Source organism: Bolinopsis microptera, chromosome 13, assembly GCF_026151205.1.
Source record: "Bolinopsis microptera isolate Bmic1 chromosome 13, MBARI_Bmic_1.0, whole genome shotgun sequence".
NCBI classification, from domain to species: domain Eukaryota; kingdom Metazoa; phylum Ctenophora; class Tentaculata; order Lobata; family Bolinopsidae; genus Bolinopsis; species Bolinopsis microptera.
The window spans coordinates 10,249,215-10,390,642 of record NC_087084.1 but is presented as its reverse complement, the minus strand read 5'-3'; the positions used below and the strand labels follow the sequence as shown (position 1 = coordinate 10,390,642).

The 141,428-nt window shown below is 37.4% G+C and overlaps 8 protein-coding genes across 11 annotated transcripts; 6 read left to right on the top strand and 2 right to left on the bottom strand.

The window, feature by feature from the left end:
* Positions 1-14,277: 14,277 nt before the first annotated feature.
* On the top strand, positions 14,278-35,535 carry LOC134825143 (polypeptide N-acetylgalactosaminyltransferase 2-like). The gene is made up of 7 exons (XM_063837284.1): positions 14,278-15,196; positions 15,538-15,676; positions 25,897-26,051; positions 26,573-26,741; positions 33,367-33,517; positions 33,829-33,935; positions 34,395-35,535. The coding sequence occupies exons 1-7, from the start codon at positions 14,341-14,343 to the stop codon at positions 34,543-34,545; spliced, it is 1,728 nt and encodes a 575-aa protein (XP_063693354.1). The 5' UTR covers positions 14,278-14,340; the 3' UTR covers positions 34,546-35,535.
* Positions 35,536-47,405: 11,870 nt separating this feature from the next.
* Positions 47,406-80,558, bottom strand: LOC134825538 (unconventional myosin-X-like). Of its 4 annotated transcripts, XM_063837766.1 has the most exons (47): positions 80,475-80,558; positions 80,113-80,208; positions 79,781-79,939; positions 79,521-79,610; positions 79,295-79,392; positions 78,814-78,936; positions 73,305-73,438; positions 72,756-72,814; positions 72,497-72,598; positions 68,798-68,830; positions 67,630-67,689; positions 66,879-66,975; positions 66,464-66,520; positions 61,010-61,093; positions 60,576-60,674; positions 60,259-60,446; positions 59,829-59,943; positions 59,569-59,639; positions 59,302-59,393; positions 59,016-59,172; positions 58,646-58,754; positions 58,271-58,417; positions 57,933-58,074; positions 57,452-57,576; positions 57,025-57,167; positions 56,720-56,791; positions 56,450-56,565; positions 55,705-55,907; positions 55,436-55,570; positions 55,073-55,186; positions 54,811-54,918; positions 54,362-54,506; positions 53,748-53,867; positions 53,338-53,464; positions 53,003-53,141; positions 52,627-52,789; positions 52,311-52,459; positions 51,879-51,983; positions 51,406-51,577; positions 50,976-51,152; positions 50,616-50,760; positions 50,126-50,345; positions 49,749-49,918; positions 49,409-49,520; positions 49,193-49,280; positions 48,856-48,979; positions 47,406-48,730 (listed from the first exon to the last, which is right to left on the bottom strand). In XM_063837766.1, the coding sequence occupies exons 1-47, from the start codon at positions 80,496-80,498 to the stop codon at positions 48,599-48,601; spliced, it is 5,640 nt and encodes a 1,879-aa protein (XP_063693836.1). In that variant the 5' UTR covers positions 80,499-80,558; the 3' UTR covers positions 47,406-48,598. The 4 variants fall into 4 exon arrangements, with proteins under 4 accessions (XP_063693836.1, XP_063693838.1, XP_063693837.1 ...); XM_063837768.1 differs by lacking the exon at positions 66,464-66,520; XM_063837767.1 differs by lacking the exon at positions 68,798-68,830.
* On the top strand, positions 62,352-65,338 carry LOC134825539 (regulator of telomere elongation helicase 1-like). The gene is made up of 6 exons (XM_063837771.1): positions 62,352-62,440; positions 62,619-62,688; positions 62,844-62,953; positions 63,067-63,987; positions 64,187-64,399; positions 64,541-65,338. Exons 1-6 carry the CDS (start codon positions 62,372-62,374, stop codon positions 65,204-65,206), a joined length of 2,049 nt encoding a protein of 682 aa, XP_063693841.1. The 5' UTR covers positions 62,352-62,371; the 3' UTR covers positions 65,207-65,338.
* Positions 80,559-90,407: 9,849 nt separating the features above from the next.
* Positions 90,408-93,827, top strand: LOC134825192 (carnitine O-palmitoyltransferase 2, mitochondrial-like). Its single transcript, XM_063837345.1, has 3 exons — positions 90,408-90,565; positions 90,722-90,860; positions 90,975-93,827. The coding sequence occupies exons 1-3, from the start codon at positions 90,422-90,424 to the stop codon at positions 92,702-92,704; spliced, it is 2,013 nt and encodes a 670-aa protein (XP_063693415.1). The 5' UTR covers positions 90,408-90,421; the 3' UTR covers positions 92,705-93,827.
* A 249-nt stretch (positions 93,828-94,076) lies between these two features.
* Positions 94,077-100,128, top strand: LOC134825119 (progesterone-induced-blocking factor 1-like). Its single transcript, XM_063837257.1, has 10 exons — positions 94,077-94,185; positions 94,459-94,588; positions 94,731-94,868; positions 95,798-95,929; positions 96,172-96,330; positions 97,306-97,420; positions 97,765-97,856; positions 98,038-98,241; positions 98,656-98,787; positions 99,018-100,128. Exons 1-10 carry the CDS (start codon positions 94,127-94,129, stop codon positions 99,879-99,881), a joined length of 2,025 nt encoding a protein of 674 aa, XP_063693327.1. The 5' UTR covers positions 94,077-94,126; the 3' UTR covers positions 99,882-100,128.
* Positions 100,129-105,244: 5,116 nt separating this feature from the next.
* LOC134824774 (uncharacterized) lies at positions 105,245-106,796 on the top strand. Its single transcript, XM_063836749.1, has 3 exons — positions 105,245-105,405; positions 105,628-105,827; positions 106,193-106,796. Exons 1-3 carry the CDS (start codon positions 105,286-105,288, stop codon positions 106,794-106,796), a joined length of 924 nt encoding a protein of 307 aa, XP_063692819.1. The 5' UTR covers positions 105,245-105,285.
* Positions 106,797-124,545: 17,749 nt separating this feature from the next.
* Positions 124,546-135,041, top strand: LOC134825025 (short transient receptor potential channel 3-like). Its single transcript, XM_063837088.1, has 17 exons — positions 124,546-124,692; positions 124,867-124,989; positions 125,153-125,244; positions 126,033-126,161; positions 126,605-126,812; positions 126,952-127,218; positions 127,408-127,518; positions 128,052-128,220; positions 128,592-128,826; positions 128,941-129,129; positions 129,254-129,436; positions 129,562-130,421; positions 130,557-130,746; positions 131,329-131,496; positions 131,711-131,872; positions 133,728-133,857; positions 134,139-135,041. Exons 1-17 carry the CDS (start codon positions 124,611-124,613, stop codon positions 134,381-134,383), a joined length of 3,543 nt encoding a protein of 1,180 aa, XP_063693158.1. The 5' UTR covers positions 124,546-124,610; the 3' UTR covers positions 134,384-135,041.
* On the bottom strand, positions 134,975-140,106 carry LOC134825026 (uncharacterized). The gene is made up of 8 exons (XM_063837089.1): positions 139,739-140,106; positions 139,412-139,514; positions 139,044-139,165; positions 138,806-138,893; positions 138,414-138,596; positions 136,452-138,213; positions 135,884-136,303; positions 134,975-135,690 (listed from the first exon to the last, which is right to left on the bottom strand). Exons 1-8 carry the CDS (start codon positions 139,953-139,955, stop codon positions 135,589-135,591), a joined length of 2,997 nt encoding a protein of 998 aa, XP_063693159.1. The 5' UTR covers positions 139,956-140,106; the 3' UTR covers positions 134,975-135,588.
* Between the last annotated feature and the right edge of the window lie 1,322 nt (positions 140,107-141,428).

Below are 141,428 nucleotides of genomic sequence, written 5' to 3'. Positions count from 1 at the left end.
TCAGTAGTTTGGTGGAATGTGGTACAGTTTGTGTCTTAAAGTAAAGTAAAGTAAAGTGTCTTGCCAAGTAATATTCTAGAGTAGATATTGTGTGGTATACCGAAAATGTTGTAAGCATTGTGGTCTTATGTGAGATGACTAATTGTACACCGAACCCATCTACCAACAGATGCCTCTGATTAGGGTAACACCTGCATGGCAATAGGTCTCTCTGAGCCCACCGCTTTGAGCGGTAAGTTTGTGCAACTTTTAAAAGCAAGAGTCTACTTTAGTATACTTGCTGTGAGGTTTCTCAGTTAGATGGGTCCCCCTGTATTTTTACAATAGGACTCTCCCTATCTATCTCAGAATGTCTTGGATGTATACAAGGTCATGTTGACAGTTCAGCTTGTTAACAGAATTGTGCAGACAGACTCCAGGAGTGTACAGTCCCTTCATCTATGTTCAATAGAGGTTGAGGTTGTAATTTTCAATTCAACCAAATCAATAAGTGATCAATAGGTGACTAACAGTTTCAAATTGAAATTTAAGCTCATTTCAGTGATTTCTGTCAAAATGGAGCTTACAAAAGTCGAATTCATGATATTTAAATTGAATTTGGGTGTGGCACTTTCCAGTATGTTATTAAATCCGTCTGTATTAAAACTGTTTTGGTCACGTGACAAGCCAGTTAAACGCAACTTGGACTGATAAGCGATACAATTAGGGTTATTTTAAGAGTTATGCTAAGGGTCAGGGTTCAGGTACAACCGTTTGTACCTTAGGTTATAATGTATGAACCAACCTGAACTAACTGTTTGAGGCATTTGCCACTCTTTCCATTTTGCTAGTTGTTGATAGAAGTATTAGTGTACATAGACCGTGCAAGATACAACTTTGATGATATAATCACGGGCACAGAAGAAGCATTATTAGCAATTGTGTCCTTTGCCCTCCTACACAATTTGAACATTTTCGTGGCTAACTCATTGAAAAACATCTGAGGGGGGGGGGGGGGTGTCATGTCCGTCTATGTCCGCCTATGTCCTGTCCTTTTTGGATTCTATGAGACAACGGACGTGTTTTTTGGGACATTAGCGGACACGGACGGACATAGGCGGACTCGGACGGACATTGGCGGACTTGGACGGACATTGGCGAACTCGGACGGACATTGGCGGACCCGGACGGACATTGGCGGACTTGGATGGACATTGGTGGACATTAGCGGACATTTGTGGACATTAGCGGACAAACATTTTGAGGACTGAACAGTACTGAAGAGTACTGAAGAGTACTGAGGAGGATGGCTGAGAAGGATGGCTGAGGAGGATGGCTGAGGAGGATGACTGAGGAGGATGACTGAGGAGGATGACTGAGAGGGAGGAGGAGGAGGAGGAGGAGGACCCAGAAGGAGGACCTAGGAGGAGGAGGACCCAGAAGGAGGACCTAGGAGGAGGAGGAGGAGAACTGAGGAGGATGACTGAGGAGGAGGAGGACTCAGGAGGAGGACTGAGGAGGACTGAGAAGGAGGAGGACTGAGGAGGATGGCTGAGGAGGATGGCTGAGGAGGATGACTGAGATGGAGGAGGAGGAGGAAGAGGAGGAAGAGGACTGAGTAGGAGGAGGAGAAGGATGACCCAGGAGGAGGACCAAGGAGGAGAAGGACCCAGGAGGAGGACCCAGGAAAAGGCCCCAGGAGGAGGAGGACTGGGGAGGAGGAGAACTGTTGAGGACTGATGAGGAGGACTGAGGACGAGGAGGAAGACTGAGGAGGACTGAGGAGTACTGAGGAGGATGGCTGAGGAGGATGGCTGGGGAGGATGGCTGAGGAGGATGACTGAGGAGGATGACTGAGAGGGAGGAGGGAGGAGGAGGAGGACTCAGGAGGAGGACTCAGAAGGAAGAGGAGGAGGACTCAGGAGGAGGACTGAGGAGAACTGAGGAGGAGGAGGAGGAGAACTGAATAGGAGGAGGAGAAGGAGGGGGACTGGGAGAGGACTGGGGAGGAGGAGGACTGAGGACTGAGGAGGAAGAGGAGGAGGATGAAGAGGAGGAGGAGGACCCAGGAGGAGGACCCAGGAGGAGGACTCAGGAGGAGGAGGACTGGGGAGGAGGACTGTTGAGGACTGATGAGGAGGACTGAGGACGAGGAGGAGGAGTAGGAGGAGGACTGAGGAGGGGAGGAGGAAGAGGACTGAGGAAGATCAGGAAGACCCAGGGGGAGGAGGAGGAAGAGTAGGAGGAGGAAGCATCTAAAAGTTATTTCCATTTTTGTCCGTTTTTGTCCATTTTTGTCCGTTTTTGTCCGCTCTATTTTTTGTCCGTTTTGAAAATATAGAGGTACAGAACGGACAAAAACATGATCCCCCTATAACAGCAAAAATTGAACATTTTATTTAGCAATTTAGGTGTCCATTAATGTCCGCCTATGTCCGCCTATGTCCGCCTATGTCCGTCTATGTCCGCCTATGTCCGCCTATGTCCGCCTATGTCCTGTCCTTTTTGGATTCTATGAGACAAGCGGACATAGACGGACGTGACACCCCCCCCCCCCCATCTGACTTAGTATGCATTTAGTATTAAACAATTCAGTGAGTTATCTTTTCATGTACGCGTACGCTGTACATTGTAGTTAGTAAATGCAAACCAAACTTTTTCGATCAGCCGCGCGCTAAGCCAATGTTGCAAGGTATAAATTGTGTATATTTTGTACATTTGTCAGTGTAAATTAATTTATTAATTAATCACTTGAACGACGTATTACAAATTATTTTATTATAATAAAACCACTTCTGTGAAATGGTTATTTTGACTTTAAATAATTGAACTAAATATGAATTTATTGTGGGTATAAAATAAAATTTGTTTTACTAATAGTATAGGGTCATTATAGTATAGGGTCATTGCCTTGAAATTTGTCTTCATTTGTTACTTTTTGGGGGTGTCCAACCTTATTATAGCAGGAAATGACCATTGCTAACATTGTATCATTGTATGTATATTGTTTGGATACTTTACAAATAAAAATTTCTAAATGGATTGTCGCTTCTTTCACAGGAAGTAAATGTTAAGTTTTTTAAAAATGTATTCCGTGTTCCACTTGCACTCCAATAAACCTTTTATTTATTTATTGAGTGCATCTTGCTCCCAATATCACTGAACCAGAATTGTGGGTTTTAGAGTAGAAAGGAAACCATTCTCATTGCTCAATTTCCATTTAAAGGTTTTGTATCAAAATTTACCAAAGCCTTGTCATACGTTGTATTGCTCAGGATTTACGATTGTGCTCTGCCAATTAAATTGCATCACTTGATTTAATTTATTGTATATATACTGTTTGACCCGCCGCGCACGAGTGTGTGGCCCCTGTATCGTACAGTAAAACGACAATGAGGGTCACGACGTGATACAACCAGAGTCTGGAGCTAAATAGCACAAAAACTTAAGCTTTTTGACTTTTGAATACCCCAATGTGCTGAAATTAAAGTCATGAGTAAACTTTTAAAGTTGCAGCATGATTCAAATTCAATGATCTCTGAGAATGATTCAAACAATACATTGCAGCATGGACTTTAAGTGATTAATAACAAATACCGTGCCAAGCGCGCTTTTCCCTATTCCATATGCGCGGCGCTCTTTTCGAGCTTTTTAAATTTCTCCCTAAGCTATATAGTAATTTAGTAGGATGATAATTAATCACTCTACACTCGACTGTCACGTGACTTTTTCAACCCGTTCTCTAGCTGGTCCTGAACGACTATTCGAAACCCTAACCCTCTTATTTGATCCCAACCCTAACCCTAACCCAATCCTTAACAAAAGCATAAGCTGAAACCCTAACCCTAACGAGAAATTAGAATAACTTCCTTATACGGCCATATCACGTGATCGCGATACAGTTTTTCGCCTATATCTCGTCAGGGGAGCATTTTAACCCTATATCATGGGGGGTGATTCGGAATCAGCGTCCGAAAATACATCGATTGAAGTTGGTTTCAACTGTCGGGGGCCCTTTTAGAACAATCTCGAAGATCGACTGTAGAGTGATTTAGTACGCTCGAATTTAGTAGGAAAGAAAAAAAAAAAAGGGTGATACTCGTAAAATATTTGTTCCAAATATATAGGACCGTCGACGAGTCCAACTCGGCGCGCGTCTTGGTAGGTTATAAACCTACAACACTAAACTAAATAGAGGTTGGAGGACTTCGCCGCTTCGCCGCGCCGCGCGAACTAGCATTCTTGCTTCCCATCGTCGATTGTTGCTTTGCTTCGCAAAGTAACGATCTCGATGGGTTGACATCGTCAATCAAAATAGAGGTAGAAACCATTTAATATATGTAAATATAATAAATGTAAGTATAGTGACCACGGACTTGGAAACTATTCATTCGTTATCTAAAACGGGCCTACGTCACTATCAATAAATGCCAGCGGTTCCAAAACATTTCTTTGTCTCAAGGAGGGGAAAAAGTCTGTTACGAGGAAAAACAATAGATCTAAATTTGATAAAGTGTCAAAATACTCGTAAGGAACAACTTTTTTTTGTTAAGGTGTATTGTAAGCTTTTAAAAATGCATTGTATTGTGATACTTAAATAATCTTATTCAAACAATATACACATAATATAACAATTACCCTATATAAAAATTCAATATAAATTCAATAGAAAACTAAATAAAATTGATAAACACCCTTTAAGTAGTATTATATATAATTAAACCAGGTTAAAGAACTGGCTCCAAATTTATATCTAATTCTGCTATTTTTACTGCACTATTACTTTTTAACCCTCTCTCTCCTCTAAGAGCTATGATTGTTGTTCTCAATAGGTCAAATCTTACTCTCTTCCTAATAAATGTCATTGCCTCACTATATCGTTGGCCTGATATCCTAGATAGTTTATCCGCTAATTTCTTGAAGAACTTATTAGCTTCCCTTCCCATACCCCAAGTGGTTGATAGGACTATCGGTGTAAACGTCCCATGTTCGACTTCTACAATCCTTTTATTGTATAAATTCTTTTTCTGTCTCTCGTGGCTATTGTACATAGTGGTTGGAGATCCAAGAGCCTTATTGGAAGGAGCTTGAGCATGAAATACTCTTACATCTAAAAATGCCCTTTCCAATGGGTTCCATACACTCCTAGCACTAACATCTAATCTAGCTCCATCTGCTTTGTTGGCCCCTGCAGGAAGTTCTCTCCCGTTGACAGGAATGAGGAGAGGTTCAGTGGTAACATCTTTACAGCCAGCAGTTTCTAAAAGCTCTGCTATCACATCTCTCAATGAATTGTGGCGGAGAGATACATACCCACCCCTTTTGCATATCAATGAGTGGTTTATTGAATTGTCACTTCCACATACACATTTTCTTGCAGCATCTTTTATTCCAAAGTTGTACCTAAGGGCTAGGGCGTCATTGAATTCTTGTTTGTTGAGACAGAATCCAAATGATTTGAGTGGGAGTGATGAAAGCCAGGAACTTGCCCCTTTCTCTGATGTAAGATCTAATTGCAATTTTTGGGTTTCATTCAGGTCTTTTGTAACCTCTTCTTTTTCAAAACGGAGGCTTATAAATATTATTATATTATGATTGTAAAATAAAGGATAAAATTTTAAATTTGTTTCACTAAAATTTGTTTCACTTTTCTCTCTTTGAAAAACTCTATCCTTGATTTTCGGATTTGGGTCTTGATCTCGACAAGTTTTTCCTGATCGTCATAAAAATCTGGGTTTTGTTTGTATATTGCTTCTGTCAGATCTGATGTTACTTGGCATGAGTACTTGTACTCTAGGTCAGACATCAAAGTTAGGTCATATATACCGAGACCTCCTTCTTTGACTGGTAATGCAAAGAGTTTTCTGCTTGTTTCGTCGGTTCCAAAAGATCTATCCAATATTGCTGGTATAAAGGATTCTTGAATTTTGTATTATAGTCTTTTAAGGTATTGACTGATGCCAGGTGTTGTTCGGCATACATAATTCCATCTTTTAGATAACCCATAGTTGAATGCAGAATAAGCTGCCTGAGGTTCCCTTTTAGCAATATCTGCTAGATCTTCAATGTCGTTATTCCATTCATCGACTTTTCTCTCCACAAATGATTTTGTCCCCTCCGCAGTGTTGTAATATGGTATTTAGAGATATCTTTTAGGATATCTTAGTTTTAGTATAACGTTTAAGGGACGTAGAATTTAGTATGTATTTCCGGGTATATAATAACCAATGTTTTATATGTTCGTATTTGGGAGTTACACATTTTGAGTGTAAGTCGGTTGGCTGGCAGACCTACTGTCAGACTAACTGTCTGAAACGAGCCGTCCGCTCACTTTGCACCTGACTAACAGCCAGACCTGTGGTTGGTCCTCGCGGACGCAGGGTGACTGCTAGTGGAGTGCTCATTGGCGAGACGGCGTGTCACGTGGTACAAGCAAATGCGTTGTGCCGTCACGCAGTGTGGCGTGACGAGTTTTGAGAGTATACCCGAAGAGCCGGAAGTGGAGAGCTCACTTCTTAGTTGCCCCTTAATCATTTTAAGGGATTCAAATTGACGGTAGCCAGTCTTACTGAGCACTACCAGCTGTGATTAGACACGTCGAGTGATCTATAATCACGTCAATTGATTAGAGCGAACACTTGGAGGTTTTTATCTGTTGACGTTCACTTTGTATTACTTTTCCCTTTTATTAATTATCCTTTTTAATATACTCGTTTCATTTCTACCTTACGGTACGCCCTGCCGTTCGTGCTTCGTGACTAGAGCTTGACTAGCATACACTAAATACCTAAGAAACTCTGTTTTCTATATCTGGAGGCCACTTTTAGTGTTGCTATTTTGCTCGTGATCCTTCTATTATCACCTATATTCAGTATAGTTTTGATTAGATCCTAACGTTGTCATTTGCTAAGCTAAGTTCGGTGTACGTCGCAGTTCAGAAGAATTACGTTGGAGGTTGTTCTAGATCTTGAGTACTTCCTACTAGAATTGGTAAGTGTTGCTACGCATTTTGTGGTACCTGTATATTCCAGTTCAGTGCTATCGTTTTGACGAGCACCCAGTTTTACAGCCGTTTGTAAGCTTCGCAGTACAGTTAAATCTAGATAGATAGCTCGTATTTGTGAGATTAAGCTACCATGAGAAATGATGATCGTAACGTTCGCCATCAGTTGGAAGGTTGTTGGGAGTGTGGTGATATTGGACATTTTCAGAGGAACTGTCCGAGCAGATTAGCTGGTAATAGAGGTAGATATCAAGACAGAGGGTCTTCATATGAGAGTGGTTATGGCCAACAGAGTTGGAACAGAGTGTATAGACCTAACAGTCAGGTGCCTTTAAACTTCTAAAGGGTGGCCCTAGATTTAAGAGGAGGTCACCCGCGGTCAAAAACACACGTATTTATGAGATTGTAATGAGATTTTCGAAAGTGTCGTCTTCTGTCATCAGGAAGCTTCAGGAGCTTGCTAACTGTACTTTTACCACGAAGCATATCTCGGGGAAGAGAAACCAGAAGTGTGGTGGAGTTAACCGCTATAAATACCAGGGTTATGGTAAATCTCGAGAAAATGTAGCGAGCATTAGTAGCAGTTGCACTTTTAGTCTTGAAGCTGCCTTAGAGGGAGTAAACCGGGTGACACGTGAACATTATAGATGTAAACACCCGATACTGTTTAAGAGGCTGCAGGTACCGGTTAGCAGCGAGACAGTGGTTAAGGATGATTGCAGTAATATGATCGAGGAATCTTGCAATGAGTTGAGTGTTGAGGATAGTATGATTCCGGGGTTCTTGATTGATGAGAAGTTTAGTGATGACCATAGCACAGTAAACGTTGTTCAGATTACGCCTGAAGTTGATAGCCACCATTGCAATTGTAGTCTTACTCAGGCTGATACTACAGAGAAGGCATCAGTAGATGCGGGAGCAGTTGATGCGGTGGAAAATGTTTCAGCGGTTACTAGAGATGTAAGCTCTCTAGAGAGAGGGGTCTTGTGTACAGCAAGTAAGCCACCTCAGGCATACATTTACAATAAGGCTAAGAGCAGTGGAGCTGAGTTAAAGACAGACTCATCGGAGCGATTTGTAGATTATTCCGATAGTAATAGTGAAGAGGAAACAGATTTTCAACTGAGAAGAGCACCAGTTGTGAGGAGAAGAGAGGTTCATCCGAAGAAGTTTCGTCTGGAGAAGGATGGTGCAGCTAGCATTTACAAGCAACCTAGTTTTAGTTCAACTCCTAGGGCTGTTAATAGACCTGCTCAACTAGATCTGAATTCTATAAATCCTAGTTTTCGTACGGTAACACCTCTCACACATAACATTCCCTCAGGCGATAGTGTAGAAACAGTTGATAATTCTGCAGAATATTTCACTCCGGCTAGAGAAAGATCGGCCGCTAGAAGATCATCGAGTCCGGTTGTTGGTGAAGGAACGATGGGTCCTAACAGTTCATATGATACAGTGGGGCACGACATTGACACAACAGGATCGCTTTCTCCTGTGGATCTAAGAAGACAGAGCCTTCCGAGGGAGGAGCGCAGATATAACACTAGGAGACCTGAGGAACGGAGACAACCTGATCGTCTAGGATACAACGTTAGACTAGTTACGGATCTTATAAAACTCTTCAACCAGTAGAAGACGAGGAGATGCCCGGATAGGGAAGTACACTTACTTTTGGAATCTAGTTTCAGAACAGTATAGTCTTACTCACTTAGCTAGACTTTCCACTTAGTATTTAGCAGTGGAACCGTACCTTACTTAGGTATAACACGTGTTATCTTTCAGAACAGTACTGATAGGGATATTAGGATCTTTACTCGCAACACGACTCGCTCAGGGCTGCTTTAGTGGTGGAAACGTAGAAACTTTCGAATTTATTTTGACTTCTTTGTTTGCTTGTCAAGAACGATTTAGAGATTCGGTACATCTCTATCTAATGATGAAGACTCAACACCAAAGACTCTACAACTTGGTGCAAAAGGGAAGTATTTGAAGGTTTTGGAAAGTTTTGAAAGATTTGTGGAAGTCAATTTCAGTTTTAACTTTAGGATTTTGAGGATTTAAATTTAATGCACAGGGTTAGGGCCGTGTATTTTATTTTGAGACTTGACTTATTTTAAGTTTTGGACTTTTGATGCGTGGAAGCATTGAAATTTAAATTTTGAAAAGGGCGATTATTTTATTGTTTTAAAATATTCGAAAAAAAATTTTGGGTAGAGATGTTGTAATATGGTATTTAGAGATATCTTTTAGGATATCTTAGTTTTAGTATAACGTTTAAGGGACGTAGAATTTAGTATGTATTTCCGGGTATATAATAACCAATGTTTTTATATGTTCGTATTTGGGAGTTACACATTTTGAGTGTAAGTCGGTTGGCTGGCAGACCTACTGTCAGACTAACTGTCTGAAACGAGCCGTCCGCTCACTTTGCACCTGACTAACAGCCAGACCTGTGGTTGGTCCTCGCGGACGCAGGGTGACTGCTAGTGGAGTGCTCATTGGCGAGACAGCGTGTCACGTGGTACAAGCAAATGCGTTGTGCCGTCACGCAGTGTGGCATGACGAGTTTTGAGAGTATACCCGAAGAGCCGGAAGTGGAGAGCTCACTTCTTAGTTGCCCCTTAATCATTTTAAGGGATTCAAATTGACGGTAGCCAGTCTTACTGAGCACTACCAGCTGTGATTAGACACGTCGAGTGATCTATAATCACGTCAATTGATTAGAGCGAACACTTGGAGGTTTTTATCTGTTGACGTTCACTTTGTATTACTTTTCCCTTTTATTAATTATCCTTTTTAATATACTCGTTTCATTTCTACCTTACGGTACGCCCTGCCGTTCGTGCTTCGTGACTAGAGCTTGACTAGCATACACTAAATACCAAGAAACTCCGTTTTCTATAGCAGTTCCAATGAATGATCCAAGATATCTGTGCCCAACCTCCGATACTTGTATATTTGGGAACATTTTTTCTGCTTTCTCTTTGCAATGTGGTTTAACAATGAGCCATGTCTTGGCTGCCTTGGGATAATAGCCAAACAGTGGCCCAGTTTCATATTGTGATACCAGTTTCGTATTGTGATACCTGAGTAGCTTGAGGTGGTCTCTCTCTAAGTACCATCTCATCACGATAGTGTTTAAATAGGGTCACGCTTTGTCTTTCTAACGAATTCATTTATCTTTGATAGGATAGATGTGTCTGTGTCTAATAGGAATAGTTATGTAAGTTATATGAAAGAGAATCCAATGGTAGCTAAGAGGAATAAGCTGTTAATATCAAAGGTATTTAGTTGATTTTTTAAAGTTTGTAATTATATGGTTTCAAACGTAAATTGTTCATTTTCTGTGAATTTCTTTTTTGAGATGACCAGAGAGGCATTATATTTTATTTATAATGTTATGTTATGTCATGTTATTTAAGCGCTGAAATGAAGTGAAAGACAGCAGAAAAAGCACAGGTGATCTTTGTAGGGAACACCCTTTCTGGTGACCAGAGAGTGAAGACCTTTGTTATTCATCAAATACAGCGGTAAACGAATTGCAGTACCGATTGCACATTGTAATATTCTCGTCAAAAAGAAGTTGACATTTGTTATTTTAACGAACGTGAACTTTGAGTTGGGCCTGGGGTAAGTTACATGTTGTAGCAGATCCAATCCATCAATTTTATTAGAGAAAGTCGTGTGAATTTCCAATAAAAACGGGTGTGTCAAATAGTAGTTGGTTGTTCCGACTAGAATAATAAAAATGAAGAGTCCCATCTCCGATATTCCGCAGGATAAATGCGATGGAGATTTTTACTTTAAAAGCCGTCTGGTGGTGGAACATATTTGATAAATAATCTTGTATTTCAAGCATGGAGAAAGTACGTAACTGGACGTTATAGACACCACTTAGTTTCTTTGAAATATGGTAGGGTTTGATATACTGTCTAGAACAGTTTTTGCAGTGAATGGACCCCTCTATTCCTCTCACATGACCTCCACGTGATAAAGCTTTAAAAGTTTGCGCAAACATAATGTTTTTTGCAAGTTGCAACTAAAAACAGTTTTATTTTATTGCTGTCGGCTGCTGCGATGTAATATATTGAGTGTTGAGTATTGAGATGCTTAGCTTTAAGTTACCATTGTAAAAATATTATAAATGTACTAGTTATCCCATGATAGTGACGTAGGCCCGTTTTAGATACCGAATGGATAACAAGAACCACGTTAAGTACTACTTACAGTTAAGAACTAATCAAATAATTAAATGTTTCACGTTGCAATGCTCAAAATACTAAAACTAAGGTGCCCAGCATCACTGCGACAGCATTATCAGTCATCTTCTAGAAAGGAAACCACTATCATTTCACAACTCCCATCTAATGACTTTATATCAAGATCCACCAAAATTTGGAACACAATTGCACCTAAACTTAAGCTCTTTGACTACTCCTACAAGATTAGCCTTGCTAAAAGTCGCCTGAAAAAAGCACTTCTAAAGCTGCAACATGCTTATAATGATTCGGCATGGACCACAAGCGATTATGACATAATGCAGCTGTCATTTGAAAACAATCCCCTTCGTCAAATTTAATCCAGTGATCTCGGCCCACAGGCTCCTCCTATTGAACAATTTTGATTTTGGTAAATGTGTGCTGACTCCACCACCTATGTATTTAACCTAATATTTAGTGTATTACAGGTAGAAATTGACTTAGGTAGGTATTTTTCTCTTAGGTAGATATTAAGAATTTGGTTAATTTCTTAATTGTATGACTATTTCCATTACTGAGACGTTTTTAATATTTAATTTAGGAGGGTTTTTGACATTTTTATAGGACTGGTTCACAGAGTGAACAGATTCCAGATTTATATATTTTTAAACTGATATTTAATAAATGATTAAAAGAAATTTTAAAGTTGCCATTAGATCCAAAAATACACCCATTATGCTCACTTAAAAACAACTCTAAATCAGTAGGCTGTCACTCTATTAATGCACCACACCGCTACCTCCACTGCACTAATAGTTATACAATAAATTCTACAATCCTAATTTTGTATCGTTATGGAGACCGGTGTTCATACAAAACATTTACTAGGTTGCCGTTTGGTGTGAGCAATAGCGAACAGCACGCACACTCCTTTGCCCCGTCAACCTATATCTAATCTATTTAAAGAGTGACAACCATACTGCACATTGAATTAGGATTCCGTTAAATATCAAATTGATTTATTGTAAACTTGTTTAATCTGTAATAAATGGCATAAAATTGAAATTTTTGTTTAACTGAAATTTTTGTTTAACTGATTTCATTTCATGAATGCCACGATATTGCCGCGCACATGCACTTGTGAGTGGCAGGCCAACAGCATGAGGCAAATAATTATAATAAAAAATGTAGATGATATGTGTTTGAAAATTATGCGTAGGTTTACAAGGTTTACAAAGTTTACAAGGTTTACAAGGTTTACAAGGTTTACAAGGTTTACAAGGTTTACAAAGATAGATCTATATTATATTACAGTATAATAACGTTAGATCGGCGTTGCTACAAAATAAATCCAAAGTCCGAACTCCAAAAAAGGAGAGAAAACCATTACCAAAATGTCATGTTGTCACTCTAAAGCCAGAGGTGAGTGCAAATCGGTCAAAATAGAAGCTACTAAAAAGAGCGAAAAAAGCACACAAACCCTAACAGGAAAACAACTAACTCTAGACATAGTTAATATTACTTCTTTTAACAAAGGGACTTGGAGACCAAGTTTGCATAAATTTCTATCCAACCAAGAGCTCAGGAGGCAAAGGTGGGTGCGTAAACTTTTGGTCTGCACTCTCCGATCCTGTATCACCCTGGATTCTTCTCGACGTATCTTTGTAAAAGGTATATACCTTCTAGTCAATCTCTTGCTACTCCAAGTCCCACAAGATATCTGATCTAAAGTTCGTGCTAGTTATATATATATGAAATATACTTTTGTCTGCTTTAATTGATACTAAATAAAATTGTTGTTTTCTTGAAATTGTTGTTTTCTTGGCTCTTCATGTCATGAAATAGCAAAGACTTTGTGGGCTCCTTCATCTTAGTCCTACTGGAATGGTACATACACGTGTATATATATTTGATTGTTTAAAGTTCAGAAATATTGGTAGCAATGGACCATTTCTGTTACCTATGTATTGTGCTTTGCCAATTGTATCACTTGATTTAATTGAATGTACATAGTACATATTGTTTGAATAATATTTAATAAAAGTTTATTTGATAAATTATTACTGTCGGTTGGGAAATATTTATTACGTATTTTCCCATATAGTGCCATGATACTTTGTAGACATCAAATCAAATCGAATCGAAACGAAACATAATGATACATAAAATCATCACAAATATTCATAGAAATATCTTAATAATTTAAATCAGTAAATTATGTTTGGGTATACCCAAACAACCTAGTTCAGGTTTTAAATAAACTTCTTCTTTGATAAATAGGGATGAAACCACAGATAATCATTATGACTATGTTTATATTACTTTTATTCTCTTTTATTCTTTCTCCGAATAATTATCTACTTCGATTCTACAAACCACCTCATCAGACACTTTCCAGTGATGATCTGATGATCACAATAAATTCCTTTTTGATGATGTGATGTTATATTTTTACTTTAATTTACTTTACTTTAATTTTAGTATGCAAATAATTCGAATTTGTAGGGTTCGGTTTGATTTTGAGGTCCAATAAGCATTGTGCACTGGCCAGTATTTGGTGAAAATCTGGGCTCTTATAGTAGGCTGTATATTGTTCATTCACAGAGAGGATTGCTCTTGCTGTGCATGTGGTAGTAAATTTGGTAAGCAATCCACATAGAGTTTTATTTGAGTTCACACCGGCTAGGTCAGTGCTGTGCTGTAAATGCACATTGTACAAGCTTAAATTTATGAAAGACATGAAACGCAATTGTTATAACTATTAACAGTTTTTGACTTCGATCTGCAGAGCGGATCGAAGAATCTTTAAATTATTTATTTTTTTATTGTATTGCTGTGTAAATTTGATTCTCATTCTAATTCTAATTCTAATAACTGGTTGGACACTGCACAATTGTCCAATTATCTGTCACATTAAAAGTGTGCATTCACATTTGCCTTTAAATCACTTGAGTTCTTTAATAAGTTAAAATTCAATTTAATCTGATATCTTCAGTGAGCATAAATTTAGCTGCAATATATTGTCGGTGCAGTAAATCGTAGTTTTTCTAACAATAGTATTTGTCAAATTATGGAGCTAGATTTTAAGTTGAACTGTTTCAGCAGCAATGATAGGCTTGTGATGATACAAGGATTGTTTTAGCACATTGAAAGGAGAACATGAAAACAGTTGCGAAACTATTCCTAGTTGGAATCTCAGCATGTCTAGTTATAATATATGTGGTGACAATGCCAGCTACAGACAGCATACTCATCACCCTTAGACCTACTCCTGAGCCCAAAACAGACTTTATCTTCCCTAACCCTCTAGATGATGGGGATGTTGGTCATTTAGATGACAATCACATAGCTGTAGAGACTAAGCTTCAAACTGAGGAGGATATTTATCATGATCCTTACCTTAATGTCAAATATAGAGTAGACACATCAGTTGTCGATAGTTTTAATGTCAAAGAGTACATTGACAATGCAGCTCATGATGCTGACCCAATGAAGCTCAATTCATTTGATCAAAATCGTAGTGATAATATCGGGGCTTTCCGTTTTATCTCTGATTCTCGGCATTGGACATGTCTGAACCATAAAGAAGATTGGAGTAATTTACCTGCTACTAGTGTCATCATGACATTTTATAATGAGGCTCGATCTGCTCTGTTGAGATCAGTTACTTCAGTCTTAAAAAGGACACCTCCCCACTTGTTAGCAGATATTATATTAGTTGATGATTGTAGTGATGATCTGGATCTCGGAAGGTTACTCAGAGGACTTGACCCGAAAATTAAAGTCTTACGAAACATTGAACGTCAAGGTTTGGTAAGATCTCGTATTTATGGTGCTCTAAATGCAGCTGGTCCTATTCTAACCTTTTTAGACTCTCATATTGAATGTAATGTGGACTGGATAGAACCTCTACTTTATCAGCTGACTCAAAAACCTCGTGGTATTGTTAGTCCTATCATTGATCCAATAAAAGCAGAAGATTTGACGTATAAAGTGGCAAGCAGCAATATTAAAGGTGAGTGTTCTTTAAATCATTTTGAATTAGCAAGTTCAGTTGTATTTTTAAAAACCACCATCTTCTCTTGTATTCCTATTGATAATATCGATATTCAATTTAGTTGTCGTATGTTCTGGTCACATGTGTTGCTGTTATTCAATAGCTTGATAGAACAGCAAATTTAGTCAGAAATTTAAACTAAATTTAAGCCCTTACAAAGTTAAATCAACAGCTTTATGTAATCCTGAATAATAATTATTCATGATAATAATTATCATTATTCAATTGTTCATTTGATAAACTAATATACGATTGATAACAGTTGATCTATACCCGTTATTTGTCTCAATCCCAACTAGGTGGTTTTACTTGGGCCCTTCATTTCACATGGGTGCAACTTACCGCGAAGGAGATGGAGGGAAGACATGAATCAGATCCTATCGTCACACCAATGATTGCTGGTGGCCTCTTTTCTATCGAAAAGGAATGGTTCTTTGAGTAAGTTATTAAGTACTACCTGCCACTTCTATAATACACAATTATTTATCTTATTATTCATCAATTATAGCCTACCAAAAATAAAAACAAAATTTTAAATTTTAAAACGAACTTGAAAAAACCTTGTTCTCAATTTCTGACCCTTTTTCTACACGTCATTAAACATAATAACATTTCTTACAAAACTTACCCTTAGTTTGACCTTATGTTTCAGTTAATACTAAAACATAATATGTAACAAGGAAAAGCTCCTTTACATATATCCATTATCCAGTATATGTTGTCACAATCATGCAACGTCATTGCAAAATTGTGAGTTTAATTCTTGATATATGCTTTGCTTACCATGTTTTACCATGTGTTACCACTCTGCTACAGGATTTAGAAACAAAAATGAAAACATAAAGCAATAAAACTATTGGGTATACTCTACCCATATTGTAAGCTTAAAGATGTCCATATTGCCCAGTTATGGAGACACCTTTAAGTTACAAACCAAAAGCTTTCTAAATCCATTGGAATGTCAATGATAGAAGCTTTCAGCAGAACCAAATGACTCTGTCAAGTAAATCTAGGGGAATAAAAACACTCTTCTAATTTCTCTTATAATTAAAATGAACGTACCCCAGGGTTTCATACATATAGCACTCAGTAAGCAATAGTCTTTCAGACAGGTCACTGAGCAAGAGGGCATCGTTCCATCAGACTCCACTCCAGCCGGTTGGTACCACCAAGGAGTGTAGAACAGACAGTCCGTCATTGTGTAGCCGTCATCACACTTGAGACTGCCACTTTTACCTTTATCCACTCTGTGTCTGTTTTTGAGTACGACTTGGAACATTTGACTATTCTTCCGACAGGTTGCCTGACTCTGAAAGTTGTTGTTTATAAACATTTGGGAATAATAACAAATAAAAGCTGTCTCAGTACATATCAGTAGAAGCTATTCTAATTCTTAATGTTTTAGTGTAAATGATAGAATAAGGGGTGCAGATTGTTAGGCCCAACAGTCCACTAGATTTGCACTAGGGTTTGCACATCTTAAGAGAAAACTTATTGCTGTCTCACCTTAACTCCTGTACCACGTCTTGCTACTGCAACACAGCCACCATCCTCAAAGTAAAGCCCATCTGAGATGCGGGAGATGCTACCCTCTGCTAACTTGCAACCAATCATGGTGTATCCATCAGGGCATGTAGCAGTTGTTTTAGCATCATCGTTAGCTGCACTTAAAGGGCTGATGAATGTTTCTATGTCATCTCCACAGACAAGTTGGGGTTCTAAGATGCTAAGTATGAGCAAGTTCAGACAAGGTCTGAAGTTCAGACAAGTTCTGAGGGTGCTTTTCATCTTTTGGGAAGATCGTCAGAGATCTACTTGATAATCTGCATACATTCGATATTTCACTGAACGTTATAGCGGTAATGTTATAGCGGTAAATGGGATTAAACGGTTAATGAAAGTTGTGATTATTGAATCTCCGTTAAAGCACATGGCTTTCATCAGTGCATACAGTAAATCGTGGTTTTACTATTATTATATAAACGTAATTAAATCAAAGATTTACTACTACTAGCATCAGCTGTTTGACTACGGCAGGAGCAGCAAATCCAAACTGAATACAACCATTTACTGAGAGAGCAAGGCAGCGGCTTGGGAAGGAGCGTGTGCATCTATTAAGATAAGCGCTATTCGAACACTGACCATTAAGGATCATTGTTTTAGCACCATTAAGGGTCATTGTCTTAGGACCATTATGAGCATTATGGTGATTAAGATAAGAACGGAGTCTATAAATACAATGGTATTTCTGTCGGTCTGTGGATGGGTGGAACCACTAGAGCTGTATGGGAGAGCAGGAACTAGGAGTTTACAGGAGCTCCTACTAAGAATTCAAAGATTTACTACTACTAGCATCAGCTGTTTGACTACGGCAGGAGCAGCAAATCCAAACTGTGTACAACCATTTACTGAGCGAGCAAGGCAGCGGCTTGGGAAGGAGCGTGTGCGTTTATTAAGAGCTATTGTTTTAGCACCATTAGGGATCATTGTGTTCGGACCGTTATGGTGATTAGGAAAAAAACGGAGTCTATAAATACAATGGTATTTCTGCCGGTCTAGGGATGGGTGGAGCCACTAGAGCTGTATGTGAGAGCAGGAACTATGAGTTTACAGGAGCTCCTACTAAGAAATACTGAGAGGTACTGGTCAGCACCCCCTGAAGGTTAGAGAGATGAATAATGAGCAGTCTGTAGGTAGGTAGATAGGTGAGCTGTGTGCTGTACTGTAAATTAATAAAATATAGTTAGAATTGAGGTTGTATGTGTAGGAGTGAATAATTACTGACAGTAGTCATTGTACCATAACATTATTAAAGAACTCCCCTGATATCTTTTGATTATATTGAAACACGGGTACTAACTCTGCTAAACTGAAAAAATTCTGAAACTTAGGTGAATAAGTGTACAACGTGCTAAACCGAAGTTCAGACTGACCAGTGAAAATGGGCGAGCGTACCAAGTGTCATTTTAATTAGATGTTTTAGTCTGTGATTTATTATTGAAGCTTGTAATTACAATAACTAATGCTCCTGTAAATACTTTAATTAATTGTTTGTTCCGTTATTCTTTTTCCTTCCTCTTTTCCTTGTCATCCCCTTTAGTTTTAAGATTCTTGCTATAAATGGCTACAGCTAACACTATTAATGCTAAGTACCAAACAACAAGGTGGGAGGTGGATCGTTGGTATACCGTTAAATCGATTTAAAACACCGCAGTTCCAGTCGCAAGCCTGGGACCACTACTAGCATTGTCACAACATCTACAAAGCTGCCATATAGCCCGACTGACAATTTTCTCGACTGACTGACAATGTTTCTTCTTTTCCCCATTTAGAATACAAAGATTAGTACATTTTAGCTTATGATTAATATTATATTTTTACCTATAGTTTACCTAGATTGCTTAAAGTTTAAACTGATCTGGAAATCAACGTATCATTACACTCTTAATTCCATTTAAAGTTACCATAAACTTATTAACGATGTTCCCTAAAACATCATGTAATAAGTTTATGGCTGGCGGAAAAGTTTTTCAAATGTTATTCAAATGATAATATCATCAATAGAGAAATGTTGCCATAAAAGGATTTGAGGAATATTTAGTAATGTACGGAGGGCAGTTACGGAATGTAAAAGTTATGTACATACCACATTTTACACATGTTGGTGTTGTTGTCCACTGTCCATTAGACTGGCACGTGACCTCGTGTTCACCAATTAGAACGTAGTGTTTAGGTTTGAAGCAGGTTGCGATGACAACAGTGTCCTTAACACGGACAATGGTCGAGAGGTGAGTGTTACCAAGGTTTAGTTCATCACATTGTACCACTGAAATTGTGAAATGTCTGAATTTGTTGGTACTTGAGGCAAACAAGTGGCAATGTGGGCACATTTCACAAATAGTTACACTGTGTGGTGAGATGAAGTAGTTGGTAGCGTAAAAAGAAAGAGAATCTTAAACTCCAAGTTTAGCAGTTGATATAACCAGCTTCTCACTCACCAGGGCAAGCTTGAGTGTTACATTCCTTTTCCTCCTCGTCCTCTCCAGCACATTCCTTTCCTCCGTTAGCTGGTGCTGGGTTGGAACATTGTCTAGATCTTTGTTGGGTACCATCTTCACACTCTTCAGAGCAGTCTGACCAACCACCAAACTCACTCCATCCACCGTCAATTGGACAATCTTGTGTGTTGCAATCCTGGTGTTCTGATTCCTCTCCTTGGCATTCAGCTCCTTTATATTGAGGTGCAGGGTTAGTACAGGTTCTGTCTCTCTTCTTTGTTCCTCCACCGCACTCTTTAGAGCATTGTGACCAAACACCAAACTCACTCCATCCACCGTCAACAGCTGGAGTTATTATATTCACACAACGGATTTGATTGTACGCTACTTAGTCTAAACTGTAAACTTAATTAAACTCTTAGTTTATAAGTTGCAATACTAACAGATTTATGGAGACTGGAGTAATTATTAAAAGTAACCTGCAGTCTGCACCGAGAGGGGATTACGTTTCAACTTACCAATATTGGTCATCGTGCATATAGCACTTAGGAAGCATTCTCTGGTTAAACAGGTCACTGTGCAGGAGGGCACCCTTCCATCAGATTCCACTCCAGTTGGTTGGGACCACCAAGCAGTGTAGAACAGACAGTCCGTCATTGTGTAGCCGTCATCACACTTGAGACTGCCAGTTTTACCTTTATCCACTCTGTGTCTGTTTTTGAGTACGACTTGGAACATTTGACTGTTCTTCCGACAGGTTGCCTGACTCTGAAAGTTGTTCTTTATCAAAATTTGGGAATAATAACAAATAAAACCTGTCTCAGTACATATCAGTAGAAGCTATTCTTATTCTAACTTTCTAAATGTTTTAGTGTTGATGATAGAATAAGGGGTGCATATTGTTAGGCCCAACAGTCCACTAGAGTTGCACTAGGGTTTGCACATCTTAAGAGAAAACTTATTGCTGTCTCACCTGAACCCCTTTAGCACCTTTTGCTAATGCAGCACATCCACCATCCTCAAAGTAAAGCCCATCTGAGATGCGGTAGGTGCTACCCTCTGCTAACTTGCAACCAATCATGGTGTATCCATCAGAGCATTTAGCAGTTGTTCGAGCATCATTTTCAGCTGCACTTAAAGGGCTGATGGCTGTTTCTATGTCATCTCCACAGACAAGTTGGGGTACTAAGATGCTAAGTATGAGCAAATTCAGACAAGTTCTGAAGTTCAGACAAGTTCTGAGGGTGCTTTTCATCTTTTCGGAAGAGCGTCAGAGATCTACTTGATAATCTGCATACATACGATATTTCACTGAATGTTATAACGGTAAGGTTCGTTATCGGTAAATGGGATTAAACGGTTAATGAAAGTTGTGATTATTGAATCTCAGTTAAAGCACATGGCTTTCATCAGTGCGTACAGTAAATCGTGGTTTTACTATTATTATATAAACGTAATTAATTCAAAGATTTACTACTACTAGCATCAGCTGTTTGACTACGGTAGGAGCAGCAAATCCAAACTGAATACAACCATTTACTCAGTGAGCAAGGCAGCGGCTAGGGAAGGAGCGTGTGTGTCTATTCATATGAGTGTTTTTCAAACACTGACCATTAGGGTTATTGTCTTAGGACCATTAGGCATCATTGTGTTCGGCCAGAGGGGGGGGGGGTAAGGGGTCAAAAAATTCTACCAAAATATTATTTTCTAAATCGATTTAATTTTTGATGACAAAAACATTGCTGCTATTCACATATTTGTAGCTGATTAACTTTATTTTATAATTGAGGTTAACCGATTTTCACAAAATTGACTATACAACATTGAGGTTAATAAAATTGAGGTTCATATTTTATTACACGCCATAATTTTTTGTTATTTCGGTCAGCAAATGTAAACTCTAAATTTTAGGTTCATAATTATCAGAAAAAGTAATATCCAAACGTGATTAAATGAGGTTAACCTCTTCTTTTAGATATATCGAGAATAGATCAAATGATAGAGTTATTATTTTCATCGTAAGTTTACGGTATACAAATTTCTAAATAGATGACGTGTTGATTGACTTTCTTTTATCTTGAGAAAATGAAAAAAATGAGGTTAACCATCACATTTTGGTACCGTAGGGAATATACATACGATTCTTACCTATGTAATGTACCACAATATCGAAGTGAGGTATCTATTGGTATCACAATGCCTACAACTATAATCACGTGACAAAGGTGATTTGAACTGACCATATTTTAGTAGAAGATTTTACCCGTAAATGGCTAAAAAATGAGGTTAACCTCTCATTTTTTGAATATCTGACCAGTCAATTACATGTTAACCTCAAAAACGTAATCGTTATACTGTACAAATGTTTTACTACATACATAGTAACATATTGATAAACCAATCCCAGTGTTATATGGTCTAAAGCGAGGTTAACAACCAAATTCTAAGCAGTTAGTGTTTACAGGAAGTCTTGGTTAACCTCATTTTTTACAATACAAGGACATTAACTACTGAAAGTGGCTAAAATCATTTAGGAGACGGCCAGGTCTGATCAAGCAAACGTTATTAAGTGTATAAAAAGTCCTAACTAACGAACTGTGATACATTCCAGTGAATATTCAAAATTTTGAAAACACTAAATTGCATCTATCTCAAAACACATTTTTTGACCTTTCGATTCCTTAGTTGAGAAAACCGGCCACTCCCTGATATTGAGATTTGGTACAGTGGTTCCTTGGACAACTATCTAGATATCTGGTGCAGCGATTTTTTTTATTTGACTCGTTTCTCGAATTATGAGGTTAACCAATTAAATTTTCCGAATTTTTGACATGGTTAACCTCATAATTTGAGAACAGAGTCAAATAAAAAAAATCGCTGCACCAGATGTGAGGATAATTGTCCAAGGAACCACTGTACCAAATCTCAAGATCAGGGATTGGCCGGTTTTCTCAACTAAGGAATCGAAAGGTCAAAAAAGTAACAGCCGTTTAAAGTTCCAGTTTAACATGTAATTACAGGTAAACCTCAAAATTGAGCGCGCGATATCTCAGAAGCGCAAGGTCAGATTTTGATCCGGTTTTTTTCTTTTTGTTCGTCTCCAGTAGCTATTATCAAATATGCAAAAACTACAAAAGTGCCATTTACCCCCCCCTCTGGCCTTATGGTGATTAAGATAAGAACGTAGTCTACAAAGCTATAAATACAATGGTATTTCTGCCGGTCTAGGGATGGGTGGAGCCACTAGAGCTGTATGTGAGAGCAGGAACTAGGAGTTTACAGGAGCTCCTACTAAGAAATACTGAGAGGTACTGGTCAGCACATCCTGAAGGTTAGAGAGATGAATAATGAGCAGTCTGTAGGTAGATAAGTGAACTGTGTGCTGTACTGTAAATTAATAAAATATAGTTAGAATTGAGGTTGTATTTGTAGGAGTGAATAGTTACTGACAGTAGTCATTGTACTTTGCATAAACTGATCTGGGAATCAACGAATCATTACACTCGTAATTCAATTTAAAGTTACCATAAACTTATTAATGATGTTCCCTAAAACATCATGTAATAAGTTTATGGCTGGCGGATAAGTTTTTCAAATGTTATTCAAATGATAATATCATCAATAGAGAAATTTCACCATAAAAGGATTTGAGGAATATTTAGTAATGTACGGAGGGCAGTTACGGAATGCAAAAGTTATGTACATACCACATTTTACACATGTTGGTGTTGTTGTCCACTGTCCATTAGACTGGCACGTGACCTCTTGTTCTCCAATTAGAACGTAGTGTTTAGGTTTGAAGCAGGTTACTATGACAACAGTGTCCTTAACACGGACAATGGTCGAGAGGTGGGTGTTACCAAGGTTTAGTTCATCACATTGTACCACTGAAATTGTGAAATGTCTGAATTTGTTGGTACTTGGGGCAAACAAGTGGCAATGTGGGCACATTGTACAAATAGTTAAGTGACTGTGTGGTGAGATGAAGTAGTTAGTAGCGTAAAAAGACCAAACTGACCAAACACCAAACTCACTCCATCCACCGTCAACAGCTGGAGTTATTACATTTGATATTCACATTTAAACTGATTTGATTGTATGATACTAAACTACTATTATTATATACTAGTATTAACTTAATTAAACTCTTCTAGTTTATAAGTTGCAATAATAATTATAGGTCAATGAAATAGGTTACGTTAACTCTAAAAGGTAAATGCTGACCGAAAGGGAATAACGTTTAACAACTTACCAATAATGGTCATCGTGCATATTAGCACTTAGGAAGCATTCTTTGGTTGAACAGGTCACAGAGCTCCTTTACATATATATTATATATCCTTATGTTGTCATCATGCAACGTCATTGCAAAATTGTGAGTTTAATTCTTGATAGATGCTTTGCTTACCATGTTTTACCATGTGTTACCACTCTGCTACAGGATTTAGAAACAAAAATGAAAACAAACATTTCTGGTCCCCTGCTACACGGCATGTAAACAGGGATTGGCTAGTTAGAGGCGGTCCGTGTAGGCCTTACACTGTGCTTTCAGCAATACTCATAAAGCAATAAAACTATTGGGTATGCTCTACCCATATTGTAAGCTTAAAGATGTCCATATTGCCCAGTAATGTAGACACCTTTAAGTTACAAACCAAAAGCTTTCTAAATCCATCGGAATGTTAATGATAGAAACTTTCAGCAGAACCAAGTAAATCTAGGGGGACTAAAATCACTATTAAAATCGCAATTTCTCTTCTAATTAAAATGAACGTACCCCAGGGTTTCATGCATATAGCACTCAGAAAGCAATAGTCTTTCAGACAGGTCACTGAGCAGGAGGGCATCGTTCCATCAGACTCTACTCCTTCTGGTTGTTACCACCATATAGAGTAGAACAGACAGTCCGTCATTGTGTAGCCGTCATCACACTTGAGACTGTCTGTTTCATCTCTGGCCACTTGGTGTTTATTTTTGAGTAGGACTTGGAACATTCGACTGTTCTTCCGACAAGTTGCCTGACTCTGAAATATAAGGCTGCCTCAGTAACGGTCGGTGGAGGTATTTAAATTCTAAATATTACAGTGTACGTGATAATATTTAGAACACGTTTTTCTTCTTATACCATCATACTTATGACTAGTGACTAGTGACTACCTTACCTTAACTCCTGTACCACCTCTTGCTACTGCAACACAGCCACCATCCTCAAAGTAAAGCCCATCGGAGATGCTGTAGGTGCTACCATCTGCTAACTTGCAACCAATCATGGTGTATCCATCAGGGCATTTAGCAGTTGTTGGAGCATCATTTGCAGCTGCACTTAAAGGGCTGATGACTGTTTTTATGTCATCTCCACAGACAAGTTGGGATTCTAAAAGGATGAGCAGCAGAATTATCCTCATCTTTGCTCGTCGAAATGAATCCAGGAATTAGGAAAACTTTCGAAATCCCTGTGCTATCTATTGAAATATTGCTTTAATAGTCACAGAAGTCAAATACAAAATATTTTATAAATTAATAAGCCTGTGAAGTCAAGTTACTTTGTTTAAAAACACAGCCAAGTTTTCTGTAAAGTCTTTAAAGATGAATTTTCTTGCTTTATGAGTAATTCTTTTTGTCTTAAACGGATAAAATTCCGTTTTAAAAATTACAAGCTAATCAGTTCGGCAAAGCACTGGAAATTCACTTCTAAATTGAGCGGTAGGATCACAAAACATGTCCATCTCATACCTTAGCAGTGTTAGTCACTAGGAATAGGAGGGAAGCCAAGGGCTATTTTGGGGTATTATGGGGAATGCCTAAGTGGAGTTTTGAAATCCCCCATTATACCCCAAAGTACTCAAAAATACCCCTTGGCTTCCCCCAGCAATAAAAGCAGCTGCATTAAGAGACGGTTAAAACAAGTATCTGCACAACAAGTGGACGTGGTGTTAACTGTTAAGGGGAGGCGTGGCTAGTTGAACGTGTTGTTATTCGCGTGCTAAGGATTTAATGCTACTGTGTGCCCACTGCCCAGTAGGCAGCTCATGATCTTACTCAGTTACTCTGTATTATATTGTCACTTCCTTAACCAAGTTAACAACCACAAGATCTTAGTTCTCTAGACATCTTCAAGTGCTCTGCTCATTTTCTTTACCCAGTAGACCCCCGCCGCTTATGATCTTAGTTTTATTTTAGAATGCCCTGCTCATTTTCCTAAAGCTCTAGCTCTGAATTCCGTGTGGCCTACAATATGGCGCTAACTTTACGTGTCTGCATTATTCAGATTCTCGCGTAAAATATGGCTAAGTAGACGAAAGAAGTGAGCATACGTCCTGCTCATCGTCCCAAAATAAGGCCCCCAAAACAAGGCCTCTCTCCAACAATTTTAAACAGTTTCTGTCTAATACGTGTACTCAATGGAGCTTCTAACACTGATGATATTTAGCAGACAGAGATGCCGAATACTGGTATATTTATCTCTGTGCAGCTATCATGAACAATCAACAACTGCTCTAGGATGATCAGTGCAGTGGTGAATCAACCATAATTATAATGGATTTTAGCGACTTTGTCAGTACTAGCAAAAGAAATCAAATGTACTAGATAACGAATTAAGCTTCTCTCTCGGCTCCCCCATTAACTGCTAATTAATTAAACTAACATACAATCACCCAGGTCAGGAGGGTACGACATGAACATGGATATTTGGGGCGGTGAGAACTTTGAGATTAGTTTCAAGAACTGGATGTGTGGGGGTTATCTGTACATTCTGCCCTGTTCAAGAGTCGGGCATATCTTTAGGAAGAAACATCCTTATACCTTCCCTGATGGTAAGGAGGGAACGAAAAGTGTGACAGAAAGACAAAGACAAAACTTACCATACTGACAGAAAGACAGACTCTTAAACTGACAGAAAGAAACCTGATACTTGTGCTTTAAAGAAAAACAGGCTGGGCTGCAGATAAAATGATGTACACGAAAAGAGGGACAAACAGACACGCTGACATACAAACTGAACCTGACATTTTAAATGACACAGATCATTTGCATTTTATTTGAACCGAAGAAACTGCACATTGACTCACTATAATAGGGCTCTCCGGCTCTTAGCAGCGCACAGAATTGTAAGAGCAATGACTTGTATTTCAAACATGGTCAAATGATGACTTACTTTTATATTCTGCCATTTCAAATGTAATAATATTTTGCCAGCTGTTATTACTACTGTATAATGCAGGGCGCATCTTCTTTTCTAAAGCTTTTTCTGAAGCTATCCTACCTGGGGTTTAGCAGAATCTAACCACACAAAAACTAAACTAGTAGCTGAGACTAACTATAACTATCCTACCAGGTAACGGTAAGACGTACAGTAAGAACACTAAACTAGTAGCTGAGATCTGGATGGATGATTACAAGGAGTTGTTCTACCACAACAGAGCGAGTGCTAGGTACTCTGAGATAGGAGATACCAGCCCCAGACTTGCACTCAGGGAGAAACTCAAGTGCAACAACTTTCAGTGGTTAGTTTGTCTGTTTTGGTTTTGGTTTTGGTTTTGGATTTGGTTTAGGGAGCAAACTTGCCACATAGGTCCAGGATCGAGATCAAAGCATACAGGGTGGCCCAGAGTAAATTACCACCCTTTGTCCCTTTATACAGGACAATTAGGCCTAGTGCTAGGATATGGGGCACACTCAACTACCTCCCCTGTATCTAACCACTTCCTGTACAGTTAATTTATTTACTATACATTTATTTGGGTAAAATATTGAATAAACAGTCAAACATCTGTTTACCGCGCCTTCATTCACGAGTTCCTCAATTAACCGAGAATGTGCCTTCCTTCTAGCGGCCCTGTTAATGGCAGTAGTTTGTTCAAACTTTTATAATAATTTAATTGGGAATGGTTAGTATAGTAATAAAAGAAGCAGAAAGAAGCACAGTTTGTTTACTTTACATCTTACAGTTCTATTATAACTGTTAGATGTTTAGCTAAAGAATTGGGTAACTACCAGTAACAATAACGATATAAATACCATAAAGTGCACTGTAATGCCACTAATTATACCCTATTAAAGTATTAACGTGTACTGTATCCAGGGCGCTTAGTTTACAAGAATTTCAGCTATTTCCGTGTTAGCATACTATCGTAATATATCTATAGTTTAAAAAGGTTTTATGCTAATTGCTAACAGGATCAATTTCTGGTTTATTTAATCCTGCATACCATAAGTGGATCATTAAATGATTTATTATGTTTCAATTATGTATTGCTGTGTAAAATCTGGTTATATTCTATTCCGCCCACAAAACGTCAACGTGCTGTTCGAATTTAAATTTCATTGCACGATCCATCATGTCTAATTATTATTTGATCCTGTAAAGTTACTAGTCGTTTGATCATTCTACATTGTTAACATTGTTGGCATTGTCGACATTGTTAACTATAGAAACTCAGTACAGCATATATTTCTGAGAGGATATTCCTTAAAAGTCGCACTTAGAAGGTAATATTAGAGAGGGACGTGTAAAATAATCGCATATACTAATTACAATTAATTATACTAATTATAATTAATTATGATTAACAAAGCAACAGCTCGGAAATATTTACTTGAAGAGGTACACACTTCCCCAGTGTTACCTCCTTATCTGATACAACCGTTAAATACGGTTAGTCAAGTAAACAATGTGACACTTTTCTCATGATAAATAATACTTACTGTCTTATATATAGCCTCATTCCATTATATTATCTTCTGTGTAATCTTTAATAAGTAAGCACAGTAAGTGCACCAAATGTCCAAATTTTATAAATTATTTGAACAAATTAAGAGATATGATTTGCGATATTTTGCTCGCCACAAAACCTGATCGATTTTTAGTTTTAAACTAAAACGATGAAAAAAGAATAATGACAGACAGAACGTTTCCATGTATATCAGATTTCTTTATTTGCATTTTCTTGTATATATTGGCCTGTAATATATTTATACAGTGTAACCTAAATCGGGAGATTCTAGGATTGTTCCGCCTCTTAAATCTTAGTGCCATTTAAAAGGATTACTAACTTTGAACTTATATCTTAGTGCATGCGTAACTTAATACATATATATGTGCTACTAAAACTTATACTTTCTTACTGTTAAAGACAAAGGCACCGGCCTAAATAAAATGATGAGCTGTAAATATACGTCACAAACACCATGTTTACCGACAGAGTGACCTGTACAGTGTACAACACTGTAGTACATTCTATTGTACAATTCTTCTGCAGGCCTATCTTGTACAATATAATATTACTTTCATGGTTAATAGTCGGCCGAAAGGAACCAATACTCTAGTGGCTTAAAACTTGCGGCTTAAAGCTCTCAACTACTAATTATAATTATAATTCCCAGTTCAAACAATAATTCACCATGGCTTTTCGAAATTCTGGTATTATATACTTGACTAGCCCCTTTATAATATGAACCTGAATTCAGGGTATTATAAAGATAACAGCGGACAGCCCTTGGCGAAGGTTGACGGTACCTCAAATATTCATGTTTCTCTCAAAGGAGCGAGTTCATGCGTACAAAATCCAGGCAATTTCGTTTAAAATATAATTGTCTTTTCCCAGTGAATGATTTATAATGTCGATAACACTGTTATCTTGATTTATGACTTACATTTACAGCGCAGTGCGTAATATTAATTTTAGTCTGAAAAATGAAAACTTAACAGAGACTGTGCCCCAGCTGATTTTTGGTTCAGCTGATTTTTGGTTTATGCCCTGATTGCTCCTATCTTGGATCCCCAACTGTGTATTGACAGATTAATAAATCATACATGAACTAGGAAGCCCGTGGTCACAGAGAGAAGCTAATAGTATTCTTTGATAGTAAGTTTTTATCGCATCAAACAATATCCATCACAACCGATGATACTGCCGATTGAAATGTTGCTCGCACTAAACACAACGTAATATGACAATAAAATCGATAAATTTGCACGTGGGCGGTCGTACAGACAGACATACAAAGATAATCTTTCGAATTATAATTAAGACAAGTATTTCAAATTTATCAATAATAAGAAAAAACTAAGCATGCGGTGTTTACACGGCTGTAATTTACATGTAACACATGTTGACAATTATGTTTGTTGAGCCCATTCCTCTGTCCTCATTAGCCAAAAGATGAATTGCATCATCTTTTGCATAATAGTATGTTTAGGCTTTTAGGGAATGTTTTATTTTGGCGGTCAAATAAGCCAACAACATTTTTTATCAAATGAATCAGTAGTAATTTTATTCCTTCGGTTTTGTTTCTTATTTTGACCGCTTCTTTTGCGCAGAAGGCGAAAGCTCTAACTGTTTTAATGGTTAGACCTAAAAGCCAGCGTTTGATGCGCTCCATGATAACTCTATCCATTGATTTACACCAACAAATGGATTGATATCCTGATTAAGCTCAAGTTTAGTTTTATTCCTGCGCTTTCGTTTCTTCTTTAACCATTTTCTTTCCTTTCGAGTTAGGTCCTCACTTTTCATTTCTTTTTGTTTCTTCTTTGACCGTTTTCTTTCCTTTCGAGTTAGGTCCTCACTTTTAATTTCTTTTTGTTTCTTCTTTGACCGTTTTCTTTCCTTTCGAGTTAGGTCCTCACTTTTCATTTTTTTCGTGGACTTTGGTTTTTTGTCATTTTTCTCGTTCTCTTTTGTTCTGTCTCCTTCCAGCTTACAAATAAAATGTTCGTCTTCAAAAATTATGACGTAATCTTTGAATTTCATCCGAACACATTCCTCACACTTTTTAAGGAATTTTCCCAAAAACACGAGGTGTCTGCCTTTACCCATATCCCGCGTGGTCTCGAGATCCAGGGGAACCTTCCTTCCACACATAGTCGCACTGAAGTCAGAACGCTTTGGCATCACATCATTTGACTTAGGAAAATCTTCAAAATATTCGTATATCCTTCCGAGCTTGACATATCTTGCATTGAATGTGATATAAAACTTTGTTAATCCAACGTGTATTTCGATGTTGTAGAACTGCAGAAAAGGAGGGTCATTGTTGTGGCAAAAGACAGCAGCGGCTTGGTTTCTGGAACAGGGCATATGAGTTTCCGTCAGTTCCGAGCATGTGTCAGCAATTGAAATATTATCGGTCGCGTTTAGCATCTGTGTGCCTAGGGTGGTATTTGTAGAATGTTTGCCTAGGTAGTTATGTGCCTGCCCAGGATGGTTTGCGATACTAACTGCACGGAAACAGTGGAACCTCCTGGAATCATATTGAACAATTCCGTTTACGCGAAGTCCCCATTCTAATTCATTCTCAGTCTTCCCATTCAATATATCCCAAAAAGCAAGTTGGCGACTTTATAAACTTATGGAGGTTCTACGACCAGTTTCAAACCCGTGCAATTGACATAGAGCAATGGCGGTGCGATCATTAAATTCGTCATCGCATATGGGTTGATAACCGCTGCTGATCACCATGAGGGCACTCCGCTCGTCACGTTCCATCAAATGCATCCGAAGATTTTCTATCTTCGTAGAAGACTTATCGTTTTTGGATAGTTCCCCGGGATCGTATTTTATGTATACATTTTTTAAAGGAGGTTCTAAGGTCTCTACGTCTCTGTCTGCCCTTGAAACTTTGCTGGGGACACTTCTTAGACAATCGCAGGACTCATCATATTGAGGAGAATATGTGAACTTAAATGTATTTGGGTAACGTTTTTCTTGGTTACTAACATTATAAGGACGACTTTCCACACGATTAACATAATCAACCATTCTTTCATCGTTATCATTATCCACTGCCTCTTTCCATCTGGACGGCTTTTCCCGCCTTTTGTTTCCTTCTATGTTCACGGGCAGAAAAATCAATAAAAGCACTGAAATTAATTTCCAGTATCTACCTCGCAACATCCCACTATCTGAGTTGGAGAATATTTTGCAATCGTCCGGAATGCAACACAAGAGCACAAGTATCTAGCAAAGGAATCAAACTAGTTAAAAGTTAAATTCAACTTGAACTCGGATAACAAGCAACGATTTATTTTCCATCAGGATATCGGGCTTCAGGGCTTGTTCTCAAGCGAACATGGCTACCTGATCAAATGAATCTGACTAAAAGCTCGCGTCATAAAGACTGTTATTTGAATGCGATGAAAATATTTAAAGTCCACAAATGGGTCTAAATGGAGGGTAAGTCAGTAGACTTGTAACTTAAGATAATGGATGAAGTTGTATATAATTAGAAAGCCCGTGGTAAGGTCACTGGGAAGAAGGTAATAGTATTCTTTGGTAGTCAGTTTTTACTGCATCAAAAAATATCCGTCACAACCGAAGATACAGCCAATGAAATGTAGCTCGCACTGAACACAACGCAATTACTACAAAGTCGATCAAAATGTCGCTCGCAAATCTTTGCACGTGCACGTGCGCGTTCAACACCGTTACCATGGTTACTATGCAACCTTTGTTTTTTTTACCTAATTTGCACGTGGGCGGTCGTACATACATTATACAGACAGAAATAATCTTTCGAATTATAATATTGTTATGTAAGTGATGTAACATAATATTATCCTGATTTATGGGTCTGTACAGAGTTTCTCCGCGATATATTATGCAACCACGTATTGCTGCTACTACCTTACTACCTCAATTGAATGTTTAATTTGGTTAAGTTTTGAAAATTGAACTGCTCTTTAACGAAGTTTCCACACAAGGATCTGTGAAATACAAGGCTTGAAAATGTGAAATATGAGCAGGTTTAGTAATGTAGGTTTCCTGATACTTTCTTCTTCCAAATTTAATGTGTTTTAAAAATTAAAATTATGATTTTTATAATGGACTTTAAATAATGTTACTGGTTTAATAAAAACTATTTTAACTGAAATTCTAAAAGAACTTAACTCATTTTAAGAGAAGTGTAAACCATTTGCCACGTGTTTCTTCATAGTTACCAACAGGTGCGCTGTATTGTTATACTATTGAACTACATTAAACTGCTCACACGTTGTGCCACGTGTGTTACATGGTAGAGCTATATTTTAGAGGTACATTAAAGGTGTTATCTTTGTAAAGCTTGCCTTCCTGAGAGTTATACCTTGTTAGAATGCCCTACTACTCTACTAGTTGCTGTAAATGATTTAAAGATGAATCTAGGATATTTTATGAAGAATTGCATGCTAAAAGGAATTTGTTATCATCATTATCATTGTAAAGTGTCTGATGAGGCGAACAAGAGTAATCATAATGATTATATATGTGGTTTTATCCATATTTAGCATTCGAAGAATTTTATTAATTTGAACTAGTGCTGTTGGGCCTAATCTGAAATGTCTGATTCATCAACTTTATGAAGTTATAATTTAAATTATTTGTTTATTTTTATGAACATTTTTGATGATCTTTGTAACATTGTGTTTTTATTTGATTGATTTATTGTTAAAGGGTCCTTCTTTTATAGAATAGACGAAAAATGTAAGGTCGATTATAGGGCTATTTTTCGTACAATAGGTCGAGGAATATAATATGTGGACAGTTGTTGAGGAATATAATATGTGGGCAGTTGTTTGCCCACATATTCTGTATAAAAGATCATAGAATTAACTCTAAAGAAATTTGCATATACATTTTAGAGTATGTAATAGGTAAATCTATCAAAAGGCTTTTGCAATTTAGAATCAATAAAATTCTTATTAGTTCGTTTAATTTTGGTCTAAACATTACAATTTTAAAGTTGCTTTGGTAGGACACTTTAACCAATACGCACTAAGGTTACATTCTTTAAATTTAGCAATCTTGTCGGCTTTGTGTTGCCACACCATTTGTACAATAGCAATTGGCAATTTTTAAAGGTGCCAATCCCTTTTAAAGTCTAGGGTTTGCCAGCTTGCGCTTGTTTTAAATAGCGAAATCCAGTCTACGTGTCTCAAAATAACTATATTTGGAGCGCGCGAATACAAATTTGTGATAAGGTTCGCGCGCAGAGTTTGAAAATTTGCATATTATATTATATAATGATTAGTACAGTATATATTATACTCAGCTAGTAGTATATATTATACTCAGCTCAGCTCACTGCGCTTAATAGAAATTCAGCTCCGATGCGGTAAATCACGTACGATAAATTAATGGCAGTAACTCCCAGGTACCTGGATAACATATACCCAGAATTGGAGATCCCTGAACACAACGATGTAACGATTTCCTTCAATGATTGGTGCTTGGATAGTTTCGGAAAGACAGACAACGAGGTTGGACTGTACAAGTGTCACGGTAAAGGTGGCAACCAGAGCTGGGTGAGTTTAACTTATATTTAGTTCCGACAAAGTTTACTCAATAATATGTGTAGTGTGTGTTGAAACTGTAATCAGGTTAAGATCCGCTTGTGTTTGGTGATCAGTGAGACCTCTTAATTTGATGTGATTTTTTGAACATACCCTGTGGCACCTTCATGTAATTAATGTTATTAGATGTTTTTCATTGAGATAACTTCCTTAGTTCCTGACAGAAGTCTAAACGAATCTGTTGACTTATAATCCGATATGGTCCTCAATGTGATATCCATGGTGGATGACTAACTTTCCCTGATTTAACCCCTGATTTTCAGCAAATAAACAAGTCTAAGAACTGGGTTACACAAGAGGATGTATGTTTGACGGTTAGAAACAAGATCCTTGTAATGCACCGCTGTCAGACCGGAAACATGCACCAACAGTAAGTTTACATTCCACATTCTTTCAAAGTTACATATTTTACATTTTACATCATGCAAAGTAACCAACTTTAGGAACTGCGACCCTCTTAGGGATCTTTCACATATTATTACGTAAGACAAATTTCTGCCATTTTTATCCCTTCCCCTCTGCAACCATGGCTTTTCGTAGAAATAACAAGGTTTTCTAAATCCACTCTGCTTAGTTGGCTTACGTAACATATGAACAATCCCTCCGGGAAATTCTAAATTCTGTTACAGATTCCTAATGTGGGGAATATTTATATATTCTCTCATATAGATACTGTGATGATGTGATGTCATTTTAATTTACTTTAATTTACTTTAATGACACTTCCTACGTACTTATAAACCCTATTTTAATATAATATCCTACTTTAGTGTGGTATTATTTAATATTAATATTTTTTGCAAGAGATTGTAAACCCTCTCCTCACCAGGTTCGAGATGGATGAGGACTCGAATACTCTCTACAACTCATACGGTGACATTTGTGTTAACGTCCTAAACTTCAAATCTAGAGTTGTTGGAGTCGGAGCCTGCAATAAAGATGGTGTGCTGACCACCAAATGGAAGATTGCTAAAGTCTAGACTCTAGCCTCCCTGTAGAAGAACTGTTTTTATCAGTACTTGTAGTGAAGACTTGAAGTAAGATGGGTTGCAATCACTAACTAGTAGCTTATAGCTAAATTAAGGTGTAGTTATTTATTGTCCAGTAGTAGAGGGTGCTCCGTAGCAAATAAGCGTGTGTTTAAGGTGATCAGGTGGTAAGTTCTAGCCATGAACCATTCCTGCTTTTGCTTGGTTAATATTCGTGTCTTTATTTACACCTTATGTATTTAATTTAAGCTTATCGGGACGCTTATTTAATGATAAATGGGCTAGTCTAAAAGTGTATTGGTTGAAAATATGACAGCTCCTTTTAAAAATAAAATCCTGTACCCTTAAATGTTAACATCGTAAGTCCGTCACAATTTTCTAAAAGTGAGCTCATTAAAGCAATAATAATGCCCTAACCTTGCTTGAAATACCGTGGAAAAACCAAAAATCTTGATCCAAATCTTTTCCTTGCTTCTAAAGCAAATGCTCCGGAGTCTGTTAGCTTAGAATTTTTAAATTAAGCATTTTGAAAAATTTAACAAATCTCCTTCTCCAAAATTTTACAGGCTAGCCCTCTCAAAAACACGGTTTATTGAAGCTGGATAAAAGCTATATAGCTATATAAATATATCTAAATAATTCGGGTAAATCAGATTAAACGTTTTATAACATATTATTGGTAGGAAGAGTTTTCTCTTTTCGAAGTTTTGAATGATTTGATTTTGTCACTTTCACCCTCACTTCACATCATTAATATGCACATTTTACATTGTATACATTATACATATACATTATACAAGTTATAATCTTATAAACTCACAGTTTGTATCATACTTGTATCTTATGTAATTGTCAAATGTGTGTTTATACATTATACAAGAGTTTGTACTGTTCACCATTTATAAACTCACACAGTAATTGCTCATTTTATTCTTCATATAAATTGCAGAGGTTATACGGGGTAATTAAGTAATTAAGTAATTAGGTAATCAATTAAATGATTAAGCATTTTATTTTGCCATGTTTGCTTTAATTAATGTAAGTGACCAATCAATGGGTAAATGTATAAATAAAGTCAAGTTTTGTGGAAGTTTTGCCTGTTCGTCCAGTTAAAAGTTTTGTCTTAGCTCATTAAATTCTTAACATTAATCACGGTTTCGATTTTCCCACAATAAACGTTAACGACGTGTTATTATAAATTTAATATTTTTTTTTCAAGGCCGATATTTTAATACTTTCGATCTTTAAGCCAAGGAGGGGAATTTGTACGATATTAATTTTGATTTTTTCTGTAAGCAATCTTGGATCTAGCAATGAATCGCTTAGATATAATTAAATATAATTTACTATGAAATTTACAGTTTCTAATTAAAATTAAGTGCCTTCTTTGTAAATACGAATCTCAATTACAATGACGGAGTGATTTTCTGAAATTGTAACTTCTCTTAAAATTAAGTGTTACAAAATATTACAACTGCTGAAATTACTTTGAATAAAATTCTTAATACTGCTAATTTAAAATATAAAACTGCAGCAACTATCCATGGTCTGAGTTTATTAAACCGGACAAAAATAGCACTGAATTAAAATAAACATAAAACTAACTTTAACTGATTACATTTTAACTGACAACACTAATAAGCATAAGTAATCAAGTCTGTACATAATTAATGTTAATCACGATCGGTATGCATATTGCTAATGCCCGCGAATACGAAATCTGGTTAGTAATCCCGTTATTCCTCTAGTTTTATTTGAGTTTGAGATAAGAACCAGTCGCCAATTTGCTCTGAATACCCTTTCTGGGCTGGATTTGTGGTATTGAGTTATGAGTAGGGACGATTACCGTTGATAAGTCTTACCGAGTAATAAGTAATTGCACGTGTCACAGTGTTGTTACCATTTCTGCTACTTCTATCTTTCTACCTAAACCTGCGCTGACGCATTTGAAGTGACCAAAGTACTAGTATCATCTTCTGTTGAAATGGAAGTACTACATTCTGTACTCTCCTCCTCCTCCTCTGGTATAGTCTCTATTATACTCCCTCCTTCCTCCGCTCCAACTATTTCATCTCCTGTTAATTTTGAGCATTCTTCTGCTAATTCCTCATCGGATAAACAGCTTGACCCGTTTTCGAGGTCCACTAATCCTGCCAATGCATTCTCAAGTATTATTTCTTTTTTCTTCTCCTTTTTCTTCTTTTTATATTTTATGAGAACGTGGTGATGAAAACATGTGTACCACCCAAAAATAATGGAGAGGACGACGAATATTTCCAAACTCCATTCTCCTATAAAATCAATGATGGCGGGATAAATTTCTTGTGATATTTCTTCCCAAATTCCTTTTATCTTCTCCCAAATTTCTTTTAACTTCTCCAAAGCATATTTCACGAACTTCTTAACCAGTCTTTTGATTTTGACCCATAGTTCTTCAAAGAAGTTCTTGATGATGGAATAAGTTTTGTAAATAAACTTAATGATAACCCCGAGATGATGGAATGCCCCTGTGAGCGCTTTGTAATATAAATTATAGAAGAACTCTGCACCACCATCATCCTCTTCCTCTTCCTCTACTTCCTCTTCTTCCTCCACTTCCTCTTCTTCCTCCACTTCCTCTTCTTCCTCCTCTTCCTCTTCTTCTTCGGACTCTACATCAGATTCAGTCTGTCTTGATTCATCAGAACTAGGATCGTCCAACTCAGGATTATTACCAATATCGTTCGACTCAGAACCGTCTGATTCATGAGTATCATTGGCTTCTGGGTCATCTGAATCAACAGTTTCAGACCTTGTTATTCTATAAACGTCTTTGGGCGAGTCTATTCCTCCTGCTTCTATAATGTACCTAGAAGGGTGAATAAAAGTATACCGCAGATATTCTTATCTTATTTAAGTTATTAAAAACTGTTTTTGTTAACCATACTCGATAATTTCGCACAAATGACAAAAATAGTTCAAAAATTCAAATTTAATTTTGCCAAAACAAAATGTTGATGGATGTTAAATTCGGCTTCAAACCTTTCCTTATCAGGCTCTAGAAGATCAGCTGTACTTAGCAATGTGAGTAGTACAACAACTGACACACAAAGCGTTCTTGAGATCCGATGCATTTCCTGAACGTTACTAAGAACACAAATAGTTTAAAATTTACAGACGGAAGATTTCGAAATCAAACAAACATTTGGAAGACTCAGCACTTTCATTGTGATGTACTGAATTTAACTAATAAAAATCTGTTTCAATATTGAAAGATTCGACAAATTTTATTGACAAAATTCAAATGAAAAAAATAGCTATCAACCACCAAATAAATCAACTAATGGTAATATTTAATAAGTATAAGTAGCTGAAAATTGTCCTCCATTGTTGAGTTATCAGTCAATTAACTATTAAACGATCAACACGAGATGCACACAAACACACGTCTTAACAATCCACACTGGTATTCCTCTGATCTGCATTCACATAGGACCATGTGCAATGTGCATGTGATCGGCTCTGTCAAGTTGACTTAAGCATGTTTGGGTATGTATACTATCATGTTTCATTAAGTGGGTGTAGCAATTAGAGAACCAGCTTCCTCTTAGAGTGTTCGCACATTATAATCTTCAGTAAGATCTGTTCTCCGTTAAAAAGTTCAGTTAAAAAATCTCAATACGAGGGCGGGGAAGGATCATAAGGTGCTGGAGCATACAAGAAAGGATCATCAACTGAGGTAGTAAAACAAGTTGTGTACGGGTAACCGGTGCATATCATTTAAATACAGGCACTGAGGAGAGACTGAAGGTAGAAGAGGGGCTGAAGGTGGTGGGGGATCCTAAAGTTAAGTTGCAGGTGTTAGATTTTGAGAAGATGCTGACGGAGGATCTAAAGGATTAGGGGATATTGCATTTTCCCGGGTCCTCAGGTTTGGATCTCGTGGTCGAATGAGATTACATTCCAGGTCCTAAAGTTCAGATGTAACAAGAGGTACTGATCGGAACTTAGGGGCAAGACCATGTTGTTGTCAAATTCGTAAAATTGCCTTTCCGTACCAAATTTTAAAATGATAGAGTTTCAAAAAGGAATTAATTGGAACTTTCCAGCAGCTTAACGTTTCTTCATCTATTTCTAAACACCCGGTTTCGGTCCGGAAAAATCTGGCTAACCGAAAAATAAATTGATATCCAGCCGTTCGTGTTTCGGGTCCGGCAGCCAAAACACCAATTAACCGGTCGTTCCTCAGCTCTCTCCATATTCAACTATCAAGTTCGAAACGATTATAATCATTTTTCCTTTCTTGAAGTAGAAACGGTAAGTCTAACCGGGTAATTGCACGTGTCCCAGTGTTGGTTGTTGGTATCGTGTAATTGTTACATCTATATCATTCTATCTTTCCTCCTAAACCTGCGCAGACGCGTTAGAAGTGACCAAAGTACTAGTATCATCTTCTGTTGAAATGGAAGTACTACATTCTGTACTCTCCTCCTCCTCCTCTGGTATAGTCTCTATTATACTCCCTCCTTCCTCCGCTCCTACTATTTCATCTCCTGTCCTTGAGCCTAGTCCTGCTAACTCCTCATTAGATAAATAGCTTGACCCATTTTCGAGGTCCAGTTCCACCAAACCCGCACATGCATTTGCAAATATCGTTGCTTTTTCCTTCTCTTTCCTCTTCTTTTTCTTCATTTTATGTTTTTTGATAACGTAGTGGTTGAAAAAACAGGACCACACAGAAACGATGGCGATGACGAGGAATATTTCCAAACTCCATACTCCCACAAAATCAAGGACAATGGGATAATATTCTTGTGATATTTTCTCCCAAATTGCTTTTAACAATTTGTTGATCTTCTCTAAAGTCTCTTTCACGAACTGCTTAACCTTTCTTTTGATTTTGACCCATAGTTCTTCAAAGAAGTTTTTGATAATCGAAACGGATTTATAAAAGAATTTAAGGATAATTCCAAGATCATGGAAGATCCCTGTCAGCATATTGTAGTATAGATTATAGAAAAACTTTTTTGCACCACCATCATCCTCCTCTTCTTCGGACACTACATCAGATTCAGTTTGTCTTGATTCCTTTGTATCATCTTCTTCAGACTTTACATCAGATTCAGTCTGCCTTGATTCCTTTGTATCATCTTCTTCAGACTCTGCATCAGATTCAGTCTTTCTTGATTCCTTTGTATCATCTAGCTCAGTCTCATCAGATTCAGAACCAGGATCGTCCAACTCAGGATCATCACCGATATCGTTCGACTCAGAACCGTCTGATTCAGTATCATTGGCTTCTGAGTCTTCTGAAACAGCCCCAGCTCCAAAAACTTCTTTATGAACATTTCTGGGAAAGCTGTCCATTCTTCTTACTTTAGTGAACCTGAAAAGGTTTATGCTAATGTGCTGCTGATTTTCTTTCGTTACTAATTTATCAAACATATTTCATGAACCAAATAATTTTCGATAATTGTGCATAGAAACGTTAAAGGAGACGGTTGAAAAAATTGAAATCTTATTTTACCATGAAAGAGAAAGTTGCAAAAGGTAACATGAACCCAAACCTTTCTATATCAGGCTCTAGAATTTCAGCTGTACTTAGCAACGTGAGTAATACAACAACTGACGCACAAAGTGTTCTTGAGATCCGATGCATTTCCTGAACGTAAGTATGAAAACGACTGGCTTAGAATTTTCCGCCGGAAGAAATTTCGAAATCAATCAAAGTTTATGAGGATTACGGTATAATAAATTATTCGTTATCTGTAATATAAAAAGCGTCAGCGAGATTTGTTTGACAAAGTTTAACGAAAAGAATTGCTGATAGTTTCCTTAATTGTTAAGTTATCAGTCAAACTCTTTAATGATCAACATCAAATTCACACAAACACACGTCTTAACAATCCACACTGGTATTTCTCTGATCTGCATTCACATAGGACCATGTGCATTGTGCAGTGTGCATGTGATCGGCTTTGTCAAGTTGACTTAAGCATGTTTGGGTATGTATACTATCATGTTTCATTAAGTGGGTGTAGCATATACACTTAGCTAAGGGATCGTTTAGACATTACGTTATCTAGTCTATAAAGACTAGGGAGTTGGTTAGAAAAAGCTAGTAAAGGAATGGGTGGGCGTCTTAACTCTTAAAATTAAATGACCAAAACCAGCTTACGTCTAACATCTAATACTAGAAACCCGTCAGTCGAAAGCTTTGTTCGAGGAAATTTAAAAAATCAGTTATATTTTAATTTCTATTCATCATCTAGCTCTGTTATACTGTAGAAATTATGGATTTTTTCGTCAAGTTTTAAATATCAATAGACATATTCTCGATAGTATTGCCTGAATAAATAGTATCTGGAGAGAAGATTGTAGGATACAATACTTGAGTAGGAACAGTGTGCCTCTAGACGTTTAAAGCTGTAGGTCATAGGTGCTTCGCACGACAATAGCTCAGCTGGATAACGCAACATTGTTCACACACGTTTCGTGTACCTTCTTAGCTTATCAATTACAGTGAATGGGATATTGACTTTGAGTAGTGAATGTTAGGACATGATTGGATCTTGTGATATGAAATAACAATAGCTCATCGCATGTAATCCTCAACAAGCTAGTATATTTTTACTACAAGCTTACAGGAAAAATGTTTCATCCTTTTATTTTGTGCTCGATAGACTCGGCCTGGGTCAGCTGCCTTAGATCTTTAGATCGAAACATTCATTCCTATAGCTCATCGTATATACCTCATATTCACGCTGACACAGTAACACTGTTATCAATCTATCTTTTTGTTCGTATTGATTCGTGATCAAAGGGGCAGTTTCAATATTTCTTATTATTATAACCTGTTCCTGACCATACATTTTTCTTGTACGATTTTAAAGCCTTTCTCGAGTATGAGTGTTGTGCCTTATGAGTATTGCTGAAAGTATTGCTTATAATATGGTAATTAACATTTTATATCGCCTACCTAGCTCATAGGCTTCCTCAAACCTGTACACCCGCTAGCTGAAAGCTTTATTCAAGGAAATTTAAAATCAGTTATGTTATACTTATAGTTTATTGTCAATGTCATCATCTATCTATCTATGATCTAGCTCCGTAGTATCCAGTTCTCCAATATCTCGGCCATCCAGCAAGATAGTGCCCTCCTTGGGCTCGTAGAACCGTTCCAACAGAGCACCCACTGTAGATTTACCTGAAATAAGCATGATATGAGGATTAAGGAGTCATCACATGAAATTTAATACCAACTTTAACCCAGCACTCCAGTAGTCACCCAGCAACTGTGACTGTGAAGTGTGAGTTCTGTGTTGCAAAATTTCAGGAGCGTCTCGAAAATAGCAAGTGCAGTAAAATGTCAGGGACAACAAAATCAAAATGCAGATCATCGTCATTCCAACAAAGATTGTTTGCAGTCCGAAAAACAAAATGCGTAAGTCGAAACTCGAAATGCCATTTGTATCGGTGTACTATTCACCTGATATCAATATAAGTCTTGATGATCTTATATATTAGCCCATACAGGGTTACATTACAAGTTTTGGAATGATCAGTTTCATTTCGTTCAAGATTTTTACTTTTTGTGCGATTTATTGTTGTACTGACATGGTAACGACCTTGAAGTTAAATCATAAATAAAATAATTGGATGGGTAGGACAAAGCTAAGGTCGGTGGTATTTCTCCTACCCATCCTTTACTGTCACCAAGATCGTAGCCAACTTCGGCCAATTTTAACTTTGGCCGAAGTTGGTTTACGTGTTGATGATAGTAATGGACCCATATTAACGGGGTGAGGGGGGTTTTAAAAAGCTAAAATTTGGCCTTTAAAAATTGTGAACGATCTCGTTCTGTAACCAACTCGTAAAACAACTCCGGCCGAATAAAAAAAACGAAATTCATAATTCCAGGAATACGATCATGTGATGGTATACACATGAAGGTATCGGTACTAAAATCAAGATTTGTAACTAACATTTTACTGGTTGATGTTTGGCCAGGCACCTACTCAAAAACCGAAATTCATAATTCCAGGAATGACGTACACGATATTGTGATATTAGTACATAATTTGTAAAGTCAAAATGTTAACACAAAATATGAAATAGTTGAATTAGATAACGTAGGTACTCGGCGCCATGGGCGCTTATTGCTCAATGACATGTTTAGACATTTACGACAACACTTCTCTGCAATTATTATGTAATATATATAACTCGCTCACAACTCGCAAGTTGTTGGATCGTTGTTTTTGTTAAACATTATATTTATGTTCCTGAAGGTGGTTTAATTTCACGATTCTAACTTTTGAGTTTAATGCAAGTGCAACAAAACGACGCAGCGCGAGCCACATTTTCAAAATCCTTGGTACTGGTAGTCCTTTTCAATATTTATTTAGTCTATGTAATACGTAAGCGCCATGAGTTGGCACAGAATTTTTTGTCTCTGATTTTGATAAATTTGGTACCAAAAGTTGCCTCTAAGTGTGAATAATGCAAATTCACCGTGTAGCAAAATAACGTCGAGCTATATGTGGGTCTCCTGTGCATTACAAGAAATGAGAAAGGACGAAAAATGGGTAATTTATTGCTTAAAATGCCCATTACTCCTAAAATATTGAATATTTTGAAATAATTATTACAGTATCGTAATGAGCTTAGTCAGACGCAACTTTTGGTACCAAAATTATAATATTTGAAGCACCAAATTTTTCAAAATTTTTTCAAAATTCAGATTGAAAAATTTTGAAAATAATTTTCCTTTAAATCTTAAAATGTTAGTACCAAAAGTTTCGTCTCGATGAGCTGATTACGTTGCCATAATAATTATGTGATAATACCTGAAAATGTGAAAGTTATAGGCCAAAAACTAAAATTTGCGCGAAAAAAGCACGCGCGGCGAACAAGCGCCATGTAGCATTTTTAGCAAAAATTGCTACACGGTGGATTAATTTTATTCACATTTTTAGACAAATTTTGGTACCAAATTTATCGAAATCGGAGAAAAAATGTTCTGTGCTCGCGCTTGGCGCTTATTACACTGACTAATAATAATAACATTTATGACATTCAAGTGCATTTTAAAGCAATTTGGCCTGAATATAGAAATAGAAGTATGATAATATATATTCCATATAAGGCCTGGTCAAGTAGCTTGAACTCTGGTGACGCGGTAACGAGATATCCTAGTCAGTATTCGACACGTTACAAATGTGATCACGTGACCGAGGATTTGTACGAATCATCAATCAAGGTCACGTGATAGGATCGACGGTCACGTGACTTCAGTTATCCCTTATATAGCACATGAGTAGCTGCAACTGATCAGCTCTTAATTGGGCTGCAATCTGCAATCATTGACAGGCCTATAATTACTCATTTTTCAATGACCGATATTTTGATTTTTAATACGATTAGAGCGTAAAGAGAATGCTTCCCGGAATCAGCACAATGAAGTGAACCAGATGCTGTTCGACTTATATCTGATATGTGATGACTGAGTAGATTGTCAACGAATCAAAAGATGTATCACTACTGCATCATCAGCGCTAAATAGCGCTAAAAACAAGAAAAAACGGAAAATAATATTATTTTCTGTTTTTTCTTGTTTGTCAGAAGAGCGCAATTAAGAGATAACCGCTGTCTTTTAGGTTTTTATCTGCGTATATATTCATTAAATTCGTATCAAGTAGTCAATTGTCATTATTCGATCAGGCAACCTTATTATGTAAAATCAACTGATCGAATTAATTAAAAAAGTTAAACACGTGTATTAAGTTGAATTAATATTAATTTTCTGAGATATTATTATTAACGCGATTCTTCTCGTATGTATTAGCTGGGTATTTAGAAATATGGTGACCTAACTATTCGATCTATCTTGTCATCTCAAAAACAAGACCATTGTTTCTGCTCTACAAATTTACAAATAGGGGAATTTTTTCTTTTGCTAATTAACTTGCAAACAATTAACAGATAATCAAAAACTAAAATAACACATATAATATATTAGCTGGGTATTTAGGGATATGGTGGCCTACAACTACTCCAACACTACCATGTTTGAGATAAAGAACGATGCACTAAGATACACCTGGGCTGGTTGGTATATCCTTGTGATCCTTAGCTCGCTCCTTGGAGACACCACCATCCTCTACTCATCACTAAGACACAAAGTATTTAAGTTGCACATCATCATTGTGACCCTTATCCAGCAAATAGCTGTGATTGATTTAGTGCTCTGTGTCTTCTGGGTGGTGCCAAATGCTGTTTCAACGATCATGGGAGGCAGAGGTTGGGACCTTGGAATGCCCTTTAGTTACATAAAAGTGATTGTAAGCTACCACTGCTACCCAGCCGGCACATTACTGGTCTGTGCCTTAACCACTACCAAGCTCTTGATGCTTATATACCCTCTTAGAGCGAGCACTTGGTCGAAGAAGCATGCCTACAGAGTTTGTCTGGCTATTTGGCTCCTGTCTCTCTACAACCCAGTTACTTTTCTTATCGTAGATAAGGATGATCTGTACTATGATGCGAGGGTTTTTCACCTGCTTATTTCTACGGCATAGCATTAACAGTGGCACTCAACCTCAATCTGATTGGAAACTTTTTCACTTACTTCTTTACGGTGACTGCTTTCAGAGTCTTTGTCATCTCAAGGATCAAAGAGTGGGCAACTTGCTTCAAAAAACTTCGTGGTCAAGAAGGTGAGATTGTTAGCAACTGATCAGAACAATGTGCTCAATTCATTTTGTACAGTATGTACCTGCTCTATCAAATATAATTATAAATACAGTAGGGCGATCATACGATATTTCTTGATAGTGCAGCCTCGAGTTCTAAATAAAAGCATTTAAGTATTCACCAAGGACATCCACATAATTATAGTTGAAGGCAAATTACTACCGTTTTTAATATTCATCATCAGTTAAAGCTAAACAGTCTTATAATTGACCATACAAATTTGCTTAAAATTATCTCGCCCCCATGCAGGAAGCAGTGTTAATAGCACGGTCAAAGTCTCACAAACTCAAAGCTAAGATGGCAAGTACGTACGGTACAGGGCTTTAAGTACGTACGGTACAGCTACTTTTAAAGGTACGTACCGTACAGGCCCTATAGGGTACAGACTTTTTTGGGGAAAAAATGAAACTTTTTTCAAAGTTAGTGGAGTACTTGCAATGTTCCTTTAGTATTATCATAATTTTATTTGAGGTAGTAGTCGAAGAGGAACATGAATTATTAAGATAGTAAATTAACAGTGAGAGATAAAAATGAACAGTGACAGATAAAATCAGTATCACATTTTAATGTGCTTATTGGAGTAAATAAACACTAGTTTTTCAGCAAGCTGAGGCTTCAGCCTCAGCCTTCTTTTATTCATATAATAAAATATTCATATAATAAGATATTCGTAGTCTCTAAAGTTTGTTTCACACATTAACGAGGATGCGCTAAAAATCGCGTAAACAACATCTGCCAACTTTTTCAATCAACATAATTCAAAGCGCCAAATCCAATGTCACATGGTCCAACCCTTCTTGCTTCTGGAACATTCTTGTACAACTGCTCTAAATCTAATGGTATAAATTGAAATGCAGCGATGAGCGAATTCAGCTTCCATGAAAGTTGTCGTGTGAACGTGGTTTTTGTGCATCTTTTTGCAATTGCAAGCATTGTACCTTTCAGCCCAAGTTTAAAAGTACGTACCGTACAGCTATTTTTAAAGGTACGTACCGTACGTACTTGCCATCTTAGACTCAAAGTTCGAGGATCTCAACAAATCTTACACTTACACCTCAGAAACATCCTGTCACTGCATGATTACGGTAACCATTAACATCGTGTTTTTAAAAACTTGGGTTTTAAAACATTTTATCATATTTATTTTTTAGATAGTTCAGTTGAAATACTACTCAGGATTTAATGGTATACAACTCTAACTCTAAGTCTACAGCCCTGAGTCCACACGCGGGTCGCGGCTGCTTTTGAAATTATAATATTGATTTGCCATACGATATTAGTATAACATATGTGATAGGGGTCGTTCACATATTACGTAATCAGCTGAGGGGAGGGGGGGGGGGGGGGGGGTTCCGAATGATTACGCTAGTGTAATTTTGGCACAATAGCTATGTGTAAAACTGATGACGGAGGGGGGGGGGGGGGGGGGGGGTAAAAATGTTCCAAAAAATGATTACGTAATATGTTAACGACCCCATAGTGAAAAGGTAAAAAATACCGTTCTCGAATACCATCAAATCCGTAAAAAATCACTTCGTCCCACAGGTATCACGGACACAATACAAGGTCTGCAGAAGAGTTATTTTCCACAACCTCAACATTGCATAAATTTCATCCAAGAGAAACACTGACTTCTGTTGTAATTACTGAAGTATTGGCCAGTTAGCACGAAACGCTGTTCTGAGGCAAAGGCGAGCTTCCATTGACTCACCACAAATGATCTACAAGACTTTATTTGACTTGAATCATGATATTTTAATTTTCTGTTTCGTTTTCTTTTAAAAATAACCAATATCTGCAAGGCAAGGCACATAATTATATTTGTTTTTTATTTACTTTATTGGTGTGTTGCAACAGTTTTTCATCATGAGCACCCGATTTTTCGTCAGTTTTTAGCTTTGATTGATTTGAATAAATATTCACGTGTATCGCTTGACCATTTCCAGAATTTTTCCCTCTTTTAGCTAGGTATCAGAATTTTCATTCGTTTTCGCTCCATCTTGTCATTTAAATAAATCTTGTCATTTAAATTAATTTCAGCTAATATACAAATTATGGACCTCCGCACTAAATAAACACGATTTCCGTGTCACCGATTACAAATAAAACTAATTACATAATTTCAAAATCCAAATTAAAATGTGCAGGTTAACAGATTCAGTAAATAATAATTACTTCATAGGTAAATACAGTGCTGTATTAGTAACTTATATCATCTTTTAGTTTTAATTAAAGAAGCCATGTGTTTCAAGATCTGTTTAAATGATTTGACGACTTTCCTACAATAACAAAATCCTTATCATCTTTCTTTAATTGCGATTTTTACCAATAAAATTACGATTTACCAACAGATTTTATGTATCTGATAATCTATCATCACAATTCATTTCAAAACATGTGCCCAAACCATTTTACGAATATTCGTCTGTGAAAGAATTCCATTAATGTAATCAAAAGAAGACGAGCTTGAAATGTTTCAAATTGTTATTAATGACCAGGGAAAGATGTGTATTTACAAAATTTACATCATGTTCTTAATACTTAAATACACGGTTTGCTATTTTCAATTAAATTACAGATGAGAATCTGGTTGATCGAGTAATCGGCTACTATTCTGATTGGCTCATATTTACGATTAAATCATTAAAAATAATCGACCTTCGCAACTTCTCGGCTGTTAAGATATGGAGTTTAGTGTATTCGGGCGCGACCAAACCAATAATATCAATATAAATAATCATATCCTTCCAATACAAACAGAAAATCATATGAATATGACGCGGTACTAAGTAAAAAGTTGACAATAAAATAATTCATAAACATTGTGTCAACAAAAAGATCAATAATGATGTTTAAGATAAAATTTTCGATTTACTTAAAAACAATATCAAATTTAAAAGAAGGTTAATACAAATGGTGTCGTACAGAACGTATAAAGCTTAGTCATATTAACAATTTTAACAAACTAGGATTATTATACCCAGTCTAACCAACAATAGCATTCATTCAAGAACACATTAGTAAAGATGTTATTAAGTGCTATCAAACATAATTTTAGCTCTGTAAGGCATCCGATCCGGGAAATATTGGAATAATGCCTAAGTTGGATCGGGATAATCTCAAAATACCTTTAGTTGACAGCCTAGACTCTGTACTTTCCAGTCGTTGTTGTTAGTTTAATAAATCTCAAATGGTTAACAAACTGAGCCACACCCTTACCAACATTAAATATATAGAAATCAGTCTTATATAACCGACTAATTATCTAATAAAATCATTAGCAACCAGTCAAATATTTAATTATTTAACTTTAATGTTTCTCTTTTTTCATCTTTACCATGATGCCGATATAGGTTTTCATTAACCGGGCGATGTCTAAAAATTCTGGAGTGTTCATCTCGAGTGGGGCGTGGCCTTCTATCGTTATCTTGAACACATTTACCTGTGGTCAGTTAGATAATTAATTAATTAGGTAATTATAACTTTATTAGCTAATCAAACAATTGATAAATCAGTCCAAAAGTTTACCATTTATATCCAATTTCTAAAAATCGCTTAATTAATTACCTGAGGAGCCCCGAAGCTGATAATACTATCGTAAGTGTGGACTTCAAGAGGTAAGCTCTTCTGTCGAGGGTAAATAGCGATGTCATTCCGTCCGACTGCTAACCATAACTCTGTCTCCCTGAACCTAGGGATGGGCGAGTCACGTGACCAGTATAAATTGTGTGCTGATATTATAGTCTATCCGTTATCAATTAGATAGTAAATATATAAAAAGTTGATTTTAAATTAAATTTGAGCTGCTCACTGAATGTAAATACGTTGCAATTAGTTGGCTAATTGATTATTAATCAGTTAGCTAATTGATTATAAACTACTACCCAAGAAATTGTGTAACTACCTGTTGTCGATGATGAGCACGTCGAATATTCCGTACCCGAAAGCTAGCCATCTGGTTGTGACCTTCAATAATTCTTGTTGGGCAGCACCTGTTAACGGGAGATGTTCATTAGGGGACTAGTATAGAAAAGACAAGGAATCATGAAAACAACTCTCAATTTCACCCCACAGCTTCCTTTCTCCCTCACCCACACACATGAAACATGGCGCCACCTACCTTTGCTAAGCCCAGCCTTAGTTTTCCAATAATCGTTAATAGTATTCTTAACTTTCTCCACTTCCTCCTGCATCAGCAACTCATCTTCCCTCTCTGTGTCTGTGTACAGGTCCTGATGGGGGCCAAAGGTCAGTTACCATACGTTGGTCTTTATAGCTCAGTCAACGAGTGTGCGATTAAGATAAACTTCAGTAGATATCGAGAGAAGAAAATCTCTGACAGATATTCATACGTATTACGTACGTGATGGCCCAAATATTTCAAATTGCAATTTAAATTCTAAGCAAGAGTTGGATTAAAATAATTGTCCTTAAAGCCAGGGGTAGAACTGCTAAAATACCTTGAGTTTGCGAATAGTTCCTTTACCCAACGTCCCCAGTCCTCTCAAAGTACCGGTGTTCTTCCTAGACGAGCTGTACTTAACCTCAGGGAGGGTTACTTTGTAGATATCTGATACGGTAAAGTTCTTCTCAGGGCTGTAGTCTCCGTATAGGTACTGACATCTCAACCCTGGGATAAGACTGACCTCACTATCTGAACTAGTAAGTGAATACTTGGTCGACTGATGGAAACTTAAATCAAAGGGAAATATTTAACTTAGAATATAATAGAATAACATTAACAATACTGAAATAATTGATAAGTTCCGGTCAGCTGATGACGGGTCTCGACTAATCAAATAACTAATTAATTAACTAATTAACTAATAAAACTAACCTGCTAGTTCAGTCAAGGAGACCTTGTCATCAGGACAAAGCCCTCTTCTAATCTGATCACAAACAAACTCGTATAAAAACACAAGCTCTAGCGGATCACATTTAGAGATGTTGAACTCTACGATCCCGAAAAGTTTGAAAAAGACAACCCAGCCCTCTCCTGCTGTTTTACGCTCGAACTTGGCTAGAACGTCGGACATCAGTGTTCTATCTTCTATCACCTAGGAAACAGTAATTTAACAGGAATTATGTATACAAAGTAAATATAAATTAAACTGTTAACGGTTATTTTATTGTAAGAGGGAGCACTTAAACTGTCATCTTCACTTTATTTAAAAAAAGTAAGTGTTGCCTTTTGGTTTTATATCAAAATAAACAAAAAGAAACATCACTTAGAATTAACCCTGGTTACAAGTGCTGTTACAACAATCCAAAGAGACGCACATGAAACCTTGTAAGTAAAAATAAAATACAGATAATACAATATTTACCTTGTAAATGTTGCCCTGTTTCTCGAACAGGGCGTATTTGTTATGTCGTGGGTTGAGCCCCATACCGCTGAGGAGCCGCGCAACTGCCACACGTGCAGTTAATGTGGGTGTTACCGCGATCTTACAGTTCCATCCACCGTAACAACTGGTTAATAGACAGGTAGTTATTTTATTGAAGAGAGGGAACATTCTCCTACACACAGGCCAATGGTCTAAACAAATGTTGAAATTTATCAAATGAGAAGATTATAAATGAGTTCTTACACTAATCTTCTCATTTGATAAATTTCAAAGAAGATTAGTGTAAGAAATCATTTATAATGGTATCGATGTCAGTATGGATAAAGTTAATTGACAAACCTAATGCTAGCAGGCATGTCCTTGAGGAACATGAGTTTCTTCAGTTCCTCCCTGCTGGGCACGTACTCTCTCTGTTTCACCCCCGAAGAGAGGAGCCCCTCTGCGTACACTGCAAACTTGTACATCTCCGTACCGGAGTACTTGCAAGTGTTGTGCTGCACGTGGTACTTCAGGTACCTGGCCAGTTAATTAGTTAATTGGATAATTGGTTGTTTAATAGATTTATTAAACTTTTAATTCATGAATCAAACGAAACAATTAGCTAACAATACGTACGCGCACCGGGAGTAAAACTCGTGCTGGAGCTATGTACACATTGTACACTGATCAGTTGGAAATCAATTGAGAAGAGTCAGTTATTTTAACTGGCCTTTAACTGGCACTTGTCCCTTAAACAAAGGAGTTCCCACCAAATATTTCAATCACTAACCTGAGTATCTTCCTGGAGGGTGTATGTGTGATCAGAACACACAACAAGAACATCCAATACCGCAGATTCTGCGGGTTGTCCACATCCCGCACCCAACTAGTCTGCTTTATCAGCTGACAGTACAGCTCGTCTATCAGCAGGGGTGAGTCGAACAATAGTCCCAGCTGTGTTTCTGTGGAGGGTGACGTTAGTTGTGGTGTATTGCTAGTAGGTCACTAGTAACCTTCTAGTAACTCACTAGTAACCTTCTAGTAACTTCCTAGTTCCTAGTAGCCCCCTAGCAACATGTATTGCTTCGTTAGTTCAGTCTTTATGTAATGATTTCGGATACTTTCTTTGCACAATGTACATGTTAAATGTTAATAGAAACCCAATTGTGGGAAATTGAAAATATAAGTTTTATAAGCTCTATTTTAAATTGTTAGAATCGTTATTTTAACTGAATAATCATGACAATATAACAGAAAGTTAACCTATAAAATCGACAGGAGAAGTTGCTCCCTCGTAGTTGAGGAATGACTTGTAGATGGAGACAGCTTGTTCTTGAAGTGAGGTGGCGTTTGTAGCGGAGCATGGTCCTGGAGAGGGGGGTTAGAAGTCTAGATTATTCTATAATATTCTATAGGAGAGAGGGTCAGACAGTGTTTGGATTCTAGAATATTTTAGAATATTCTAGAATATTCTATAGATTTTATTTTAAAAGGGTGTTAGGATCTGAAACACTTTTAAGTTTATGTTTTATATATTAGTAGGAATCTTGACAGAAAGATTTTTTAAGAAAATTAACATTGGTAATTAAACCGATTGATAACTGTTGGACAGTAACAGCAAATAATAAGGCGCCTGAAAAGTAAATAAGCTGCTAATCAGCTCATCTACCAATTAACCAATTAGCAATTAATTACCATAAGGCAGAGCAAGTATAGGTGTTTGTATAGCTGGTTTAGTGTATCTGAGTATGGCGTTAGTTCTGTAAACACTATCTATTTCGTCACTTTGTAAGTTCCTCAGTTCAACAATAAGACGTTCTGTGCGGGTCTGGAACTGTTCCTTGCTGTGGACATAACATTTTGTTAAAGGTTTCGTTATCAGGGGATTCTTTTCATATTCACTGTCGTGACAATCAGGAACCGGACACATTTCAATCACTGATAAAACCATAAAATAAATAATTAAATAATTAAATAATTATGTAATTATCTAATTAATCACGTGACTGACCTTGTGATAACCTCACTGATATCATCAGCCCACTGGTTCGCCTCTGACATGGTCTTAACAGCAAAGTAGTAAGACCTCTTTCTGACATGAATGTAGAAACAGAAGTCCCCTCCATCTTCCACTGGGTTTGTAACCACACACAGGGAGTGGAGCGAGATCTTACCTGGTTATTATCAACTTAATTAATTGGATAATTAGTTAATTATCTCGTTATCATATTGATTGGTAATAATTAAAGATCGGTTTTTAAAATGATAAACAGCTAGCTAAAAAATCATTTGATGAACATCAATGAAGTTAGTTAGTAAAGAGCTAATTTTAATTATAAACACGCAACGCGCTAAATTCTAGCTAGAAGAGAGACAACCAGGAATACCTTCAACAGGACCATCTCTACGTTTAGACATCTCCAACCCTTTCTCAGTGAGGGACACAAACACCTTCCTCCTGATAATCTTGTTCTTGACTAGTGTCATGTAGCCGGAATGTAGCGCGTTTTGTTTCACGTTTATATCCTGAAGTAATATAGAGTATTGTGACGTCATCAGATTATTGCAGTGTGACGTCATCAGTGTGACGTCATCAAAGGTATTTCATTAACTCGGTCATCAGTATCAGTATAAGTAAGACGAATACCTTGAAAATTAAACAGATTAGTTTTATAAACATCATGCAGGTATAATTAAATAATCATATAATTATAATTATTACCTGGGGTGAGAGCAGGTCTATCCACCTGAACATCTCATCACTATCCTCAGCAGCAAAGTAGTGTAACCTATCATTAGTTATAACACAAAACACGTGGTTCTCTGCCTTGTCTTCTATCCGGTTACAGCTGAGGAAAGTAACGTTATCAGTTGTAGTGACGTCATCAGTTGTAGTGACGTCATCAGTGGTAGTGTAATGATATTTGGTGACCTTCTATTTTTTAGCTACCCTCCTAAACTTTTAACTTGCTAGTAAGTAGTAACCCGCTGGTAACCCTATTTACTCGAGAGTAAGCAGGCACTAGTAAACTAGTAACCTCCTAGTAACCTCCTAGTAACCTATTGGTAACCCCCTAGTAACTACCTAGTAACCTCCTAGTAACCTCCTAGTAACCTCCTAGCAACACCTACCTCTCTAGCTCCATAAGATCTATACTCGCTATAGCGTTTCTAGGGTTCATCTCCTCTTTCATCGTGTGTAACAACTCATCAGGTGTTCCGTGTACGTCTCTTAGTATTCTTAACCAGGACCTGGGAGGGGTGTTATTAATTTACTTAATAACTTACTTAGGAGAGGGTGTTATTAATTTACTTAATAACTTACTTAACATTAAGAGGGGGTGTTATCAATTTACTTAATAACATACTTAGAAAAGATGTTATTAATTTACTTAATAACTTATTTAAATGATATGTTATTTATTAACTTAATAACTCATTAGGAAGAGATGTTTTTCATTTACTTACTAACCTACTTAGGAGAGGGTGTTATTAATTTACTTAATAACTTATTAATTTACTTAATAACTTATAACTGTTATTAATTTACTCAATAACTTACTTAAATGATATGTTATTTATTAACTTAATTACTCATTAGGAAGAGATGTTATTCATTTACTTACTAACCTACTTAGGAAAGGGTGTTATTAATTTACTTAATAACTTATAACTTACTTAGAAAAGATGTTATTAATTTACTTAATTTATCATTGGTTGATTCAAATATGTAAATAAAAGCAAACCTATGCTCGTTCTCGTCCTCAGCTATAATCTCGTAAGTTCTATCAGGAGTCACAATACCAATATAGTTACTCTTGTTCTTATCTAGATTGTTCTCGAGGATCTTTACAGCTTGCCGTAGGTTTATACTTCCCTTTGATTCTCCACCTGGCAGCGAGGTAGGGGTTAGTGCTGTGTTAGAATGTGAGCTGAATTCCTGGTAAGCCTTGGGTTTCCTTTTTTGCAGGAGAGATATGTAATCTACAACCATGACAACCTCCGAATTTATCAAATTTCTTACAATACATATCGCTCAAACTGTAATAAATGTCACGAGTAATATTACACTAATTCAGTGTGGTGTAACAGTTGCAACACCAACGTTCAGAACAGATTCATGACAACACACAGTGGGAGAATCAAGTCACTAACACTGATGACGTCACAACACAAACTGAAATGGGAGAATTACCTTCAAACTCGAAGTAGCTGAGAGTAGTGTTCTGTAGAATGAAGAAACGGGGCAGCCAGTTTCTCCTTGACAAGGTTCCTTTACCACCACCCTTCTTACGTAGCCAACCTTGATTTTCGGTGTTAATATATGACAAAGTAATAACTTTTTATTAATTAATTTTATTAATTACTCTTTTAACATACTTAATCAAATCACTTTTGATCACTTAATTCATCAACAGAATTGTAGCTTAGTTTTTTATCTCACGATCTCGATTAACCTGATTTCAAGTAGTCCTGTTTAGCGTTGAATATCAAAAGTGAGTCTCCCTGTAGGATACAGAACTTTTGTTTCCATCTGCTCACCATGCTTGCTTCACGGACTTTAAGGTATCCTGGAGAAAAAATATTTAAACTATGTCGCTTCAAAACGTAGTAAGGTATTAAATAACTTGTTGTTATTCCATTTATTTACAACAATGTATAGTGTGCTAGAAGCTGACATTGCTCCAATTTTCATATGAGAGTAAATAAGAGATGCAATAGTAGGGCCACAATTACATTCTTAATAAATGAGTCCGGACAAACCCATCCAATTAACAACTCATTAGCTAATTAACAGACTAATTGTCTGGTAATCTAACCTGCATGAACAGGAGCTAAGTTCTCAGAATCTATATCCGGACCGTCCCCAGCCTCACTCATTGTATCAAAGTTGTCCTGTCCGTGCATGTTAGCGTACACATCTTCATCTTCCTGCTCCAGGTCCCACCATTCGTCTGTGTAGGGAGGACAAGGTTCATATAATTATGTAATAACATTATAATACTTTGTAATATCACATACTAATATAGCTATATCCAACAATAGTGTTCAATACACATTACACGTATTACTTTATTATTGTACCCACCTATAGCCTGCTCAGGTTCTCCATCCTCCATTCCCAGGTGACTATCCAGATCCTGCAAGTGTTTGAACATCTCTTGTTCAGCCTCGTCCAGGGCCACCTCATCGTCTGCCAGGCCCATTTCTTCTGCCTCGGCAGCTTCGGCAGCCAGGATTGCTGCTGCTCTCTCGTCCTCTGCACGCTTCTCTTCTCGCTCTTTCTCCAGTCTGAAGGAGGAAAATCAGTAATGATGATGTAGTGTTATTTCTAGGTGAATATCATTAGTTGGTACATTTTTTATAAGTTTGTATTCCATTAAAAGCGGCGACTGAACAGCACTTTTGTTACAGCTCTTAAAACAAAAAAACCAAATTACTTCTTTATTAGTGGTTCCTTCTTTGTAGGTTTTGTTATCGAATAAAATAAGCTTACAAAACAGCATTTTTGTGTAACGGAGCTCGTTGGTAAAAAAAAGTGGCAGTTAACAATTTATATCATGTAATTAAACTTTTGGATTAAACTTTGAGCGCGTATTTATTTGTTACTTAACGAGCTATTAACGAGCTTTGTTACCAAAGTACTCATCAGAGCGTGCAATATCTTGGTCTACGTCGACTTATGGGCACATAGAAACTGAAATGTCATTTAAAAATCTGATTCAATTTACGAAACATTGACGTTAAATCATAAGTGTCACAGAGGTCATTAAAAGAATTCCAAATCAAACTGATACTTTTGCTGATTGATCAGCAAGAGAATTAAAACAAACCTTTCTTCTTCGAGCCTGATTTTTTCTTCTTCTAGCTTCCTCGCTTCTTCTTCTCGTCTCTTCTTTTCCAGTTCTTCCATCTTTCTCATGGCTTCTCTCATCCTCTCTTCTTCGATCTATTTTCAGGTATGTATTTTTTAGAAATGACATGCATAGAAAAGTTATCATGCAGCTGATAGATTCTTCATTGAAAATTGATATAACGTCTCCTTATCTTAGAGACCAACTTAATGTAACAGTACTATACAAATAAAAGAGGATTAAACTCACCTTCTTTCGCTCTTCTTCTTCCTTCTTTCTTGCAGCTTCTTCTTCTTCCAACTCTTTACGCAGCTGATCCGCCTGTGATTGTGTAGGTTATAGATAAGACAATGATTATAGAGAGTTTAACTTAAACCAAATAAATACATTCTTCATAATCTACAACTGTTATCAATCTTCAAACATTTTCCTGTATGATTTAGTAAGCTGTGCATTCTAAAAATCGTAATAAAAGACAAAATAATATATGAATTATGAGTGGCTAAAAAGTATGCCAGATTTGAGTCCCTCCTTATTTTAAACTTCCCACGTACCTCCTGTTCTTGAGCCTCCTTCCTGAGACGCTCCATCTCCGCGCGCCTCGCTTCCAGAGCCTGGCGCTGTGATTCCAACTCTGCTTCCAGACGTGCGCACTTCTCCGCCCACATTTCTGCCACGAGTTGTCGTGCAATGTGTCCTGAGGGGAATAACAGTTGGAGTGACTTCTTTACTTAGGTTAGTCTCTTTTAGAGCGTTATTTTCCTTCTTCCTTTTCTGACTATCCTTGACTAAGCTTACTAAATTGAAGACCACACAGTTGTTAAGTTCAAGTCTGGTCAGTTATCAGTATTTTAAGTAACTATTATTATTTACTAACTTATTTACTAACTTATTATTATTTACTTAGTCTCACTCCTTTTTTAGCACGTTTGGTACTATAAATAGCACTAATCAGACGGAGAAGCACTATAATCAACTTACCTCTGACGTATTTCTGAACGACAAGAGCAGCTGATTTGGTCTGGAGGTAGAGTTTGCGGTAGAGATGGGCTCTGACAATACTTTGTACCTTGATAATGTTATCTAGTCTCTTTCTGTAGTGCATTCTGAGAGGGAGGGAGGTTTGAAAATCTAGATATTAGGATCAAATTTGGAACTGCATTGACAAAATTCATATAATTATACATATTAGTACATATTATAATTTAAGGAATGTGGGAAGGTTACAAACATCCTTACCCATGGTAAAACGTTCAAACTTTTATACTCGTAGTGAATCATTTAAAGAACGTACTAGTTTTCGATAGAATTAAAAATAACATGACCGTTTTTTGAAACGTTAAAACCAATTGGACTGCAAGAACTTAAAACATGCAAAAATTCTCCGTATCCAACTAAAATTATGCATCTGATTAAAACTTTCATTTAATTATACTGTAAATTAGTTGAACAGTAAACTCACCTAGCAATGGCTCCACGCCAGTGTTTCTGTATCATGGTAGCAGCTGATCCCAAGATAATCACTCGCTGTTGTTCTAGAACATTCTCCAAGGTCTCCTTCATAAACACTTTTGTTTTACCTGCCTGCCACTCTTTCTCTGACGCTGAGATAAAGTTTGTGTTGAGAATGGTCGAACTCAGGATTTGTTGTTTCGAAATGTAATGGTTATGGAACAACGCAGCTGACTTGACATTTATGAGGATAAGTATGAGCAACTTTAGTGATACAAATAAAATATTAGTGATTAATGCCAAGTGGTTTAAGTCCCAACTTTAGTGAAACACTGTTCCCAAAATTACCGTTTTTAGTTAGATAAAGAGAGACTTTATCTTTAGCATCTTTAGTGTAGATAGCAGCTAGGAGAGGTTGGTATCTGGAGCAGAAGTCAGCGTATAATCTTCTTACTGGGTATCCTGACCTTCTGATTACAACCGTCTGCATCATTCCTGAGATAATAATTAAATTAGTCTACATTCCTGAGAATTAAATATAGTAAAATCAAATAATATTATTATATTATATTTATAATAAATGTGACTCATAATGGGGACGGGTTTTGTTTGAGTCATTTAAAAATATGTAAAGTCCAAATTCAAAACGAACCCGCACGTAGTCGATTAATTATTAAGTTACAGTTAATTGAAATTACCATGATGTATAAATTAATTAGTTACCTGAATATCTGAGTTGGTTGATCATAAGCTGGTTCTGGAAATTGTTAGATTGTTTTGTAGCGTTGGGTTTTACACAACGGATGAAGAAAGGGTTAGACGCGGAGAGAGTCTGAAAATGTTAACAATGAAATGTAATAAAGTCAATGTTATGAAATTTGTTGTACATTTCGTGTGTTTACATGAATATTAATGTTTACTAATAACACTTCTTATCTACATTAACAGCCCAATACAATCAAAACAAAGTTCTGATTACGTCAAAACACAACTGATGACGTCACAGTATATATGATGACGTCACCACACAACTGATGACGTCACCACACAACTGATAACGTCACCACACATCTGATTACGTCACAGCATGTACCGTCATGAGAGAAGAGAGACTCTCTTTGAAGGAGGAAGCTACAGTTGCAGATTTGGGTTTACCCCGTCCTCCTCTCTCTGATGAGAGTTTCACTCCCTCAAACAGATCGTACATAAAGTCTGATTTACTGTCTTTCAGCAGCGTAATAAGGTCGTCCCTATGATAAATAATTGATTGACTATTATTATTATTCAGTACATTTAAAAATAATGTGGTAGAAAAAATGTCTTTTCGATTTGGCCATATGTCATTTTACGAATTTCGTTAGACAGTTTATGTGATTTACCTGAAAGAGCCCCTGTTTTTCTCTAAGAACCCAACTGTGTTGTAAACAACGTCACCTGCGTAATGTCTGATTCCAAAATCTGACCCTGTAATCTTTATTAAGTGTTGTCAGTTAACAAAATAAACAAATAGATAACGAGATTCGCTAGGAATGGAAGCGGAAATTGTTAACAGGGAAATGCAAGATAACAGAGAAATATAGAGTTGAGATAATTGTTAAACCAGTTTCCGCTATTCCAGCAAGCAGAGGATATTTTACCTAACTAACCTTAGGTTTGATGTAGAAGGTGTTTTTAGCGTTAGCGTTGTGCAACTTTTCAAGCATGCTTTTATCAGTTCCTGTAAAATAGTCAGTAAAATTTTCCAACATTACCAATTATTCATCTTACGAACTTGCAATTACCAATTTGAAAGTCATCAGCGACAATTTTAATTTATATTATTAACTGTATGTATAATTTTGAAACTTCTGAAATTAGAAACTACATTTTATACTAAATATTTCCTTGTGTTTGAGTTTATACAGACCTTTAGGGAACCTGCTCTCCTCATCTATAATGGAGAATATGCCCATTTTCCTCTCCACTAACTGAATGCAGCCGGCATTGTCCGTCCAGTCTATATCACTCCAGGGTATTCCTTCCTGAGCACAAGTTCCAATTAATACTAACATTAATACTATCAACGAATTGAGTGAGATTATTGGAGATCCGAGATTATTGGTCAGTTAAATTACCAATTATCACTATGATATAGCTCAGTCTGCTGTATGAGAAAAGATCTGCGCTTTAAAATGGCTCGTATTACTCTTAACTGCTGTGATAATCAATTATATCCCGCTGAATCTCTAATCCCACTTCATATCCCACCGTATGTCCTCATACCCGGCCACAAAGATGCCCCTTCTAGAGCCCCTAAATTCCCCGTCTAGAGCAACCCTCTCACCAATAAAACAAACCTGGTTATACTCCAGCTGCTCCAAAGAGAAGATATGTTTGTTGAAATACTGCTGTAGTTTCTCGTTCGCAAAGTTGATGTTGAACTGTTCGAATCTGTTAACTTGGAAGTTCTCGAACCCAAATATGTCCAGCACACCGATTGAGGAGAAGGGAGGTTTGGGGGACTTTATACGCGAGTTTATACGCTCTGTAGAGAGGGCACGGTTATCAAGTTGGTTACTTTTGATCCAAATGTTGGCAATCTTGAGAAATCTTAACCGCATCACCTTAAGATATTTTCATGATCAAACAAACAAACATAATTTGAAACACTAACGGATGATCCAGTCGAAGAGATGTGAGTACACCGCCATGGTTATAGAGTCCCGGCTGCCTATAGCCTGGTCTTCGTTCAGTGGAGAGAGGAATACTTCCCCTGATAACCAATTTTAATTGGTTTGTTGTGACACGTGATATTAAAATGGATCTTTCTAAAACAAGCAATAAAATATGATCAATGATCTACATTCAACAGAGTTATGACTTATCGAGTAACACTATTGAATTTAACTGCATCTAATTATAAAATACATTGGGAGGGAGACATTCGCTTTTTTGGGGTACTTGATAGTGAAAATGATGCTCCCTTCCCCTCCACCTCCTAGTAACCTCACTTACCCCTCATTTCCCTCCTAGTAACTTCACTTACCCCTCATTTCCCTCCTAGTAACCTCACTTACCCCTCATTTCCCTCCTAGTAACCTCACTTACCCCTCATTTCCCTCTTGTTGTGTGTAAGCGACTCTATCAACTGCTCCGTGTTAACACTCAGGAACTGAGCAGCTTTCTCCACAGCTGCAAGGTGGAATATTGTATTAGATAACAGTAACAGTAATTGAGAATATTATCAATAACCAGTGGGTGCTTCAACATCAAATGTCACTTGGTGCTTTAACAAATACCAAGAGTTTCAACATTAGGTTAGCATACAACTTGCTCTCGATAATGGTTCGGAAGATAATGCTAAGATGATGCTCGTTTCGCTCATTCCATTCATCGCATGAACTGTATTTCATTTCACACTGATTTAGACACACACACAATCACGGATCTCACAGCTGTTTTAACACACACACAATTATTATCATTAGATAAGGAGCTATCTAGTTATCAGATAAGCCCAATCCTTCACTATTTGTGTTTTTAGCATACAGTTTGTCTACCAATAGCTAGTGCAACATTGGTTTTCTGTGAATCGCAGTCATTATACATCCACAAACATCAACAAACATCAACAAACCTCTCGCCCGTTTTAATTTACTGCTGGAGACAGTGATATACAGTTCCTTTTTCTATTCATTTTATATTTATTTCTGGTATACAGTTTCAGTAACAGTTCGAGTAAGATTCTAGAATAATATTGCTAGACGGTTCATGACAGTTAAACGACAGGAAACATGACCAGAACTGTAGATCATATGTTGCATTACGTATTCTTTTTAATCTGTTCGTGACACGTGAAGCCTGATTATAAGTTGTACTAATACTATGTTCTACTGCCATAAATTGTTTTACTTTTCGTTTATCGTATGGCACACCCTCTCGATTTTCTCTACACTTGTGGTTCAGGATAATATTCATTCCCCATTTCTAATACTGGTACAATGTTGGGTACTTCCCACGCACAATATTCTACTGAAACGTTTAAACTTTCGAGTCCCATATTATGTACAAGGTACATAATATATGTACAATGTACAAAATATATGTACATAATATTACGTGATGCAGATATTGTGATGACGGCGCATACATGACGCTTTATGGTGCTTCTATTTTAACTGTAATTAGAGGATTACTCGCCAGTTTACTTGTTGAGATTCATCCTCTTGTTAGGCTGTTTGGACTATGCCCGGGTCTGGTTTCTTGTTTCAGTCCGCCCTCAATCCTCATGCATGGACTCCTGGTTCAATTTTAGGGGTACTGTCACCTGTTTTGTTGACTCCTTGCCGTCATATCTTACTTTATTTGTCGCTGTTGCCATGTTTCCCGCCATCATATTAGCGTTTATACATGAACATTGAAACACTGCTAACTTGATATTATTAGGGGACCTATAACATAATCTGCAATATGGAGAGTGTCACTGTTCAAGTTGAAGATGTTCCGGTTAAGTTCCCTTTCAAACCATACCCCTGTCAGGTTCGTTTATTTTGTAATTAATGGAAATTGCCATAAAATAAGCCAAATGGCCGCTGCCAAAATGTTGATACTATTTTTATTGGAAATTTAAAAAACCAAATATGCGACCAAAGTCTTGAATATTAGTTTATCAGATTGACTAGAATCTAGATGTACTATCACTCTGTTAATTTCCCAGGTAAAGTACATGAGTGCAGTGATAAGAGCACTAAACTGTAGTGGTAACGCTATATTGGAATCTCCTACTGGTAAGTTATAGGTCTAAACAGTCATATATTCAGGGTTGAGGCTGGCAATTTAGTCGTCATGATTATAAGCCAAGTATTTTATTTTCCCGCTCATTTCCAGATGATTTTGATACAAATTTAAATATTTAGAGATAATAAAATCGTTTAAACTGCAGGAACTGGTAAGACGCTGGCAATGTTATGTTCTCTGTTGTCATGGAGACCGAGTCAGGAAAATCCTCCTAAGATACTGTTCGCTTCCAGGACTCACTCTCAACTCTCACAGGTACTTTCTGATTGGTTGCCTTGAGTCACGTGACTGAAATGCTCCTCTCAGATCGGTTAGTTTGTGTCACGTGATCAGAATATTATTGGCTACCACCCACTGTCTCCCCACAGGTAGCACAAGAGATCTCCTCCCTGGCCCCCCTCTACCCTGGTATCTGCGTCTCCCTGCTCGCATCACGTGAACAGTACTGTCTCCACCCCACCGTCTCCACCTACCACAACGTCTCCCAGTCCTCCGCGTGCCGTTCTGCTGTCTCCTCCAGCTCCTGTACTCACTACACTAACTACAAGAAGTTTTCTAAACCCCCTGTGGATACTGTCAGGGATATAGAGGATTTTGTAGCGGGGTGCGCGGCGCACAAGACGTGTCCGTACTACTCCGCGCAGTTCTTAGCGCAAAGCGCTGATGTAGTGCTCCTTCCTTACAATTATCTAACAGATAGGAACCTTCAACACAGGTTCAAGTCCCTGATTAACGACTCTATTATAGTGTTTGATGAGGCTCACAACATCACTAAGTTTTGTGAGAATGGCTACACGTTTGCACTTCCTGCCTCAGAGATGAACGGAGCACTTGATGCTCTGGAGGGTTCAGAAGCAGCAGAGAAGTGTCAGCAGATTTGTGGGTTTTTGGAAGAGTTCTACGATCATGGTTACCAGTCATCTTTCTTCCAGTTCTTTGAGAGTTTCGTCTCGTTTGATGACGTGAAGTATTTGAGAGGAGCTGATAATGATAACAACCAGGGACTAAACGAACTGATAACCTTCCTAGAAAACATACTTGATATAATAGACAGCAAAACAACTGACTCTTACAACCTTCTCTACGAGAGTGAGACCCAGAGTCTAGTCTGTGTGTGTCTGGATCCTAGCATCTCCTTGAAGACACTAAAGAAGTTCACAACGCGGTCCCTTATCATCACCAGTGGGACTATATCTCCTCTGTCCAGCCTCATCAAGGAGCTGGATACGGAGTTTACAGAGGTGCTTAGGAATGATCATGTGATCAAGCCATGTCAAGCGCTGGTTCAGGTAAATTTCCTTTTGATAGTCGCATTATTGTGTCAATCTTATCAACGCAGCGACTTCAACTTGTGGAATTACGACGTTTACATATTAGTATGACCTGATAATTTTAACTCGTATCCACCTCTTTCTGTTTCAAATTTGTGGGTTTGATGACGGATAACATTATTCGAAGACACTTTTACAATATCCCAAATATTACCAGGTTGTAACAAGAGGTTCAGATGGAGAAACACTTCAATCTTCCTTTAAGAACAGGAGCTCAGAAACCTACCTCCGTTCCCTTGGTAACAGTCTGATAAACTATTTCCGGGTCATCCCTGCTGGGGTTCTGGTATTCTTCCCTTCTTATACAGCCATGGATATAGCAGTGGGCTTCTGGAGAGAAGAGGGTAATATCTGGAGCTCCATGCAACAGGTTAGTTCTGTGCTGTTTTTTGTCTTCTTCAGCGATTAAGTTTTCAAATTATTTGTTTAGTCAGTTTTTAAAACAGCAACAATTCGTATAAAAGATACTCACGATTTCGACTGCCGTATAATTAAACTGATTGTACCCCAGATCAAGTCGTTGCACGTGGAAGCGAGAAACAAAGAGTACTTTCACCGATCCCTAAAACGTTACGAGTACGATTGTACCAGTGCCACACCCAGAGGGGCTGTTCTCTTTGCAGTGTGTAGAGGGAAGCTTGCGGAGGGAGTAGACTTGAAAGAAGAAAAAAGCAGAGGGGTGATAATAGTTGGTATACCTTACACCTACATGAACGACCCACTAGTAGCCATGAAGATGGAATACCTGGATAGAAGGAAGATAGGAGGGAAAGCCTGGTACCAACACACAGCGTTCAGAGCTGTAAACCAGGCTTTGGGTAGAGCTATACGACACCAACATGACTACGGGGTGATGTTACTGTTAGATGAGCGTTTTGCAGACAATACTGACATGCTTCCTGCGTGGATATCTCAGAGTGTGGAGGTGGTACCACAGTTTGGGAGCTCTATTAAAACCACAGCACAGTTCTTCAAGTTCCACAACATCTCACCTCCTGCTGATACGTACTACAGCAGGTTTACTAAAGGAGAACAGGGGTTGAGACAGGGAATAAAGTGGATGGAGTTTCCGGTGTTAACTAGCAGTTATACTGTTTTGAAGACAGTGTTGGGACTTTTATATACTGTGTGTATCACATTTGTTAGGGGCCTTATGTTTTTAATGAGATCTAGGTGATACCAGGGACTATGAGGGACTGCAGTATGAAGTTGATATTATATGCTAATTGTTTATTGATACTGGTAGGGTGCTGGATGTTAACTTTGTAATTTAATGCTCACATTTCTTCAAATCAACATGTTTGGTGAACCTTCTACTCTTTCAGTTTGTACTTACATATGTACAGTTGCAAAGTCGATGTGTTAATTTTCCTCAACTCAACAAGTGCGACGACTTATTTTCTTAATACGAGAAATAACGTTAGCCTGTCTTTAATCGACTCAAATAATATTACCACCTTCCCCAAACTAATTTTCCTCGACAGCGCGCGATCAATGCGCTGATAACGAAACGGTGGACTCAATCTCGGGTCCCCAATTTTGACCGTCCCTTTTGACCGTGAAAATGTCCCATTCCACTTCTCCAGATACACAATATTGTACAGTGCGGTGTTCCTTTTCATAACATACCATTTTCAATTCAATGCCGCCTGAGGGGAGACCTAATTCGGCACTGTAACTGGGCATGGTCAATTAGGTCACGTCGGGAAAGAGCTGAGCTCACGTGACTTTACTGAGTGCTGCGCGTTGTATTTTAGACAGCAGAATGTCTCCGCGCGTCACTGATATGTCAAACTTACAAAGCCAGCGATACCGCCCTTCATATGTTTTCGAACAAGCGGTCAAGTTTGTTGCAAAAGGAGAAGCGTAGTAAGGAAGTGAAAGTTTATGTAGCGAAGAAGTTACACATTTTTTTCCGTTTAGTGGGCTTCGTCAAAGTTGAGATATAGAAGTGATAATTGTATGATATTTGTGATCGATATTAAGAAGGGCAAGTGGTCACTGATTGCATAAATATGTTGCATTCCGCTACAGGAATGTGTTCATGCACTGCATGGAAGGCTCAGTAATAACACGATCCGATTAAACAAGCAATTTCAGTAGGAGTATACATAAAACATAGCATCAAGTACAGAGAAAGAGCACGGCTACTCTGACTTACTGCAAGAGGGCTATCAGGAATTACGCTTGATATTTCATTACCAGTGATACTAAATATTAACACTGAACTTGACGTGAAATATTTTAATTTAGCACGTCTCAAGCTCGTGCTGTTGCAACAAATTAACAGCAACAAACAATTTACAGGTTTAGGACTACCATTTCGCACGTAAGAGTAATATGTACTTTTTCGACACATGCGCCGTTAGTATTTACACTTCGCAATATTCTATCACACATAGTCTTATCACACATTATCACGCACTCAACTCACATTGCATGTTTTCAACAGTGACATTATCTCCGGCATACATCGTGTTCCCGCACCTGTCTGTAAATATGAACAATATCGCACTACTCACTTTATCACACTTATCACACTTATCACATCACTATATCACGCATTGATCACACTTGGGGCGATCTTATCTTAGTTATTATAATGTTTTTATCACAGCGCACTTGGAACAAAATTTAACTTTAAACCACCCTTTAATCTCACTTCACATTTCCAACTCAAAACTATCATAATACGTTAAATCTAGTTGCTATTCAAAATTAATACCTGGAATTATTTCAAAATGTAATTACTAAAATCATATGCTTCAGAAATAAACATGGTACATGAATCTAATCTTACCCAACTTTAGAAATCCAACTAAAATTCAACTAAATAATACTTTACATACCATCTCTATCAGATATCTGAGCTCCTCCGTCCATATGGAATCTAACATTACCAAGATGTAATATTCCAGCTAGTATCGTTAATATCTCTTCCACTACCTGAACAGTGTACAACTGTCAACAATTGTTATCTTATACAGCGTACTTTTTACTGACAACTCACAACTGTGAACTGTCACACTGACAGTTGTTATCATTAACAAAACCATGATATAATAATGTTATATCATGGCCCCGTCAAGTCTTGATAAAACTCAACATAGGTAGGTAGATATCATGATATCGTAGGATCACATATAAATTGTGTGTCTTGATAGGTGACAATTGATAATATCATATATATAGAGGATTATGGGACACCTGAATTAAGAACTGATCTATACAGTATACATCAGATAAACGATTAACAATATCAACAGGTAATTAGAGTGGTAATGTAAGCTATAAACGAGGGTTGTGATTACCAATAAGTGTGAATTTACACACCCTTATCAAACTAGGTAACACTAGGTAACTCACACTTGTTCACGAGTGTTTATAGTACTACATACTATACTAACTTTAGTACTACTTATCACTAGTTGAGTGTGTCCCACAACCAAGCTCATTGCCTAGAAGTCCTGCATTATTATAATGAACCTGGACATATGTGGCACCTAAAAGCTCCTTAAACCAAAAAACCACTACTTATCACACACATTGTGTGTTTAAGAAGTAAGTTTGGCAGTTAAATTACCACCAGATAAGATTTACCTGATTACTAAGACCCATCACTTCAAAAGAGGTTAGCACTTCCTTATAATCGTTCTTATCCTGCAGAATATAAAGTTAAAACACCTGAATGTTCATTGTAATAATTTATAAGGCTCAATTAAAATAATTAATTAGCAATTCACCATAATCAATTAGATGTTTCAAACAGTGCTTGTGTTCAGCTTGAATCTGTATCAACCCAGAATGAGATTTGCAATAAGCCTAGCTGTAATGAATGCTTAATACTGAGTGCAATTCAATTTAGAAGCAGTAAAATGTGGGTGAGGTTGCAGTTCAGTAATTTCATTCATATTGTCATCATGATCATTCACTCAAATCCACGGTTATTATAATCTATTTTCTTATTGGTATGTGGTCCTAAGCACTGTAGAAGTTGCGTAAGTTTGTAACTATTTAGAAAACGTAGCACTCAGCAACAAAAGAATCGATTAGCAAGCTGTGTTTGCTTGAAAAGAAGAATCTATTTATGGTCAAATAAGAGAACGCAACAAAAGAAAACCTGGAGTATATATAATATGCATATATTCTTTTTGCGTCAATAAAATTTTGACAACATCGAATGGAAAAGCACAGTGATTGTAGTACTATGATCAAAGTTGGGTAATAATAAGTTGGTGGTTGAATCTTATTTGAGACAGTCCCACCTTGGTCTACTCGTGACCGCTAATCACACATCTGATTGGGTGATAGCTGTCACGTGTTGGAAGAGATTGGCACTACTGAGGTAACCCACCAACTTAAAATTATCCCTCTACAATAATAGGCAAACAACGTTTGAAGGTAACCCTTGATAAGAATTTACACGATAAAATACTAAATTAGAAGTTAACAGAATCGTTTATTTGATGTTTTGATGAGTTGCAATTCGCAGTGATTCATGAAATGAATTATACGAAATCAAAATGAACTTGAACCGCTAAACTACCCAGTACCCAGAAAATTCATGTGTAATCGATAGGCTGAAAAGAGTGAAATAAGTTAATAAGAGCACCCAGAAAGATTTATTGAGATGAAAACTGTGAACTACACCGTTCTTAAATCTTGTGTAGGTGCGTGTTTATAAGTAGATATAAGATAGAACTCTAAGATATGTTTAAGGAGATGTAAGGAGATTTAAGGAGATGTTTAAGATCAAATATTCTGTTACCCTTGTTAATTGTTTTAATTCAGCTGGCGTTTCCTGCGAGTTGATGATTAAATAATTACAATGTTCGTTGACTTCCTTGCAAGAAGATGTTTACTACATAAAGATAATTAAATTTCTACTCAAAAGACCAGTTCAAAATTAATTACATTCTGCTGACGACGCTGGCGAAAAATAATACTAACTTGTTGTACACTATAATAAATGGAAGCACTCATGAAATAATCTAATTTTGAGTATCACTCAATTTTGTTTGCACAGGACAGTTTGACTTCCAGTCCTGCTCAAAACCTGATTATGTTTTTTTTTATAAAGAACATGCATTTTGCATGAGAGAGTAAGTTTAACATAAAAACAAAATATATGACGCAGAAGTATTGAATGCAGCTCTGAGCATTGAAGCGATAGCTTGAAAGAGAAGCTAATACATTTATTTATTAATACTTGGAGGCGATGGTGACTCACCATCAACGAGTGACGTAAAGGTAACCACTACAATAAAATAGCAAGCGATAGCTGGATATTATGTTGCATTATTTAGCGACAAGTAGCAAAGAACATATAGCTAGATAGGGTTAGTGTGTTAACTCAGCAGAGGTTATATAATATAGCCGGGAGGGCTAACTAATGTTAGATATAGCTAGATATAGCTGGATGTAGCAGTAAAGAGCCATAACTCAGCAGATACCTACATCTACCCAGAGAAGGGAGTTATTAGCGCCGTTCTGGGGAGAGAGTTAGAAACATCTTTTAAATGGGCACTTCAAAGTAAAAATATCAACAATATTCTTTACCTGTTTCTGTTTTTTACTGCATATATTCAAGATCGTTATATAATATGTACCATGATTAAGTTCAGTATCTATGAAATAATGTAGGCGTAGTGATAACAAGATAGTTTAGATTTCCTTTTGATACTTTCCTGTTTCAAACGTGTGTGCTGTACTAATACAAGTCCTAACTGTGCCAGTCTTTACTTAAACGTACAATATCGACATATACCGATTATGTATAATTATTTAGCATAAATCTGAGTAGATACACAATATTCCCCAACTAAACTATGTCAAGAATACCTCACATTCCTATAATTAGTGCGACAAACATTGTGGGCGGGTCAGAATCAACTTCCCATATCTAAACTGTTTATGTCACGCTAGTGATGTAACAGACATTACACGCCGTAGTGTATTTGGTTTTAATGCCTAACACAAATTTAGGTCTAATCGACAAAGTACAGAAAATTCCACCTGGAAATCACGTACCATATCTCCTGGAAGTGAGAAGTCACGTACCATATCCTCAGATATACAAAGTATTTGTGAAAGTTCAGTAACACCAGATAGATTTCTGTTCTCACCTAGTACCCAGTATATTATAAAGTACTTTACACAACATGCAGGGTCTAACATTCACTCATTCGCTGCTCACATTCCCTATATCACGTGACATGTTTGTTGGAGTAGCTGGCTTTATTGGGCCAGAGCATAGTTTCATAACAGTATTCATATCATATTTTATGTTAACATTTATGTAATATTTCTGGGACACCACTCAGTAGTATAATATCCTGACAATATTAAAAGACTAGTGTAACCCGGCCTACGGCCGGGATTTCACTGCCGCAGTTAAAAAGGGTAGAAGTAATTACCCGCTGAGTCAAAACCCGGATTAGGCGAGCAATTCTATTCGGAGTGCCCTCACGTATCCAATAGTATGCTTAAAAGATAGTAATTCTTAATCAATATTCAATAGAAATTAACCCTTAACACCATGCACCACACCAGCCTATCATATTTGTGAACATGCATTACATTGTCGTATGAAAGTATGAACTCTCTCTACAGTCCAAGCAGACCGTTTGAGCACTCCTTCCCCTAATAAGTTTATAGTATTATATGACCATGTAATATATACGCCATGTAATATATACGCTACATAATATTATGCAGAGAGAGAGAGCTAGCCCCGTAACTCTTGCCGTTCTTCTCAAGCCATTTTATGTAACATATTTTGTGGTACAAAACCATCAATTAAACCACTTACCACCGGCCGATTTTTATAAAATTTGCTTATTGGCTTCGTCAGAGTTTTGTCGGCACTATACCGAAAAAACCAGTCCCGTAACTATTACCGTTTTTTTTGTATAACCGTTCGGAAATTACACACAGACGATCAGACAGACAGACAGACACACACACACACACACACACACATTCTGGTGTTATTAAGGTGATAACAACTACATTACTATAAAGCTATAAATATAATGCTTATATCAGGCTTATCACTCCATTACAGGCACACGACACACACATGACATTTCATTTGTTCACTCTTACGTCGTGTTCGAAAATAGTGGTTGTAGCTCCCTTCGCCTGGTATCAGCATATTAGTGAGGTAATTATTTAATTAACTAATTGATAATTTAACAAACTTGTTGATTAATTAATAGATTGATTGTTTAGTTTAGAGATTTAAAATTCTATTGAAACATATTGGTTAACAAACAACTGTACTGTGCGTCATTTGTTAATTTCCTATTACCGTGTGAGTTATCAGTTTTTAATTGTTACATGCTACACAGCAATCTTGAATCTAACCAAAAACTCTGAAAACTAATCTTTCTTCGGACACACCTAAATATTTGTCCCCAGTTCAGCAAATAATTGGACTGGTACAACAAATGTTACAAAATCAGCTCCATACACAATGATTTGGTTGTCACACACAACTTGTTGTAGTCTCCACAAGGATTGAGACTCGTCAGGATAAATAGGGATACAGTAGTTAGGAGGTCCAATGTCCACTGTCATATTTGACATCACATTTTTGGGATTTCACAAATGAATGATAAAGAACAGTGACCCCTAAAGTATCCTGACGAGTAACAATCCAGTGAGGACCAGCGTTGTCGGATAAACTTGCCGTCTGAGATTTTACTGGTTTAAAAACCAGCAAGAATTCAACATGATCTCTGACGACAATTTCACCTGACAACACTAAAACTCTGAGAATCACATGATTTATTATCAGCACAACACGGTACTCAGGTCAGTAACTCTTGTTGGTTACTACGGTTACCACTGTAAGTAACTCTTGTTGGTTACTATGGTTACCACCACAAGTAACGCTCACACCTGTTCAGGAGTTATATCCCCCGAGTCCCCCGCTTTTTTAACCATCGGGTCATGTTTGTGTTTCTTGCTGCCCCTCTTCTGTTATATACAAACCAGGTTATATATAAACCAGGTTATATACAAACCAGGTTATATTAGGGTAACACAAGATACCAGGGGTGAGACCAGGAGTAATGCATGACATCAGGGCCGGGGAAACTGGATATATAACATTGAGGACAGGAGATAGATACATATTAAAACATGACATATTTGTGGGGTTAAAAAGAGGCAGATTAACTTGGAGATGGGGAACATTAAACATTGTCATGTTATTTAGTGGGAAATATGGGATTGTTAGACTAAAATTCATTCCTTACTGGCTGTATTAAAATAGAACGTGTTTTATAACTAATGTTTATTCAGGCCACGTGACACAAACCAACCAGTCAGAAAGACAGACACGAAACAAAACCAACCAATAATAATACACTACGTGACATTATCCGACCAATGAGAAGACAGTATTTGCACCACGTGACACTACTTTAACCAATGAAAACCCAGTATTCAGTGAACCTACCTCGCAGTTAGGGTCCCTAATACTCCCAGAGACATATCTGAAGTTTTTGGGGTCGTCCAGACAGAGTTTAGTCTTCAGCGGTTCTTGTACTCCGAGTAACAACTGGAAATAATGTCTGTTAGTTTGTTCTTTTTGTTAAATTGTTGTTTATTAAGTTGTTTATCTACTGGTCTTGTAACTTAAAACTTGCTGAAAACTGAATTTGGTCCAGGAAATTCGACTTCATTTCGGTTTAAAGTATTTTAAAGTGTCAACAAACCTGATAAAATATGTGATAGTTCCTCTCGCTGGGGTTCTGACCGACTGTTCTGTTCTTTTCTGAATTAATAACCATCTTGTTATCGGAACAAAGTTACAGAACAAGGCTTTGCTTAAGCTTATAGAACTCAGTTGTAGACTAACTATTCGTCATATCAAATCTTTAACCGAATTGAAGTGATACAAGTGAGGCTGAATTACAAGGATTAGAAACAGCTAGCTACGGGGTTTAAATTACTACTCTATCTGGCCTCATCTCAGTAAAATATCTTTAATATTTAAATAATACCATTGGGAATACCATAAGACTATGTATTATCTAATGAGTTAACTAGATAACTACATAATAAAATTATTACGATCATTAAATAATTCACATTTATTTAACTTATTACTGTGCAACCTTAATTCTAGCGATTAAAGCTTGCTGTTATTTATGCGATTTAAAGGTTTAACAAGCGGGATTCGTTTTACATTAATCTTATTGTGTTTTGTAAATGTTAGAGCAGAGCAAGTTTATTATTAGATAATTATATAATTAGATAATTACCTAGGAGATAATGAGAGATGTTGCCGCCGACAATGTTTCCATCCTCAGCAAAGAAGAGCTGTATAAACTTTCCAAACCGAGATGAGTTGTGGTTGTAGACCGTTTTAGCGTTACCAAACGCTTCCAGTATCGGACTGTAAAATAAAGTAAATTCAATTTTTTAATTCAATATTTAAAGAAACTCCTCTGAATTGTACAGTAAGTTCACTACAAACCTTCTCACCCTGTACAAACAGTGTGTTTACAAACAGTGTGTTTACAAACAGTGTGTTTACAAACAGTGTGTTTACAAACAGTGTGTTTACAAACAGTGTGTTTACAAACAGTGTGTTTACAAACAGCGTGTTTACAAACAGTGTGTTTACAAACAGCGTGTTTACAAACAGTGTGTTTACAAACAGCGTGTTTACAAACAGAGTGTTTACAAACAGCGTGTTTACAAACAGCGTGTTTACAAACAGTGTGTTTACAAACAGTGTGTTTACAAACAGTGTGTTTACAAACAGTGTGTTTAGAAACAGTGTGTTTACAAACAGCGTGTTTACAAACAGTGTGTTTACAAACAGCGTGTTTACAAACAGCGTGTTTACAAACAGCGTGTTTACAAACAGTGTGTTTACAAACAGTGTGTTTACAAACAGTGTGTTTACAAACAGTGTGTTTACAAACAGTGTGTTTACAAACAGTGTGTTTACAAACAGTGTGTTTACAAACAGTGTGTTTACAAACAGTGTGTTTACAAACAGTGTGTTTACAAACAGTGTGTTTACAAACAGTGTGTTTACAAACAGTGTGTTTACAAACAGTGTGTTTACAAACAGTGTGTTTACAAACAGTGTGTTTACAAACAGTGTGTTTACAAACAGTGTGTTTATAAATGTTTATATGACTGGGCAACATTAAGAGGCGTGAGCTAGTCTTCACTACATGTTGAGGGGTGATCAAATATCCCCGGTGATTTGGGTTATTATAAGTGAGGTATTATTGTGATGTAATGATTTTTGAACGGGTGAAAGTAATCCGATATAGTGTCACCTCGTATCATGTAGGGTTGGAGCGTATCATGTAAGATTGTAATAAGGGATGATTTTACTCGTGCACATTGCACACTAGATCCTCCATACACGCAGAACATATTTTGGTTCAAAATATCATGAACTCAAATTAGCGAGTTTTCTCACATCACATTCTGGAACTAAGCCGGGTTGGATATATATATATTGGTACTTCATATTCACTTCATTTTCACTAGTAATTATAAATCAAGGTGTGAGTGTTATAATTGTGGAGACTGAAGGAACTGAGTACAGACACATCACACTGACATTACAGTTACGTTATAAACACTGACATTACAGTTACGTTATAAACACTGACATTACAATACCGTTACGTTATAAACACTGACATTACAATACCGTTACGTTATAAACACTGACATTACAGTTACGTTATAAACACTGACATTACATGAGTGTTTTGTTAAACGCAGTTAAAAACTAGGCGGTTAGTTTCTTCTAACACTTCTCCTAAATGTGTTGGTACAGTGTCGAGACACTGAACAGTATTGTATATTATATAATACATATCATACCCCTCTAGTATTGTAGAACACCCCTCTAGATAAGTTATAATTCTACAGAGGGAGAAGCTGTAGTAAACAAGATGTGAAGTAGTCATGAAGCTACATATACACGTGGATTATTATGCGTTCAAATAAGATATTGTTACACGGTACTATTACTAGAAGAGTCTAGGTAGGGTTGCTAAGGGTTGCTACGGGTTGCTGAGTGTGGGGTTATGTTGCACCACGAGGGCGTGTCATCACTCAACTAGGCGTATAGTACGTGATGTACGTGATGTGTGTATTAGAAGGTGAGGTGTGGCATGTAATGTACGTGATATCTCCAGACACCTACTTTACAGTGCAAACTGTGGGGAACTGTTAATATACAGAATTAAATATAATGTCGGTGTAGTATTGTTAATACCCACAGTTAATAATAGCTCTATTTACATACAGAGTCAAGTATATTACTGGTATAGAACTTTAATGATTCGCCGATGCTAATGCGGGTTAAAATGTGGTCAAGGGCGGATTTTCAGACAGCTGAAAGTCTGGAGTGACAGAAATAATATGTTGTAAAGCTATAAGTACTGTATAAGTACAGCTGTAGTCAATGTATTGATCTAATCATGCTCCATTTTCAGAGGTTTTGGTAGGATTTCCTCGCTAGCTTTATGCAGGTTACTGTTAGTTCATAGGAGGACAAACTCTCAAAGGTTATTGAGCTGTATGTCAGAACATTCCTTACATCTGAACACTGATACATTACACTGATACATTACACTGATACATTATGTCATAATTGAGCATGTTATAAAACTTGTGTTCTGTGAAGGGCGGTATACCGGGCAACTTAGTGTTCTGTCACATCAGATATTAACTCAGCAGGACAACATGGCACTGTGCAGGTTGTGATGGAGATATTAACTCAGCAGGACAACATGGCACTGTGCAGGTTGTGATGGAGATATTAACTCAGTAGGACAACAGGCTGTAGTGGAGATATTAACTCAGCAGGACAACATGGCACTGTGCAGGCTGTGATGGAGATATTAACTCAGCAAGACGAGAGTGCAGGCTGCTTGAGGGTTTGCCAGTCTCAGGCAGCATTAGGGTTCTGACTACATAAGTAGATAGCTTCAATAGCTGAATTAATTTAAAGTGATGTAATAAGTTTTAGTGATGTAATCAGTTTTAGTGATGTAATCAGTTTTAAACTGGCATGATATTACACAGGTAGATTGAGGGAGAGGGCTAGCAGACCAATCAAATATCAATATCACTGTCACGTGTCAAAATAAACTACCTCACTCTCTACCTCTGCTATTTCAATATCAAAACGCAGTCGAAGCTTGAAGACACAGAACTCTTGAAATGCTAATAATCTCAGGGCAGGTGGAGAAGAAGGCCCTTCTTAAAAACACATGTGTTATTCAACACAAGTATTGTACCACAAATGAGTTCCTTATTAAATATGCTCTTGTGATAAAACTTTAATGTGCAGGCAAAATACAATTTTCTGCTGCAGATAGGATCCTTTAAATTATTTTCTTCACAGAAATCTCGATGAAAAGTGAATTTGCACATAGAATTGCTCTTGTTCTACCCATGAACTGCATATAAAATTCATATTATATAATATACAAATAGATATGCAAGTAAGTGAATGATTGGTCAAAAGTGGAAGCTGATTGGCTAATCGCTGTCACGTGACATAACAAATACAGTTCACCCTTAACAATATCCTACACCCTTGTGTGTAGTGTAGTTTTACTAGCAGGGTAGGGTGTATGTGACACAGTACACACAATAGGGGAAGAAGAAGACCTACCAATATAATGTAATATAATGTGCACAATAGATAATAACAATAACCCCTTATCAAGAAGAACCCTAACACATTTGTGTACTGTGAAACAATGTACTGGGTATGTGTACTGTGTGTGTACCTTCTTCCCTCTACTTCATCGCAATAAATCTTGTTGTAAGAGCGAACTTGCAGTTCTTGGGATCTAACTTTTTCAATGTACCGGTATTGAGACCGGAGCTGAGGAGTAAGGAGTCTACTTTCTCCACCTTGAAATACCAATACAGTTTAGAGACATAACAACTGTTAAATTAATCGCGTTTCTCGTTGAGAAGAAAAACTTTTTCTAGCTTGAGAATTTGGCCCAGATTTTGAATTATTCAAACTAAAGCCCTTGCAAGAAGGTACCCCTCCTTATTTGCGAGGCTCTATTATATCAGGTACACAATACACGTGCAGTACTGTGACCTCGCTTTATTAGGACACGACAATGAGCCTAGTAGCCTCATAATGGGGATTACTATATCCTGACACGGACAACATTATGAAGAAGCACTGTACAATGTACATAGTACCTTGTGTGTATAGTGCACTTCAGAGAATAATATACGGTAAAATATAAATGAAAAGCTCGAATAGCACAAGTATATTGAAGTGTAGGGTACTAAACAGCAGGTTTTACACGGTACTAGACGTTCGATAAGACCTGTGTTCAAGGTTTGTACGGGTACAGTGTATGTAGGGAGCTGGGAGGGTGTGTTCTGTGTTCCAGAGAACACTCTTCTCAGTTCTCACCCTTCTCACCCCGTCCCCCGACCTCACTTCACCCAGATTTCTCTCTGACTTCTCCTTCCTCTACTCCACTCGTCATGGGGCACGTACATGACTTTTCTTGAATGTAAGACGATAGGAAGGCAAGTTAAAGGACCTTAAGATCCCAGTACTGAAATCCTAAATTTGAACATTGTGTAAACTGTAAATCAGGTGAATTTCTGCTCACAATAAAGTGGTGTAATTTGTATACTCTGAATAATTAACAGTAGGAAATATGCTCACGAAGTCGGCTTAGTAATTCACTTTGGTGACCAATTAGTGAGCTGTATTTCAGTTAAACTAACCAATAATAGAGCTGTGCCTAGTCGAACTAGCCAATTAACATACTTCATATTTTGGATAACTCGAAATGCATATTATATATTAATAATGCAATATCATTTCTGGTCAAGATAAACATAATGAACATAACATACATTGTTTCACTTCCTGCGTTTATCTTGACTAAGGTAACTAGGTAATTACAATATTGGGTTTCTTCTTTCCACTAACATAGAACTCTCATAATATTGAAGTATTATATCAATAGTATGAATACTGAATACGTAAATAACCGCATATTATCAACTTAAGAAGTTTTATTACACTACTTAATATAATGAATGATATTATTACCTCAACAGTTTTATTACTCAAAAGTCAAATCCCCGCTATCTTGACTGATTTCCTTCTTGTCTTACAGATAATTTCCATCTCTAACTAACTTACGTGTATCAATTATACCGAGACAATTACCGTGAACATTTTGTGTAAGCGAGTGTTGGTATTTCAAGTTAATACGAACTAATTATACCTTAATTGGTTTATAATTGGAAGATAATTACCTTAATTTGTAGCGAATACCGAAATTACACGTACAAGCAGTTCTATTTTAACTTACAAGCTGTCATGTACAAACTTGTGTGCAAAATTTAAATGAATTCTTTATAAATATTGTAGTTACTATGCAATGTTTTAACATTATATTTTTTAAAGAGCATTGAGGCCCGAGGGCCGATCAGATTAAATCAAGCGTACAATTACACACTGGACATTGGCAATGTGAAAAGATTTGACAATAAATACATATTGTGAATGTGATACGGCAACATCAGTGTGCCTGGGTATACTGATATTGGTAGTTACATTAATCGTTATTATAAATGTAGAGTGTAGAGTGTAGAGGCCCTTTGCAGGTTCAACTAGTTTCAATGTGAACCTGTTTGAGTCATTATTAATTCCAGACGTATGACTCTAGTTTCTAACTGCAACTCATAATAGCATTGTACAAATAGCATTAGTTAATTAGTAATTAATGTAACCTGCTGCTAAGGATACGAGAAGATACGAGACTTTTCTCCCCGTTATTGTTCTTTGCTCCCATCGCACTTAGAAAGTCCAGGATCATCTTCGTGCTCTCTGTTTTACCCGCTCCTGACTCACCGCTGAAAACATTCAAAATATTCAAAATATTCGAAAATGCTTGAAAATATTTTTGTAGTACTTAAGAATATTCAGAATCTTAATTATTGGTATTTAAATATTATTTTATTATCTTGGTCGACACTTACTGTAAGTCCCGAAACTTAAGATCAGAGTTAATGAATATTCCCAATCACGTAATGTATTGTTTTTAATTGTTTATAATTGTTTGTAATTTTACTGGGTTACTGGGGAGTGGGGAGGTGTTGTAATTTTTCATCCAACATAAGATTAAGTCTAAAGATAAGGTAAGATACAAAATAAACATCGCCTTGCTATCAGTTCTCAAGTTCATAACAGTTTGAAATATAGTTTTGTAACCTGATCAAAACACATTGGCTTTCTCCAGTTTTCCAAACGTTTCTAAAAGCTTCGTTAGCAATTGCATAGATATGTGGCTTGTCTTCACCAATGAATAACTGAAAAGTAAGAACACGGTTTTAACACAAATTCGATTGTTATTTCTGTTTATTTGTCTGAAATATTGATAGAGAATCAAGCTGAGAGTTCAAGAATAGGTTGGACTCATCTTCACAAGAGCACATACCTTGCTATATTTATCAAGATTCTCGTTAGAGTAGAGCCCACTGATAGGCTTATAGGGGTTCACCGCAACTAATATAGATCCGATGTATGTCTGAAAAATGTTCAATGATAAACAACATTTACATTTTAAATCTGTTAACTTGAGTATAATAATGATAATATTGTAATAAAACAAGAAAATTTTAACAATTCCTCGGACAATTGTAACAACGATCCATTTAAAATCATTACTGATCAGGTTAGTAGCTCATTTCAACTCACGTAAATCTCATTGGAAAAGTATCTGACTTTAAGGTTGTGGAGCAATGAACCCTCGTGAAGGTCACTTAGTGATGCCATGTCAGGGGTACCAGTTAAACTGGATGGGTGCATTATGCTGTACTTATCTGTTGTCATGTCACTACTGTTCACCTTTACGACCTGCAGTAGTTACGGATTAAATTTTGTTTATGTTCGATCAAGCATGCAAATTACAAATTTTTAAAAGTAAATGAATATTCAATTCCATCCAAAAGTCATCTTAACTGACATTAATGACAATTATAATCGATAGCACTTAGAAGTTGAATGTGTAATAAAAACGAATAACTAACCTCATCATTATCAATCTTTAAGGTCAGGACTCCATTTGCCGAGGAAATAACATTTGCAGGAAGGAAACAATCCTTTTTCACCCACACCCAGCCACCCTGATAAAAAACATTAATACTATTAGATTTTCTGAATTAATTAATTACCTCCCTCACGTCAGACATTCAGATCTTTAACATAAATTTATAGAGAAATTGTTAACTTTATTAGATAGAAATGTGGCAATGGAGATAGGGGGAAAGATGTAATTCCTTATTACGTGACAAACTAGCGTGGTTAACAGATTACACTTGCTTTAGAACAAAAGTCGCAGACAAGTATAAAAGATACAAGTAATTCCTTTTAAAAGGTTTTTAAAACTCACCGGCTGTACTTCCAGAACTCCCATCTTATAGGTCTAGTGAACTGCTGACAATGACATAATCTAAGCTGAAGGGATATGTTTTATTATTTAAAGGCTGTCAACTCCTTGTGATAGAAAACTCCCTTCTCTTTTGATTACTAAGTAAAACAAAATTTAAGTAAAACAAAATTTAAATTTTATTGCCATTACAATGAATAATAATATCATAATAAATATAAGTAGACATCCGATAATAAACTTGTTACATCCAGTACAACCCAAGATGTCAGCCGACGCGACTTACAAAAATAAAGAAAGCTAGCATGTTCATTGTTGATAGTTTTTCTAACGAGCATACTTAGGCTGTACGGAATTAGCTTTAATTCTACGTCATATTAAAAACAATACATCATTTTTGCTAGATACAAAAATAAATTTTAAAATAAATAACTCTTTTGCTGCTTAGGCGCGGCACCGCGCTGGGTCCACATGTTATACAGCGTGTAGCAACACAGCGCTGAAAATAGAAGATGATTGAAATATAACATATAAGCGGTGCGCCGCGCCTAAACCTAAAACCATAAACTTTAAATTGTAAATTGTAAATATTGTCAAGATATTTAAACGAGTTTTGCGAAATAATATGACATGCTGACTTCGTAGGATATTACAATTATACCCGTGCCAGTTCCAAATGTGAGTCAGCGCTTAAACCAAAAGCAGTTGGCAAAAGGAGCCAGTTGCCTGCAAGAGCTTTACTAGCACCCGATTTACCACTTTTGGAGCACAAACTCAAACCTAAAACCGGCCAAGCACAAAAATATGTTATCGCCACGATTGGGTGGATTGATTCCCAGAATATTTATCAGCACGCGGCACTAATAATATGAAGTTCATTATCGAATTTTAGATATGCCATGGATCGTTTAACACATATATAAAAGGTTATTAAAGAATAATTAATGTTTGGTTGTTGGTATAAATCGATATTAATCAATTATTTAAAATAGTATTTGTGTTTGTTATTATTAACTATTGAGTTACGTTCGATTTAAATATTAAAACATTACTACAATACATTTCACAAAACAAAACGACGGGGACACAGAAAGGAGAAGGACAACACATCACACGGACGGAAACTGCTGCTGTTGACGAGTATCTGATTATATTAATTATGGGTCTCTTGTTCATTAAAATAGGTGTGATCATACTTCTAGAGTATATTGGGCTGACACAGTTGCTGCAAGGTTAACATTGGGGTCCAAAACCGGGAGTGTGATACAACTTATTTTCGCGTTACGTAGTAAGAGATACAAAATATAAAATATAAGATATAAATGCAAAATGACTGCAAGTTTACGGATATAGCGCGGCGTCATTTTATTATTCTGGCGCGGTAAATCACGCTGGGTAATGAAATGATAAAGTTATACAATGTTTAAGTTTCGCGCGCTACGTTTACACAATATATTTGTGAGTCCGTCCCACGTTCCAGACGACACTCCAGACAAGTCCAGACACCAGTGTAAAGCGGTTGAGCTGATCAGTGTTTTGTGTTATATGCGTGAATATATAGTTTCTATGTTTGACTGTGGTGTGTATTGTGTGTGTTATTTTGTGTGTGTAGTATGAAATCTATATGGACTAGTTTGTGTGTTCTTATTATAGGCACATGTCATTTCCATCAAAGTTGAGTTCTGACCATTCATCAGTGTTTCCAGCTTTTTGAGCATTGAGTAGCATAGTTTTAATGCGACCTTTAACAAGTGCAATTGGGGACGAGAAGTCAATCTTACTAGAAGGTTTAAGGAATTTATTCCACATATTCGAGGTTTTATATACAAACAAATTGGTTGCAGCGGGGTTAATAAAGTAGTTATCACGTCGGGGTGACTTTTGAAATAAATTGTACATCGGTATTGGAGTGTGAAGTTTGATTATTTTAAACATTTCAAGTAGACAGTGGTACTTATACAAATTATGCACGCAGAGTATTTTGTTTCTGCTGAGAAGGGGTTTACTTGATTCTCGTTTATAGAAGTCGGCTCCAAGTTTTTGGGATCCAATTGGGCGGGTTCTAGCACATGTTTTGAACTTATTACTGTATGCCTCTTGATCACCAAATAGAATACGAGTGCACTTTTTTTGAATTTTAAATATTGGTTCAAGCCTATTGTTCGATATGCCTCCCCACACTGAGATCCCATATCCTAGATGAGATTCGAAGAGGGTGTGGTAGAGGTCATTATACAGCTCTTTAGGTATAAATCTTCTCATACGGCAGAGTTTACCGACTTCACACTTTAATTTAGAACTAAGATATGCAGTATGAGGTTTCCAGTTAAGGTTTTTATCTATAATAACGCCGAGGAATTTAGTTTCATCAACACGTTTAATGACTGTGTTATTCAACGTTAAAATAAGATCATTACTATTACTACTACTACTAGTTACATCCTTCTTTCCTGGTGTAAAGTGAATGTAACAGCATTTCTTGATGTTAATGTGGAGAAGATTGCATTTCATATAATTGTAAACAGAATTCATTATAGTATTAGCTTTTTGGTAGAGATTCTGGACAGATTTGTCGACTACAAATATATTGGTGTCATCAGCGAAAAGTATAAATTTTCCTAGGTCTGATGAGTTATAGATATCGTTTATGTAAATTATAAACAGTAGCGGTCCTAAAACACTACCTTGTGGTACTCCACAAATAACAGGGAGTTTATCAGATTCCTCACCTAAAACTGAAACGTACTGCTGTCTGTTAGATAGGTAACTTCCAATAAGCTCGTTTGCGTTACCTCTTATACCATATTTGTCAAGTTTTATGAGAAGTTTATCGTGACTGATAGTGTCAAATGCCTTTGATAAGTCGATAAAGATACCTAATACATGTTGCTTTTCCTTTATATGGGAGTTTACATAGTCAACTGAGTAATTAAGGGCGTGGTTAGTTGAGTGACTCTTCCTAAAACCAAACTGGTTCTCAAACAAAACGTTCTGCGACACAAGAAAACTGTACAAACGGGAGTAGATTACTTTCTCAAATAACTTTCCGAACACAGCTAGGGTAGATACTGGCCTATAGTTTTCGAGATATTCTGTACCGTATTTTTTGTATATAGGGCTAATTTTACCAATTTTCAGTCGGTCTGGAAAAGTTCCATTTCTCATGTGTTCATTAAATAATACTGACAGGAGTGGGCTTATAATCTTAGACGTTCGTTTGATGACGTGAATAGGGATGTCACTAGCTTTTCCATTCTTGAGTTCGCTAATGATTTTCTCTATTTCTTCTGGTGTACAATCGCTGAGAAATATACTTGAGGTATTTGGCCTTGGTAAGTAGTCCGTAAAGCATTGAATTGGACTTAGTCTAACAAACGGGGGTTTAATTTCTCGTTTCCCTTTGCCGCGTATCTTATTGATTAGTTGCCATGTTTTCTTACTGTCACCTTGAACTTCATTAAATTTACCCATGTTGTACGAAGTTTGAGCCTTTTCACGTATAACTTTGAGTTCTTTTCTATAATATTTATAAGTTAAGTACTCACTGCGCTTTTTGTTACATACTGCGCAGTGACAGAAGCCACCTTTTGTGTCAGTATCTCCTAGATTGCACTTGACTTTACGAGCTTTGACCCAGTTTTCGTATAGTTCGTGACAGTGATTTATTGATGTTATAATTGCTGGTGTAATCCATGGATTGTTTTGCATAGTGCGTTTTGTACATTTCGGGGTTTCTAACTTGAAACATTCGTCAAAAGCAACGTTAAATGTGTCAGCAAAGGTATCAAAACAATTTATTACAGTGTTATCAAGACTATTGGATAGTTTGTCGGTGAACTTATCTACGTTAGAGTTACAGTAGTCATAAAACTGTTCATACTTAATCTTGCAATCGTTCTGGTCAAGGTGTGTGTTGAGTGCTAAGAATATGGGGTGATGATGTGTGATTTTGTCTTTGAATGTGCCAGATGTTATAATGTTGTCTAAATCATTGGTAATGATGTTATCGATGCATGAAGGAATACAGCCGGGTTTTTCATGGGTCCAACTACTATCTGGACAAACGGAAAATGTTAGACTTAATTTAAAATAAAGTAAAGTAAAGTCAAGTCAAATTTATGACATCACATCATCACAGATCTCTACAAAATATCATTACACTATTTGAAAAAATAATGTATATAAAACCTATTCATACTTCCCAGTGGAATGAAGATTTATAAAGCCCTTTTTTACCACATCATTTTTATTTTCAATATAATTGCTTCCTTTAATTCTAGAAATAATTTCTCCTGTTACTTCCCAGAAAGAATTATCCTTGCTTAACGAATTAACAAAACACCTTTTCTTAAACTACTTCAGCTTAATTCTAAAACTCAAAACACTATCTGAATTCTTGATCTCAGAAGGGAGTTTGTTCCAGTAAAGAATAGCTCACTCCGGAAGAAATGACTTCTTAATATTTTTAATCTTAGTTACTCTCTTCCTACATGCATCTGTTACTTGAAACAAGATTAAGACCAGAACTGCTCATTCTAAACATACCAATCCATAATTAGTCAAACCACTGCAACTGGTTACTGTGAAAGCCCTTTAAATAAGGTCACCACATATTCGCCGCTCTGACACACAACAAAGGGGCAGGTCTCTCCCGGTGTTGGGATGGTCTGAGGTGCCTATCACCTTTTCAGTTACCCTAAGCTTACTGGGCCGCGCTCAGCCTGTCATTCCGCCTAATCTCTATTCTATGTTTATGAACATAATAGCCTGGCCTGAGGTAACCCTTAGCTAGTCTGTGTGAAGGCACTATACTAGTATACAGGTTGTAGGGGTTAGTCCTATGAGCCAGGGGGTGTGTAATGTGTGTCACCAGCTAAAGCTGTACCAATTTGCAGCTTGGTGACTGGCCGACTTGCATCAGACCGGATTTTACCACTACGCCACCCAGCAAACTGCGCGTTTTGCTCTAGAAACACACTTTTATAGAGATTTTACCGGCGTATCCTCTAAAATCACCTAATTTGTTCAATTTTAGGGAGGAGCGCCAAAAGTGGAGGGGGTGCCAATAGGAGGCGCATTTTCGGCGGAGGGCGCCAACAGGCAACGTTACGCCACTGAGGCCTATCAATATTTATTATTTCATATTTGAATGACTTGTATGTGACTTTGCAAGAGCTGCCATGAATTGACATCGTCAATTAATATCAATTATATCATCGTAGCTATTAAAATAAAAATATTGCAATCAAATAAATTATCTATACCATTGGAGGGCTTCGCCGCGCCGCGCATACTAGCATTCTTGCTTCTGACAAAATGGTTGCAAAGCAACATATTCAATGTTTAATCTTTGAAATATTTTATAAAAGCATGACTAAAACAAAATTTTGGTTATTAAACGTAGCCGTAAAAGTAAAAAATAATTTTCAAAAAAATCGAGTGCAAAAGAAAAGTTGCTTAAAAACTACTTATATGTTTCTAGGGATATTGTTTTTGGCATGTGACAGTGTTTACCCTTTTACTCCGGGGAGAAGAAAACAGAAAATAAAGCAATTTTTACTCTTTTTTTCTTTCTTTATTGCATAATGCATTGAATCGGTGACGTATAGCCGAGAAAAGCCCGTTAATGTTTTTTTGGTAATTATATGTTTAGTTGAAACAAATATTATCAAGTATCAGTATCGCCCGTTAACATATAGTAAAACCAATAGTTAACATAGCATATTTTATTTTCATTAGTTCACAGTGGGCCACCATGCTATATTAGGTTCAAAATTGAGTATTTCGATTTAGGATGCATTTAAAATGATCTGATCGGAAAAATGTTTCCCTCCAAGATGCAAAAAACCGAAATTAATAATTCCGTACGGTTCAACCGCGACGCTGCCTCGAAAATCGCAATTTTTCAAAAATCGGTTTTGTTCCTTTTTGGCAGTGAAAAATTGCTGTTATTTTATGCCTGTTCTTCAAATATGATATAATTAAGTAAGCTGACTCCTTTTACATCTCAAAACAACTCTCAGATCTTAATTTATTGAAAAAAACCTTAATAGGCTATCTAATTTAGCTGATTTTTGACATTAGCCTGAGTTTTTGTCCCATTTTTAGGCAAATTTTTGGTCTTCCAGACCAAAAATAGTTGTTAGGCCGCAATAGGCCTCCATATTCCATAGTACCATCTGAAAGCTTAGAGGATTCCCTACAATATACAAGAAAAATCAACTTGGGCAAACTTGGGCATTATTTTAAAATGCCGATTTGTTACCAATTTATTGGCTTAAACTATGTTATTTAGGGCTTATGCCCAAATATGGGCATACATATTTTTGTGATAACTCAGCCATCTTTTGTTCAATCTTGATGAAATTTTAAATACAAGTTCTGAAAGCCTTCAGCTGCAAGAAAAGCATTTCAAAACTGATTTTGTGGCTTGTGTAAGGAATTTTGAATTTTTGGGCATTTTGGGGCTAAAAATTCAAGGAGCATAATTCAAAAATCCCCAATTTTCTCAGTTTTTGTGTATAGTAGGGTCTTGAAATTGGTTTGGATGGTTTTTTTGGGTCAAAGCAGTCTACAGAACACCTTTCAGACATATTTGGATGGTACTAACATGTCTAATATAGCTTGCCCCCCTATTCTGGCCCACTGTGTAGTTTATTATCGGATGTTCAAGTTTTCCTGTTTAATTCATAATTATAATATCAACGTAATAATTATTTTGTTAAGTGAAACGCATGTAAAAATAATCCAGAAACCAACTTATCTAATGATGATTGACCATTGTTAATGATCTGGCCCGGCGCGCGCTACTTCGTAGCACTAAAGCACTTGCCATCGGGCGCTACTTCGAAGAAATTTAGACGAGTAACATCCGTCAATAATGATGAATGTGTCAATAGTTAATACGTACCTAGGAGTCAATGTTCATCTTGGATTTAACAGCATGCGATGTTGAAGGTAGCTAGTATTAAATAATTCTTCTGCAGACTTTTGTCCATATTACCTGCATGGGACAAGTAATTTTTAGGAACATAACGATTTACTAAAAAGCAAACCTGTTTAATACTGTTACTAGGAGTATAAATGTAATCAGTGTTTTGCCTTTTCACTGTATAATATTAATAACGTAAAACGTAAATAAAAATGTCGATTTGTATGGTAAATCAATATTCAAATTTAAAAGCATCCGTGTGGAAAATATATTTTAACTTACGTACTATATTGAGAATGAATGTGATAAAATTATAAGCACAACTTTTGTTTTATTTAATATCGTTCACCTTTAAGGTATTGCGGAATTTGTTGTTCTCGAATTCTAACTTTGAGAGTTTGACCGTGCTATTACCACTGTCTGGGGGCAAAATAATTTCAATTAAGTTTTTATGATTAGTTGTAAGACCATTTAACTAATGATGAAAATTAACAAATCATATATTTTTAAGTATACATTGACTGGTACTATGGGCCAGTCCCCACTCAATCAATTATCTAAAATTACCTTCTTGAACACGATCAAAACAAGTTGCCCATTCTCTGATGCTTGAGATGACAAAGACTCTGAAACCAGTCACTGTAAAGTAAGCGAAAAAGTTTCCCATCAGATTGAGATTGAGTGCCACTGTTAATGCTATGCTGTAGAAATAAGCATGAAAGAAGTCAGGCTGGATTGGGTCCTTTTCCAATTGTGGCTCAACAATAGAGTATATCGTCATGGGTATGACAGATAGAGTGTACACAGATGCAGAGACTATAACCATCATGATTCCTTGCCAACGTACACTTCTCTGGCAATCTAGTGCACCCTTAGCTACCCTAATAATCAGCATTACCGTTGCTACTACAATAACTATATTTGGTGTCAGCAGAAAAATTAAAGAACCTATTGGAGCGAGAAAATGCCAGATATCAGAGGAAAACTCGTAGTCGTATGAGAAGACCCTCGCATCATAGTACAGATCCTCCTTATCTACGACAAGAAAAGTAACTGGGTTGTAGAGAGACAGGAGCCAAATAGCCAGACAAACTCTGTAGGCACGCTTCTTCGACCAAGTGCTCGCTCTAAGAGGGTATATAAGCATCAAGAGCTTGGTAGTGGTTAAGGCACATATCAGTAATGAGCCAGCTGGGTAGCAGTAGTAGCACACAAACACTCTTATGTAACTAAAGGGCATTCCAAGGTCCCAACCTCTGCCTCCTATGATCGTTGAAACAGCATTTGGCATTACCCACAGGACACAGAGCACTTAATCAATCACAGCTATTTGCTGGATAAGGGTCACAATGATGATGTGCAAGTTAAATACTTTGTGTCTTAGTGATGAGTAGAGGATGGTGGTGTCTCCAAGGAGCGAGCTAAGGATCACAAGGATATACCAACCAGCCCAGGTGTATCTTAGTGCATCATTCTTTATCTCAAACATGGTAGTGTTGGAGTAGTTGTAGGCCACCATATCCCTAAATACCCAGCTAATATATCATATGTGTTATTTAAGTTTTAATGTTTATCTGTTTGTGTTCAAGTTAATTAGCAAAAGAACAAATTGGTAAATTTGTAGAGCAGAAAATGATGGTCTTGTTTTTTGAGATGACAAGATGGATCCAGTAACTAATGAAAATAAAAACTGAAAATGCTGTAGCTAGAGAAGAAAAGAACTCTTTGAAACGGTCAAAAATACAGATTCTCATCGTTCTTAAAAGTATAATGTTACTTATTCGTGAGTTAATATGACAATGTTTTGTATCCACAATTCTAGGTTATAGTGTAGCATATTGAAAGATAAAGCACTGTAAACTTCTCAAATAACAGAAAAAAGCTACAAACTTCGACAGAAACATTATGCACCAATATACAGATTTTTTCCCGATCCATGACTCAAAGTGCCGAAGGCACAAAAGAGTCAAGGACAAGGGTTAGCGAACGAGGTTTTTTTTTGTATATGGTAGCTTTGCGACCGTACCTGCGAGCGACCGTACCTGCCTGCACACACTGTAATCGCCCACGTGACTACCTGCGCAAAGTTATTTTGCGGAATAATCCGAATTAGCTAATTGTTGGCGCGCGGCGCTGAACTGACCAAGTACATTGTTAATTTCACCATGTACATATCCCACTAGGCACTAATTGATAGCATACTATTATTATTTTGAGTTACTTATACTATTTTGCACACATCCGTGTCGGGTGTCAGGTTGCATAAACAATAAGCATATGGTTTTTTAAAATATACACGATTTTCAAATTCAATATGGAATTATATTAACTTGGTGGCGCTCGGCCTGTCACTTCGCCATATCTGCATACTTATAAACAGTAAAAACTGGGGTCCCCAGGTTGTATAGAAAATGATAAAATACGCCATCACGGATCGGGAAATTGAGCGGCCATGCACAAAAAAAAGCGGCCGCATTTCTTGTTATTGTTCCTTTGAGAGTACTAATTTGTGAGTCAATGTGAAAATATTTTATATCTACAATGCTCGGTTACAGTGTGGCATATTGAAAGATAAAGCACTCTAAACTTCTCAAATAACAGGAGAAGCTACCGACTTCAACAGAAACATTTTATGCTAGCTATTGCATAAATTTGTCAATTTAATTCAGACTTTTAAAATGAAGGCAAAACGTTTTTTATTAGGCAAAAATAAATTTCAGTTTTTCTTTCAACTTCCCTTGAAAGGACCATGCCTTGTATTTGAGAAATCAGGCATACATCGATAATATAGACAGTGATTCTGAGTTTTAATTGGTCAACACTGGAAGCTGATTGATTAATCACTGTCACATGTCAGAAATATGGTCTACTTTTTCACCTGTATCAGTGTATCTGTAATATATATTGTTGGTAAATTTTCAAATATTATAAAACGTATTATATATAACTGTTAATTGTAGAATTTTGTTTTGCAAAGGATTTAAATTTATTTTCCCAAAAGAGGTTACATGATGCTGCAATGTTAAAACTATCCTTTCCGTCTGTTGCTCGAGGCTGGGCTCAACTACCTGCTGCTTCAACTTCAAAAGTGCTTGCTGTTACTTGCTCTAGGAAATTGTCAACTGATGATGGTTACATTCACAGGTCTCTCGTACCAACTGAGGTAATATTAAAGTAGAATATTGTAATGAATTCAGTCATGAGATTGATATAAAGTATCTTGAATTTTGCCAAAAATTCCCTTAAAGAGAATATTATTAATAATTCGGTTGTGTTGCTACAATTCTTAACTGCTAAAGATTTCACCAATATTCTTCAGCATTATCAGAAGTCCCTACCTCGTTTACCAATCCCAAAACTAGAAGACACCTGTTCACGTTACCTGGCAGCTTTAGAACCAATCTTAACTACATCAGAATACAAGGACAGTGAGAAGATTGTCAACGAATTTCTGAATGGTAAGCATTTTAATATTACTGCCCTGTTATTTTGTACATTCATGATCGCTTTTTATTCTTAACTTGTGCAATTTGCATAAAATCAGTAATATGTGTTATACAACCACTGCACAGGACAAGGCAAAGAGCTACAAGCACATTTGGTTGCAGCAGACAAACAGAACAAAAACTCTTCTTTCATCCACCAACCTTGGACTGAGGTTTATCAAATGGACAGAAGACCTGTGGTTCTTAACCACAACCCCTTTTTGGGATTTGTGGACGACCCAGATCCAACACAAAACACTCAACTCAACCGCACAACAAATCTGATTTTATCTTCTTTGAGATTTTACAGGACGTATAGAGCTGGTCTCCTTGAGCCAGACATTTACCATATGAATCCTGCTAAAAGTGACTCTGACAGGTTCAAGAAATTGATCAGATATGTTCCTAAATCTTTATCTTGGTATGGAGCTTATCTTGCCAAAGCATTTCCTCTTGACATGAGGCAGTACCCATACCTGTTCCAATCTACTCGGGTTCCTAAGAGAGGAAAGGATGAAAACAGGAGGTACCCAGACTCCAAACACATTGTTGTTATTCACAAGGGTCACTTCTACAGTATTGATGCTCTGGATAGTAACGGGGATATGCTTGATGGTGGGGTTATCAAATCAAGTCTTGCTCAAATTTTAGAGGATCCAAGGGAAGTTAATTTCAACTCTATTGGTTACTTTACTTCGATGAATAGAGACTCTTGGGCTGACATCAGGGATGAGTTGGAATCACTCAACCCTGAACTCATTCATAAAATTGATAGTTCAATGTTTGTGCTGTGTCTTGATGAGTATGATGTTGCGAAAAGAGCACCTGGTACTGAGATTAGTGTAGCAGATGCAATCCCTCTCATTAAAAATGGGTTACACGGGGAAGCTTACAACCGGTGGTTTGACAAATGTTTTAACATGATTGTGACAAAAAATGGGAAAGGTTCCATCCACTTTGAACATTCCTGGGGAGATGGAGTGTCGGTATTGAGGTATTTTAACGAAATTTATAAAGATTCAATAGCAAAGCACCATGTGGGACCCACTGAAGGAGGAAGTGCTGTGAAACTGGATCCTGAGCTGTCTCCTAATCTGATTCAAGCATTAGAAAATGCTCGAGGAGATTTCGAAAAAGTAAAGAATAGCTTTGTGCTTGATGTTATGAAGTTTGAGGGCTTCGGAAAGAATGACTTAAGAAAATTAAAAGTTAGTCCAGACTCGATATGTCAGCTTTCATTCCAGATGGCAAACTGGAGATTCAAGAGGGAGTTTGTGGGTTCTTATGAGTCCTGCAGTACTGCTGCATTCAAATATGGCAGAACTGAAACAATCAGACCCTGTACCAAAGAAACAAAAGCTTGTAGCATCGCATTTGACAAAGAAAATCCAGCACAGTTAGATGAGATGTCCGAACTATTGAGTGCTTGCTCCAAAAAACACAACAAACTTACAAAAGAAGCTGCCATGGGCGCAGGATTCGACAGACATCTCTTTGCTCTGAAGTTCCTAAATAACAAACTAAACGGTGCACCGCTCCCCATCTTCGAGGACCCTAACCACGCTAAACTAAACTACATAATCCTCTCCACCAGTACGTTAGTATCCCCCGCGCTGGAGGTAGGCGGGTTCGCTGCGGTGGTTCCTGATGGGCTCGGGATTGGTTACGCCATGTTTGATGACTGGTTTGGTACTCAAGCTTCTTACTACCCTCCAGGTAATGATGGTAGTGAGTTTATAAAGGAACTAACTGGGGTTTGTGAGGACTTGAAGACAGTGCTCAATGGGAAGAGTTTTAAAGAGCCAAGACAAGTTTAGACTCTAGACTCTAAACTTTAGAGTTTGTCTTTAGTGGAGAGAAATTAGGAAGATTAGAGAAGTAGACTTATAGTTGCGGCTGTGCCTGTGTGTATAATGGGATTTTATAGTTACTGAATTTTAATTGCTATTAAATCATGCTACTTAATTTTAGAGATTGTATTTATAAGACAATTAAAAACGTCACAACTTGACAAGTATTATCATTCTCCGTCACATTTTGGGTGGTGTTCTATTTTGTGTGGTTGAGCTTCGTTTGTGTTTTCCGAAGTAAGCATAGTGTGGTATTTCGTTCATTGTTGAATTTAATTTAATATTTTAGTCATTTCAGAATGTAATAATAACATGTCACAAGCAATTTTCTGTGAACAAAGAACCGTGTGTCATCTTTATATTCCATTGATAATTTGTTTCAATTTAAATATAAGTAAATACATTTCAAACCTTAATTTATAAATCAATCAATCTAGGAAGCTTTCATCTGTCAAATATCAGTTTTACATACCATGAAGTTTTTCGGTAATTCATAAATTTCAAAACATGTAATCATCAGGTCTGCTCTGTAATTATATAAATTTTAAAGATCCGATGATTCACTTCATTATTCACTTATTACTTAGTATTGGATAGATCTGGATAATTGTGGATAATGGTGGGGTGGGAGGAGAACCATATTTGTTTTGACCAGGGATCGACCGGGGACGAAATTTAGCCGGGGCCGGGGCCGGGACCAAGTTGAATCAGCCGGGGCCGGGATTAAGCGGGATTTTGAAATGTTGCCAAGGCCGGGGCCGGGATTGGCTAAAATATGCCGGGGCCGGGGCTGGGGACGGGATTTTTTAATCTAATTTTGAAAATTTTTTTTTTCAAAACTTTTGACCCGTGAATATGGTTATCCTCTCCATCTGTATCCAGATCTGTAGGTTAAGATATTAATTTTATAAAGTATATAGATATTTGACATATTTCAGCTGTCATTGCATGTAGAGTCACAATGTAGCATTAGTAGTTTAGTTACTTCTGTATACAGAAATAAGGTTTTTCTGTGCTCCTTTTACCTCATATTTGATATCATTGATGGATTTGTATATTAGATTTTAGAATTGTATCCCTGTTTTGCACAATGTTATTGGTTTTATTTTAAGAATCGAAATTGTGCTTCAAATTATGAATTATCGCTTGAATGAAAACGTCACAAGTCATCGTAATTTGTAAGATTATACAAAATTATCATAATCTGTATTATACATTCAATCGTTGGTGCAGTGTTAAATGTACCAGTAGTCGCAAAATATCACTTTTTGAACTGCAGTCCATTTTAAAGTTTTCCGCAGTAGATACTCGTATCGTGTTGCTAACCTCACACTCTCACAGCTACGATGTTTAGATAACAGGTACATTTCCCTGTAAAACAGCTCCAATATGAACAGCACTACTTTTACTACTGACGCCTCATCCACAGACCTCTCTACTTCACTTAGGTATTGTTTAGTTAATATTTACTGGATATATTGGAATGGTTTCCAATTATAAGGAATCTTTAGTTGATCTGATTGGAATCATGTTGTGATAAAGTATTATTTAAATTGGACTATCTGTTATTTACCATTAAGTTTAACCTCTATAGAGTAGATAGATTTACAGCAACTTCACATAACGAATAAAGCTATGATAGTATGTAAAGTAACTAGTAGTACGTAAAGTAACTAGTACTAACTACAGAATTAAACCATAACATTGTATCCTTCCCACAGTGTGCTATCAAACACGTTAGCGAACGAGTCAAACCCGGAACATGCGCGCACTATCATTGAGAAGCAGCAGCTGGTACACCAGTGTGAGATGATGAAGATAGAGATAGCACAGAAACATCAGCAGATAATGGTATTTAGTTGTTGTTGAGCCAGGCTAGTTGGTCGTTTGTGGGAGAAGTTTAAATAACCTGCTAAAAAACATTAATAATTAGAATTTATTCAGAATTAAAAAGTTTTAAAATATTTAAGATTGTGACTCACTACCACTCCAGGACACAAGAGCACAGTACGAATCTCGTGCAGAGGAGCTGGAAGAGCAGCTACATTCTGCGCGCCATGCGCATCAAGTCGTGCAGTTCAAATTAAACAGTGCACTTGATCAGCACAGTAAGGAACTCAAAACTGCTCAGGTTAGTTTAGACTCTAGATGTTTTTTTGCATCGAAACAGTTCCTTTTACTTCGGATTCGTTTAACCATATAACGGTGATTTTTGTATAAAAGGTAACCCAGGCTTTCAGAATCAGCGCATTGATTATTATTGGTTGTATCTTGAGGTTTCTATATTGCTAAATCAAGTGTTGGTATTATATTATGGTATTATTAGGTAGGCTTTATTCACATAAAGCATCTTAGCTTCTAGAAAGTATATAACTGTCTAGTCTATCATTGTGTCATAATATGGGGCAAAACAAAACGACTGGATACAAGTGGGGAGTTGGCTCACTTCCAGGTCTTTTGACTATAGAATTGATTCGTTTTAGAAAGTTTGTGGCACAGTCTATAGAAATTAGAATGTACGACAGTTCTTCAATCATATATTCCATGCGGCCAATTAGAATTGCATATTGTCTGCGGATGACTCCATTGTAATTCCATTGTAAAGAATTTCCACCGTCTACTATACACTGTGTTCCATTCTTTGTTCCCTGGAGATAGCTACCAACATATTACTTGTAGTGACCACACCCTAACTATTACACAGAAGTGTATCATTGTCACATTCATTGAGTAATTCCTTTCCTGATAAGAACCTTTTCCTTCTTGCATCAAACGGGATCAATAGAAATTTACCCAAGAAAACATTTCAACTATGCGACTCATAAATCTCTAAATTATTTACTATTTTTATTGTAATATTGCTGTGTAAATTTGATTCTAATTCTAATTCTGATAAATATGTAATATTCCAATCCGGATTTTACATTGTCACATTACCACAACATTTACCACAACATTTACCACAACATTTACCACAACATTTACCACAACATTTGCCACAATATTTACCACAATATTTACCACAAAATGCCAGTCTAACACACTGTTGCTATTACACAGGAAGCGAACAGTGACCAGATTGTTATGTTACGAAGAAAACAAGCAGAGATAGAAACACTGCTCCCTTCTTTGCAAGTCAAGTCAGCTGATATTAGAAACACCTTACTTAACGTACATGTTACTGATACTATGGTATGTAAAGTATGATACTTATGGTATGTACTATGGTATATGTACTATGGTATGTACTATGGTATGTTACTCTTTAGGGGGTCGGGGCGGGGCTCGAATATCACTTTAAAATAAGCCAATTCAAAGGGCATACTTTAATGACTATTTTTTTTTCAGTGCACCTTATTGTAGTAACTAATTAACTATGTAGTAACTAATTAACTAATTAATTGTAGTACAACTATGAACTATCTGCTCCTCAGTACCAACACCTGGCGATAAAGCAACGGGAGACTTTGACAATGAAGGAACTTATACAAGTTTCCTTCTACGAGTTCCAGTTACCTTTACAGAAGAGACTGGAGGAGATGAGCAGTAAACTGAAGACTCATCAGGAACAATATGATATCTCCAAGAAAGAGGTTAGATCTTTAATAGTACACGAAAATTGACCTGGATCCAGCTGGAGGGGGTTCTTGAAGCGTAAATGATAGGAAAGATGTGTGTATTGTGTAATAAGCAGTTACATCACTGCTTATAATGTGATAACATTATTTTCACAACTTTGAGTTGTGAAAATAGTTTTATCCAACGAGTTTGACGAGTTGGATAAAACGAGTTATATCCCGAGGTTTGACCGAGGGATATAACTCATGTTATCATATTATAAGCAGTGATGTAAATGCATTCTCTGATGATCTACGAAATGATGTTAGCGAATGCAGCATTTACATCGGAAATTAACGACCGATAATATTACTACATAGAACATTCCAGAGTCAAACTTTCTAGAGGACACATCCTTATCTCTTAAAATTGTTACAGGTCGCTGAGATGTTGCTAATTATTTTAAATTGGTCAAATAAGCTCAGTGAAGCTCACACTCACACAAAACTTGCCACAAATGGGTGACTACTTGTTATTGACATTCTGTAAAATTTTGAAGCAAAAATATTTATCAGAACATAAGTTATACCACTTTCTGTTTTTAAAATAATTAGCAACATCTCAGCGACTAAGGATGGACCAGGGAGATAACAATAGTTATCTCCCTCCCAGTTATTGCACCCCTATTTAATGCATTATATTAGCGTAAACAAGAGTGAGATAACAACTTTTACATTATGGACAGTTACACACTGATCATGAGAGAATGTGTATTATATCGTCTTCAGCGAAAATATAGCTGACTCGTGAGCTTAGGACTAAGTGTGTTCTCCAATAACATCCTAAGTAGCAAATAGTGACCTGAGTTTGTTCCTTTAAATAAATTACAGTTGACTCGTGCGCTTGGTGCTAAATATGTTAGCTCATTATTACAATAATATACTAGCAAAGTAACATTATGTCGTGACTTCGGTTTCTTTGTTATTATTCACTAAACTACTTATCGCTAGGTGAAGATATTGGACAATAATTTGACAATAGAGAAGCAGAATAAAGTTGAGTTGGAAACAGAGAACTCTAGTCTCAGACAGAAGATTGACTTGCTCACTCACCAACTTAATCCATGTAATCATTAATTCTTGTTGCTTTTATTTTAACTCCTTAAGAAGTAAAATTATGTTTGTCGTGTTTCTATTGATCCTAAGCATGTTTGATTTAAATTTAATAATTAGACTTTTTAAACAAGGTATAATAATTAATAATGTTTCATATTCAATACTTAAATCATGCACCTTGTTCAACCCATAGTCATTACCCAAATATTCAATGCAATTCAGATAATATTAATGTATTTGATGATCAACAGATCAATATCCTGCATCCACGGTCCACCACGATTTGGATATCCCTAAATTCGTAACATACTGAAACAAAAATGTAACAAGAATGTAACAAAAATTTTTGCTCAGCTCACAAAGCGAACTATAAGAACGTGCTAGCGAAGAACATAGAGTTAGAGAGTGTAAACAAACAGTTGCTTACTGGGAACACTTATTTGAAGGTAGGAGTAACAATGTACCGTTACTGATAATACAAAAATACACTAACGTTTATGTTTTTTAGTAAATTTAAAGTTAGTACCCTCGTTGATTGACTCACTATATCTGAAGATTATGTTAATATTATTTCACACACGATTTATTTCTTCAATGACACAGAAACATTTAACAAACTCTTGACAGGCGGAAGTAGCAGCCCTGACAGAAGAGCAGAAGAAAAACAACTCCACATTCAGTGCACTGCGCCAGGAGTCAGCGCTGCTAAATCAAGACAAACAGTACTTGACGCGCGAGAACGCGGAGTTAACCTCACGAGCACATCGCACTGAGGAGAAACTTGATAATCTGACTGTGGAGTTGAACAGTGCTAAGCGGGCTAGAGATAAGGTAAGTGGTCCAGTACAGCTTATTCACTGGACTCTGTTCACTGTTCAGTTGATTATTTTTATTAGATTATTTTTATCAGATTATTTTTATTAGATTATTTTCATTAGATTATTTTTATTAGAGTTTATTACTCTTCTTAGTCATTATTATCTCTCCGAACTTTTCAATAAATGTTCGACATAATATTATATGTGTTGTCTTTTACAAATTACCAGATTACCAGATGACAGATACTCAAATTTGGCAGCTAATTACAATTATCAAAATATTTGTGCTTAAAATAATAGCTAAGCTCACAAAACAATTATCAACATTTTAAAATTGGTTGTTCAGTTAAATGCGCTGCTAATTGACTTAAAATTAACTTTTAATTGAGTGTTAATTGACATTTTTAAATTGATTTATAATTACCAGGTGTACGAGGAGTTAGTGAATGTAAGACAGAGTGTGACTCATGAACACGAACAGAAAGTGCAAACAGAAATAGATCTGCTAAAACAGAAAACAGGAAGTGAGATTGAGCATCTCCGCATCACTGCACAACAGGTATGTTTATCTCCAGACATATTTTACTCTGGGAATATTTTACAGTACTCTGAATTCTGATTAGTATTTTTTCTGGAGCAGTATGTGGTGTTGCATATATATATATTCAATTAGATTAAGTCCCATATTACACATTATGTATGTGTAAATAATTTGATTTGTTGATAACTCCTCATAGTAGCACTCACATTTTGGAATTCCCTCTTTTAATTAACAAAATACATTCCAAGGTGTACGAACGAGAAAAGCAATTACTAATCGACAGTCGCGAAGCAGCAGTCAGTGACCGTAACGATGCGCTCCGCAAAAACCGCGACCTACAAGACAAATACGAGGATATCTCCGGAAGCTATCATTCTTACCAAACTGTCACAAACACCAAACTCGCGGAGATTAAGAACACGTTAAAACTAAAAGAGTTTGAGCTGGAGAGAATTAATCTGCTCTACGGTGAAGTGAGCGGGAAATACAACGGAAGCGCTAAGGAAAATGATAAGATAGCTAAGAAACTTGAGGTTTTGTTGGATGAATACAACTCAAACAGATGTGATCATGTGAACGAAGTCAACACACTGACTCTAAAAGTTCGCACACTTCAAAATGAGTTATCAACTCTGAAAATCGGAGATGAGGGTATCAAAGATCTGATTCAGGTTTTGGGAAGCGAAAATATCTCTTGTAACAAAGAGCATCTTGCTAGAAAGTTGGTTGAACTATCCAAGAACAACGAACTGCTGAAAGAAAGTCTCGCTGCTAAAAGTCGTGTTCTAGAAAAGACACTGAGAACTTGTGAGGAGTTGCAATCAGCTCTGCATCACTCAAACCAGCCTTCAAGCTACTTAGTGGAGAGCATCAAGAAAAGGGATCAACAGATATCAAAATTCAAAACGGAACTCTTGAACTTATCAGCTAGTGTTAAGAAACTTGGCCAAGAAAACAAATCTTTGGTGGCAGACAAAGAGCAGTTGACTCTTGATTTGGAGAGAGCGTTGAAAAATAAAGAAAAAATTGCTGATTTAAAATCTATGGTAGAGAAAAAAATGACAATGACAGATAAAAATCAGCCAAAACCCGTCGTTTTTACTAAGAAATAATCACCATGCTATTTTCATCCTATTTAAGTATTTAGCATTATACTTCAATTTATCTTGGTGATCGTGATATAATTTGAAATTTTTTCCAGATATTTTTAGCTTGACACTTTCATAAATTGACAATCAGATCAATCACTTATAAGATAACAATATGCTGTCAGATGAAATAATTTATCTCATGTTATTGTTATGTAAATATATTGTAAATTATACTTTTAACTATTTATTAATGTTGGTAATCACACGTTATGATTTGTTTTACCAAAATCACTGTTATGTTAGAACTCGAAGTACCACTTCAAAACAGAATGGAACTGGAATTACCGCTTCCCGGATCCTTGCACTTGTCACTTTATTTCAACGTAAAGTTTGGTTTGCGTATGCTGCTTAGACTTGAATATATAAAAAGCACCTTTTTCAGCCCTCAGTCGCGCGCGCGCCTCATGCGCTGCAAGCCTGGGACCACTACTAGACTAGCATTGTCACGACATCTACAAAGCTGCCATATACTGAAGGGAAAGGAAGCAGTTCTAACGAGCTCTTCTCAAACACAAGGATATAACTTGTGAACTTGGCTAGTATATATGAAACATTTGATATGGAGTTGTAGAGGGAGTTATGTGCCTCGCCGGGCTAAAGTAGTGGATGACCTTGCTGTACGGCAAGTTAAACAAGGATCTGAAACTACTAGGTTCCGTACAGACTCAACTCTGCACCCGTGTCAATATGTTCATTATATGCAAGCCTCTTGATTTATAATCACCGAGTCTAGTAATTGTTTAAGAGAGTTCTCTGGCAGTTACGAAACTCGAGAGACTGTGGGATATATATATAATACTGAAGGGAAAGGAAGCAGTTCTAACGAGCTCTTCTCAAACACAAGGATATAACTTGTGAACTTGGCTAGTATATATGAAACATTTGATATGGAGTTGTAGAGGGAGTTATGTGCATCGCCGGGCTAAAGTAGTGGATGACCTTGCTGTACGGCAAGTTAAACAAGGATCTGAAACTACTAGGTTCCGTACAGACTCAACTCTGCACCCGTGTCTATATGTTCATTATATGCTTGACCATTGTTAATGATCTGACCCGGCGCGCGCTAACTAAACATTTCGAGAAGAAAGCGGCGCGCGCTACTTCGAAGAAATTTAGACGAGTAACATCCGTCAAATTATATGCAAGCCTCTTGATTTATATACACCCCCCGCGCGTGAGGGCACGTTTTTACTAGTAATTTGCGACATTACTTTATGGATATCGAATCTCGTGACTTCAACGAAGTGCCGGGGACAAGTTTTCAATAATTCAAAAACTTTTCAGTTCCTCTCGTTTTAAGCATCGTTAGGGCTTTCCCAGAAACTAACTCTCATCATCCTAGGATAATCATGTGTCGCACAGCACTTGTTTCAGTAGACAGTGTACTCGCCTTTACGAGAGAATGACGTGTACGTTTCGGTCACCTGCGGAAAAAGGAAGTGAGATATCGAAAATCTGAGACAAACCCGATCGATAAAATCCTTTCAGGTAGGTGCTAGTCAAGATTTCATCTCTTTAGACATTAAGATGGCTTCAAACACCTCACAAAAAGTTTTCAAAAGTAAAATCTACTCGCGACTTACTAAAACCACCATAAAACGTGCCCTCATAGATTTTTGAGGGCAAGTTTTTGAGCGCGCCGTGTGACTTTGTCTCAGCAACAGCGAGTATAGTTACAATCTCGCAACTATGAACAGACAAGGAAAATATTGTATTAATATCTGTCAAAGGAATTTAATGTATTTTAACAACTTGTTCTAATAATGCTAATAACTAATCGATGAACCACATAAATGGTCGGCCCGGTGTGAGTGTATAGTATTGATTGTGCTCTGAAATGGGGCGCTGTTATTGGTTAATACAGCGGCCAATCAGGATCGAGCTGGTTTGTGGCTGCAGTCCAAATTTAGGATCATATCTGATTAGGTACCTAATTAGTGATTATGCACTTTAAAGTAAGATTAACTCGGTATTCACAATCCACATTAAATCGCTACATGTTGCAAATCAGCTGATATTTGTAACTTTAAAAAATAATTGTAACTTATATATTTATACAGCTCCCCAGTTTAACAAGCATTCAGGATAGAAGAACCAGCAGCGGTTAATGACACTAAAACAGAAGTGGAGAACAGTAAGAACAGCAGAAAGAGTGGAGTGAGATAAATATCTTCTCTTTTTCTGCACTGGTTACTGATACTCAACAGTTATTCAAGAAAATTCTGGCCTGGGTTGTGTTTTAAAATTAGATATAGCCAGGTCCATGTCAGTTTTGTTTATGATCTATTTATCATGAAAAATGATTGTGCTCGGAGTGATCTGGGCAAAAATTAGCTCGACCTCCACGGGGCATCGAACATGCGACCCACCAACGCTCTAACCTTCACGCCACTCGGGTAGTGTACTGATTAAAATTGTGATGTCTATATAGTGCTTATTTGGCAGAAATTAGTACCTTATACAATTCTCAATTTCGAGTTTGACATGATTGTAATCGGGAAGTGGGAACATTAAACAACTCTTCTGCATTTAATTGGAACTGTCTGTACAGTGTACACGATAAAATACATTGGGTAATTACAAAGATTGTGTACAGTGCATTCGGGGGCTTTGCTTTTGACTGATTTATCTTCCGGACAGTTCTTGGAAGTTCAATTAAAACCAGTGCAGTAGAAGAGTAAACTTGCATGAGAGTTAAAATGGTACTATTATAATTTGTGTTGTCAGGTAAGATTTCAGTTTGCACTTTGATTAATTGGTATGTGATTGATATGCTGATTACAGATTACTGATAAAGATTGTTACATGTACAATTCAGAAAAATGTGTACATCAAATGAGAGTCTAACTGTCTTCTCATTTAACCTCTTAACTGACAAGTGACATGTCAGAAACATGAGTCGTCTTATAATGATACAAACACTATATAATATAATTTTCACGTTAAGTAGTGAGTAGTCAGCTTGACCTTGATTGGTTGCAGACAATTGTTAATGTGGATTGTGAATACCGAGTTGATCTTACTTTAAAGTGAATAATCACTAATTAGGTACCTAATCAGATATGATCCTAAATTTGGACTGCAGCCACAAACCAGCTCGATCCTGATTGGCCGCTGTATTAACCAATAACAGCGCCCCATTTCAGAGCACAATCAATACTATACACTCACACCGGGCCGACCATTTATGTGGTTCATCGATTAGTTATTAGCATTATTAGAACAAGTTGTTAAAATACATTAAATTCATTTGACAGATATTAATACAATATTTTCCTTGTCTGTTCATAGTTGCGAGATTGTAACTATACTCGCTGTTGCTGAGACAAAGTCACACGGCGCGCTCAAAAACTTGCCCTCAAAAATCTATGAGGGCACGTTTTATGGTGGTTTTAGTAAGTCGCGAGTAGATTTTACTTTTGAAAACTTTTTGTGAGGTGTTTGAAGCCATCTTAATGTCTAAAGAGATGAAATCTTGACTAGCACCTACCTGAAAGGATTTTATCGATCGGGTTTGTCTCAGATTTTCGATATCTCACTTCCTTTTTCCGCAGGTGACCGAAACTGGAAACGTACACGTCATTCTCTCGTAAAGGCGAGTACACTGTCTACTGAAACAAGTGCTGTGCGACACATGATTATCCTAGGATGATGAGAGTTAGGTTCTGGGAAAGCCCTAACGATGCTTAAAACGATAGGAACTGAAAAGTTTATGAATTATTGAAAATTTGTCCCCGGCACTTCGTTGAAGTCGCGAGATTCGATATCCATAAAGTAATGTCGCAAATTACTAGTAAAAACGTGCCCTCACGCGCGGGGGGTGTATAGCCTGACTGACAATTTTCTCGACTGACTGACAATGTTTCTTCTTTTCCCCATTTAGAATACAAAGATTAGTACATTTTAGCTTATGATTAATATTATATTTTTACCTATAGTTTACCTAGATGCAGAATTGCCGATTGCGTTGTTTTTCAACACTATCTGGTGGATCGCAAATATGAAATAGCTTCCTTAATTTGTTGTGTTATGTAGTCCAATAGACTTGTGGCATCTCAGAGATTGCAGAACGTCAAGGCAATATACTAAATTAATACTTAAGTAATTCACTGTGAGTCTGAGAGATAATAAGTTAAAGCGATGGCAATGTTAATGTTCAGTGAGCTAGCGTTATCGGAGAATTCGACGCAAAAGATTCGTAGGAATATTCGAGACAGGGAGTGGACAGGATCGTAAGATCAACCAAAGTACGATCCAATCTTGTTAACATAATGTCTACACCGTTAACCAGCCACGTGTGACGTTTCCCCCTTGATGATAAGCGATGGGTCAACTCCTACCATACCACCGGAGGCCTTGGACAATGGAAAACACCTCAGTAAAAAGTGGGAAACTATCGAAACCAGGTCGCTGCTTCTGGACGATATAAAGGATCAGGATCAGGATCATATTTAAATTTTAGAAGTGTTATTTATATAATAATACCACTTCATAACATGTTGAATTTTATTTCTGTCAATAATTGTTGCTAAGAAATTCCCCAATTTCAAAAAAAGGTTGTTACTGCTAAATAAAGAGTTTAATAACACGACTCCTCTCAGTTCCACAATCGGGAGTATAATACCAGTGATAACACGAAAATAGGAACCCTAGCATTTATGATTTATTGATACGAAGTTTGTTGTGGAATGCCGAATGTGGTATCACGATTGGATCAACGTTTCACAAGGTATGACCAATGTTACAAAAAACTGCAGCTAAAAACCACCATACCACTCTCATGGTACTACTACTAACCAGCGCTACATTTTTAGCTTTTGGTTTTATTTTTGGGCTCCGTACCCAATACCCTCGCAACTATCTAACAAATTACTCCTTGATTTAGTTGTATAAGAATAAGAGAGCTACTCACACAAATTCCGTCCTTGAGCCTCAAATTTTGTGCCATCAATCCCTAATAACTTCCTCTGAAACAAATTATTCACACACATGCAACAAAATGTACTAGTGTACTATTTGTAATGTAATGCTGCAACTTTGACTTTTGAATTAGCTCTATGCTATAAGTTAAACTTCACACTTGATAATTTGTATGGATTCTTTCGGTATTTTATACGTGTGCCTACTTCTCACACGCGTGCCTACTCTACCGATATTCCTCATCCTCGTAGCCGCGTTCAGCTCCCTGATAATAACACTCCCTCTCATTATCCTCCTCCTCACCCTCCTCCTCCCCCACCGGACCAGACCACACCAGGAAAGTGTGATCGACTCCCAGGACAGTATCATCGTCCCGTACGACCCATGTGTAAGCATCACACCGGGGCTGCATTGCAGCTCTGCTGTTACAACTTGCCCCTCTGCCATGGGGCACAGTCCGTGTTATTCCAAGAGGAGGAGTCTTACTGGGGAGTATTTTAGAACTGTGCTGGGAATGGAGAAAAAGGTGCCGCTATCGGCTGTTATTGTGGTGGATGATCTCAAGGTGAGGTTATATTTCCTAATTAATTATAATTATTTTTATTAATTGTAATTATTAATCATATAAGGTTAGATGTTGTCGGGTAGTTCGCCTTGCTAACTTATTTATTAGTTACGTGATTAAAACGCAACGAAGATTGTTATCGTTATGTCTTTTGGCTTTTTGGTGATCTGAGTGGATATCCCCAAACCGGGAGGTTTACATTTACCGTAATAAAAAACTCAGGAAGCTGAGGACGAGCACCCAAGATCAACTTCAAGCGTGAAAAGACAACGAAAGCTGATGAAATCGATTGAGAAATCCTTCAAGACAGGAGATAGTAGTTCTAGTAATAGAGAGAAAGTAAGGAATTCGGCGCGGTTGTGGAGTACCCTGTCCAACGAGATCTCTTCCGTTATTCAAAATGTGAAAAGAAACATACCCAGGTTAGATATACGTACTGAATTGATATATAACATAATACAACCTTTAAATCTTCCTTCAAGTTCAGGCCCTTCTCCCAGTTTCCACCAACTTTCCCTTTCTACTCAACTTTCCCTTTCCCTTTCTACCCAACTTTTTCTTTCCCTTTCTATCCAACTTTCCCTTTCTTTTTTCATCCAACTTTCCCTGTATTTTTCTTTCCTCCGCTTCAGTACTTGCCCGGTCTCCTACGAACTTAATTCACCCAAATTGTTTTAACTTAACATTCTGGTGTTATATAAATCATTGTAGTAGAAGTATAATTCTACAGTAAGGTAACCTTATTTGATCTATTGAGTTTGGCAAATTAATTTGTGTTCAATTTCAGGCACAACACAGACAGTATTTCCTCTGAAAACTCAGTCTCGAGCGAAGAGGGATTCGAAGAAGATTCTGAAGAATACAGCAATGCCCCGACCCGTATATCCATGACCAGTCTAAATAAAGAAACCAAAACAACCTGTGCTAATATTGTATCTGAGACTGGGGATGATCTACCGGAACACTCCGGAGCGACCCACAAAACCAGAATCAACTCTGTCTCCAGTGATCCATCCTCCAAGAAGAAAATCTCCCTCTCAGCATGGAATGGAGAGGACAGTTTATCGAGGAGACTTGGTCGGTCTCTTAATATCAAGCAGGGTTCTATTAGGAAGAAGGGAAAAAGCTTTTTATCTAGCTTGGAAGACATGCTGCAGAAGACTGCATCTAGGAAAGCTGCTGCATGCATGCAGAGGGAGGTCGGCGTTAAAACGGAAGATGGGGCTGGAACGAGTGGGAATGAAAGCAAAAGTGACAAGAATTTGAGTGGAATAAAAATTAATCATGGAGCTGTATCAATATTGAACATCGAGTCATTCGAACAAACAAACTCAATGGCTGCGGATGGTTGTTTTGAAATGGACTGTGATGCTAAGACTAGACTAAAGTGAAGATAGTTCATGAACAGAAACTGGAATCGAATAAACTTTCAAGTGGTTCTTAATTTATTTTCCATTTCACATTACTGAGACATTAAGTAGTCGCCTACTGTACAATAAGATATTTACTCATAAAACTTTTAAAATATATTCTGATGAAATGATTAAACTGATTTTTTTATGAGTCTGTAAATCGATATTATATGATTTATAGAAGTCATGCACGCAGTACATCGGCATGGATATTAATTATTAGTAACAGAGCGTTATGTTTATAGGTTTATGATCAATGATATCATTATTTTTCTTGTCATGAAATAGTTTTTCAGTTCTCAAAACTTGATCCATTATACTAACAGCAAATAGTTCTAAGATGTACCATATTAATTTGCTTATTCAAACTCTTTACCCACTTTTTCATATTTGCAGCTTGTTTCTTTGCAAACCAAATCAGTTTCAAACTGACCGCCCCGCCCGGCTGTTGACGACTTCAATTATCTGAAAAGCGCTAGAAAAATCCTCTGGCATGGGACAGTTCAAAATATAAATTTTCTCAGGATGACATCAGATTCTTTGCCGCTTCCCCGAAATAGTTTTCAAAAACAGGCGAAGTGTTAACCTCCGGACTATAGCTGTGGTATCTTGTAATAATCCTATGTTTAGGAGACACTATCCTCACAAACATCTTGGCATCTCGTTCGTATCTCGTTGTTTTCACTGCAACCTCCCGTTGTCTGGTTTCTCTGATTGTTGTCGTGTTGTTGTCTTTTGAAACTGATATCGTGGTGTCTTCCGTAGCTGACAAAGCCATTACTTTTCTTTGACCGTCTTCTGTGACAAGATCCTTAACAGCGGTGGTTTGGTTTCGAAGAGAAATTGTTTTTGAGGAAGTATGCACACCGGTTGAAATGTTTTTACTGCAGATTATCGGGGACATTTTCATGTCTTCAACAATGATCAATTTTTTGTTGTTATCATCAGATGACAGTTTCAGAGCCTCATTACGGTTATTGCTCTCTCCATTTGTCACGCACTTCTCACTGACGGCCTGGTTTGAAGTCTGATCACTGTAGAACTTCAACTCCTGATTTACCATATTTTCTGCGTCTTCCAGGATGGAAACTATGTCATTTTGGGTTTCCATGCTGTTTTCTTCAGTCTTATTCTTTGAAGAGTTCTCCAGTTTCTTCTCGGCCACCTTTTCTGTTGGTGCTTGTGGTGATTGTAGTGCTTGTAGTGCTTGTGGTGCCTGTGGTGCTTGCGGTGCTTGTGGAGACTTTTTGCCAGCCTCCACTACACTAGACCCCTCCTTCTCCGTCTTCTCAAAGTGCAAAATACTATCAATCTCAGACTGCAAATTTGAGATCCTCTTCAAAAATACCGGTTTCACGTCCAGAACCAGCTTGTGAGTCTCACATATTCCAGCTAGATACCCAACGTTATGTTCAGTGAGCACTAACTTCTCTGGTGCTTTGAAAAGTGTGATAGTGTCAGCTACAAATTCCTCAGAGCACGTGATTCGAACGTCTTTAGCTTTCTTCGAGGAGACTTTCAATTTGAACTTGTTCGAACCGTTGATGATTATCTTTATTGATTTCATCTTCTATGGTGGTTGGAAGGATTAACGATTGTACATAATTAGCTTATAATTGGTTTATAATTGGTTTATAATTGGTTCATAACTCGCCGAATAGTATTGGACTGGACAAAAAAATGGAAAAATGTAATTCAAAACTATTCGATTGACTAATGAACTAGCTTTTAACATCGTTATGGTATAAGCATATTATGTTACTTTCTGAAAAATGTTTAGCTAGTTCTTATTTTGTCATAGTCATCATTCATAATATTACTATTAGACTTAAACCATCAATATTTCTTTTAAACTAAAGCCGTAAATCATCAATTTTTCTCCAAAATGATGGACACAAAAAATCAGGAAAAGAAGTAAAAATCGATACCTACCATATATTTTTTAAAACGTGCATTTTGCCAGGTAAATTTACTCAAGAAAACTAAAAAATACTCAAATGACAAATCGGGCGTTTTTTTCATTTAAAAAAACTTAATTTCAGGAAATCGCCGCCTCCTAATAAGCTAATATGCTTAGTGGGGTTAGCGAGGTGGTCGTTACGCCACTGTGTAACAAACCTATACTGCAAACAAAAGGAACGGACAATTAAGTCTACACAAAAACGTAGCCCCACAGGCCACAATGTGTACATGAACTATATGAGGTCACTACAACCAGAGGGACCCGTCTCCAATTGCAATTAATCGGATCATTCCTTTACTTTTCACGTCCCAGCTATTTCTACAGTTATCATGCAATTACAATTTTGTACTATTGGATTCTGGACTAATTAAAGTATTTAGGAAATTATATGGTAAAATGTTCGAATGAAGGGAGAAAAACTCGATCGATGGATGTTAAATTGACTACCACACACTGTATAAATCCAACAAACAAAACACTAGGTTGAAACTACAACTGGGGTTGACCAATGTTGAATAAATTAAAGATAAATCTGCAATGCCAATAGCTCAATTAAATATTTGAGATGTTTAAGATAGTAAGAATATGTCATTATACTGATTCAATAAATTCAATATGTTACATGATCATTCAGTTGCACATTAACTTTAACAATAAGATTATAATTTGTACTATATATAATTATCATGTGTTATATGTGTAATAAATTACCTCATTAAGCTACTCAATGTTGTAATAAATGTATAATGTATAACTATAAGATATTATAACTAAAGAACAGACATTCTGCATCATTGATAGGATTAGGAACCAATAGGGAAAAAAGGAGAAACACAAATTATAAGCATGAAGAGTAACAAAAAATGTTTTTTGCAAAACAACGAAAGTATTATTAGATTAATTTACAAAGGGTTGCATTGATCCCTTTGAAGGCAATAAATATCCGGCAAACAAAGGGGGAGGTAAGATTTACATTTCACATGAAACCAATTCTACGGGAAATAGTCCGTTATAGGATTAGGCCTGTTCAATAGTTAATACATGGGCCTAATAAATTGGAGGCCCGGTAGCATAAGATGGATCACTATTAACAAAGGTTTACGTTGTACATTGTACAAAGAATTAAACACTAGCTTTATGAGAGGGCAAACAAATGTACCACACCAACAATGAGACTTCTGCGGTAGTTCCGTGTGTTTATTATAGCAATACGTTAAGTAAACAATACAAACAGGTTCACAGATGTGTTTGGTTAATCAGATTACTTACAATAGCAGTTACAAACGTTATAATGACCCACAACGACCAACTATCAGAACAGGGAACAAAGACCATCATGGGTTAGATTAGGGGCTAGGGCCCACGCACATATACTGTAGCTGTAGTCTGTATGGGGTGTTATTGTGTTAAACTCTATTATAATGAGTCGAGCGAACTGCACGTACACAGGAATTTAAGGAATTTGACCGCTTTAAACGGACACAATCAAATATATTCGTAGGTGTTCTTTATTTAACCAAAACAGAATTCAGAAGGCGTAAAATTTACGAACGTTAACTCTCGAAGTGTGATTAGTTTTAATTTGGTTTAAAACTATAACAAAAGCACGATACCACCGGTCACTAATAGTAAGACCGATTGCGTGGTCATTTGCGATGGACCGTTAACAATGAAATACGTTGGAAATGAAGAATAATATGTTGTGATGACGTCTATATCGCGGTTGGCATCACATAAATATCATAATTTATGCAACCTGAGAATAATATAAATATGTTCGTATTAAAACTAATAAAGTAATAAGTTGGCTATTGTGGCCTGGCCACAGCTAGAAGTAGAGGTACTATAAATTAGAAGAGTTAATTTTTCAAATTAATACGTGAAATTGTTGAGTGTACAAACTACAAAAACGAATTCCAAACGTCTGATCGGATTGAAACGTGAAAACTGTACTCAAGGTCAAGTTATGACCTAAAACGTCAGCGGTCACTACTTCTGCTTTGAATTGTGTGGCGGTGCATTGTTACAGCACTGGCTCTGAATATTATCGTGGAGAGATATAAGAATCAACGTAGTAGATAAGTGGAAGCCGCCAAGTTGCACACAATATTCGTAGTACTAGAATATAAACGTATCTCTAATCTTCAAATGGGTTGTAAAAAGTGAAAAACATTGGCAGAATATAGGAAATCGCAGTACGACGAATCCAAGTGCAAGAGCATGTAGTATGTTTTAATGTTTGATTCGATAATATGAGAATTGACTTTATCGAGTCTCAACAGTCTACTCAAATGACTTATTAGTTATTTCATTCTTCTCCAAGTTATTAAGTTATAACATCATGATCTCACCTCACCAAAAAATAAGTAAGCAAGATCATTGGTGGTGACAATTATGACGCACAGTGAGATCAAACGAAACCTTTTAATCTGTAGAAGCACACTTTGGGAACATCTGGGCACATTCGATATGTTATTCAGACGTGTTACCTGGGGACCCTAGGCTATAATGTTCATAAACAATAAAGATTCGGCGGAATAACAGGCACCGCCCAGTATAAACAGACGTACTGTTGACAATCAAATCGGCGGAATGACAGGCACCGCCCAGTAACAGACGTACTGTTGACAATCAAATCATAACCTGAAATAAATCCAAGTCCTTCGCAAAAATTATGTTTTCAATAATTAAACAAAATCTGTATATAACTATGTACCGTTACCATGGTGATCCATTAAATTGAAAACAACGCAATCATTATCCAACTGAAAGTGAAACTGAAAGATCAATAAAGTTGTAAAACTTAAAACACTACAGCTACAGTCTACACCAAGTCTACAAACTGAGTCTACAAACTGAGTCTACGATCTGTAACAAAAGACAAGATCGCACAGAACACGGATCTAGGAGACGTGTTACTACAGGTGTCCAATCAGGATCTCATCTGTTGCCAGTAATATGATATGTTATTAACACTGCAATATAGCCCTGGTAATGAGCCTAGTAAAGTAGTAACATTGAGGTTAACATGTGGTACTAGCTGCAAATGTAATGACTTGTGAGCTAACATCGCAGTGGTCACAGCTAGTCATGGTCTTGGCGGTCACTGTTACATCAGTCTTGATCTTTCCAACCGTTGAACAATGTGAATATAAGGTTAAAAAACTCATACGAATGATTAAATTTATTGCAGCTCCGGTCTGTTACAGACATTTCAACCCTCGACTTTATATCTCCCTCCCGATTCATATTGTGATATTAATTATGGCATGGTTTGGTGTGTGGATTAGTGGAACTAGCAGGAACCAGTATAACCTTAAAATGGTGTCAAGACTCAAGAGACTAAAATAATTATTACCTATTTAATTCGCGTTTTTGACACCATTTGGGGATCCAAATTTTGGGCTCTAAAACTCCTATTTCTTGGCCAATTTTTTATTTTTTCATGCTGATTTGGAGGCCATTAAAGCATTTGAACCAGTGAAAAAAGTTTCAGTTGTATATCTTTTACTTTTTTTGCGGGAAGTCGCGTTAAAGTTGATGCCGTGGTGTCAGTAATATGGTACAGATCCATCCATCATAAGATGGTACCAAGGACAAACGAAAATTGCGATTATTTAGACCAAAAATCGCGGCGCCGCGACATGCCAAACTAGGCAAAATCGCGACAAAAATTTCGAAAATCGCGGCTAAAGATAATGTATTTGCAGAGCAAAGTTAGATGTCATATATTCGTTAACTAGCTCGTTAGTTTAGTTAGACTAGCAGGAACCCGTGAAATATAGCCCTAAACGGTGTCAAGACTCAAGATACTGAAATAATTATTACCTATTTAATTGGCGTTTTTGACACCACTTGGGGGTCCAAATTTTCGGCTCTAAAATCATTATTCCTCGGCCAATTTTTTATTTTTTCATGCTGATTTGGAGGATATTAAAGCATTTGACCCAGCCAAAAAAGTTTCAGTTGTATATCTTTTACGGTTTTTGCAGAAAGTTGCGTTAAAGTCGATGCCGTGGTGTCAGTAAAATGGCACAGATATATATATATATATATCGTCTCGCTTTATATATAGTAAGATTAGCTATAAATACTGAGCAGAGCTTGCTTTTAGATCAGCTCTTTCAGACGATTTCGAAAGTTCCTTCCAGATCGCCAGACCTCGCCAGAACGGAACTCGATGTTCCACTTCGAATCTGTACTCATATACATAATATCATTAGTTAAATTGTGTTAATACTTTACCATACTACACGTAATCGAACAAATAAACCCTGTTTACAATTATGAGATAACATCACGTGATCGAATCACGTGTTTTGATAACAAAGACAGAGACTAAGGGGTATGGAGCACACTGCTTTTCATGTGTATTATAGACTGACCATGAGTTCCTTTACACAAATTGTACTACTACTACTAGTCTTAACTATAATTCTTTTTTTGTGGGGACCGAGGGCTCATCGTCCGAGTATAAAGGCTGACACTCCTGATCACTATCATGGTTGTAGCAATATTTCCTTTACCCTGGCCTCATGAGCTGTTGTCCGTATAGAGTGCCTTAACAATTGATCAATGTTCTCATGGTTCCAAATCTCATGATTCAATGTCACTTAACAAATTAACTCCTAACTAAGTAACTAACCTTATGCCTAACACATTACACATTATAATATTTCCTCATCTTTGCTTTTGTTCATCTTCTCGCACAATTCCTCAAGTGGAGGGTGAGTCATCGTCATGTGAATGTTTGCAGTTTTCCATACATTGATTGGGGCGTCTAGACTCTAGTGGTCAAATTTATGTCTAGTGTCAAGGTTTAGGGACGTTTTGGGCTAACAATGTTACGTCAGCAGACGAGTGGGTAAAGAAATGCTTTATCGTTTCGTCACGGGCCTGATACTTGAGGGTTCAACCCTTTACTTCACTTACGTGAAGATGAGAAAGATGGAAATTAACCAAGCTGACCTTCTACTACTAAAGAAAAGAACTCTTCTGAATGAGAGAATGTATAACTTTTATTGTGGTAAGTGCTTCGTTATAAATTAAGCTGAACTCAGCGATAGCTTTCTGTTGATTTCAATGATATTGTTAAACTTAATAACATCATAATTTCCCCTAATCATCCCCGATTGTATGGTAATGGCCCCGTGAAATGTCTCCATATTAAGACATCTAACCTCAAAAATGATTCCATTTCACTTTCAGTACTAAACGCCCCCGTTGAAGATATCGAATTCACGACAAAGAAGACAAAGATGCGGGTACTAGGGGGACATTAAGACTGGAATTCAGACAGGGAGACGTTAAATGTCAAACAGATAATGATGCATTCGTGTCACCCCAAATAAATACAACATACAGTATCAAAACCGACAAACTTGGCGATTGCAAAACAACAATTTTCCAGCCCGGAGTCATGAACAATTCTCCCCTCGAATTTCGGTTCTTATTAGACTCCATGGACGGTGTTCGTATTGCAAAGGTTGGTATCAATATTGGTGGTAGATGGAAAAGGTTTACAAATTTCAAACACTATCTTATAGATAGAAGAATTGAGTGGTGGACAACTCTTTACAAAGCAGATATACCCATTTCTTTAACTAGAATCACAGCTACCCAGAGTTCCACTAGAGCTGCTGGTGGGAAAGATTTGCTATCGATGGTTCCACAGAAGAAAACGGCCCAAGTCAGGGTTATGCGTGCACGCATACAAAAGGTACCCGGAACAATTGGTGGGAGATGGATCTGGGGGGTAATTATAGACTATAGAGTGTTCCAGGTCGCCGTCTACAACAGGAAGAAGGTAGAGGGTCCGGGTATATATCATGTACAAGAGAGGATTGTTGGAGCCAAGGTGTACACCATCACTGGACAGGACAAAAGGAAATCGCGGCATGTGCGGGATCGCGATCTTGCACTGGACGCAAAAGAACAAAAAACTGTGTGGAACGTTAACTGGTGTTAAAGATGCGTATGAAGTTCAGTGCAATTTAGAGACCGCAGAACACATCAGAATCGAGCAACCTGACAACTTTCTGTCTCTCTGTGAGGTTAAAGTCTACGGGCGTCCAAGTAAGTGCACTAACCAATCAAAGAACTGTATTCTAGTCATCAGACAAAACTAACCAATTAGAGAGATTTGTAGTGCTGTTTTAAATTTCCATAGTAGTTCTTTGCAGTATCTTGATCTATTCTATAAGGAAGCCTAACGCGAATCCGGAATCTAAGTTTAGAATTAAAGAATAACACCGTCATAAATTAAACACTGTTTCAGCCAGTGACTAGAGAGGAAAAAACAAATGGCAGTAAGAAAACGAGTTTGAGAACATCATTAAAAGAAAAAATCAGGGAAAAACCGTTATTAGAGATTTTAAAGTAAGAAAAATAGTTCTGAAGTTAGATTACAGTTTTTCGAACAATAATGAAAGTTTTTCAGAAATAGGATTAAGGTATTTTAGAAACAGCATTACAGTTTTTTAAAGAAATGGGATTAGAACTTTTCAGAAATTAAGTTTATTAAAAAAAAAGGTCGGGTACTTTTTTTCTCGCCCCCCCTACAGCTTTTTGCGCCCCCCTGAAGCAAAAAAGGGTACCCCAAATATTTTTTTCGCGTCCACCGAACGCTAAATTGGACAGGAAAATACACAATTCAGGAAAATTGCGCCCCCCCTTATACGGCGCCCCCCCCCCCCGCACAGCGGGGTCTGCGGGGCCCTAAGTTACGCCACTGCTCGAAATATTATGAACATTGTAATCGAATACTTAATTTTCATTCACCCTTACTATATAAATGGTTTGGTAGTATATCACTATATCATAACAAGTGTTTTACTTATTGCAGTCCTCGTGATTAAATATTAAGATAGCGAATAAAAGCGATAAGCTTTAAGCGAATATGGACACAACACTGATAAAAAATGCCATAATACATGTATTAGCAGCTCAACATCACTATTCTCAGTCTGTAAACATGAGTTAGCTTTCCAGAGGAGATGAAAATGTTAAACAAAAGAAAAATGCTGCAGATGAACTTGAAGTGGCAACTTGAAAAAGTTGATTTGGTACTTTGATTAAGTGCTGGTAAATCAGTATACTAGACCCATCCAAATTTTGATGAAAAATGAATTCATTCGCATTTTGTTCATCTGAAAATGAAAGGGATTGACTTGGCTCATCCTGAGAACCTTCCATTTATGGTATGGAGACAGATATTACAAAATATATTCAGAAAATACAAAATACAAAAAGAAGGCCCTGTGCCGTAGACCCCTGCCATACGTGTCGCGCTTCGCGCAGCGCTTCAGTTGGCAAACAGGAGCCTCCCTAATTAGCTAATTGCTCAGCTATGATCCCCCTCCAAGTTTGAAAACAGAATTACGGCTAAACACTACACTGACATTTCGTAAAAATTACGAAGATTTATAGTTTGGTGAAGACGTGCAGCTCCCAATCAAAGTGTACAAATTGTTTAATTGTGCTAGGTTGCCATCTCTATCTCACCTTACTTTATAATCTCATACTTTCTACATGTACTCTTTCTAACCACGTACTCTGCGATATAATATGTTGTTATTAATACCACGCGAGTTATAGCGGTTATTGCCGAGCAGCTAAATAGCACGGAAATGAGTAATGACTAAATGCTCAATGAGTAATGACTAAATGCTTAATGAGTAATGACTAAATACTTAAATAGCAGATTATAAACATCATTCGTTAATGTTAGTAACATGTTGATAACTCGAGGTATGATGATGTTAATCTCCAAGTGCCAGTTGTTACCAGTTGTTACCAGTTGTTACCAGTTGTTACCAGTTGTTACCAGTTACCAGTTACTTTCTATTAAGTAACCAAGGTCCAAGATAGAGATGAGGTAGTGTGTTGTGAGAGGCTGGAGTATTATTATATCCCCAGATCACTGTATATACCATAATAGATGTTTCTAATTCCCACGACTCCAACTCCCAGGTATTTACATCACATGATCTGTACAACCACGACCCCCAGCTTCTGAACACGTGACCTGCCGGTCATGCACGTGTCGCCGCCAGACATCCTGGTTGGCAGGACAACGACCCACTTGTCACATGCGCGCAGTCACGTGACGTCTATGTTTCATCTGATTGGTGGGTTTCCGGCACGAGGTTACATCTGCCCACGTGCACCGCTCAGAGGATAATGAGACACGATGTGGTACAATTGGGCGCTGCAATTCCGTTTCAGTGCTATGTTCTAGGTCCGTACTGCCTCCAGCAAGAGGGAGAGGTATTCGATAATGTTGCAGCTACCCTTCTTAGATCCACTCCCAAATACCGGATACTCCCCTAATTCAGATTCTTTCTTGCTTTATTTATTGATAATTATCCTTTTTATTCCATTGTTTCTTTCAGAACATTTGTTTAATGCACTTCCTTTAACCAATCATAATGTTCTCTGTTATTCAGGTAACGGAGCATTTAATTCGGTAAACGCTCTAATCTCTATTTTGTTTTTGTTTTCTACGCTGAAATTTTTTGTTTATTCTAGTTTATTTCTTAATTAAATAAGATAGGAAACTAAATGTCGTTCAGCGCAGACGTCTTCGCATTATTTTGAATATAAAGTACCCAGGAGTCATCTCAAACAAAAACTTGTATAAACGCTGCAATTCTGAACCATTGTCAGTAAAAGTTGCCCGTAGTCGGTGGAAATTGATAGGACATGTTTTACGGCGTCCTGAATTGATGGACCAGCGTTTTACTCCCTCATTTTTGCCATCAATACACTTGACTTACCAGGGAGGAGAGGAAGACCTCAAAGCAATTTATTCTCACTGATTGTGTATGACTTATGTAAAACTGCAAAAGAAATCTTTCTATTAATATAAATATTTTTGATCTGTACTACCTTAGGGCCAATAAATTTGGTTCACAATAAATTTGGTTACCATAATTTTGGTTACCATAATTCTAGTCACAAATTTCGCAAATTTTTAGTCTACAACAATTTTAGACTTTATTTATTTATTATTTTTCGACTTTTCAGATTAAGCTGCAATGCATTACTCAGGAATTTCAATAAAGCAATAACATCAGATCAAGAGTTTGTGACTCTGTATCACTAAGTTCTACAGTACACTGTTCAGTTTCTTTTTCACCCTCTTTCGACTTTACCATTTTTGTCGGAACGACGTAGTTTATGTCGATATGATCCTTCAGCAGTTTCAACAGAGCATGCATTGGGATGGATCGATTAAAAATGTAATGTCCAAGAGGAGCTTTAACCCTTTAAAGCTTTAAGTGCAATACGACTTTGGTACGGTTTTGTGCAGTAGGAACGGTGATGTCATACATTAATTATAAAGAATGTTAGCTTAATAATATTCATGTCATATTTGCTCTACTGAAATTTTGGTCTGCTTTAAAAGTAGTCGCCGAAAAATGTAGTCTCATGAAATTTGGTTTACAACAATTTTAGTCAAAAGTTTGACTAAATTTATGGTAGACTAAATTTGTCGTTCTTAAGGTATATCCATAATCTAGCTTATGATAAGAGATATTGGCAGAAACTACAACTAATTATGAAAGATTGAATGATAGTTTGGAACTTATACTTCTACCTTTCTACTGTTCAACATTTGTTATCCCTGCTCTACTGACTCCTGACTACCTCCTCTCTACTGACTCCTGACTACCTCCTCTCTACTGACTCCTGACTACCTCCTCTCTACTGACTCCTGACTACCTCCTCTCTACTGACTCCTGACTACCTCCTCTCTACTGACTCCTGACTACCTCCTCTCTACTGACTCCTGACTACCTCCTCTCTACTGACTCCTGACTACCTCCTCTCTACTGACTCCTGACTACCTCCTCTCTACTGACTCCTGACTACCTCCTCTACTGACTCCTGACTACCTCCTCTCTACTGACTCCTGACTACCTCCTCTCTACTGACTCCTGACTACCTCCTCTCTACTGACTCCTGACTATCTCCTCTCTACTGACTCCAGACTACCTCCTCTCTACTGACTCCTGACTACCTCCTCTCTACTGACTCCTGACTACCTCCTCTCTACTGACTCCTGAATACCTCCTCTCTACTAACTACTGACTACCTCCTCTCTACTGACTCCTGACTACCTCCTCTCTACTGACTCCTGACTACCTCCTCTCTACTGACTCCTGACTACCTCCTCTCTACTGACTCCCTACTACCTCCTCTCTAGTGACTCCTGACTACATCCTCTCTACTGACTCCTGACTACCTCCTCTCTAGTGACTCCTGACTACCTCCTCTCTACTGACTCCTGACTACCTCCTCTCTACTGACTCCTGACTACCTCCTCTACTGACTCCCGACTACCTTGCATCCATACGATTTACCTCTTTCTCCTTAGCCTTAAGACATTAAATATGCTCTTATCTAATAAAGGTTAGATATTTTACTGCATTTATTTGGGTACTCCTCGTGTGACACTCATATCCCCAAATAATCCACTATTTATCCTGTGTAATGCTGTGTAATGCTGTGTAATGCTGTGTAACTGCATGTTACAACAAAGCTAACCCCACGACTAGCCTCCTCCTTGAACCCACACTCGGTAACTGGTACTACTCCAGCTCCTCCCTACTCCTTCAGCTCCTCCTTCAGCTCCTCCCTACTCCTTCAGCTCCTCCCTACTACTCCCTACTCCTTCAGCTCGCCCACTGCTGCTTTACAAAGAATTAAGCTCGAAGGAGCGCATACATCTCCCTCCTCCTCTCCTCTGCTCGGCGGGAGATTACGCGGATGTTCGGGTTTTATGATCTCTCCCTCTAATTTGCTAATTGGTCATTATATGGGAGGCAGTAATCGCTGGGTAAAGACACCAGTCCGAGTGAGCGTGGACCGGACCACTAGAGGAAAGCCTGGTAGTCTTGAGATTAAGAGCAGACTAGCTGCTAGTCTTGAGATTGAGAGCAGACTAGCTGCGGCATTAGTTTAGCGAGCCGTTAGTTTTAGTTACCCTCCAACTTTTACATAATCTTTATTAAACCTGTTAGCTTTCTTATAAAGTTATAACTAAAGTTGTACTCGACAATCTGCATTCCTTATTATCCATGTTGTCAGGGTATTAAATTATTAAGTTGTATAATTTGGTCTCCTTTAGTCTGATCCAGCCAGATTACCTCAGAGCAATTAAATAACCCTGCTGTGTGTATTCTTTAAACATATACTGTACTACGTCAACGTTTTAAATATGCGCTTCTAACTCTAAGTTATATTAACTTTGCAGTAGAAATTAAATAATCGTACAGAAGAGCCTAACTCTCGGTTATAACTTTGCAGAAGAGCAGAAACTGTTCCTAACTCTCAGCTATAAGTTTGCAGAAGAGCAGAAACTGCTCTTAACGCCGTACACACACGTACACACACACGCACACGCACACCGTTAAGCTCCTAGTGACGAAACAAAGCCTGTAGTTTATCAGGGCTAATTGCTGGATTGACGGGACCCCCGCGGATTGTAGGTGAGTGGGCCACTGTGGATTAGCAGAGCATTAGCAGCTTGTCTTGTATAGTTTGTTTACTGAACTCGGGGCTAGAAGATAGATAGATAGACGGGCTTCAGTGATCAACCCCACCTCTCCTCCCTCATCCCTTCATTCTAGATAAGCTGGAGGTTTTGCGCATTCAATTAAAGCTCCTCACAATTCAGTTGTGCTAATTATAACTTGGTCAGAAAGTTTTTCTTTGCCCGGCTCTTTCGCCTGAAAATAGTTTTCCCTAGTTTGTATTTCACGTTCAATGAATGTCCAAATCCCAAATCTTCAAATAAATGGTATTAACAATGGTAAAATTTCTTTCCTCTGATATAACGGCTTAACTGGTTCAGTAAAATTAGAATACATAGCTTTGGCCCAAGACTAGTCAATAACTACGCTGTAGTCAGTGTAATGAATATTGATAAGAAACTCGTCTTTGATGGTAAAAGATGTGTCAGTAGAATCAGTCCCATTTGTAGTATCACATACAAGTTGTTTCCTTCTCACTATTTAATTATATATTTGATCTATTCGTAACTAGACTACGTTCGGTTGTTAAGGCTAGACATCTGTACTAATTAAGTTCGCCAAGTTTACTATGTCTGCAAGAATTACTAAGGATTACCTAAAATAGGGCTGTATGCAGTAGCCTACATAATTTATTCGTGTACTCAATCGGTATTCTGAAGAGAGCCATTCGCCGAGAAGATTGCTCATATTTTAACATCTTAGGAGCGAACAAAGTTGTTCTATTCTGGTCGTTCCAGTTTACAACATTTAATTTCCCACAACTTCTTGTTTGTAGAATTTGAAAACGGTTTTTGTTGCTGTCGTTAATACTCAAAGTACAAGAATTGCGGCTGCATTTTGCAATTATCTTTTTGATAGCTACTTCATAACTTCATCTCCGGTTCTTTTCTTTACCATATAATAAACGGAGAACTATGTTTGCTTACAATTTCACTTTGGTTCCGTATCACTGTTACTTATGTGGACGTTGATATTTGGCCTTTATTAATGTCAGGTTTGTAGCAGGACTTTTGATGATTTCACTTAATATTATATAAATACACTTAATACTAACTGTTGAAGAGCTAGAAGTAAAGTTAGTAATATGCTTTACCAAGATGGTTGCTCGATATCACAAGAAATGATTGACTTATAGCCTCTCAACAAAACAAATTGTGCTTTTCCGAAAAATGCACTTTGACCAGGAAATGCTCGATTACAAAAATGGAAATCCTCAAACAAAATTTGTAAGGTATGGAAAGGGTGCGCTAGATGGTTACTGAACTTCCTATGAGGTCATTTGGGTTGGCAGTTTTGGACAGTTTTGGTGTATGCCCCCTTAAAACGTGGATTCATTTGATATTTTGGGCATCAGGTTGTAAAAAATAAAAAAGTGACCGGTCAAGTAAATAATCTCCTCCTCTCCTCCTCTCCTCCTCTCCTCCTCTCCTCCTCTCCTCCTCTCCTCCTCTCCTCCTCTCCTCCTCTCCTCCTCCTCCTCTCCTCCTCTCCTCCTCTCCTCCTCTCCTCCTCTCCTCCTCTCCTCCTCTCCTCCTCTCCTCCTCTCCTCCTCTCCTCCTCTCCTCCTCTCCTCCTCTCCTCCTCTCCTCCTCTCCTCCTCTCCTCCTCTCCTCCTCTCCTCCTCTCCTCCTCTCCTCCTCTCCTCCTCTCCTCCTCTCCTCCTCTCCTCCTCTCCTCCTCTCCTCCTCTCCTCCTCTCCTCCTCTCCTCCTCTCCTCCTCTCCTCCTCTCCTCCTCTCCTCCTCTCCTCCTCTCCTCCTCTCCTCCTCTCCTCCTCTCCTCCTCTCCTCCTCTCCTCCTCTCCTCCTCTCCTCCTCTCCTCCTCTCCTCCTCTCCTCCTCTCCTCCTCTCCTCCTCTCCTCCTCTCCTCCTCTCCTCCTCTCCTCCTCTCCTCCTCTCCTCCTCTCCTCCTCTCCTCCTCTCCTCCTCTCCTCCTCTCCTCCTCTCCTCCTCTCCTCCTCTCCTCCTCTCCTCCTCTCCTCCTCTCCTCCTCTCCTCCTCTCCTCCTCTCCTCCTCTCCTCCTCTCCTCCTCTCCTCCTCTCCTCCTCTCCTCCTCTCCTCCTCTCCTCCTCTCCTCCTCTCCTCCTCTCCTCCTCTCCTCCTCTCCTCCTCTCCTCCTCTCCTCCTCTCCTCCTCTCCTCCTCTCCTCCTCTCCTCCTCTCCTCCTCTCCTCCTCTCCTCCTCTCCTCCTCTCCTCCTCTCCTCCTCTCCTCCTCTCCTCCTCTCCTCCTCTCCTCCTCTCCTCCTCTCCTCCTCTCCTCCTCTCCTCCTCTCCTCCTCTCCTCCTCTCCTCCTCTCCTCCTCTCCTCCTCTCCTCCTCTCCTCCTCTCCTCCTCTCCTCCTCTCCTCCTCTCCTCCTCTCCTCCTCTCCTCCTCTCCTCCTCTCCTCCTCTCCTCCTCTCTCCTCTCCTCCTCTCCTCCTCTCCTCCTCTCCTCCTCTCCTCCTCTCCTCCTCTCCTCCTCTGAACCGCAATATGTCGTCCTGCCACACAATATCTCCTCTCTTCTGAATGTAGAGGAGGCTATATATACAGCTAGCTGGAGTTGCTTGTGACACACCAGGAAATATTAACCACTTATCCGGACCACTTATCTGACTCCTCTCTCTACACGCACTGTATTAGAACTTTAGATCATTCCTACTCTCAGAGAGCGTCCTCATTGGAGGATGTTTTCAGGGGAGCCTTGTCATTGGCTAGAGCGGTTATACACACGGTATATTACGAGTAGCTTGGTTGTAGGCAACTCAGTAAATTAAACATGGTATTAATGTTGTATTTGCGTTCTTCGTTATCAGTGATTTATGTAGTAGTCAGTGATTGTTGGCATATTATGTTGTATTTGTGTATGTTATTGGTGCAGATATGATAGTTTATGTCGTATTTGTATCTTGGTATTGGTAATAGTATCACTTTTTAAAGCTCCAATTGGGAGAGACTGTTTTGCCAAATTGTTTCCTAATCGACCCTAAATGGGCTCTGGATATGATCCAATACAAGCTTGTTTTTTGGTTATAATGACGACCCGTACGAGTCAGACAAATTTACATATTTGTCCTTCATAACTTAGTAGCTTTATTGACCCAGGGTAGTGTTGCAAGCCCTTGTTTTTTAAGCAATTTGCAGTGTACTTGGCTAGTTAGTGATGGTAGCGTAAACGGTGTGGGTCACTATTAAAACGGATGGTTACAGGCCGGTGACTGAGATGATTTGCAGCGTACTATCTGGTGCTGGTCGTGATATAGACAATTCTGAATGTTAGAAACTTTAACTGAAATTGTGTTTTTTGCTTTACGCCAAATCACGCCAATGGAAACATGTCTGTAGAATCATTGGTGGTGGCGTAAAACACTGCCCCATGGAGGGTTTATGGTCCTATAGCCGATTTTATGATGATACAGTTACACCGAAAAAGGCATTCTAAACACATTTTGGACACATTCAAAACCCATCGTTATAATTTATTATTTATATGGAAAATATGGGGTATTATAAAAATTCTTCACAGAAATTTAAGATATGACAAGATAATGCTGTTTCCTTCAGACTTCAGAGTATCCTTAAATCCCTTTACTTCGTTCTCCTTAAGTTCCCTACTTTGACTTTAGCCGCATCAAATCCTTCCCAGGACGGTTCTGTGGTATGTGCGGTATAGTTTCGACATTGCTATAGACATTTTGTGTGTAATGAGAATGGTTTCTCTATGGTAGTAGCTCTCCGTAAAGCTAAATCTCCCGCCGTCGGGGGACTCTGTAAGCTTTGATCAATACTCACGACGGGGAGTTCTACAAGCTCCGGCCAAGTACTACATTTATGTTGCTTTGGTTACTGTTTCGTAATAGCTGTTTATTGTTTAAGCGTACGTGACTGTATGGTCCAAGTAACAAATCTCAAAAGACACGTACCGAATTAAACGATCGTTGTATAAAGCTAAAAAGAGTTGGAACGTTTTAAAAAAAGCTCTTTCCGGATATTTCCTTCATATTCAACATGCTCAACTTACACAGTGTTGACTCTTTTCCATGATTCCTATCTTCTTCTCAACCCTCATCACATCTCAGCTCAGTTTTTAACTATAAATAGCTTATAATTTACCCTAGACTCTTATAGTAAAGAGTGGTTTTGGAGAAGGCCCTCACTGTTCCATACCTACTAAAGATACGGTATAAGTATAACCGTCCCCCCTATCTGCGTTCTAATCTGACACTTACAGTCCACACTCTTACAGCTATGACATGACCAGAGCAAGTGACACACAGTCGCTTGAGAAGACTCATGATAATATCCCGATATGGAAGCTCTCTTAAAGTCGAAACATTATGACGGTCCCTTCAACATGGAGGACATTGTGGTGGAATACCAGCATGACAAAGGTAAGATTAGAGGGACCAGTGAGGGGGCCAGGGGGGGGGGGGGGCTGTGAGTCTCGCATCGTGATGTTAAATATTAATTGATGAAGTTCTTGCGCTGACATAACTCCAATAACCATGTTCCTTTCAATGGAGTCTGCTAGTATTAGAAGGTAACAGAAACCCTCTTCCCATCAGGCGGTATAATCGTAGCGAACAAGGAAGCTAGATATGAGAACAACACGGAACAGAAACTTTATCCTGCTAGTGAGGAGGAAGTGAGCGCAGCAGGGGCGATCCGCGCAAAGGTGCAGCGAGGTGGTAAGTTGGGTATTTCCAGATATTTGTGTTGGCGCCAGGGGGTAGTGTATAGGGCTGAAAGTGTGCGGCGGAGCGTAAGTGTTTGGTTACAAGCACTTTTTCAAATAATTTTAATTTTAACGATTATCTAGAAAATGTTGGTATTATTTTAAACTTTACCCAGCATCCTACAACAACGGCCACACTGACAGAGAGAACCGTTTATCTCCGGTGAACGTTACTGAAACCTCCCTCCACGTCCCCAATGGAAACATTGTAAGTCCAGTCTAGATCGAATAACAGTGGGTAGGTTACAATGATGACACCTCGATTAACAATAATAAAACCTAGTACTTGCAGTGTAATCATTACTGCAGGAAATTATTATTATAATGTCTAGCTCTAAGTTAAATCCCGTGTCTTTACCAGGAAATCTCTTAGATTTTTCATGTAAGATTGTAGACTTATCTGGCTATAATAATACCTCCTTGCTAGACATAATTTTCTTTACAATGGCCACTAATCATTATCTTTTGGAGGTAATTTCTGTTTCGTTTAAGTTCATTTAAAAAAGTACAGGCTAGCAGGTTAGTTAAAATATTCATGGAATGCCGACGGACATATTATATTGATATATTCCTATTTTACAAATAAAAGCCTAGCCTAGAAAGCAACATTATTTTATTCTCTTGATTGCAAGAAATTTGTACTCAAATTGAAAGACAAATACCATTGATTTTCTTTAACTTCTTTAATCTTCAGTCCTAGATTTTTAAACTTTGCAGTGTAACTTTTCCGGACAAGTGATCTACCTTCCATTTAGTTGCCAGAGCTACAGTAATCAGGAACTGGTTATTCGCTGGTAATCACCCATCCTGAAGCGAAATATAGCTTAGTACTACCAGTCCAGTATAAATTGGAATTAGTCGATCTCAAAGTTAACAACAACACAGACTCCCCAACATTACTCTCCGCGTATCCTTATCCAACTTAACTCCAAAATAACCATAAGTAATCACTATAATCCTTACAAACTGGGCCGTTTATTTTAGGATTTCTCCCAGGATGAGTCGCCTCGGAGGAGACTAGAAAGACTACTAAGGACCCCGACACTTGACCTGGTTACTAGCCGGGAGATTGAACCTCCGCAACCTCATCTTCCTCCTCGTTCTCGTAGCATGTCTCCTCATGATGTTAGTTTAACACGTACCGTTTAACTGATTAATTAACTTAATTAGCTGGGCTCCAAACTAATGAGTAGGTAGACAGATCACTGAAGATTTTATAATTACCAGGTTACCAGGTTACCAGGTTACCAGGTTACCAGGTAGACAGATCACTGAAGATTTGATAATTGATAAATTATGGGACGTCCTGCTGAATACAATAGAGAAATTTCGATTTCTTTGTAATGCATATTTAAACGCTAACTTACTGCAGAGGTTGCAGACTTACCCCAGACCAACCAAACTCCAGAGGTGGCTCGTGGGTAAAGTGTGGCCGTAGCGTCTCCTTTCGACGAACTCAGGGGTCTGGGGGTAAAGCCAGAGGATTTTAGGACCCTAGAACTCCTAGGTGCTAAAACTTCCCTAACAGTATTTAGTAAGCTCATAAGCTGACAATACTTTCCCCACAGATAACCCAGTACCAAGTCCAACGGCCCAACATGGTACGGAAAGCGGAGACAATAAGAAACGTGTTTCCTCACGCAGTCGACAACATCAGGTCACCTCGCGAGCATCAGAAAAGTCTAGGAGCGTTCAACCTTCCCGGTCTCATGTACGAGAATGGAGATACTGGTAGTGGAGGGAATGGAGGAGGAGCTGGGGGTAAGGGAGGAGGAGGTAAGCTTTATCTTTCTTTTCTTTTAACCTGACGGATTTTTGCTTTTTCTAATTATATGCAATTTGAGGGTCGTATTCGTAACCTAATGGTTTATGTCAACAGATGTGTCGATTATTGTTTCAAGATCAACTTCAACAGGTAGCATTTACGATGGTGGCGGAGGCGGTGGTGGTGGCGGTGGAGGTGGTGGCGGAGGGGGAGGTGGTGGTAGTGGTAGTGGAGGTGGTGGCGGTGGTGGCGGTGGAGGTGGAGGAGGTGGTGGTGGAGGCGGTGGTGGAGGTGGTGGAGGCGGTGGTGGTGATGATGATTTTGTGGAAATCCCAAGAGCTGGAATCGGCATGTACCAGAGTAAACTTGAACGAGACTTTGATGTTAACAAGGAGCTTCTAGAAATCGCCGAGTCAGGTAAGTTTGTTAAGCTTTCTAGATGAAAAGAATGCCATTCTAGAACCGCTTCACTTTCAATAACCATAAAATTAATGTTATATACAATGTTTATGTAGCGACATTGAGAATACATAATTTCAAAATATTGTAAGCAGTACTGAATGGATATATATTTTTGAGAGATGATGTAAAAGATTTACTTTTTAGGGGACCATGTACGATTGGAAGAGTTCCTAAAGGCACAAGCAGGGATTGTTGACGTGAATTATAAACAGTTGTATAAATACCACGCCTACTACCCTGATATTCTTATTCCTGGTTAGCTTTTATTTTCTAGGCTACTAGGTTACTAGGTTACTAGGTTACTAGGTTACTAGGTTACTAGGTTACTAGGTTACTAGGTTACTAGGTTACTGGGTTACTAGGTTACTAGGTTACTAGGTTACTAGGTTACTAGGTTACTAGGTTACTGGGTTACTAGATTACTAGGTTACTAGGTTACTAGGTTACTAGGTTACTAGGTTACTAGGTTACCAGGTTACCAGGTTACCAGGTTACCAGGTTACCAGGTTACCAGGTTACCAGGTTACCAGGTTACCAGGTAACAGTTGTTTAAACTTATAAATACCACGCTTACTACCCTCTTATTCCTGGTTAGCTTTTATACATCTTTTTTTTGTCAAAACTAATCTGTCAAATCTGCAATCATAAAACTGATGATTGATGCATCTACTGAAGTACTGAATCAATTATGATATGATGTTTTTTAGTTCTGAAGGTTTAAGTGATGTTACTTGGTATGTAATTGTATAGTACTTGGTATAAACACGTGCTGATATCCGCTCTTTCAGATGCTAAAACCCCGTTAACCTGCGCTGTGAGGAGCCAGTCCTTACCTTGTGTAGAACTCCTGATAAAAGACGGAGCCAAGGTGACCACTAACCACAAGGAAATACTGTATGATCCGGACCATGCTTTGTCCTTGTCGCCGCTGGCCGCCTCTGTTAAGCTCAAGCACAGGTAAATTCATGAATTATGGAAATTTTATATTCATGTAGCCATTCTGAATGATGGTAATCATGAATTTTTTGATTTCATTTAGCAGGTTCTCGTATGCAGCAGCCGCAATTCTGCATAACCAATTTAGCTTCAAATGGGTTTAAACTTTAAACCGATGCCGAACTCACTTTGAACTCATGTATAATACATATAATCGGACCTCTACTCTAGAGAAGACGTTCGAAGTTCCAGAGCTTATTTCCATGTCTAAATTAGTATATTATTACTGGGTAGGTATTGAACAACTGACTACTGATTAGTATTAATTAAGAACAAAATTAAGAACGATCACGTCAGAATTAAGAAACCGTGCATTAAAATGATATCCCCAGGAAAATAGCAGAGTTTTTGGTGGAAAAGGGAGCAGATATCAGGATAACATTCATTCTCCTATCCAACGTTTTCGACCCATTCCTTTTCAAGATATTTGAGGCGAGCAATATTGAAAGCTTGTCGCCCTCCAGCAGTTTAAGCAGATCCAAACCACCAGATTTGGATGGGTTGAAGGAGCTTATACATCCAGATATCCTCTGCGCTTGGCCCTCACCTATCGATATAGCCTTCAAGGTAGATATAACAGAAAAGTACTTAAAAAACCTTAAGAATAAACTTCATTAGCAAATCATACGCTGTATTAATTAAGGTATTAATCTCATTGAACCTGAATAGTGCAATGTTCAGGTGAGCAAAGCGTTTGAATTTCTAAAAGGAATCAAGGAAGAATACAGAAAAGACTTTGCTGCATTAGCTGCTCAATGTGACAAGTTTGCCTACGACTTCTTGAGTCAGTGTCAGACTCCCAATGAAGCTAGGGATCTACTTGGTAGAGCTGGATTCCTTGATGAGGCTATGGACGCCAATAAAAAAGAGGTAAAACCAAGTTTAATTCTATTTTATTTTTTTACTAATTGTTAGAGCACTGATCTATAACTGAATTATTGTTAATAATAAGATTTATCATTAATAATAATTTGAATCTCATCGAAATTTCCAGTTTGTAGCACATCCGCTAAGTCAGCAGCTCCTGAAGATGGAGTGGCAGAAGGGTGACGCCTCTTATTTGAGCACCGCTAACTTCAACGGATGGTTCTACGCCTTTCTCAGAGTCCTTGTTTTACCACTTTTAGTCCCGTTTTCGTTTCTGCAATTTCTCGTGTCGAATGAGAGCATCAAAAAGGTAAAAAGTAGATTGGGTAAGATAAGATGTAGCACTAGGAAATCAGAAAAGAAAACTGTGAGTTATGACATAAACCAAATCTATTTTCAACGAGAGTTAACAAAACTAAAACTTTTTGCACCCAGGCGAATGTAACGAGGATGATAGAAGTTATAAACGTTCCCGTCTACTGTTTCATGGTCCATGCCACCTCATCCTGTCTCTTCCTCGTTGTCATCCTCTGGCTCTGCAACACCACTACCAAACCTTACATCACCGTTCAGGAGTACATCCTTTGGACCTTCGTTTTAGGGAGGGTGTTGGTAGAGACCCAACAGATTCAGCGGACTCGTATGACGGAGTACCTCAGTTCAATGTGGAATATCGTGGATATTATCAGTCTTATTCTCTTTGTCGCCATCATTATCATGAGGATCTCTTTTTATTTCGCGTTCCATTATTTTTATGAGACTCTTATTTTATCGGGGATAACGAACGGTATTTCTGTGTACTCTTATCATACGGATATCAAGAGCGTTAATACTACAGTAGCTGAAGAATTACTGATTCAAGTGACAGTGCCTAAGATAGGCGCTTACACTGAGAACGATCTGTTAGCTGTAATAAATATCATATACTCGATAAACTCAATAATAGCGTGTACAAGACTGCTGCCTCTGTTCGAGGCGAGTTATTCGTTGGGGCCACTTCAACTGACTATGGGAGGCATGTTGGCGGATCTCTCCAAGATAATCTGCTTGCTTTTCACTGTTATTTTAGCCTTTTCCCTCGGCATAGCCAAACTGTACAACAGTCGATATTTCTATCTTTATGTGAACGGCAACGCTGATTTGCTTGATAATGACAAAGCTCAATTAAACGAAATTCAAAATGACACTCAGCATAAGCTTCGCAGCATGAACTGTCTTTACTATGAGACGTATAGTGTGGATATTCCACCTTGTAATTTCCAGACGAATCATATCCAGCCTATATTATTTCGAGAGTAAGATAAATCTTTAATTGTTATTTTACTTTTCTTGTAGGCCACAATTTACTTACCAATAAAATTTCAAATTCATCTTCACTAAAATGTTCTAATATAGTCAAATTCTGCAGTATATCAGTTTTCTCTCCTCAGTTTCTCGATGACGTTTGTAACGATGTTTTGGTCATTATTCGGACTAATTGTACCGGAAAATATTGAATCGCCTGATAGCACGAGCGAATACCTTGGTAAAATATACTTCGGGGCTTATATGATAATCGCAGCTATTCTGCTTATCAATATTCTGATTGCGATGATCAACAACACATACAAGAAAGTCATTGTGAGTAAAAGCTTTATGGATATGTTCATTTGAAGTTGAGGATATTGGTAGACACAAAAAATTGGGGTTTCGACATTAGTGGCATAATTTTACCTTTTGGCAGTTATTATTATGTATCTATCATTATTAACCTAGCATGTTCAGAAGTTCTGAGCATTAGTCACGTGACCAGGCATTATAATGTTTAAGATGTCACATTTTTGGTGAATCACGGCAGCTAGGGGTCCATATTTATTCCGGCGCATGTTTTTAGTGTGACGATGCTAACATTTCTGTGCCGGCCGTATTTAAGTTATATCTTTTCACCTGATTAAGATATCGTTGTTACAAAGTTTGCCTAGAGCATGTCACATATAATTTGGATGTCACATATAATTTGTTGTGACAAAGTTAACAACACCGTGCCTTTTAATAGGGTTACTAATATTTACCAATATCCTCAACATTTCCTTATATACTTTTGATTTTAATAAAACAGCTTTCAATGTATATATTATATACTTCCAAGCCATTATTTACCTGCGCCATTTCAACATATTCCACTAATTCGTTGACAATTTCCTTGATAACCCAACACCTCAGGATAACTCGGATGTTGAGTGGAAGTTTGCTCGAGCCTCGTTGGTTCAGGAGTTTAAAGAGGCCCATCCTATAATCCCTCCTTTTAACCTTGTGACAGTCTTTTGCACGAGCATAGCAAAGTTTTTAATTCTTACCTGTGGAAGTGAACGAGCTAAAAGAGCTATCGAGGTAAGAATAATCTGGAGATAAATTGTAAGGAAAAGAGGATTATTGGGAGAGTAAAATTGAGAAGAGAATTATTCTGAGAAATAGAACAGGGAGGCGTTATTCCTGAAGAAAAATGAGAAGTATTTACTCTAGCAGTACCAATCTTAGCAGTACTTACCCGAGTAGAGAAACTTTCAAATCTACACATAAGTCTAACGAGAAACTGTAATTTTAGCACCTATTGATAGTGTCTGGTGCTGAGAGCGAGGATAATGTTAGAGAAAGGAACGAAATGGCGTCCAACAAGAGCAACAAAGCTTATCCCTCCTCTAGTAAACTTAGTGATGCTGATAAGTCCTCAGAGAAAATAGATGTTGACGTGTTCGAACAACCCAAGGTAAGCTGTTGCATATTTTATTGAGTTTGTTCACACTTCAAAAATTTTTGGGAACTATGTGAATCACATACATTAGTTCCTAAAAATCTGGGACATAAATTTATGTGCCATTAATTTTTTTGTCGAATAAAAAGTAACTTGTTTTGAATGTGTTTGTATTGCATTTGAGTCGTTTTAAAATTATCAAGTTTGTCATCCACTGCCTTCAATTTCAGTTGCTTGACTGCCTTCGACACTATATTTAAATAAAATAAGCTAATATATTGTCTATTTTGATAATCTAAGACTGATGAAATATCATTGATTAGAGAGCAAAATTGTCCAAATTTTTCGTAACCCAACAAGTCCGAATTTCCTGCCCAAATTTGTTGTTTCAAATTTATTGAGCCCAAAGTTTTGGCACGAACATTTTTGGGAACTAAGGTACTATGAGGGGAAGAGAGGGGTTTATAAATGATTACGCTAGTGTAATTTTAACACAATAGCTATGTGTAAAACTAATTACGGAGGGGGAGGGGGGGTTACAAATTGGCCAAAAAGTGATTACGTAATAGACTCCTTACTGTGAATCGCTGCATAGAAATACATTCTCGAATGTGTATAACTTCAAAGTCTGAATTTCCATTTAGATGATAGTTGCTCATTACGTAAACGTATAGTATCGACTATTAGTGGGGAGAAGGTTATACATATTACATAATATAATACATATATCTGTATTGTTTTGTAGTCGCCATGATACTATATGAAACATAAAACTTTAGTGAACAGATTTAGCAAAACTTATCGTAAGGACCAGTGCTAAGTGTTCAGCTTTGAGTCAGACATAAAAAAGACACCGGACTCCATAAATTCTGCTAGTTACTGCTTGTTACTGCTTGTAAATGCTCTCGTTTATAGTTATCTTATAGATTTAATCTGTTATTTAATGCACCAATAGGTCCTGAGTCTGATAACACACATGGCTCAGTACATGCTCAGCACGTGTCGGATACAGATTATACACAGAGGATATAAATGAATAGATAACGTAACAGGCGTTGTCACACACAGTCAAATGAAGCCCATGACTTGTATATCGTCTACACTGAGAGGATGCGTTATAGTTGCCTGACTATTGTTGAACTTTATGGAGGCACTGTGGTAGCTTACTTAGAGGTTACTAAGAGGTTGCTAAGAGGTTACTAAGAGGTTGCTAAGAGGTTACTAAGAGGTTACTAAGAGGTTACTAAGAGGTTACTTGGAGGTTACTACGAGGTTAATACGAGGTTACTGAGAGGTTACTTGGAGGTTACTTGGAGGTTACTTGGAGGTTACTACGAGGTTACTACAAGGTTACTAAGAGGTTGTTGAGAGGTTACTTGGAGGTTACTACGAGGTTACTAAGAGGTTACTAAGAGGTTACTAAGAGGTTACTAAGAGGTTACTACGAGGTTACTACAAGGTTACTAAGAGGTTGTTGAGAGGTTACTTGGAGGTTACTACGAGGTTACTAAGAGGTTACTAAGAGGTTACTTGGCGGTTACCTGGTTACTAAGAGGTTGCTAAAAGGTTACTTGGAGGTTACTAAGAGGTTACTAAGAGGTTACTAAGAGGTTACTAAGAGGTTACTAAGAGGTTACTTAGAGCTTACGTAAAAGCATATAACCATGATTTTATTACAATGATTATAGTTATAGTAGCAGATTTTGTGTATTTTGTTACTGTAGCCCTCATATCAACGGGTCAGTGAGTTTACTACTTTGGGATGAGAAAGTATACTGAAGGCTAATTTTGGTAAACTCCCTTATGTTTAATCCAATGAAGTAAAAGCCCTTTCAGTATCTTAAAATTAAAGTTTTGCCACACTCTTCAGGTTGATATTCTGCAACAAGTGCTTATCCGTATGCTTGTTAAGAGGTACAAGAAAAGTGGCATGAGTCGTAAGATGCAGAGAATGGTCATCGCTGTTGTCGGAGATGAAGTGATGACACTTCCAGCCACAGGTACCGTAATATTTTCGTAATGTTAACATTTCTCTAATGTTTTTATAATAGTATAATGCAGCATCTCCTCAAAAAGTTTTCCCATCGAAGGGAATACGCTCTCCTCTCTGAGGGAAATTTGTGTATAACTCAAGAGGCTTGCATTGTATGTCATCGATTAGGACCCGTATGTAATTCATCCTCCCTAATCGTATTACATGTTATTACATGTTATTACATGTTATTACATGTTGTTAAATGTTGTTACATGTTGTTACATGTTGTTACATCCTTTATCCCAGGCGATATTGACGAGGAAGTCGAAGACGACATCCGAGAACTAAAGGAGAAGATGGGTATTGCAACTATAAAGTTAGAACAACTATCTGAAGACATGGCCACCAAACTGACACTGATATCAGAAAAACTGAATTCTCTCGCGGGGGGTGTCCGGAGTGCTACACCTCCCCACACCTTGAACTTAAACACATCTCCCAGAAAGCTACCCCTGCCCAGAAATAACAGGCCCCGGTCAAATAACATGTGATCAGCTAGCAATCACGTGACAGGGTTTCAATTGTGGTGTGGAGCGTTAATTTAACTGACGAGGTATCTTTAAGTAGCTATCTTCATGGTGCTGTGAAAGTGTATTTGTATGATTCAGATCTTGATAACTAGGCTTCTAGTAGCGAATGTGGTTAATTCCAGATCAAGGTATTGTCTTTCAACCAAATAAGTACTCCAATCTAACGCTTTTTAGTGGTTAAGTTTATTATCGCTGCGGTACAGGGAATCATGGAGGGGCGTTATAATAATATTTAGTTTTCATTTAGATAATATGGCACTATCTCAGATAGGTGGATGGCTTTGCTGGCAATATTGTTAATGCCTATGTTTCATGTTTATAAATGTTTTAGGCTTAAGTATCTCATAATAGGTTGAATCCTTGATAAAGGCGTAATGATGATGATTGTTTCTATCAAGCTATTCGTTAAAATCGTCAATACTAAATATGTGGTTGCAGCTAGGAGAGCCTATATATCAAAAATAATATTTATTGATTGTTGATGGCAAGATTATTACAGTTTTGCGTGTCATGATTTTAAAATTTTACTTGTACAAAATATTTGTTGGTATTAATATAATATTTAAGATAAATCATTTGTAAATTAATATTTTATTAAATCCCTCGAAACGAAACATAGAAAATCGTCTTTTCATTTTTTCGCACTGCAATGAAACAATCATGGAGCCTTGTCGTATCATATCACATTAGAAGTTTATTCGGAACCGAGCTGAACTCTAAGTTGCTATTCAAAGTAACTGAGATTATTTAAAGATTCTCTTGATGAATTGAAAAAGATGCGACTGATTAATCTTATGTTATGTGCTAATTTTATTTTATTTTAAGGGTGAGTGAATTGAACAGTAATAAGTTAAAAATCCGAAATTGGCGGAGTTAGAGAAAATTCGGAATCAGTTATGAGTCAAATAGGCTTCAATAGAATAAATAAAACAAATTACTTTTCAGAATCATTATTATTAATGATGCAAAGAAATAATATGAAGTCTCTCGACAAACTATTATCATCAACCATATATATCAACCATACAAAGTCTGCAAACTTGTTACTCAGCAAATATTATGATAGTAATTTCTTTGCAAATTTTGATGTTTACTACCAACAGTTGATTACGTCATCAGTATTCAGTTGATAACGTATTGATAACGTATTGATTACGTATTCAAATCTAGAAAAGGTCTGTAAGTTGTTTTCTGAACTCCTCTATGTCTTCTATCAGAATCTCACCCTCCTCAAGTTCAGCAGGCATAACGTGACTAGCTCCATAAACCTAGGTGGTATTGAATAGTGTGATATTATGTTATACTTATAGTCTAATAAATTTGTAGAAGCAACACATGAATTTGTTTTGAATTACTTATGTTAAAATGATATCAAGGACAGTCATATCATTTATGATATAAAATATCCAAGCAAAGTCATCAAGGCAGCACATAGAATTAATTCATTTTAGTTCAACATACTTGTGACGTGATTGTGCGCCTCCCATCCCCCACAATAAATTGCTCATAAAACTCCACAAACTCCCCCACCGTTAATGCCTCCACAGCCGCCAGCCTCTTCTCTACCTTGCTAAAGTCCGTAGTAGAAGAAAAGATTTGAGAATTAAAATCGCGAGCACGTGAGTACAGACTCGTGTGTTTTGCCCGTACAGATATCCGCTGTTTCAGCGCCAGTTTCGCTCCCTCAAACTTGGTCAGACCCTCATCTGTCCCGGCTAGATGATGGAATAACACCCTCTGTTGATCTATGAGGTTGTAGATCTCACGGTTCATCACGTCAGGTCCTGCTTTGTCACGGGATCCTTGTATGTAGAAGTAAAAGTGAAGAACGGTACCCAGATCCTCAAAAGCAAAACAGTTAGCCGCGTACCCCAGTTGTTTCTGTGAAGATTAACGGGGTAATATGTCAATAAGTGTAATCGGATTATTCTAAAAATGAAAGTTGAAAATATAATAGAAACCAACCAATGGGATGACGAAATATATGAGATTCATTTTGAAATAAAATTTATTAAGACTCAGCTCTAACCTCAGTTCTCAAATAGTTAAAGCAAGCTGGTCCCATGATGAGTGCCAGCAAATCCGTTAGAGCAGACAAAGTGTAGGGTGGTTTATCAGAATCACTCCCTGTAGATTCAGACTTGCCTATCTGAAACCCAATTAGAATTGTAGATGGTTCTGCCTCTGCTATCTCCATTTGACGTCTGATCACGTGTGGCGACCCAGGTGGTAACTTGTAGAGTCCCAGATCTTCAGTTAGTGTTCTCCTGTCTTCATTTCTTATAGTTGAGCCCATTTGTAGGAGTCTTTCTTTTATCATCTGGGAGTACTTGATAGCGTGGTGTTTCCTTACATTTCCCATCGCACTGCAGGTCACAGATATGTCCTCGAGGAAGCTACTCATGTATTCTTTGATATCAGATTGAGTGACTGTAGCAGCCATATCTTTCGCAGCAGAAGGATCGATAGGTTTTTCATATATTGTAATGGTCACGTGTCTGTAGGCTGTCTGGGGTCCAGTATTGGTACTGACATCAAATATCCTTTGAGTTGGTTTCACGACAGTGGCGTTAAAACGTGCTTCATCCATCTCAAAGCTCAAACTGAACAAGGCGTTCATCATTTTGATGATAACGGCCTCTATCTTCTTGGGGTCGGAATAACCAGAAATAGATATTGTCCAGTCTTTTGCAAATTTGATTACTGGATGCATCTTCACTTCTTTAACGTCGTAAAATGCTAAGTCTTTTATTTGATCAAACATCAGGTCCAACATATAAAGAATCGCTTTTGATCTAGCATCTGTGGCAATAGTAGATGGGTAGATCTTACATTTTATCCACACCTTCGGTTTTTGCCACTCTTGATCTTGAAACCACCAAATGTTGACATCGTCTTCATTCCTACTCACAATTTCTAACGGTAAATCCCCAGCGTCATCCTCAATCCGGAATATTTTCAAATTTTTCGGTATCAGAGTATTGGGTTTAGGCAAATGAAGTTCTGGATCTGTTTCAATATCCCTCCAGGCCTCCAGCTGCTCCTCAGTGAAACTAGTGTCAAGGTAAGGTGTATTGTAATAATATTCACTTTTTGTCAGACGAGGACCATGGCTCGTGGCTTCAGAGTCTGAGAAGGAATCTGATCCAACGTAAAGATTAAAATTGTCCGGATCGAAGAAGCCCAGAATCTCATTTTCCGCCGTCACATCCAGTTTCTCTTGGGACGGTGCTCCCAGAAACTTGCGTGGATCATTAGTTGCCTTCATGTTTCCTACGATACTATAAGCAATACTATTAGGTCTCACTTTCTCTTGGAACCTAAACGTTAGCTTGTTAATCTCGTTAACTGAGTTCCACAACTGAACGTTAACCCCATCACTACATGTTGCTCTCAGGTACCTAAACACTGCAGTAAGTATAAACTCCGGATCAGTAACTCCCTTCTCGGTGGCCCCGCATATCAGAGCTAGGATTACTTTCTGTGGGCCATCAAGTGTGGTTTCAGCTGACCAACTTGTTGTGATGTAACCACGTGTGAGAAGGTACTGGTAGATTGAGCCGCTCCCTTTGTGGTTTAGCAGGTATTTTATGTAGCTTAGAGAGGGGTAGCCTGGAATGTTGACTGGGAATCCTATTGTTATTTCGTGTCCGGTTCCTTTTATTTTATAATAGATCTTCTTCCCGAGGTACCTCTTGTCTTTGGTCGGAAAGGGTAAAGATGTGTATATCGGCAGTTGTCGATTGTTGTTTGGGATGTTGCCAAACGTTTCCTCTGCAAGGCCTTCCAAACTGAAAAGAAAATATAGCATAAAAGAAAACGTGAAATATGACGAAAAGATTGCTTATACGAATATTTGTGAACAAAATCACTAGGAAATCTGACATATTTATAAAAATACAGGATTTAACAGAATTAAAACTTGATTAAACAGGATTAAAACATGATTAAACAGGATTAAAACAGGATTTGAACAGGATTCATAAATTACCTATCAAGAGTATCATTAGCCACGATAACCAGAGAGATGAGGTTAGCACTGTAGAACCGATCATGGAACGCTACCACCTGTTCGTATATATCAGTAACGTTGAGAGTTTCTCTGCTTCCTACTGTAAATCCACTGTCTCTGGCTTCCGGGTTAGAGAGCTCCAGGGATAACGTGGCCAGACTTCTGAAGGAAACAAGGTTGGAAGAAAGTATTTTTAGAATTAAGTTATATTAAAGATACGACAAAACAGCTGATGATGATTTAGAATTATTAATTTTTTGACCCAGTCATATCTGGTAAAAGTTACGAGGGGTTTTTACAGCTTAAATCAAGCAGTATACTTGCAAACGTTTTCAATGGAGTAATGCATTGAATAATTAGTTAACACTTACCTGATATCACTTCTCAGACGAATTCTATATTCACTGTCCACTGCTTCAATAGCTGATTCGAACATGTTTCTCGAGAATATTGGTTCACCTTAGGTTAAAATACATTTTTAGCTTTAATATTCAGTATGTTGATAAGTTAATAAATCAGTATAGCTAAATAATAGCTAAGTAATCGCTTATCATGGAATTAGTGATGGAAATTATCCGTAAAAATTTAAAACTCAAAAATTAGAATTACCTATTAAGCTGGCGAGCATTTCCCCAGCCTTTGCCCAAGACTTGTTGTTGACTTGAAATACGTACCCAGTATAGGTCGATCCTGTAAAACCGTTATACCCTCCGCCATTCTCTTCTAGATAACTGAAAGACAATATTTCAATACTTCTAGTAGTAGTACTGTAGCAGGAGTACGTTTTATTAACAAAAATTAAATGATGAGAAATTTGTCAAAAATTATTACTTTCCTGTTAGACCATTGCCTTGGGCCACGTTTCTAATCACGTTAAAAGGCCTCGCTTATCTTAAGTTGTTTGGGGGTAAGGTTAGGAACTGGAGCTTAGTTCATGGTTATGTTTAGGGCTTGAGAATAATTGGAGTAAAACTAACTCAGTATATAATTTTCCATCAGGGTACTTCACAGATCCAAAGAATATCATATGTTCCACAAGATGGGCGAGTCCAGCTGTATCCTCGTGCACAGCGCCAGCATCTGAAGATAACAATTCAAGTTTAATTTCTAGTAGTATTATTCAATATTGTGTTATGAAATGAAAATAGACATATTAGCATATTGATAAATCCAAATGATTAATGAAGTTGGTGACCATGCTTGCGGTCGATACGGCTGTGCAGTGGTCTTAATAGTTCCATAGTGGGATATGAACAAAAATTTAACAATTAAGTCGCGTTAATCAACATTTTTATATCACTAACCAACTTGCAGTTGCACAGCAGCTATCTCAGTACTCTTATCTGACACCAGGACACATCTTATCTTGTTAGACAGCGTCACTGCTCTGTACTCGTTATCATCAGAAGCACTTTTTACTATTTGCTCCTCATCACTGCTTCTCTTTGTTGGGGAGGTGGTGCACACAAGTATCAACACAGCAAGGAGGAAGGTCGATATAAGGGCAGGTCGAAGAATCATTTTAAAACTATTGAAAAAGTTTGTTGAGAACAATCAGCTGAAGTCTATACTCTATAATAAGTGTGAACGGTATAAAAACGTGGGAAAGTGGTGGTAACAAGATTTGCCGCGAATTCTTGTAACTGTAAGTGAATTACTGATAAACCGGACTGCCCTCTGCAGCTGTAATCGGATCAAGGATGTTGATTGAAAATGTTCGTTATCACCAATCACGTTGCGTTTTGCTGTTTAAATGAATTAATTAGTTGCTGTCTAGACTCTTATATTTTGAGTAGTTAAGTGGAGCGCTGTTTCCAGGCAATTTTGTTCCTTTCTTAGACACTGAAGTCAAGACTGAAACAGGAAGTGTTCTTATCAGCACATATTACAGAATACCTCAGAACAAAGGCATTATATTACCCGCTAAGTCATACTACCCACTTTCATCCAGGGAGGACTAGGTCCTCTAAACTTCTAGAAAACTAGAAACTTCATTGGGACATGAAGAACCCCTCTTCTCATTGAAAATAGGGGATGCTTGGCGCGGAAAAACAATAGGTATGAACCTCGGAGATCAGTGCCTGATCAACCTACATCACGAAAAAGGAAGTGCTCGAGTGAGTATAAAGCTCTTCTCAAACTCCCATATAGTTTCTAAAGAAAAAAAGGTTGGCAGTCAAAACAATGTTCACACCTGGGCGAACATTAAGCCAACGGTTTTGTTAATCTAGGGCACTTGATAAGAAAAGTATTTTGTTTTGAGGATTTTACTACGTTAATTTTCGACTTTTTAAATTTTATACTAACAAAAATTTGCTTTTTGTAATTTCAAGTTTATGAAGATGTCGAACATCCGAAATATTTCGTTTAAAGAAAATCATCGTTTCAACTGTCAAGATCGCAACAGAGGAGAAATAAAATGTACACATCGTTTCTTATATTTCATTGGTATAAATTTGTATAACTTGCACGCCCACATATACTGACATTTGAAGAATGAGACGGTTTATTATAGTTTTGGCCTACCATGAGGCCAATAAATTTGGTTACAAAAATTTTGGTTACCATAATTTTAGTCACAAATTCCGCAAATTTTTAGTCTACAATAATTTTAGTCACATTTTTCAACTTTTCGAGATCATTTTCCATTCCATTTATTTGATTTTTCCATTACATATAGCAGCGGTTTTAAAAGCTAAATTCTAGAAGGGGTCGTTTCACATGATTACCTTAATGAGTTAAACTAGTATAGATGCATATACTGCCTGATGGGAAAAGGAAGTAAGAGCATGTGAAAGCATAAAAGCAGTGGATTACATGTGTAATAGTCAAAGTAGTTCAGCAGTAGGAACGGTGATGTCATTCATTATATTAATTATAAACAATGTAAGCTCAACAATATTCAGGTCATATATGCTCTACTGAGATTTTGGTCTGCTTTTAAATTAGTCGCCGAAAAATTTAGTCTCAATAAATTTGATTTACAACAATTTT

What these genes read in the sequence shown, in the direction of transcription:
- LOC134825119 (XM_063837257.1), top strand. Translation starts at nt 94,127, where the DNA reads ATGAACAGCACTACTTTTACTACTGACGCCTCATCCACAGACCTCTCT. An exon ending in AGAAACATCAGCAGATAATG is followed by an intron (nt 94,589 to 94,730) that starts GTATTTAGTTGT and finishes CTACCACTCCAG; the next exon opens with GACACAAGAGCACAGTACGA. An exon ending in CACTCACCAACTTAATCCAT is followed by an intron (nt 97,421 to 97,764) that starts GTAATCATTAAT and finishes ATTTTTGCTCAG; the next exon opens with CTCACAAAGCGAACTATAAG.
- LOC134824774 (XM_063836749.1), top strand. Translation starts at nt 105,286, where the DNA reads ATGGGGCACAGTCCGTGTTATTCCAAGAGGAGGAGTCTTACTGGGGAG. An exon ending in TTGTGGTGGATGATCTCAAG is followed by an intron (nt 105,406 to 105,627) that starts GTGAGGTTATAT and finishes TAAAAAACTCAG; the next exon opens with GAAGCTGAGGACGAGCACCC. An exon ending in GTGAAAAGAAACATACCCAG is followed by an intron (nt 105,828 to 106,192) that starts GTTAGATATACG and finishes GTTCAATTTCAG; the next exon opens with GCACAACACAGACAGTATTT.
- LOC134825026 (XM_063837089.1), bottom strand. Translation starts at nt 139,955, where the DNA reads ATGATTCTTCGACCTGCCCTTATATCGACCTTCCTCCTTGCTGTGTTG. An exon ending in GCTAATGATACTCTTGATAG is followed by an intron (nt 138,214 to 138,413) that starts GTAATTTATGAA and finishes TTTTCTTTTCAG; the next exon opens with TTTGGAAGGCCTTGCAGAGG. An exon ending in GGCGCACAATCACGTCACAA is followed by an intron (nt 135,691 to 135,883) that starts GTATGTTGAACT and finishes AATACCACCTAG; the next exon opens with GTTTATGGAGCTAGTCACGT.
- LOC134825539 (XM_063837771.1), top strand. Translation starts at nt 62,372, where the DNA reads ATGGAGAGTGTCACTGTTCAAGTTGAAGATGTTCCGGTTAAGTTCCCT. An exon ending in TATATTGGAATCTCCTACTG is followed by an intron (nt 62,689 to 62,843) that starts GTAAGTTATAGG and finishes TTTAAACTGCAG; the next exon opens with GAACTGGTAAGACGCTGGCA. An exon ending in TCTGGAGCTCCATGCAACAG is followed by an intron (nt 64,400 to 64,540) that starts GTTAGTTCTGTG and finishes ATTGTACCCCAG; the next exon opens with ATCAAGTCGTTGCACGTGGA.
- LOC134825025 (XM_063837088.1), top strand. Translation starts at nt 124,611, where the DNA reads ATGGAAGCTCTCTTAAAGTCGAAACATTATGACGGTCCCTTCAACATG. An exon ending in CGAATGAGAGCATCAAAAAG is followed by an intron (nt 129,437 to 129,561) that starts GTAAAAAGTAGA and finishes TTTTGCACCCAG; the next exon opens with GCGAATGTAACGAGGATGAT. An exon ending in CAGCCTATATTATTTCGAGA is followed by an intron (nt 130,422 to 130,556) that starts GTAAGATAAATC and finishes TTCTCTCCTCAG; the next exon opens with TTTCTCGATGACGTTTGTAA.
- LOC134825143 (XM_063837284.1), top strand. Translation starts at nt 14,341, where the DNA reads ATGAAAACAGTTGCGAAACTATTCCTAGTTGGAATCTCAGCATGTCTA. An exon ending in GAAAAGGAATGGTTCTTTGA is followed by an intron (nt 15,677 to 25,896) that starts GTAAGTTATTAA and finishes ACAATCACCCAG; the next exon opens with GTCAGGAGGGTACGACATGA. An exon ending in TCCTTATACCTTCCCTGATG is followed by an intron (nt 26,052 to 26,572) that starts GTAAGGAGGGAA and finishes CTATCCTACCAG; the next exon opens with GTAACGGTAAGACGTACAGT.
- LOC134825192 (XM_063837345.1), top strand. Translation starts at nt 90,422, where the DNA reads ATGTTAAAACTATCCTTTCCGTCTGTTGCTCGAGGCTGGGCTCAACTA. An exon ending in GGTCTCTCGTACCAACTGAG is followed by an intron (nt 90,566 to 90,721) that starts GTAATATTAAAG and finishes AATATTCTTCAG; the next exon opens with CATTATCAGAAGTCCCTACC. An exon ending in TGTCAACGAATTTCTGAATG is followed by an intron (nt 90,861 to 90,974) that starts GTAAGCATTTTA and finishes ACCACTGCACAG; the next exon opens with GACAAGGCAAAGAGCTACAA.
- LOC134825538 (XM_063837766.1), bottom strand. Translation starts at nt 80,498, where the DNA reads ATGGGAGTTCTGGAAGTACAGCCG. An exon ending in CATCTCTCATTATCTCCTAG is followed by an intron (nt 72,815 to 73,304) that starts GTAATTATCTAA and finishes TTATTAATTCAG; the next exon opens with AAAAGAACAGAACAGTCGGT. An exon ending in GTGCTCATCATCGACAACAG is followed by an intron (nt 48,980 to 49,192) that starts GTAGTTACACAA and finishes GCCCATCCCTAG; the next exon opens with GTTCAGGGAGACAGAGTTAT.